We start from the raw sequence: 139,784 nt of genomic DNA on the forward strand, positions 1-139,784 counted from the left end.
TCCCATCACTACAAGCCCTTGTCAAAAGTCCCTTCCCTGCTTTCTTGTAGCCCCCTTCCTTCAGGTACTGGAAGGCTGCTCTAAGGTCTTCCTGGAGCCTTCTCTTCTCCAGGCTGAACAGCCCCAACTCTTTCAGCCTGCCCCCATAGGGGATGTTCTCCAGCCTCTGATCATCTTAGTAGCCTCCTTGGGACCCTCTCTAGCAGCTCCATGTCACTGTTTGAGGCAGTGCTGCAGGTGGGGTCTCAGCAGAGCAGAGCAGAAGGGCAGAATCCCCTCCCTCTGCTGCTGCTCTACTTGCTTTGTCTGCAGCTCCGCACACAGCTGCCTGCTGGGCTGTCAGGGACCATTGCTGGCTCACATTGAGTTTTTCATCAACTGACACCCCAAGTCCTTCTCCTCCAGACTGCTCTTAAGTCACTCCTCATCCATCCTGTACTTGTGCTTGAGACTGCCCCAACCCAGGTGTAGGACCTTGCACTTGGCCTTGTTGAACTCCTGGGGCCACCTCAGAAGCCTGTGCAAGTCCCTCTGGATGCAATCCCTTCCCTCCAGCCTGTCAACCACACCACACAGCCTGGTGTCATCCATTGGGTGCCTCAATCCCACTGCCCATGTCGCTGACAAAGATGTTCAACAGCACAGTGCTGACCCCTGAGGGACACCACTGCTTTCTTCTTCATTTCAGCTATCTTATTCCTTCATTCCTTGTCAAATCCTGGAAACCGTGGGCTTGCTTATTTTATCCCCCAAGTCATGTCACTGCTGGTAGGAGAGGGGCAGATGTGACAGGTACCTCTCTTCTCAGCCTGGCAACCAGCATGCTTTTGTTCCAGACCTGACTTGGGCATATGAATGGTTTCAAATGAAATAAATCATGTGTGGATTTCAGTGTCTGCTCACCACAAACCCAGGTATTTCATCCTGCACTCACTGAGGTCAACAGCACATTTTCTGGTGGTTGCAGTGGTGCAGGCTGTGGCCTTGGATGCTTTATCCAAAGTTTTCCAAATCAGTTATCCTTTCAGTTGATTCCAATGGTTAGCTCAAGCCTTTGAGCCAGGGAAATACTGTCACTTTGATCTGAGTCTTGCTGGACACAACAGCTGAGTCAGGATCACAGAATGTTAGGGGTAGAAAGGGACCTTGGAAGATCACCCAGTCCAACCCCCCTGCCAGAGCAGGATCACCTGCACACAGGAATGCATCCAGGTGGGTTTGGAATGTCTCCAGAGAAAGAGACTCCACAACCTCTCTGGGCAGCCTGCTCCAGGGCTCTGCCACCCTCACAGTGACAAAGTTTTCCCTTCTGTTCCTGTGGCACCTCCTCTGCTCCAGCTTGCCCCCAGTGACCTTTGTCCTGTTCTTGGACATCCCTGAGCAGAGCCTAGCTCTGTCCTCCCCAAATTGCCCTGCACATCTTTATCAAAAATGAGGTCACCCCCCAGGCTCCTCTGCTCCAAGCTCCAAGCCCCAGCTCCCTCAGCCTGTCCTCACAGGAAGATGTTCCACTGCCTTCAGCAGCTTTGTGGCTCTGTGCTGGACTCTCTCAAGCAGTTCCCTGAGGTCCTTCCTGAACTGAGGGGCCCAGAACTGGACACAATGTTCCAGATGTGGCCTCACCAGGGCAGAGTAGAGGGGGAGGAGAACCACCAGGAATTTGACTTTTGTATGGGTAAACACTTCTGAGGAGATCTCTGGAGCAGAAGAACCATTTGTGTTCCCAACCAGGTGCCCTTGCACAGATCAGAGTTACTGGTAGGAGCTAGCAGAGAGTGTCTTGTACTTCTTGTGTGCCTAGTGACAGCTTAATGGCACAGCCAATGCCGTGCCTGCAGAGACTGCCCTGTGTGTCCAGAGTGCTCTGTCTGACATAGGAGCACAGGGACAGCTGTCCTCTCTTGTTTGACCTGTATTGATTTGTCAAGATCCTACGCACTGATGCAGGACATGACCTATTGTCTGGGTTCCCACTGCCACCAGAGACTGCAGCAGCCTTTAGCAGGCACAATGGAGTAGAGAGACACTGACCCTGCTAGCACAAGACCTGACACTTACAATGAGCACATGGAGCTTACAACAAAGAACCTGCCACGTGCTGTGCCTCTTGGAGGGGCCCTGCTTTGCAGATGTGCCTGTTTAAACGGCAGGTGAGAATGCAGCTCCACCTCTGCCTCAGAAATGTTGAGTAACACCACAGAGAGCTTGCACAGAGTGAGAAATGAACTCAGCACAGAATGGTAGGGGTTGGAAGTGACCTCCGGAGATCATCCAGTCCAGCCCTCCTGTCAGAGCAGCATCACCTAGGGCAGATTGCTCAGGAACACATCCACAGAATCACAGAATGTTAGGGGTTTGAATGGACCTCCAGAGATCATGCAGTCCAACCTCCCTGCCAGAGCAGCATCACCCAGGGCAGGCCACACAGGAACACATCCAGGTGGGTTTTGAATGTCTCCAGAGAAGGAGACTCCACAACCTCTCTGGACAGCCTGCTCCAGGGCTCTGCCACCCTCACTGTAAAGAAGTTTATCCTCATGTTGAGATGGAACCTCCTGTGTTCCAGCTTGTACCCATCGTTCCTTGTCTTATTACTGAGCACCACCTAAAAGAGACTTGGACAGACTGAGAGCTGGGCAGAGAAGAACCTACTGAGGTTCAACAAGGTTAAGTGCAGAGTCCTGCACCTGGGGAGGAAGAATAAACTGCAGCAGCACAGGTTAGGAGGTGTTCTCCTGAAGAGCAAACCTGTGGAGAAGGAGCTGGGAGTGCTGGTGGACAAGTTCTGCATGGGACAGCAAAGTGCCCTGGGGGCCAAGAAGGCCAAGGGGATCCTGGGCTGCATTCAGAGGAGTGTGTCCAGCAGAGCCAGGGAGGTTCTCCTCCCCCTCTACTCTGCCCTGCTGAGACCTCACCTGGAATATTGCTTCCAGTTCTGGGCTCCCCAGGTCAAGAGGGACAGGGATCTGCTGGAGAGAGTCCAAGGGAGGGCTACAAGGATGCTGAAGGGCCTGCAGCACTGCCTGGTGAGGAGAGGCTGAGAGCCCTGGGGCTGTTTAGTCTGGAGAGGAGAAGACTGAGAGGGGATCTGATCAATGTCTATCAATATCTGAGGGATGGGGGTCAAGAGGGAGGGGATAGCTTCTGCTCAGTTGTGCCCTGGTGATAGGACAAGGAGCAATGGATGTAAACTCCAGCACAGGAGGTTCCACCTCAACATGAGGAAGAACTTCTTCATTGTGAGGGTGACAGAGCCCTGGAGCAGGCTGCCCAGAGAGGCTGTGGAGTCTCCTTCTCTGGAGACTTTCCAGCCCTGTTTGGATGCATTCCCATGTGACCTGAGCTGGATTCTCTGGTTCTGCTCTGACAGGGGGGTTGGAATTGATGAACTTTGAAGGTCCCTTCCAACCCCTAACATCCTGTGATCCTGTGATCCTATGATGACCACTGCCTCCATCCTGACACCCACCCCTCAGATGTTGATAGACATTGATAGGATCCCCTCTCAACCTTCTCCTTGCAAGACCAAACAGCCCTCTGACTAAAATCCCTCTGAGCTTTGGAGAAGATACATGCAGCACACAAAGAGAAATAATACTTCTTTCCAAATGGTGTCTTCCAAGCCTCCTTATAGCACTCTGAGTGATTTGCATGAACAAATCCATCCTTCCCATGCAGCATGGACCTGGTATATCAGTACAGGAACCTCCACACCACCCCCCTCAGCTGATATGTGTGTCCTTGGCTTAAGGTCACTATAGCACAGCTACCAAACCCAAGGTTTCAGTTTAATGCTCAGTTACAAACAGATGAAGCTAATTGTGGTTAACACTAAGTCTGGTGTTTTCTGCTCTGCTGAGTCCAAACCCCCTGCCAAGGTAGGTTCAGTTAAAGAAGGTAACACACACCCTCCATAAAGGTTCCCCAAATCCAGCCAGAAAGGGACAGCATGTCTTTTGGATTCACACAGATGTTGAGTAGGGCTTGCAAACCCCTGCCTGCCTTCAAAAAGCTGCTGCCTCCCACCCAGCACTGGAGGTGACCCAGATGTCCCTGCTCACTGCAGAGGGGAGGTTGGACCAGATGGCCTTTAAAGGTCCCTCCCAACCTAAAGCATTTTTTGATTCTGTGGAAGGGAGGAGAGGAGAGGTTCGGAGAGGAGAGGAGAGGTTCGGAGAGGAGAGGAGAGGTTCGGAGAGGAGAGGTTCGGAGGGGAGGGGAGGGGAGGGAAGGGAAGGGGAGGGAAGGGGAGGGGAGGGAAGGGGAGGGAAGGGGAGGGGAGGGAAGGGAAGGGAAGGGAAGGGAAGGGAAGGGAAGGGAAGGGAAGGGAAGGGAAGGGAAGGGAAGGGAAGGGAAGGGAAGGGAAGGGAAGGGAAGGGAAGGGAAGGGAAGGGAAGGGAAGGGAAGGGAAGGGAAGGGAAGAGATTAACCAGGTTGGAAAAGACCTTTGAGATCAAGCCCAACCTATCACCCAACACCATCTAATCAACTAAACCATGGCACCAAGTGCCTCATCCAGGCTCTTCCTAAACACCTCCAGTGATGGTGACTCCACCACCTCCCTGGGCAGCACATTCCAATGGCCAATCTCTCTTTCTGGGAAGAACTTCTTCCTAACATCCAGCCTGAACCTCCCCTGGCACAGCTCAAGACTGTGTCCTCTTGAGAGTCCTGTGTTGTATAGCAAGGGGTTCTGTGTACCCCCGCAGGGTGACTGCTGTCAGATAGCTCTTGGTCTGTCCTGCTGAGTGCAATATTCAGAAAGAGTGGGGCTTCACCATTTAAAAAATGCCTCAAGCTTATGTTTTAACCATAATGAAATACTTCTTCTTTTTGTGGCTGCTGTCCCAAAGCCCAAGCTTTTCTGGCCAAATTTAGATACAAACACTTCAAACCTCTTGTTTAGACCATGAGCAGTCTGAACAGATCTGAGCTTAAAAGAAAAGCACAGCCTGACATTTGTGTCCTCAGACAAATGCCCATCTCTTTTTTTTGGCTGTGAACTTCCAGGTTTAAACACCAGTTTCAGTGCAAGTGGGCCCTTCCTTTCCTGCTTTTCTCCCTCTGACTGTAGTTAGTGCAAAGCTTTCTGCAGCCTTGGCTTGAAGACGCCAGATGGATTGCTCCTGCTGTAAATCACAAGTTTCTGATGCTATTTTCCCCAACAGCTAGTTCAAGTTTTGACTCAGAGCAGGCCTCCCCAGACTTTCATGCAAACCAGGTGTTAGAGCCTTGGTTCTGTATTTCTAGAGCATGAGCTCAGCAAATTGAAGAATCCAATTTTGACATGACTAGGAGCCTCATGATTTGTCTGAGCGAGATCCAAGCAAGCAGAAATCACTGGATATGATCCTCCAGACCAGCCTGAAAGAGCTGGAGGGGAGTGGGGATTCAATTTTCTGTGGAACAGCTATTGTCTTCAAAAGTTAAAGCTGCTGTCCTCTTCAGAAAAGAGTCCTTGGTTAGAAAAAAACACCCACCTCTTTCCCCCCCTTTGTTTCCCTTAGGAACTGTCAAAATGCAATTCCTGTTTTTCATATTGTTCAGGAGCAAACCCAGGTATAATTCTTTCTTCAGATTGCCCCTGGCAGGAAGCCACTGTAAATCATAGCCAGATTAAAAAAAAATAATGGCAAGCCACACATTGAGCTCTTTTCCTCCCTTCCATCTAAATAACACTCCTCTCAGAAGTCACTGCAGCTTTCCCTGCCCTGACTAACTCTGGTTTTTCTCTAGAACACCTCCAGTGACAGCCCTTGAATCGTTAGCTTGGGCTGGAGTGTGCTGGGTGCCTCAGCAGGTAGGGCCACACTGCAGTGACAGTATCACAGTATCACAGTATCGCTTAGGTTGGAAAGGACCTCGAGGATCATCGAGTCCAACCTATTAATACAGACCCCATGACTAGACCATGGCACCAAGTGCCACGTCCAATCTCCCCTTGAACGCCTCCTGGGTTGATGACTCAACCACCTCCCTGGGCAGCACATTCCAATGACAAATGACTCGCTCGGTGAAGAACTTCCTCCTCACCTCGAGTCTAAACCTCCCCTGGCGCAGTCTGAGACTGTGTCCTCTTGTTCTGGTGCTGGCTGCCTGGGAGAAGAGACCAACCCCTTCCTGGCTACAACCACCTTTCAGGTAGTTGTAGAGGGCAATCAGGTCACCCCTGAGCCTCCTCCTCTCCAGGCTAAACAATCCCAGCTCCCTCAGCCTCTCCTCACAGGGCTGTGCTCAAGGCCTCTCCCCAGCTTTGTTGCCCTTCTCTGGACACGCTCAAGTGTCTCAATGTCCTTCTTAAACTGAGGAGCCCAGAACTGGACACAGGACTCAAGGTGTGGCCTAACCAATGCAGAGTACAGGCACACAATGACTTCCCTGCTCCTGCTGGCCACACTATTCCTAATGCAGGCCAGGATGCTATTGGCCCTCTTGGCCACCTGGGCACACTGCTGGCTCATATTCAGGTGGCTGTCGATCAGCACACCCAGGTCCCTCTCTGTTTGGGAGCTCTCCAGCCACTCCGACAGGCAGCAGAGAGCCAAAGGCAGATGCCCCTTCTTGTGTCACTCTGGGAGTGATTTTTCTCCTGAGCCCAGAGGGCTGCACCAGACATTTTCCATAGGGATTATCTGTCCTCCTTCACAGTTCACAGAATCAAAGAATTGTCAGGGTTGGAAGGGACCTCAAAGAGCATCCAATTCTAACACCCTGCCATGGGCAGGACACTTCACACTAGATCAGGTTGTCTCTTGTACCAGGAAAAGTCCAGCACATTTTCCCTGCTCTTGCCTGAACCTGTCCTCTCCTTCAGCACTCAGCACTAAAATCCCCTGCTGCAGCTGTGGGTACAACCAGGAATTGTGCTCTTCCTTGGTTTCCTTCTTTGCCCTGTGATTAGAGAGGCTTTCCAGGAGCACACCTCCCACCTAGGATGTTCCAGTGAAGTCTTCTGATCATCCAAAGGAGAGATGAGCTGTGAATTTTGGACCATGGCACTGAACCTGCATTTGTCACATTGATGACTTCCCTACACCCTTCAGATGCTTGATGGTTATTAACCCTTCTCAGGATTTGTTATTTCAGTGGTAATGGCAGGATGATGGGCATCCTCTAGTCAACACACAGGCAAGTCTGCCTGAGCAGCTGTTACAGGTCACCTTGAGGAGGAACTGCTCTTGGTGCCACGACTTATTTTCCTATGGTGGCTTTTTCCCTGTCAGTTAATGCCGAGTGAGATGCTAAGTAGGCTTCTGTCTGTTGCATATCTGTGTTCATCATGCAGGAACTACAGACAGCGTGCAAGAGAGCTTCCTCCTGAAGTTGTCAGCCCAAAGTGTGTCTTGGTGTGTGGCTAGCCATACTTAAACCCCTTCCTTGAATCTTTCTGCCCAACTGCAGAGTCAGCAGACACACTGCTCGTATCTCTGAGGCTGTTCTAGTCTCAGCCTTTGCTTCCTTTGGTCCCTCCCACTGACTCACATGCTTCCTAAAATAGTGAGCACTATCTTTGCTCTGGTGTGATGAGTTAGGAAAGAATTAGCACCATCAGGTTAGCACCAAGGAATATGAATCACATCATATGTTTGGACCTCAACTGTAAGACTCCATCCAACCACAAATTCCTGTTGTTTTGGAAAGCTCTCTCAGGCTTTGCAGGGCACAAACCCACACACCACGATTCTGCGCTGGTGTTCCTTTCAGCCAGGGATGTTCCCTGCAAACACTGAGACTGACATTTCTTGGCATGGATCAGATCAGCCCAACAGCCTTTTTTTGTTTGTTTTTAATACTTCTGAGAGAAGATCCAATAATGGCTGCTGCAGTGAGGGCTGAGGTGATCCCAGTGGATTAAAGTGAAATGATCTCTCCTGCTCCCAGGTCTCAGGCCCTGCATCAGTTACCAGGGCAATCAATACTTCACAAGGTCCTTGGGCTGCAGGTTCAAACCTCATTTCAGCAGGGTGTATATCTAGCATTGTGTGTGTGTGTGTGTTTCCTCATTGATGTATACAGTGTGTTGCAGTATGTATGTATGCCCAGGTAGTTTACAGATGGAGAAATGGACTTGGGATCTTAAGGGCTTATAGACAGGATTCCTCTTGTGCTCTGGCCAGACATGATGACTGCCAGCACTCTGCCAGCTGAGCTCTGCTGCATGAATCAATAGCATGGGGGGGCTTGTCTGTTGGGCTCAGCAGGTCATAGAAGCCAGGTGCAAGCCTCATCACTGCCTATGGAATGGCTGCAGCTCAGGATCTGGCATTGCAGTCACCTGAAGAGCTCTTTTCAGACAGCACTTTAAAACCGGCTCTGCGCAGTGACAATTTCATGAGGTCTCGGTCTCTGCAAGGCCTGTGCTAATGAAACCTGCAGGCAAGAGACTGATCCTGCCACATGCACTTCCACTCTGGAAAACTCTAGAGTTCACAGCAAGGTATGGCTTCCCTGAAGAACAATACAAGTCCCCAGCTGACAGCAAAGATTCGAGTGGAACTTGCCAGCAAGGCTGTCTTGTCCAGCCATCAGAGCTTCAATCTGAGTGACTTGGGGCACACTACCTAACTCTGCCCCAGTTCCTCATATGTAGGATGTGGTCAGGGGGTCAAGCACTCAACAGGCAAGAGAGTTGTTTGCACTTAACCCTTTTGACTCTGGGCTGTCTAAGCACTTTTTAAATAGCCGTAAGGTGCTGGAAAGGTTCTTGGATTAGGAGAAGTAGAAGTGCTCCTGGGGTGTGAAGGGAAGAATTAGGTGTGGAAAGAATTGGCATGAAGGAACTTCCCAAACCCAGTTGGTGTGAAGGAACTTCCCAAACCCAGTTGGTGTGAAGGAACTTCCCAAACCAAGAACTTCCCAGACCTACAGAAAGTAAGAATGGAATGGAATGGAATGGAATGGAATGGAATGGAATGGAATAGAATAGAATAGAATAGAATAGAATAGAATAGAATAGAATAGACCAGGTTGGAAGAGACCTTTGAGATCATCAAGTCCAACCTATCACCTAACACCATCTAATCAACTAAACCATGGCACCAAGTGCCTCATCCAAGCTCCTTTTAAACACCTCCAGTGATGGTGACTCCACCACCTCCCTGGGCAGCACACTCCAATGGCCAATCTCTCTTTGTGGGGAGAACTTCTTCCTCACCTCCAGCCTAAACCTCCCCTGGCACAGCTTGAGACTGTGTCCTCTTGCTCTGGTGCTGATTGCCTGGGAGAAAAGACCAACCCCCACCTGGCTACAACCTCCTTTCAGGTAGTTGTAGACAGCAATAAGGTCTCCCCTGAGCCTCCTCTTTGCCAGGCTAAGCAACCCAGTGAAAAGGAGGCTCAGGGGAGACCTAATTGCTGTCTACAACTACCTGCAGGGAGGTTGTAGCCAGGTGGGGGTTGGTTCTCTCTATGCTTCAGTTCCTAAATACACACACTACCACCACCACCACAGTTTCTTGGCTATGAGTGACAGTGTGACAGAATGTGACAACTCAACAGCCTCCCAGCACCTGGTATCCCCCAGCTCCACCAGCTGCTGTGCTAAAAGCCATTTGCCTACCTACCTGTGCCAGTGCTTCACACCATGGTACCTGCTCCACTTTAAAAGAGAAACCTTTCATCCTGCTGTGGGGAAAGTGCTCACGTATTAGAAATGTTCTCCATTAAAAAATTCCTGGCAGAAGCAGGGCCTTAGAGTGTCTTCCAGGGCTTTTGGAAAAAGATCATGACTGGTGGTGACAGAGTGAGGAATGTGTTGTGAGAAACCAGGCAGTTCAAGGAGAGCTGAACAGGAGACGCCCCAGTTGAAAGAACCCTTTTTCTCTCTCTGCCTGAGTTGAAGACAGATTATCACTCAAAAGTCAGTGCTTGAATAATTAAGGTGGTGTAATGAGATGTAATTGCCAGAGCTGCAAGGACAGTAAACATAGCTGAACTATTATCAGGACGAGCTGAGCTCCCAATGGTGCAACAGGTCAAACAGCTACAATCATGCCACCATAACTGCAACAGGCTAAGAGAAGGGGCCACGTGCAGGCTGCACATGAACCTGAGCTCTGGAGCTATCCTCAAAGCAAAGTTGAAGGTTTATAGGTCATGAGACCCCATCTGCAGCACTGCCTCCAGTCCTGGGGCCTCCAGCATAAGAGGGACGTGGAGCTGCTGGAGCAAGTCCAGAGGAGGCCACCAAAATGATCAGAGGGCTGAGGAACCTCCCCTATGGGGACAGACTGGGGGAATTGGGGCTGTTCAGCCTAGAGAAGAGAAAAGGCTCCAGGGAGACCTTAGAGCAGCCTTCCAGTACCTGAAGAGGACTATAAGAAAGCAGGGAAGGGATATTTAATAAGGGCTTGTAGTGATAGGATGAAAGGGAATGGATTGAAGCTTGAGGAGGGCAGATTCAGACTGGAGATTAGGAAGAAATTATTGGTAGTGAGGCACAAGTTGCCCAGGGAGGCTGTGGATGTCCCCTCCCTGAGGGTGTTGAAGGCTAGGTTGGATGAGGCCTTGAGCAACCTGTCCTAGGGGGTGGTGTCCTTGCCCATGGCAGGGGGTTGGAACTGGATGAGCTTTAAGGTGCCTTCCACCCCAAACCATTCCATGAATCTGTGAATCCCAGGCACAAACCAGCATGGCAGAGCTTCCAAAAATTAGAAAGAAAGTTGGCAGTGATGGGAGCTCGCTATCCAAGTGAGCAATGTCACATTACTTAACTACATAGCTGAGATTACAAGTGAAGAAAAAGAAAATGCTGTTTGAGAATAGGAAATCCAAGATTTTCAGTCTGGTCAAGACAGATTGAGGAGCAAGCGAGGAGGGATCAGCCCTGCAGAAGTATTCTGGAAGCTGCATGCACTTTCCAAGAAGACAAACTACACACTGGGAGTACAAATATAAATAGAGGCTGTAAAATGTGTGAAGTAATTCTTCCACTTTTCTCAGTATTGGCACAGGACAGCTGGAGCTCAGTGAGCCTGGCTTGGGGCGTGATCCTTGGGAGAGATAAAGCATTCATCAGGCTGCAGAAGAGAGCAGTGTGTGTGATCAGAGGTCTAGAAAAACACAACTTAGATGGGAAGATTGGAGAAATAGGGGCTGCTGGCTGTAGTGAAGCACAACCTGAGAGTTATTGCAGATTAAGAAGACATTCCATTGCAGCAGGAGCAGCCTTTGGGCAGGCATTAGGAAAAACCTTCTCAAAACAAGGCTGCTAATGCATGGAGCTAGATTGCCTGGGGATTGTAAAGCTGTTGTTAAAAGAGATCAGATAAAACTGGGGAATGACAGAGGTAAAACTCACCCATCTGAAGGGAGTGGGATGGTAGAGATGACTTCTTGAGATCTCTTTTGATCCCTCTTTTCCCTGATCCTCCAAAAGATGAGTGTTTGGGTGTCTTGGTTTTTTTTTCAGGCTTGCTTGTTTATTCATGCTATTCACTGGCTTCTTCATCTTGGAAATGGAAATCCCATTATTCAGCCCCAGTCAGCACTGACTTCAGGTTTTTCTTGTACTCTGTGGCAACACAATGTGACTGTTCAAGCTGCAAAGACATCAAGACACAGTTTAAAATGTTGTCAGTTAAAATAATAACTTTGAAGCGACAAACAGAGCAGGCAAAATATTTATCACTGGCTTCAAATCAAAAGGCCTCCTGAAAACAAGTCCTAAGTTGTGAGTCTCAGCTCATTCCCCTTGTCCTTTTGACACTTCAAAGAGACTATGCTGCTTGGATGAAATGTGCAGGTTTACTGGGCCAGGCAAGACAGAGTCAGGAGAAAACCCATTTGGACCCACTCTGCAAAGCAGCTGTCCCTGCTGCAGTGAGCTCCAAGGGAAGCAGGAGACAGAGCAGCTCCATTTACAGACACCTTGGAGTCCTGGAGGACAGCAAGTTCTCCATGGGACAGCAAAGTGTCCTTGTGGCCAAGAAGAAGAGTGTGACCAGCAGGGCTAGGGAGGTTCTCCTCCCCCTCTGCTCTGTCCTGCTGAGACCACAGCTGCAATCCTGTGTCCAGTTCTGGGCTCCCTGGTTCAAGAGAGACAGAGACCTGCTGGAGAGAGTCCAAGGGAGAGCCAGGAGGATGCTTAGGGGACTTGAGCATCTCCCCTATGAAGAGAGACTGAGAGCCCTGGGGCTGTTGAGTCTGGAGAAGAGAAGGCTGAGAGGGGATCTGATCAATGTCTATCAATATGTGAGGAGTGGGTGTCAAGTGGAGGGGGCCAAGCTCTTTTGGGTGGTGCACAGCAATAAGCCAAGGAACAGTGGAGACAAACTTGAACAGAGAAGAACATGAGGAGAAACTTCTTTGGTGTGAGGGTGGCAGAGCCCTGGAGCAGGCTGCCCAGAGAGGTTGTGGAGTCTCCTTTTCTGGAGACTTTCCAACCCCACCTGGATGCATTGCTGTGCAGACTACCCTGGGTGATGCTGCTCTGGCAGGGGGCTTGGACAGAATGATCCCTGGATATCCCTTCCAACCTCTAACACTGTGATTCTGTGAGCATTCCAGCACACTGCAGCTGCCCATCCCCACTTGCATCCATACACACAGTGCCACTTGGGAGTCTCTCTAACACAAAGGAGGTGGCAGGTGGATTTAAGGGGTGCCTATGCTGTTCTCACTGGATGACTGGGACCTTTGGCAGGATAAACCTGAGACAAGTGCAGAGATTTAGGCCTCCTCCTTCTTCCACAGATATCTTTGGTGGTTTTCTTCCAGCAGCAGAATCCTAGCCTTGAATCCTCCTTCCTGTATCTGGGGGGATTTGGGCACCATTTGCCTATGTTTCTGTCTCCATGTAATTTTGGTTATTACTGAGAGAATTTCAGCTTGCTCTCAAATGATTTCAGCTCCCCATTACAGGGATCCTTGTTGTAACAAGCTAAGGCACTTGGCTCCTCAGCAAGTGCCTCATAAAAAGGATAAAGTGCTTCTACCTATTGTGATTAATATTATTTTGCTAAACAGGGAGGGCACTTAGGCTGCCCTCCTCACAGGTTGCTACAGCAACACACATCTATAAGGAGTCATTCTTGTAATGGTGTCAATTAGGCTTAGATAAGAGCAGCTCAGTGATCCAAGTGCTGTGGAAAGCACAGTCTGAGTCTAGCTGAAGATGAACCTCATGCTCCAAACAATGATGACATGATTCTAAACTGCCTTCTGGTGCCATTGTGTTGGCTATGGCCAGCAAAGAGCAATGCAGTGCCTTGCTGGGCCAGGCAGGTTTGCTTGCTTCTCAGTGGAAAGCAGCAGAAGAGGCAGCTTCTGAAATGCATCTCTGGACCAGGGGGAACAAAAAGTGAGCTTGCATTTTGCTTGCAAGTCAAGGCAAAGGAACTGAGAATACAGACCCAGTGTGTAACCAGACTATTGATCAAGAGTTTGCAGCGAAACACTGCCAGGTGAATGACCACTGCTTTACAGAGAAAGCCAATCTATGGCATACATGGAGATGCACATCTAGAGAAGACTCTGGGGGGACCTTAGAGCTGCCTTCCAAGACCTCAAGGCAGCCTGTAGGAAGGCTGCAGTGGGACTTCTCATAAGGGTGTCTAGCAACAGGACAAGGCAGAATGGTTTGAAGCTGAGGGAGAGCAGGGTTAGACTGGAGCTGAGGAAGAAGTTCTTCAGGATGAGGGTGGTGAGACTCTGGAATAGGCTGCCCCAGGGAGGCAGGGGATGCCTTATCCCTGGGGGTGTTCCAGGCCAGGTTGGATGAGGCCTTGGGCAACCAAGTGTAGTTGAGAGGTGTCCCTGACCATGGCAAGGGGGTTGGAGCTGATATCTGTGAAGTTCTTTCCAACCTGAGCCACTCTATGATTCTGTGATTCCACGTACAACTCAACAACAGTGAAAGTGCAGCCAGTGGCTGACTGACTTCTTTGACTGGAGCAATCTGAAAGCTGCAGGGCTACATGGAAACTTTCCAGACAACAGCAGTGCCTTTCTCATGCAAGAGAAGTATGCTTCTTTCCACACACTACAATTAAATTAAAGAGTCTGTGCTTAATAGCTGCTTATTTTATTAGCTCTATCCTCCAAGAGTGTTTTGCAGCCCAGATCACTAGGGCTGGAGGGCCAAGCCCAGAGAGTGGTGGTGAATGGTGCCACAGCCAGCTGGTGGCCAGTCACCAGTGACATCCCCCAGGGATCAGTGCTGGGCCCCATCCTCTTTAACATCTTCATTGATGATCTGGATGAGGGGATTGAGTCAGTCATCAGCAAATTTGCAGATGACACCAAGTTAGGAGCAGATGTTGATCTGTTAGAGGGTAGAAGGGCTCTGCAGAGGGACCTTGACCAGCTGGATAGATGGGCAGAGTCCAACAGGATGGCATTCAACAAGTCCAAGTGCCAGGGGCTGCACTTTGGCCACAACAACCCCATGCAGAGCTACAGGCTGGGGTCAGAGTGGCTGGAGAGCAGCCAAACAGAGAGGGACCTGGGGGTGCTGATTGACAGCTGACTAAACATGAGCCAGCAGTGTGCCCAGGTGGCCAAGAAGGCCAATGGCATCCTGGCCTGCATCAGGAACAGTGTGGCCAGCAGGAGCAGGGAAGTCATTGTGCCCTGTGCTCAGCACTGGTTAGGCCACACCTTGAGTCCTGTGTCCAGTTCTGGGCTCCTCAGTTTAAGAAGGACATTGAGACACTTGAATGTGTCCAGGGAAGGGCAACAAAGCTGGGGAGGGGTCTGGAGCACAGCCCTGTGAGGAGAGGCTGAGGGAGCTGGGGTTGCTTAGCCTGGAGAAGAGGAGGCTCAGGGGAGACCTTCTTGCTCTCTCCAACTCCCTGAAGGGAGGTTGTAGCCGGGTGGGGGTTGGTCTCTTCTCCTAGGCAACCAGCACCAGAACAAGAGGACACAGTCTCAAGCTGCAGCAGGGGAAGTTTAGGCTGGAGGTGAGGAGAAAGTTCTTCCCAGAGAGAGTTGTTAGCCATGGGAATGTGCTGCCCAGGGAGGTGGTGGAGTCCCCATCCCTGGAGGTGTTCAAGAGGGGATTGGATGTGGCACTTGGTGCCATGGTCTAGTCATGAGGTCTGTGGTGCCAGGTTGGACTTGATGATCTTTGAGGTCTCTCCCAACCTTGGTGATTCTGTGATACTGTATGGATAACAAATACTCTCTGCAAACTCCATCTGCATGAGAGGGTTGGCATTAAAAGACCAGCAGCAGACACTGACTTGCTGTCACATAACATGACACTACCACACTTGCCATGTTTTGCTGATGCTGTGACTCACCATAAGGCTTTGCTAGACACTGGATTGGCTCTTGCCATGCCATGGGGTTGCAGTAACAGCTGGCTGAAACCTCCTGACACAAAGAAATCAATTCTCTTTAAAGTGAGACAGCTCTAATGACAGCCCTGTGATGGTCACAGAACAATACAGGTCTCCAAACATAACAGTGTGAGTGTTCAAATACATTACTCCATTAGTCCAAAAGACATGTAAAAGTTTCAAAGCCCAACATGTTCATGCTTCCCAGAGCCTCCTCCTGTGCTGCAGTGGAATGAGAGGGTGGAATATTACCTGTTGTGGAGAATATGCAGTGACAGGCTTTTCACACAAGGGATTCAGATTACAGCAAAGGGTCAAAATGGAGCTCTGAATAAAAGCTTTTCCTTGCATTGTTTTTAATGAAGCTGCTGGGGGGAGTGGGGGCACAAAGTAACTCACAGAATGGCTTGGGTTGGAAGGGACTTCACGGATCATCTGCTCCAATCCCCTGCCATGGACAGGGACACCCCCCAAGTAGAATTGGTTGCCCAAGGCCTCATCCAATCTGGCCTTCAACACCCTCAGGGAAGAGGCATCCACAACCTCCCTGGGCAGCCTGTTTCAGTCTCACCACCCTCATCCTGAAGAACTTCTTCCTCAGCTCCAGTCTCACCCTGCTCTCCCTCAGCTTCAAACCATTCCCCCTTGTCCTGTTGCTAGACACCCTCATGAAAAGTCCCTCTGTAGCCTTCCTGCAGGCTGCCTGCAGGTCTTGGAAGATCCCCTTGGAGTCTTATAGAATCCTAGAATTGTCAGGGTGCTCTGGAGATGGGTGCAGTTGTAACTTACTGCTGGGAAGGGTGCCAGAGGTACAGAACTGCACACACCATCACCCTCTGTGCTTTGCAAGGTGGTGTAGCAAGTGGCTTGTGCCACTTGTGCCTTGGGAACCCCTTCACAGGGTGTGTTGGGGTATCTCCAGTGCCAGCCACATGTTCTGGTGACATCTTGGTCACTTCAGCCTTCCTCCAGGCATTGTCTCGTTCAGCAGGAAGCAGCTGTGTGGCTTGCAGACTGCATTTAAGCAGGGCAGAGGAAGGAGCTGTCTGGACCAGGGAAGGGGGAGGGTATTTACCTGCCCTGTCCAGCTGCTGCTCCTTCCACATCCCTGTCCACATGGCAGGGAAGGGCTTCAGGCACTCCCTGGGGTCCTGACTGTTCACAGCTGAGCTGAAGCTGTGCCTTGGGCCAGTGCTGCCTGTGCCTGCCAGGCTGCCCAGCTCCTGTCTGCCTGGCTGGGAGAGCTGCTGGCTGGAGCCCAGGGGCTGTGCTGCTGCCCTCCCTGCCCAGCCTTTTCTGTGGGTGGTAGGAATCACAGGATTGTCAGGGCTGGAAGGGACCTCAAGGCTCAGCCAGTCCCAACCCCCCTGCCATGCCCAGGGACACCTCACACTACAGCAGCTTGCTCACAGCCACAGCCAGCCTGGCTGCAAACACCTCCAGGCATGAGGCTTCAACCATCTCCCTGGGCAGCCTGCGCCAGGCTCTCACCACCCTCATGGGGAACAACTTCTTACTCACATCCAATCTCAATCTCCCCATTTCTAGTTGTGCTCCATTCCCCCCAATCCTATCACTCCCTGACACCCTCAAAAGTCCCTCCCCAGCTTTCTTGGAGCCCCCTTCAGATACTGGAAGATCACAATGAGGCCTTCTCTTCTCCAGACCGAACAGCCCCAACTCCCTCAGTCTGTCTCCATAGAAGAGGTGCTCCAGCCCTCTGCTCATCCTTGTGGCCTCTCCTCAAGATTTTTAGTCACCTAACTCCATGGTTTATGTCTTTCCAGAAGACAGTTTTGCTAGGAAAACCCACAGCTTGTGTCATGATGCCCTGCAGAAGGCAGGCAGAAGGTGCCCAGGCTCTTGCCCTAACCCTACTCCCAGTCCGAAGCCCCAGTGGTGACTTTCTTTTCACACAATGGTTTCAGGTTATAACCTGAGTGTAAAAAGGGCCCTCTGGATAAAAGCTTTTCCTTGCTTTCTTTATAATGAAGCTACTTGGGGGGAGGGAGGTGTCCCAAAGCAACCCAGTTGTGTGTGAGCAGCTCACAGCTGTGTGTGAGATTGAACTGGTTTTATCTTAAAAGATGAGAAAGATGAGGAAAGGCCACTCCCCCACCCCCCTTACACTCACAGATGCCAAATCCCAATGCCAGACACAGTTAATAACTTGCCAGCTCCAGGCTAAAATTAGAATCCCCAGGATTGGAGTATCTTATTTTATCTTTGCATCAGGCTGCCTAGCACTGAAGCCTTTGGTTAGGGTAGGAGCTGGAGCTGAGTGCTCTGCATGTGGAATGCCCCCCCTGAAACGCACTGGCTTGCCTTTGTCAAAGAGGGGGTGGGGGCAGGCAGTGTGGGGGAAGGAGGTGACCAGAGAAGCCCCTCAGCTTAGCATTTGCAGGGCAAGTGCTGACCTACATTGACCTGCCTCCCAGAACTGAAGCTTTGCCACGCTGGTGCAGAAAGGATTACTTCCCCATGGTTTTTAGTCGTCAATCTTCCACCCTAAAGCTCCTTTCTCCTTAAGGTTCTCAATGATTCTTCTGTTCCAGCAACCAGAGAATCACCATAAATCACCTTTCTGCTGCAGCACTTTATCCCTGCCTGTGCTCTCTGAGGGTGTTTTGTCATTGCTCTCATCTGCCCTGCAAGCCCTTTCACTATTTTAGCTGCATTTAATTAGCACAACCATTCATATTGCTCAGAACTGAACTCTGAACTCTTTGTGGATTTGAAAGGAGTTGGGGTTTAAAAGCTGGTTGAGAAATGCTTTGAGATCCCACATCACCAGGAAAAAGTGGGGAAAGTGAAAAGCAGGGCAGTGGCTGAGCATCTCACTTTTCCAGCCACTGCTGGACTTACCTAGTTCTTATGGCTGGCTGCTGAGGGGCACCTCTGGGGGAGCATACTTCCACCTACTGCTGCAGAGTTCAGTATTAAAACTCCTCTGTATGCCTCTGCCCTGAAGTCCTCTACAGAGAAATCCTCCCAGCTCCTGCCCAAGTGTGTCCCCTCTCCTAGGCCCCCTGAATCTGACAAATCACTTTGGCCAAAGAGAGCTGGGAGGGATTCTCTCGGAGGAGTAGTTAAGGCATCTGTCAAACAAGAAGGATCCTAACTGATGGATGATGTGAAGCTTCCCTACCTATGGTGGCTCTGCTTTGCATTCTCCTCACGTGCTCAGGGTCAAAACCCCCCTTGAAAGTAAATTCAGCATTGCTCCCTGGCTGCATGGATATTTTACTATCTGTTTCTCTGAAGCGCTTCATGGGCTGCTTCAGTTTGGTGTTTACAACCACAGTGTCAGTTTCCTTGTTTCCTCCACTGGTTTCCTCAGTACTTCTCATTTCTACTCCAGTGTTTGTACTCTGCCCAGGATATTCAAGTCCTTTCTGTCAACCCATCGAGGACTGCTACTATCATTTGCATTTTTCACAGTCACAGAGGGACAGAATCGGTGGATTCTGTTCAGAGACTGGAAGGTGCCTCTGGAGATCACAGAATCACCAAGGTTGGAAGAGACCTCAAAGATCATCGAGTCCAACCTGGCACCACAGACCTCATGACTAAGCCATGGCACCAAGTGCCACATCCAATCCCCTCTTGAACACCTCCAGGGATGGTGACTCCTATCCAGTTCCCCATCCCTGCTCAAAGCAGAGCCAGCTCGAGCTACTCTCTACCTCATGCTTGGGCTTCCCTTTGTCAAGTGAGGGGAAAACATGCCAGCATGAATGCTCACATGGATGCTTGCAACAGCAGGACCCTGATGTGCCATGGAGCAGAGCAGTGGGACAGGCTCAAAGCACTCTGTGTGACCTCTGAGGAACCAGCAGGTCACATGGCTGCCTAAAGACCAGGCAGAGGGCAGTTTGACAGGATGTTGAGTCTCTGCTTGCTGACCTGAGGAGCTGTAAGTGCCCAAGACTTTGTCAGGAAAAATACTGAGGCAGCCAAGATCCTATTTCTGTGCATGGCTGCATGTGCTGCTGTCTTGGTAGAACCAGCTGTCATAGCATCCCTCACACATCAGCACCCCTGTTCCCTCAGGGACCAACTCCTGGAGACCTTGTATCCTCTCACAAGATCATCTAAACATGAGTATAAACACAAGTAGTGCTGCAGTGGCTCAAGAGCCTGGGTGTGTGTCTCCACGCTGCACTCCACAGCCCTGTCCCTACAGTTCTTCCCTGTGAGCTGCACTGTGGAAAACTCAGACCATTTCAGGGTGTTTCAGCTGGTTGGCTGCTTGGCACCCTTGCATGATGGCTTTCACAAAGAAACTTTTTTTTCACCAAGAAGCTTGCAGGGTTTGGGGAACTCTCCTGCTAAGCAGCTGACTGCACAGCCTGCGCTCACTGGGACTGCCTGGCACCTGCTGGGAGGGGCTGGGAGGGATGAAGGGAGGAGAGAAGAGTTTTGTATCATGAGCAGGGAAGGAGGCTGCCACTGGGAGGCAAGAGAGCAAAAGTCAGGGTGGAATGAGTCCATCTCTATGATAGCCTTGCAGCTCTGTAACTTTTGGACATGTTGCTGCCAGCCATTGGTTACAGGTGAGCCTCCCAAAGCATTGTCTCCTCCCCAGCAACTGGCACACTGCCTGGCCTGCAACACCCCACAAGTGCCTGTTCTGCACAGGAGGATTTCCTGAGCCCTGTTACAAGCTGTTACAAGGGCCTTGGAGGCAGTGAGGGTGCCTGGGGTGCTGCAGTGCTGCCAACAAAGCTGTAATGTTTTGCTCAGCTGCCTGGCACCACACTCAACCCTGCAAGGGTTTGGAGCCTGGTTGAAGTTCCTGGACAGGTCAGGGGTCAGGTTGAATTGACCAGACTGAAGAGGGATCCCCTCAGGCCAGCAGAAGACAGCAGAAGTTCTTGGCCTGTGGAATGCATCCAAGCGCCAAAAGACTCCGTCACCTTGGACTCTAGCAGGGGAACCAGTTTGTGCATTATCCTCACTGAGTGGCAAGGCTCAGGCAGATCAGGGCACAGTGCCTTTCCAAGTCCTTGCTGATACAGGCCCCACATGGCAAGCAGCAAAATGAGCATGGGTCTTACCTCTGTCTCTTGTTTTGGTGAAATAGCCTTGGGCAAACTCCCTCACAGCTCGAGGCTCAGGACAGGGCACTCATGATGGCAAGTGCTACCCTCTCCCTTGCTCTAACAAAAGCAGCAAGCACCAGCATGCCTGCACAGGGAGCACAAGGTGGAGGATGGATGGCAGAACAGGGAGTGGTCCATACCCAGCTACAGTGCTGCTGGTCTCATGCCCTCCATCTCAGGTGGTAAAGCTGGCAACAGGCTTGGGGATGTTTCCACGTGGGACAGGTCTCATACCAGCCTGTGTCCTCACTAATGCAGTAGTGATGTGCACCTGAAAGGTCTTGGGATGTGAACACTAACAATGCAGGTCAGCAAAAATAAGTTGCCCCAGGGACCACAAAGTGTCAGCCCCTCTCAGATGTGACCATTGCAGACAGTACTGCCACAGGAACTCAGCAACAGAACTTGAGAAGCCAAGCTGCCAGCCTTGTGCTTTAGTCACTCAACAGTGCTCCCTCCTGCAAGCTCTTCTAAAAAGACAGCACAGGAAGGTGTAGAGATCCCAGGAGAACATGGTCAGGTTCTGGAACAAGTTCTTCCCCTGCTGTTGCCTCTTTGCTGAAATGCCTGAGGGCTCTCTCACCTCACTGTGTCTCCTGTCACTTCTTTTCAGACTTGTCAGGCACAAACCCTGGTGATGAGGTCTCCCATTAGTTACCTTCCCTCTTCCTGAGTGCTGGTCTTGTTTGCAAGGATCCAAGCAAAAAGATATAGGCAAGAGCAGGATTCACAACCAAACCACTTGCCTCCAACACAGCAGACACAACATTTGCTCTCTTTTTGCTCTGGTGAAAACAAAACAAGACAAAACAAAACAAAACAAAGCAAAGCAAAGCAAAGCAAAGCAAAACACTTGGTGGATTCCATTGACAGCCTTGTTAAACTTGCAGCTGACTTCACCTGCATGCTGAAAATGAGTTTACACCCCACCCCCACCTCTCTCTCTCATCTCCCTCCCAACAACTTCACATGCATTTCACACAAGGAAAGGCTGGCAACTTGTTGAAAGAACACAAAAACCTTGTCCCTGCCTGCCAGAGAAACAGGGCTGATACCTGTCTGTCAAGAACTTGTGGCTTTGCAGTTTGCATGTTTCTTGCTAGCACTGTTTATCCAGGTAGCACAGATGGGGGGTATTGTTTGGCAACCTTACCCCTAAGCTTTATACAAGAAAGATGATGACAGGTGCAAGATAAGGGCTACATACAAACCCAAGAGTTCATTACAAACACATTTGCATCCAAAGCAGCAGCAGCAGCAGGAGGAGGAGGAGGACTTGGCTCTACTTTATCTTAAAAGCATACACTTGGTGGATTCCATTCAGATCCTCCTTGCATTTGCATCTGCTATTGCATGCGTGTCACCCCGGGCAACACCGGGGAGCCAAGCAGTGTTTGTGTGGGCCTGTGCTTCTGTGCAAGGACAGCCAGGGAAGTGCACCCCCTTCTCACCACAGGATGGAGAGGTCCTAGCATAGCTCTTGAGAAACTGGAAATCCAAATCTGAAGAGAGTGTGTTGTCATAGAATCACAGAATCAACCAGGTTGGAAAAGACCTCAGAGATCATCAAGTCCAACCTAGTACCTAATACCCAACGCCTCCTGACAACTAACCCATGGCTCCAAGTGCCACATGCAAGCCTTTTATGAACACCTCCACCACCTCCCTGGGCAGCACATCCCAATGGCAAATTACTCATTCTGGAAAGAACTTTCTCCTCACCTCCAGCCTAAACTTCCCCTGCTGCAGCTTGAGACTGTGTCCTCTTGTTCTGCTGCTGGTTGCCTGGGGGAAGAGACCAACCCCCACCTGCCTACAACCACCTTTCAGGGAGTTGAAGAGAGCAAGAAGGCCTCCCCTGAGCCTCCTCTTCTCCAGGCTAAGCAACCCCAGCTCCCTCAGCCTCTCCTCACAGGGCTGTGCTCCAGACCCCTCCCCAGCTTTGTTGCCCTTCTCTGGACACGTTCAAGTGTCTCAATGTCCTTCTTAAACTGAGGGCCCCAGAATTGGACACAGGACTCAAGGTGTGGCCTAACCAGTGCTGAGCACAGGGCACAATGACTTCCCTGCTCCTGCTGGCCACACTGTTCCTGATGCAGACCAGGATGCCATTGACCTTCTTGGCCCCCTGGGCATACTGCTGGCTCATGTTCAGCTGCTGTCAACCAGGTCCCTTTCTGCCTGGCTGCTCTCCTGCCACTCCAACCCCAACCTGTAGTGCAGCTGTCCCTGCAGAGAGCAGGTTTTCTCAAAGGAATTTGCTGTTGGATTAATAATGAAAGCTTCTTAATTCTGAAGGTCTTCTTTGGATGTCCAAGTGGAAGCAGGGCAGATAGGATGCACCAAGCCCTTAAAAACTTGGCCCCACGTTCTGCTTCTGCCTGTTTGTGTGTTCAAAGAATGCAACACAGCTGTGGAGATGTTTGTGGTCAGAGATGGTCAGTGACCTACAACCAGTAGAGAGGCTGAGGTTAATGAGCATGATCTGGGAGCAGAACCTATGTCCTTTTACTGAAGTACTCTCTGTAGAATCATAGAACCATAGAATGGCTCAGGTTAGAAGGGATCTTAGAGATCATCGACTCCAACCTCCCTGCCATGGGAAGGGACACCTCTCAACTAGACTCAGCTGCTCAAGGCCTCATCCAGCTTGGCTTTGAACACCTCCAGGGAGGAGGCAGCCACAACCTCCCTGGGCAGTCTGTTCCAGAGGCTCACCAGACTCATGCTGAAGAACTTCTTCTTAATATTCAGTCCTGTTTTAATCAACTGACTAAAAAGATGTAAGAGACTATCTTAAGAAAAGATAGGGATGAAAAGGTACCATGGGGCAAAAGGTGCACAAACCAAATGCTCATTTTTTCCCTCTGAAGTCTTCCATTTGAATCAGGAGACTTTGAAAATTGGCTATTACCTGATGATGTATGATAGATCCACCTGTTTCATGGGAGTAAGGTAAAACCACAGGAGGCTTAAGACTATGCAGATGAGCAGCAAATTCTGTTGAGTGCAGTGGAGTATGCCCATGGCTGGCAAAGATGCCAGTGGATAAAGACAACTTGCTGTTTCACTCTGATGGACAGTCACTCCAGCTCAGCCCTGCAGCACACAGCCAAGGAAGCAGGCAGTAGTCCTCATCCTTCATAAATCACAGTCATAGATTCCAGTCATAGAATGGTAGGGGTTGCAAGGGTCCTTGAAAGAGCAGCCAGAGCAACCTCCCTGCCAGAGCAGGGTCACCCAGGACAGGTCACAGGAACACATCCAGGTGGGTTTTGAATGCCTCCAGAGAAGGAGACTCCACAACCTCTCTGGGCAGCCTGCTCCAGAAGTTTTTCCACAGATGCCATCTCTTTATTTGAAGCAGCACACCAGAAGTAACTTCTCACAGCGACCTTTGTTTCCCACTGCTGCTAGCACAGCACCTTTTCCAGCTTTTATTTGTGCTTGAAACTGGGGAGTGTGAAAAAGCACAACGGGAACAAGGAACAGAAGAAACTTTACCAGCAGTTTATCTACAGAAGAACCTACAGAAAAACCAAACAAATGGAGAGCAGCCACAAAGATGAAACCCCTTCACTGCAAAATCCAGCTGGAGCTTTTAATCTACTTTGTAATTAAAGACTTGGAGGTTTAACCCACGAGAAAGCTACATCTGAAAGCGGCCCAGCGCTTGTTACCGCACGCATGGGTGGATTATCCTGTGGCCAGGACTGAGGTGGCTGCAGCTAGCCAAGTTTTCTTGGTGTGCTCCTTTAAACAAAGGGGGTTGGTGGAATATTTGTAGTAGGCCAGGTCAAAATAACTGCACAGGCCTGTTTGCTGTGGCATGGAACTGGGAAGGAAGCACTGTTACTGCACATGGGTATTCCTTCACTCTGATACTGGAATGAAGCCAGGATTATTCAGAAGAGGGAAAGGAGGGAGAGGGAGGATATATCTTTGCCCACGTGAGCATAGGGAACAGACCTGTCAGATCACTAAACATCTCTCTGCTCCTGCTGCAGGCCTCATCCAGCCTGGCCTTGAACACCCCCAGGGAGGAGGCAGCCACAAACTCCCTAGGCAGCCTACTCCAGAGTCAAACCATCCTCTTCCTAAGATCCAGTCTAATCCTCCCTCAGCTTCAAACCATTTCTCCTTATCCTATTGCTGCACACCCTTAGGAAAAGTCCCTCTGCAGCCTTCCTGTAGGATTCCTTCAGGTGTTGGAAGGCAGCTCTAAAGATTGTCCTCACACCCAGAGTCTTCTCCAGGCTCAACACCCCTAGCTCCCTCAGCCTGTCCTCACAGCAGAGCTGCTCCAGCCCTTGGATCAGCTTTGTGGCCTCCTCTGGACTCACTCCAACAGCTCTGTGTCCTTCTTCTGCTGGGGACACCGGAACTGGAGGCAGGGTTGGAGGTGATGTATGCTGACAAATAAAATGTGGCTGTTCTTTTAAGAAGGGTTGGCTATAACTGATTGGTATTTCTTGACAAAAAAAACTTCTTTGTTTTTTTTCCCTCCAGAAATTCCAGGTTAGAGCAGCAACTGAATTCACAGAATCACAGTGTCACCAAGGTTGGAAGAGACCTCAAGGATCACAGTATCACCAAGGTTGGAAGAGACCTCAAAGATCAAGTCCAACCTGTCACCACAGACCTCATGACTAGACCATGGCACCAAGTGCCACATCCAATCCCCTCTTGAACACCTCCAGGGATGGGCACTCCACCACCTCCCTGGGCAGCACATTCCAATGGTCAACGACTCTCTCTGTGAAGAACTTCCTCCTCACCTCCAGCCTAAACCTCCCCTGGTGCAGCTTGAGACTGTGTCCCCTTGTTCTGGTGCTGGTTGCCTGAGAGAAGAGACCAACTCCTAAACCATTGCTACCCAAAGGTTTCAGAGTTTCATCTGAGAAGTCAGCAGGACAAAATACTTCAGTGAGAATCAAAGAGACAAGCAATCATCTTTCATACTGCAAAAGGTGATGAAATGTGCCTCTTGCTAAGCTTAAATTGTCACAGTCACTGTTAAATACTCACCAAATACTCACCAAAACACCACTAGTCCAACTGTGCTGGCAGCACAAAGGCTGACTTACTAGAATCTGTACAGACCTGAGGAAGTTCTTCAGTAACTCTCCATGACATGTGAAATGTTTGTCTAAAGCAAACCCCAAGTCTAAATCTAGGTTTAATGAGAACAGCAAAGGTACAGAACAATAAGCAACAAATGTCAGCACACCAATAAAGAGGTCAGGAGTATTGGGTTTTTTTTTTGTACAACACTTGGTTTATTCTTTTCTTACCAAGGGTTTAAATCAGTTTAGCACCATTTTGGTTCATTCAGAGATTAACAAAAGTTAATATTTTATAAGATTTATTTATAATACCCTTGAGGTTTAGAGTATGTTTATGTAACCCTTCTGCCAGGAACTGGCAGCAGCTGAAAGAGCTGGATTCATTTATCTAGGGGTTCTCTCTGAAAACTTAAACAACAGCAGTTCCAGCCTCCACCCAAAGCTAAATGACCTCCTTTGGGTGCCCTGACAAACAATAAATCCTGCTCAAGGCATAGCAAGGGTTTAAAACAAGGTCTGGCTTTTCAAGACAAAGAGAACTTTAAGAGAGCAGGGAAAGGGAAGGGCAAAGCCACAAGAGCCACTAATCAATAAAATAAATAATGCTTAAGTGTGATCCCTAACCCTCCCTCTCCTCATCTCTGTGACAGAAAGTAAAGGCTTGCTCTCATCTCCAAACTGATGCCTTCTCACTTACACATCGCTGCCCTCTCACAGCGATCCCCATATTTACTGGGTGGCTTCACTTTACAGCTAAGCTACTGATCGTGTGCAGCAGTGGCCACAGCCAGGGAGATTTGTAGATTCATAGAATGGTTTGGGGTAGAAAGGACCTCCAAGACTATCTAGTTCCAGCCCCCCTGCCATGGGCAGGGACACCTCCCACCAGCCCAGGTTGCTCAAGGCCTCATCCAACCTGGCCTTGAATACCTCCAGGGAAGGGGCATCCACAACCTCCCTGGGCAACCTGTTCCCACCACCCTCACCACCAAGAATTCCTTCCTAATCTCCAGTCTCAATCTGCCCTCCTCAAGCTTCAATCCATTCCCTCTCATCCTATCACTACAGCCCTTGTCAAAAGTCCCTTCCCTGCTTTCTTGTAGCCCCCTTCAGGTACTGAAAGACTGCTCTAAGGTCTCCCTGGAGCCTTCTCCTCTCCAGGCTGAACAGCCCAAACTCTCTCAGCCTGTCCCCATAGGGAAGGTTCTCCAGCCCTCTGATCATCTTCAGGGCCTCCTCTGTAACTGCTCCAGCAGCTCCAGGTCCCTCTTCTGCTGGAGACACCAGAGCTGGAGGTAGTGCTGCAGGTGGGGTCTCAGCAGAGCAGAGGGGCAGAATCCCCTCCCTGTGCTGCTGCTCTCCCTGCTCTGGCTGCAGCTCAGCACACAGCTGCCTGCTGGGCTGCCAGGGACCAGTGCTGGCTCCTGGAGAGAGGTTTTCATCAACTGACACCCACATGTCCTTCCCCATGCAAGTCCAAGGCTCAGGTGAGCCTTTCAAGCTGAGCAGAGGTATTACCTTTAACATGATGAGCTCCATCCTCACAATGTCTTCTTCACTGATTTTCTCCAGCCCCCCTGCTCATGTTTGTGGCCTCTTCTGAGCACACTCCAGCAGATCCTGCCCTCTCTCCTGCAGTCTGCAGCCTCTTGCTTGTGCTAACATCTTGTGCTGGCGCTGATGCTCAGCTGACCAGGCAGTGACCTGATTCAAAGCACCAAAGTGGCCGAAAACCAGCTCAGGAATAGCAAAAGCAAGCAGTGGATAGGTTTCTGCTGTTTAAACTCCCTGTACCACAAAACGAAGGTCAAAGCTGGCACCAGGGCAGAGGTGGTGAGGCTGGGCTAGGTAACAAGGCAGGCCTGCTGTTCTAGTAGTAAGCACGTTGGGCTAGCGGAGGTTTAAGCTAACACTGCTCTCATGCATGCTGGTGCTTTTGTATGAATTTCTGCCTTACCCCCACGCAGGCCTAACTCGGAAGGAGCACTTGGTGACTACAGGACTAACAGGGGCGTTCTGTCCCCAAACTCCAGCCAGCCTGGATTGAATGGAGTCCCCCTCCCAGAGCCCAGAGGAGGACACGGTGCCTCTGTCGCAAAACTAACACATTTACAGAGAACTGAGCCCTGGGCTGAGCTTTGCCGCCCAGGCAGGGCTGCCCTGCTCCGCTCCACACAGCAGACCGCCCCTGCGGCTCTGGCCAGTCCCGTCGCCACTCCTGCACATCTCCAGTGCCACAACAGTTACGGTTCCGCTCCCCCAGCTGTTCTGGGCACCCAGTTCAACACAGGCACACAGAGGTGCCTGGTTTGCCAAGGAGCAGCGATATTCACCAGGAGCGTCCACCTCGGGGAAACTGAGGCAAGCGAGGCGGGCCGGACGCCATTTGCCGGACAATAGAAGGCCGTGCGGCTCCCACAGCCCCGGGAGGGAACCGCGCGTCCTCGGGCGCCACCTACCGGCGCCGTTGTGCCGCCGCCGCCGCGCCGCGGGGTGACTGACGGGAGAGGCGGAGCGGCGGGCAGCATGGCAGCCGCCGCCATGGCGCGGGGAGGGCTGCGGCGCCGGCCCTGCCGCTGCCTGCTGGGGGCGGCGGGCGCCCGCGCCGGCCTCCCGCGGACGGGGCTCGGCGGCGGCAGGGCGGCGGCGGGCTGGGGCCGGCCGACGCCCGGAGGAGAGGTGCAGTACTGCGCCGAGCTGGTGCGGTGAGTGCCCGGGGGGAGGCCTGCGGACGCCTGGGTTTCCCCTGGCCGCGGGGCGGGACTGTCCGAGCGAGGCTGGCGAGCGCTGCCCGCCGGGCGAGGAGGCTGCGCGGTGCCCCGGCAGAGGTGGCGGAGGTTGTGTCCGGCTGCCCTGCCCAGCCCGGCCCCGGCCTCGCCTGGCTGCGACAGCAGCCGCAGCGGGCCTGCGGTGACCCTGCCGCTGGATGGGGCTGCGGCAGCACCTCGCCTTCTCTGGGAGGAGCAGCAGCAGCGGAAACCAGGCAAATCTTTGAGCTACATGGATGAGCTAACCTGCGCACGGCAGTGTCCCTCGCCAGCTGCTCGCCCAGTCACGTTTCTTCTGAAATACTGAACGTGTCCGTCTCGTTGTCCATGTCGGCTTCTGGAAGGGAGAGATCATCGGAGTGGACGTTTAATGAATGGGTTTGGATCTCGGCTACTGCTAAATGGCCAAACTTCCCAAGTGCTCCTTGGAAAATGAACAAAAGCAGAGGAAATCCAGCAGCTAGGCAGACAGCTCAAGTAGCATCTGACCTGAATGCAGGGGAGGAGGGTTCATGTTTTCAAAAGCATCCGTTCTTGGTCAAAACCAAACTGCTCCCAGAGGGGCAGGAGCGCAGCTCAGACACTTCCAGGCCAGGCAGCATTTCCTGCTTGGCTTTTGGGCTGTAAAGATCTAGCAGCTTTCTAGGCCACAAGAGTTGAGAGCTATGAGGTGTATAATGAAAAGAGCCCTTTTGTAAAGGCTTAAGTAGTTTCACTTTGGATACAGTTGCCCTAGATGGTTGCCTAAAGCAGGGAGAAGGCTTCTGAGCCTGTGTAGAAAGAGTGGAATCATCTCAGGATCATCTCCTGACTGATGCCTGTAAAAGACACAAAGGTGTGGTCAGTGATGATGTTTGAAGTGGGGGAAAAAATGGAAAGAAATGTGACCATCCTAAGTTTTCTGTGCAGCACCAAGCAGCAGACCTTTACAGGTGCATCAGAACTCAGAGCCAGGTTGCATATTCCTTGATAAAACTTAATAGAATAGAATAGAATAGACCAGGTTGGAAGAGACCTTCAAGATCATCGCATCCAAAGTTCTGGGCCCCTCAGTTTAGGAAGGACGTTGACTTGCTGGAAGGTGTCCAGAGAAGGGCAACAACACTGGGGATGGGTTTGGAACACAGCCCTATGAGGAGAGGCTGAGGGAGCTGGGGTTGCTTAGCCTGGAGAGGAGGAGGCTCAGGGGAGACCTCATTGCTCTCTACAACTACCTGAAGGGAGGTTGTAGACAGGCAGAGTTTGGTCTCTTCTCCCAGGCAGCCAGTACCAGAATGAGAGGACACAGTCTCATGCTGTGCCAGGGGAGGTTTAGGCTGGAGGTTAGGAAGAAGTTCTATACAGAGAGAGTGATTGCCCATTGGAATGGGCTGCCCAGGGAGGTGGTGGAGTCACCATCACTGGAGGTGTTCAGGAGGAGACTTGACAGGGTGCTTGGTGCCATGGGTTAGTTGATTAGGTGGGTTGGATTGGTTGATAGGTTGGATGATAATGCCTTTGTTCCCCTACCTACTCTAACTCAGGAGATCAGAGGCTACATGTACAATTAGTACGCAGGTAGGGTTAACATGTAGGTAAACTGTTTTCAATAACAAACAACTTGGTTACAATCCAAAAGACAGAAGGTGAGATGGTTGCCTTGAAATTTTTTGGGGGGGTTGTTTTAGTTAAACCATACAAAGGATTACTCCTCCTCTGGAGGCTTTCAAAAGCCACCTGGATGCCTTACTGTGACCTGCCCTAGGTGATCCTGCTCTGGCAGGGGGCTTGGACTTGATCTCTGCCTTCTAACCCCTAGCATTCTGGGATTCATGAGTAAATGTGTTCTCTTAGACACCTGCTTCTGCACTCTGGGGGTGAAGCTCAGAGCTGCTGGTCTTGCTCTGATGAAGAATCAGCTTACAGGCTTATGGAAAAGTACACAAAGGTGCTGCTGGAAACAAGCAGTTTAGCTTTTCAGAGGTGACCAAGTGTTTTTGTTAGCTACAGGGCTGTTTGATTTTGAACTTTGTGATTCCCTGTTGATTGTTTCTGATTTAATGGCACTCCCAAGTGGCCAAACAAAGGCAGATCACTGGAGACCAGCAACGAGGTACCTGCAGGGAAGCTGCCAAGACACAGAGGTTTTGTGCTTTGAATATTGTTGCCAGTAAACAAAACCATACTGGTTAAGCAACTGCCAAGCTCTAAAGCACAATCTTTGAAAGCAGTGTGGTTTCATGCATCTGGGTCAGGCCAGTCCCAGGCGCAGATCCAGGCTGGCTGCAGAGTGGGTTGAGAGCAGCCCTGAAGAAAGAGTCTTGGTGGTGTTGATTGATGAGAAGCTCCCCAGGAGCCAGCAGTGCCCTCATGCAGCCCAGCAGGCAGCTGTGTGCAATGATGAGATCTCTCTGAACTTAGCCAGAATCACTTCTGACTATGCAGCACAGAAGGTAAATAGAGCCCTGTGCTGCAGCAAGAGGAGTGTGGGCAGCAGGACAAGAGAGGGGATCCTGCCCCTTGACTCTGCTCTGCTGAGATCTCACCTCCAATCCTGCCTTCAGTTCTGGTGTCCCCAGCAGAAGAAGGACACAGAGCTGCTGGAGTGAGTCCAGAGGAGGCCACAAAGCTGATCCAAGGGCTGGAGCAGCTCTGCTGTGAGGACAGGCTGAGGGAGCTAGGGGTGTTGAGCCTGGAGAAGACTCTGGGGTGAGGTTACACCTTAGAGCCTTCCAGTACTTGAAGGAATCCTCCAGGAAGGCTGCAGAGGGACTTTTCCTAAGGGTGTGCAGCAATAGAATAAGGAGAAATGGTTTGAAGCTGAGGGAGGTTTAGACTGGATCTTAGGAAGAGGGTGGTTTGACTCTGGAGTAGGCTGCCTAGGGAGTTTGTGGCTGCCTCCTCCCTGGGGGTGTTCAAGGCCAGGCTGGATGAGGCCTTGAGCAGTTGAGTCTAGTTGAGAGGTGCCCATGGTGGGAAAGTTGGAGTAGATGATCTCTGAGGTCTCTTCCAACTTTGAGCCATGCTGGGATTCTGTGCTTGGAACAGCAGTCTGGAAGTTGAACAATCTGGATTCTGTTTACAGTTCTGCCACAACTTTGGTCGCTGCCTTTTGCCAAATAAATCACTTGAGGGCTGACTTTGAGAGGTGCATGGAGAGTTCAAACACCCTCCCCTCGTGTGGAGTTTGTCTTAGTTTAAAATAGGCATAAAGGCTGCTACTTCTGCAAAATCAGAGTTTTGAACCCTAGCTTCCTGCTACTGCTTTAGGAGTTCAATGCTAAGCAGTAGAACTCTAAGTAATAGCTGTGGTTTTCTCCCTCCCTTTCTAGGAAGCGAGACTATGAAGGGTTTCTGTGCTCTCTGCTGTTGCCTTCTGAATGTCGAACCTCTGCTTTTGCCTTGAGAGCCTTCAACGTGGAACTGGCTCAGGCAGGTATTAAGATGTATTGGTGAGCTCTGGAAATGTCCAATGACAGTTTCAGTACTCTAAATTACACTGCTTGGTGGTGGTTTGCCAAGATTAACTTCTTGCGCTGTAAGGGGCGATGATTAAATGCAGTACAAACCTCTGGCTTTGAATGGCCCTTGGAGAGAGGCCAGCCTCCCCTGGTTTAGTTTATGTATCTAGTTTTTCTGACTTCCCTCTGTGTTTTTGCATGTTATATTAAATAATAACAAACAGGCTGTGGTCCTTGATGCTGTTAGATGATTGCATCTGTCTTCTGGCTTCAAATGCAGCAACTGAGTTGGTACAGCGCAGCTCCCTGTAGAAGGTCTGTCAAAAACTTGGATGTTCTAATCAGCCCCAGGTCTTTGTTGGCAGAAGCCAAGGGGATGGAAAGGCTGCCAGGAGGGAAGTTTGTAATTGGAGTTGTAGTAGGGGAGTGGCTGTAATCTCTCCCCTTGGCTAGGTAGCCAGAAGCTGCCACTGCAACTAGGAAAGTTGGTAACGCTTGCCAGAAAGGAGTGACCCAGGAAATGTGCTGACCAAGCAGAATTTCTCTGAGAGTTGTGCTTCTGGCAACCTTGGCACTGCCCTCCCTCACTGCTGGTGCCACTGTTTGTTTTCCTTCTGGGAAGAAAGCCAAGGTGGGGGTCAGCAAGAACTGAAATCTCTGTGGGTTTCAGAGTCAGGTTGTGGTGAAGGTTTACTTTTTCTTTGACTCTCTGCAGTGTTCATGTGCTGGGTGAGGAATAAGCACTCCTTCAGAGGGTGTCCTGTGCCTGTCTTTTCAGTGCAGATAGGCCTTAAAGACACTGTGAATTTCACTCCAGGTGTATCCTTCCCAGGTTAAAGACTCCATAACTCAGAAGACCACAGGTCTGATGCGAATGCAGTTCTGGAGGGAGGCTGTGGAAGATATTTACTCTGATAAGCCACCACATCAGCCGGTGGCTGCAGAACTGTGGAAGGTAAAATAAACCTTTGTTGCCCTAGAATTCACTTCACAGAGAGCAGAAAAAGGTACTGTTTCACAATACTGTGGGCCAGTACAGGGTGTACTGTCTTTCATTCTCTATATAAGCCAGATAATGTAAATCGTGGTTGTGTGATAATGTAAGTTGCATGTAACCAAAAGCAAAGCTGGAGGAGGAGGATAGTTACGTAGAGCCTACTGGCAGGGTCAGGCTTCTGTCAACCATCTGCTTTTTCCTCTTCTGTTTAGGTGAAGGACAGAATAAATTGTGATAAGGCATAAGGTGGTAGCAAGTGAAGTGCCTAAGAATGAGGCAGTATTATTCCTGCCTGAAGAGTTTAAGCTGGACAAAAAGACAGGAGGCTAAGCACAGAGGTTGAAGTAACAAACTGCCCTGGTGAGACCACACCTGGAATACTGTGTCCAGTTTTGGGCTCTCCAGTTCAAGTGAGACAGAGACCTGATGGAGAGAGTCCAAGGGAGAGCTACAAGGATGGTGAAGGGACTTGAGCCTCTCTGCTATGAAGAAAGACTGAGAGCCCTGGGGCTGTTTAGTGTGGAGAAGAGAAGGCTGAGAGAGGATCTGATCAATGTCTATCAATAGCTGAGGGGTGGGTGTCAGGATGAAGATGATGGTCTCTTTTTGGTGGTACCCAGTATTGGAAGGCAGCTCTAAGGTCCCTCCAGAGTCTTCTCCAGGCTGAACAAGCCCAGCTCCTTCAGTTGTGGTCAAGTGTTCCAGCTATGTCCCCTCCAAAAGTCTTGTGCACCCCAAGCCTAGTTGCTGGTGGGCCAGTGTGGGGAGGAGAACAGGAGAGGCCTTGACTCTGTGTAAGCGCTGCTCAGCAATGACTAAAACATCCCTGTGTAATCAACACTGATTTCAGCTCAGATCCAAAACATAGCCCCTTAATAGCTACTGTGAAGGAAATGAATTCTCTCCCAGCCCAAACCAGTACAGCATTCAAATACAAATCATTCAGCTGCTGAGATACCAGTTGCAACCCTTTGCATTGGCTAAGGCTGCCAGTCAGACTCCTTTCTTACTGGAGAGCTGGGGAGGGACCTTACACAAAGGCTGGAGTGATAGGATGAGGGGCAGGGCAAATCTGTGAGCAGAGTAGATTTAGGTTGGACACCAGGAGGAAGTTCTGAGCAGTGAGAGTGGTGAAATACTGGAACAGGCTGCCCAGGGATGTGGTTGAGGCCCTGTCCCTGGAGACATTCAACATCAGAGTCGATATGGCCCTGGGCAGCCTGCTGTAGCTGGAGGTGTCCGGGCTGACTGCAGGGCCCTCTGAGGGTCCCTCCCATCCTGATGCAATTTGTACTTCTGTGGAAGATAGAATTGTTCTATCCCTGTGGTAGATTTTTCTCCTTATTTGGTTTCTTTAAAGGAGGACCAACCCAAGACAATCCAAACAGAACTGGCTGTGAAACAATATGTTGAGAAATAATTCAGAAGGTATTTGTGGGAACTCTGCTAACACTCCCTGTTGCTTGACTCTGGAGGAAACTCTGCTCTGCTTGGAAAGTGAACATAGCTATCTGCAAAGAGTTTGTGGGAACATGTGACTCCCATGAAAAAATAAATCACTTTCCAAAAGATTTTTGTTTACAAGAAAGACTTCTAGTTAGTTGGCTTGGTAGCCAGGATTTCATTCTCTGTGTGTGTGTGTGCACACAGATGGCAGCTGAAAATCTCTGTGGTCTCCTTTTTCACTGACATGCCACTTGGATTTAAGCCAGTGAGCACAGGCTTTTGTAAGAAAAGGGTTACCTAAAATACAGGTCAGCCTTCAGAGTGCAGCACTGCCATCACTCTCTGTGCACTAACAAGGGTGTTTTATTGGGTAACTTGCAGGCTGTCAAGAGGCATAGGCTGACTAAAATGTGGTTCATGAAGATCATTGATGAAAGAGTAAGTATTCACCATCCAAAGTCTTAATTCTGGTTTTAATCACATTTGTTTTTTAATCCTTATTTTTATGTGTGTGTCCAAGAAAAGCTTCAGTAATTAATTATATTAATTAACTACATGAAGGTCAACAAGTCGAAGTGCATCTGGGTCAGGCCAGTCGCAGGCACAAATCCAGGCTGGGTGCAGAGTGGGTTGAGAGCAGCCCTGAAGAAGGAGACCTGGGGGTGCTGGTTGAGGAGAAGCTCCCCAGGAGCCAGCAGTGCCCTCATGCAGCCCAGAAGGCAGCTGTGCGCTGCAGCCAGAGGAGTGTGGGCAGCAGGGCAAGAGAGGGGATTCTGCCCCTTGACTCTGCTCTGCTGAGACCTCACCTCCAATCCTGCCTCCAGTTCTGCTGTCCCCAGCAGAAGAAGGGCACAGAGCTGCTGGAGTGAGGCCAGAGGAGGCCAAAAAGATGGTGCAAGGGCTGGAGCAGCTCTGCTCTGAGGATAGGCTGAGGCAGCTGGGGGTGTTCAGCCTGGAGAAGACTCAGGGGGTGGGGACACACCTTAGAGCTGCCTTCCAGTACCTGAAGGGAACGAACAGGAAGGCTGCAGAGAGACTTTTCCTGAGGGTGTCTAGAGACAGGACAAGGGGGAATGGTTTGAAGCTGAGGGAGAGTAGGGTGAGACTGGATCTTAGGAAGAAGTTCTTCAGTACAAGTGGGGGTGAGTCTCTGGAACAGGTTGCCCAGGGAGGTTGTAGCTGCCTCCTCCCTGGGTGTCTTCAAGTTCAGGTTGGATGGGGCCTTGAGCAACCTGTGCTAGTGGAATGTGTCCCTGCCTATGGCAGGGGATTGGAACTAGATGATCTTTAAGGTCCTTTCTAACCCAGACCATTCTATGAATCCCACTCCTGCATTTAATCAAACCTTGCTGTAAAAAAGAGTGTGTTAAGAACTCAAACTGTTTGATTCTTACTGAAGATGAGAGCATAACACTTGATACTGGAAAGTAGAAAACCTGCCCTGAAACAATCACAGGCTGTCACTGAAAGTATGGTGAGAAGCACAAGCTGAACCTGAAGCTGGGAATCCCTGTTTATCTAATTTCCTCTGGGCCTCAGGTGCAAATTAAGTATTTAAATTGGCAACCCTGTAGTTGCCAATGATGTTTTGCTTTGGCTGAATCTTTTGTGTGAAGAAATCTGAGTTCTTATGACTGCACCAAGTTACATTTGCTCCAGTAACCAGGCTTGGCTGCAGCTGCATGAATAGAATAGAGTAGAATAGAATAGAGTAGAATAGAATAGAGTAGAATAGACCAGACCAGGTTGGAAGAGACCTTCAAGATCATCGTGTCCAACCTATCATCCAGCACCACCTAATCAACTAAACCATGGCACCAAGCACCCTGTCAAGTCTCCTCCTGAACACCTCCAGTGATGGTGACTCCTCCACCTCCCCAGACAGCCCATTCCAATGGGCAATCACTCTCTCTGTGTAGAACTTCCTCCTAACCTCCAGCCTAAACCTCCCTTGGCACAGCTTGAGACTGTGTCCTCTTGTTCTGGTACTGGCTGCCTGGGAGAAGAGACCAACCTCTGCCTGGCTACAACCTCCCTTCAGGTAGTTGTAGAGAGCAAGAAGGTCTCCCCTGAGTCTCCTCTTCTCCAGGCTAAGCAACCCCAGCTCCCTCAGCCTCTCCTCACAGGGCTGTGTTCCAAACCCCTCACCAACTTCGTTGCCCTTCTCTGGACACCTTCCAGCAAGTCAACCTCCTTCCTAAACTGAGGGGCCCAGAACTGGACACAGGACTCAAGGTGTGGCCTAACAAGTGCTGAGTACAGGACACAATGACTTCCCTGCTCCTGCTGGCCGCACTGTTGCAGGCCAGGATGTCATTGGCCTTCTTGGCTGCCTGGGCACACTGCAGGCTCATATTCAGCCTACCATCGACCAGTACCCCCAGGTCATTTCTGCCTGGCTGCTCTCAGCCACTCTGACCCCAGCCTGTAGCTCTGCATGGGGTTGCTGTGGCCAATGTGCAGAACCTGGCACTTGGATGTGTTCAATCTCCTGCCCTTGGACTCTGCCCATCTGTCCAGCCTGTTGAGGTCCCTCTGCAGAGCCTCTCTACCCTCCAGCAGATCAACTCCTGCCCCCAGCTTGGTGTTGTCAGCAAATTTCCTGATGATGGACTCAATGCCCTCATCCAGATCATCAATAAAGATGTTAAAGAGCACAGGGCCCAGCACTGATCCTTGGGGCACACCACTAGTTCCTGGCCCCCAGCTGGCTGTGGCACCATTCACCACCACTCTCTGGGCTCGGCATGCAGCTATTTGGTTATGTTAGACTTGGTGTGAGCTTTACTGACCACTTCCATCTGAGTTTAAACTCTCTTCATTTTGTCCTTTAAAAAAACCAAATGTTATTTTTCCTACTAGTGAATTGGGCAGACATGGCTGTGGTGATCTAGCTGTGCAAACAGCAGCTGTGCTTGCATTTTACTGATGCTCTGTGTTGATATTCCAGGAGAAGAATTTGGATGATAGAGCCTACCGGAACATCCAGGAGCTTGAGGCCTATGCCGAGAACACTCAGAGCGCTCTCTTGTACCTCACCTTGGAAATGCTGGGTAGGCATTGTCCCCTTTTGAGACTTTGGTTACTCAACTGTGCAGGTGCAATGTTTGCAGGATTTCTAAAAGCTCACTCTTTTGCCACTGGAGTTCAGTAGAAGATGGCTTAGCTAATCACAGAATCACAGAGTGCCAGGGCTTGGAAGGGACCTCCAGAGATCATTAAGTCCAACCCCTTGCAAAGGAGGACCACTTGGGGCAGGTCACACAGGAACATGTCTAGGTGGATTTTGAAGATCTCTAGAGAAGGAGACTCCACAGCCTGCTGGGCAGCCTGCTCCAGGGCTCAAGCAGCCTCACACCAGAGAAGTTTTTCCTCATGTTGAAATGGAATTTCCCATGGGTGAGTTTACATCCATTGTCCCTCATCCTCTCCCTGGGTATCACTGAAAAGAGCCTTGCTGCATCCTCCTGACAGTCACCCTTCAGGTATTTGCAGACATTCATAAGGTCCCCCCTCAGCCATCCCTTCTCCAGACTAAACAGCCACAGGGCTCTCAGTCTTTCCCTGTAAGAGAGATGCTCCAGTCCCTGCCTCATTGCCCATGACAGCACAAAGGAGTTGGCTGAAATGGGGGTTTGGGAGGGAAGCATAGGGCCAATCTCTGTGGCTTCAGCACACTGCTGAATCAGCTGCAGCTAATCATGGAACTGTGCTGTAAGAGTAATGCTTGTCAGAAACCTCTCACAGTTTTTCTGGCAGGAAAACCAGTTCCTAGAATCCTGCTGTCCTGGGAGAGGACATGCCAGTGACAAAGAGTTTGTGTACAGCATCTGCACAGGTGCTGCTCCTCTGAGCACAACCTTTGCAGAAACTGCAGCAAGCTAAGAGGTGGCATGCTCCTGAGTGTGGGCATCAAGGAATGTGCCTGCTGAGAGGAGATCTCTTTGCAGCTTATGAACATAGACAGTTCTATCATGGACTGACACACTCAGCTTTCCTTAAATATGAGGGCACCCTCAGCAAGTCTGCCAGTGACACCAAACTGTGTGGTGTGGCTGACAGGCTGGAGGGAAGGGATCCATCCAGAGGGACCTGGACAGGCTGGAGAGGTGAGCCCATGCCAACCTCATGAGGTTCAACAGGACCAGCAAGGGTCCTGCAGCTGGGTTGGGGCAATGCCAAGCACCAGTATAGACTGGGCAGGGACTGGCTTGAGAGCAGCCCTGAAGAAAAGGCCTTGGGGTTCTGGTGGATGAGAAGCTGTACAGGAGCCAGCAGTGAGCATTTGCAGCCCAGAAAGCCAAGCAGAGCCTGGGCTGCAGCAAGAGAAGTGTGGCCAGCAGGGCCAGGGAGGGGATTCTCCCCCTCTATACCACTCTGGTGAGACCACACCTGGAGTGTCCAGTTAGAATAGAATAGAATAGAATAAACCAGGTTGGAAGAGACCTTGAAGATCATTGCGTCCAACCTATCACCCAACACCACCTAATCAACTAACCCATGTAACCAAGCACCCTGTCAAGTCTCCTCCTGAACACCTGAACACAGTTCTGGAGCCCCTAGAACAGGAAGGATCTGGAGGTGCTGGACCATGCCCAGAGAAGGGCCATGAGGATGAGCAGAGGGCTGGAGCTGCTCTGCAATGAGGAAAGACTGAGAGAGTTGGGGCTGTGCAGTCTGGAGAAGAGAAGGCTTCCAGGAGACCTAATTGTGGTCTTCCAGTATCTGAAAGGGGCTACAAGAAAGCTGGGGAGGGACTTTTGAGGGTATCAGGGGATGATAGGACCAGGATCTATGCTAGAGGAGCAGAGATTTAGGTTGGATGTTAAGAAGTTGTTCCCCATGTGGGTGGTGAGAGACTGGCACAGGTTGCCCAGGGAGGTGGTGAAAGCCTCATGCCTGGAGACTTTTAAGTCCAGGCTGGATGTGGCTGTGAGCAACCTGCTGTAGTGTGAGGTCTCCCTGGCCATGGCAGGGGGGTTGGGACTGGCTGAGCCTTGAGGTCCCTTCCATCCCTGACAGCTCTGTGATACACATCATCATAGAATGTCTTGGGTTGGAAAGGACCTCAGAAATCATCTGCTCCAACCTCCCCACTGTGGGCAGGGACTCCTCACAACTAGACCTGGCTGCTCAGACCCTCAAGGATTACCACTCAGTGATCAGGGAGGACTGTACCCCTCAAAAGGCCTGACATCATGTTTCTAAACATACTATTCCTACAATTCCAGGTGTGAGGGATGTCCATGCTGACCATGCAGCCAGCCACATTGGGAAAGCTCAAGGCATAGTTACCTGTTTAAGAGCAACTCCATATCACAGCACAAGACAAAAGGTCTTTCTTCCCGTGGACATTTGCATGTTGGTAAGAGAAACAAGTTGTCAACAGTCTGCTGTTTCTAACTGGCTCTTTCAATGCTACTTGAGATGGGAATTTTTTAGGCCACAAACAGAACATCTTCTTGCTTTATTTTAACTCCTACAATGGCCTAGTAATATGCCATTGTCATTGCTTTGTGTGTGTTGGGAGGGAAGAGTGTCCTTCAGGAAACTTCTGAGGGCTTATTTGTTACTATGAAATGTAGTAGGAAGTTAGCTTCCAGGAAGTTTTCAATTAATGTGTAGATTGCAGAATTCAACACATGGAATGAGGCATGGGTGGGTTTTGTTGGTTGGTTGGTTTGGTTTATTTCATCATTCTGCCCTGTGCTCAGCACTGGTTAGGCCACACCTTGAGTCCTGTGTCCAGTTCTGGGCCCTTCAATTTAAGAACGACATTGAGACACTTGAATGTGTCCAGAGAAGGGCAACAAAGCTGGGGAGGGGTCTGGAGCACAGCCCTGTGAGGAGAGGCTGAGGGAGCTGGGGTTGCTTAGCCTGGAGAAGAGGAGGCTCAGGGGAGACCTTCTTGCTCCCTCCAACTCCCTGAAGGGAGGTTGTAGCCAGGTGGGGGTTGGTCTCTTCTCCCAGGCAACCAGCACCAGAACAAGAGGACACAGTCTCAAGCTGTGCCAGGGGAGGTTTAGGCTGGATGTTAGGAGGAGTTCTTCCCAGCAAGAGAGATTGGCCATTGGAATGTGCTGCCCAGGGAGGTGGTGGAGTCACCATCCCTGGAGGTGTTTAGGAAGAGCCTGGATGAGGCACTTGGTGCCGTGGGTTAGTTGATTAGATGGTGCTGGGTGATAGCTTGGACTTGATGATCTCGAAGGTCTTTTCCAACCTGGTCTATTCTATTCTGTTTTTTATTATTTCCCTGTTCTCATAAAGGTTGCACTGTGAGGAATTTTTCCTCCTGAACAACCTTCTTGGGTTTGTCTGTACTGCTTTTTAATAAACAGGCTGCTGGGTTTGTTTTGTTTGGAGGGGTTTTTTTTGGTGCAGTGCTTAGTGAGTTTTGCTTTGTGTTGTTCTGTTTGTTGAATGTTTAATAGCTGTGAGCACACACTCCATACACTGATGTAGGAGATGTGTAGCCCTCCAATTTAAACTGTACACCTAATGTGCATTTAAATGGAGCAGATCACAGAATATACCTGGTTGGAGGAGACCTTCAAGATCATCCAGTCCAAGCTTTGAGCCAGCACTGAAGGGTCAAACCATATTCCTAAGCACCAGGCCCACAGGCTGCTTGAACATCCCCAGGGATGGTGACTGCAGCACTGCCCTGGGCAGAGCATGCCAATGGTTGAGAATCCTTCCAGTGAAGAAATATTTCCTAACATCCAGCCTGAACCTCCCTCTGGTACAGCTTGGAACCATTTCCTATGGTCCTGTCTCTTGCCACCAAGGAGAAGAGGCTGCCCCTTCGTTCTTCCAACCTCCCTTCGGGGAGCTGTAGATTGATGAGGTCTCCCTTCCTCCTCCTCTTCTCTAGATCTTGCAGTTTGAGATTAAAATGAGATGAAAGCTCATTTTTTCCCCTTAATGTTCTCTGGCTAGATCTGTAAGCATCTCAGCTGCTATTCCTTCATCTCCAGTCTGCAGTTTTAAATGTTAAATGCTGTTCTTAACCCAAATTTATGTCACGATGGTGCTGCTTAAGGTAGCTGAGTTAGTATTAGCTGACTGTTACTTTAATATGATTGGAAGTTTAGTAATTTAGGTAGTTGCAAAAAAAATGTACTCCATAGGCCAGGGTTCTAAGACTGCCAAAAGGAGCTGCACCCTGCTTTCATCCCTTTGGGGCCTGGAAGGTGTGAGAGGCCTCCTCAGTTTTTAGCTTTTCAAACATAGCCTGAAAATTCACAGTCATCCCTTGCCATGGAAGGTGTTTGACAGTGAAACCAGAAGCAGCTTGCAGCCCTTCTGTGCAGACTGAGCATCCTGTCAGCATTTCAGCTGCTGGCAGCAAGTGCAGAGCTCTGCTGGAGTCTTGCATCTCCTGGGAAGCCTGCCTGCCTGCCCTCAGCCAGCTTCCATAGGGCTGAGTGGTGCTGAGGAGCCCAGGCAGCTGGTGCAGTGCTGGCTGTACCCTGTTGTGTCTTACAGGGGGCACTGGAGCCACAGAATGAGTTTGGGGGTGCTGGGGGTGGTGGTGATGGTTTGGGAGTCTTTGAATTGCTTTCTGGAGGTGGGTTAGTTTGGGGGTTGAATTTGGTTGGGGGGGGTTGGTTTGGATTTTTTTTGTTTCATTTTGATATATTTTTTGATAGATTTTTTTTGTCCTTTTAGTATTTTTTCCCCTCCTTTTAGTATTTATTTCCCCCCCTCTTTTCAATGTTTTTTCCCCTCCTTTTAGTGTTTTTTCCCCTCCTTTTAGTGTTTTTTCCCCTCCTTTTAGTGTTTTTCCCCCCTCCTTTTAGTGTTTTTCCCCCCTCCTTTTAGTGTTTTTCCCCCCTCCTTTTAGTGTTTTTCCCCCCTCCTTTTAGTGTTTTTCCCCCCTCCTTTTAGTGTTTTTCCCCCCTCCTTTTAGTGTTTTTCCCCCCTCCTTTTAGTGTTTTTCCCCCCTCCTTTTAGTGTTATCTTGAAGGTCTCTTCCAACCTGATCTGGTCTATTCTATTCTATTCATGGAATCATAGAATGGTTTGGGTTGGAAGGGACCTCCAAAATTCATCCAGTCCAACCTCCTCTGCAGTCAGCAGGGGCATCCCCAACTAGATCAGGTTGCCCAGAGCCCTGTCAAGCCTCACCTTGAATATCTCAAGGGATGGGGCCTCAGCTACCTCCCTGGGCAACCTGTTGCAGTGTTCCAGCACCCTCATGGTGCAGAGCCTGTTCCTACTATCCAGTCTAAATCTGCTCTTCTGTGGTTTGAAGCCATTGCCCCTCATCCTATCACTGCTGACCTTTGGAAGCAGTCTCTCTCCATGTTGTTGGGTTGGTTGCTGGGACAGGTGTTTGAGAAGCTAAAATGGAAGCTTGGTTATTTATTGATGTATTTTTTTTTCCCCTCTGTTTGATTTTTCCTCCTATGTCTAGCATGGAGTTTCACAAGAGGATTTCATAAGAGGCAAGCAAGAGCAAAATGTGAGAGATGTAATTTATGACATTGCCAGCCAGGCCCATATTCATCTAGAACATGTGAGATTCCTTCCCTTTTTGTCCTTTTGTGGTTGTGGTTGGTTGGTTGGGGGTTTTGTGTTATATATATATATATAAATGAACAGAATTGATGTTCACCTTCACAGAGCATTGTGCTTATATGCCATTGGAAGCCTTACAGCTGCATACTTCATTCCAAATATCACCCTTAATCACTTTGACTTTAAACACACAAACCCTTTAAATATTTCAGCTGCTTCTGTACAAATATTATACTTGTCTGCAAGTACAGGAGGCAGTTTACTCACAGGCATAAATATAAATAGTGCCTAAAAGCCTTAGTAGTGGGAGAGGAACTGCAAGCAGGCTTGTTACAAATGCAGCTATGTGCCAGCGAGGGCTTGGCACCGTGGAGAGGATTTCTGCATGTGGTGTTTCACAGCAGAGCGGAGTGGCTGCCAGGAAATCAGAGCATGTTGCCTTTAACTGATGGGTAGTGTGTGTGGGAGGGGGGGATTCATTCCCTAACATGGCCAACCATCCTCCAAGCCATGCTGTGAAAGGTGCACTCTGTTTATTTCTTTTTCTGGCTCACAGCCAGGTGAATTAGGAAAGATACTGTTTGCATGGAGCTGTGGATGATGAGCCCTGAAGAACTGCAGAGTGCTGCTCTATTGTGCCTTCATGCTCTTATTTTAGCTATATTCTGCATTGCCTGTTACTCCATAATGTAAAAGCCAAATAGTGTTTCCTCACCAGTGCTGTGTCTGCCTTTATCTGAAAAAAAACAGCTTGCAAGAAGCTCTGTCAGGAGTTGCATATAGCCACAAGGACATCTGTGCATGCATATACTTTGAGTATGGCATCCAGTGCTTCCAGTCAAGGTAGTCTGAAAAGACAGAAGTTCACAGGGTCACACAGGATCCCAGGATGTTAGGGGTTGGAAGGGACCTCCAAAGATCATTGAGTCCACCCCTCCTTCCAGAGCAAGACCACAGAATCTAGCACAGGTCACACAACACATCCAGATGGGTCTTGAAAGTCTCCAGAGAAGGAGACTCCCCAGCCTCTCTGGGCAGCCTGTTCCAGTGTTCTGTGACCCTCACAGTAAGAAGTTCTTCCTCATGTTGAGGTGGAACCTCCTGTGCTGGAGTTTGCATCCATTGCTCCTTGTCCTATCACAGGGCACAAGTGAGCAGAAGCTGTCCCCTCCCTCTTGACCCCCAGCCCTCAGCTATTGATAGACACTGATCAGATCCCCTCTCAGTCTTCCCCTCTCCAGACTAAACACCCTCAGGGGTCTCAGCCTCTCCTCACCAGGCAGTGCTGCAGTCCCTTCAGCATCCTTGTAGCCCTCCCTTGGACTCTCTCCAGCAGATCCCTGTCCCTCTTGAACTGGGGAGCCCAGAACTGGATGCAGTATTCAAGATGAGGTCTCACTGGGGCAGAGTAGAGGGGGAGGAGAACCTCCCTGGCTCTGCTGGACACACTCCTAAAGCTCAGAGTGAAAAATGCCACACTTGTCTCTGCATCTACACCATTAATCTAAGCCTCTGTTACAGCATTACCTGTGAGCACAGTATTTGATGCAGTGGAGATAAAAGAGCCCTTCTTCATTTTTCTGAAGTTAAAATGAGGTGAGAGGCTTGTTCAGCCAGTGACTAATTAATGGGTTTCATTTTTGTTAATAATATGTGGCCTTGGGCTTTATTTTTCATACAGACTATTTACAGTTTGCATTTCATGCATTCCTGCTGCTGTTTCAGCTGCTATCTCAGGTTTTGTGCTCACATGCCCAAGGAAACTGTTCATTGCATGTGGAAGCAGGGAATAGAGACAAAGAAAATGAAGCTTCACAACCTGTCTTTTCACTCTCTTTTCTCAGGCTGAGATACTTTGGGGTTTTTCCTTATTCCTCTCCCCTCAAGCTATTATGCACAGTGTCTAAATCCCCCTGACTTCTGTTGTGGCTTACAAAAATGCCAAGTGCCTGACCTAAAATGCCTCCTGGCATGCAAAATAGTAGTATTTATTTATTATCACAGAGTGCTAGGGGTTGGAAGATCACCCAGTCCAACCCCCCCTGCCAGAGCAGGATCACCCAGGGCAGGTCACACAGGAATGTTTCCAGGTGGGTTTGGGATGTCTCCAGAGGAGGACACTCCACAACCTCTCTGGGCAGCCTACTTCAAGGCTCTGCCACGTTCACATCCAGTTCTGGAGCCCCTATTACAAGAGGGATCTGGAGGTGCTGGAAGGTGTCCAGAGAAGGGCCAGGAGGATGATCAGAGGGCTGGAGCACCTCTCCTGCGAGGACAGACTGAAGGAGTTGGGGCTGTTCAGTCTGGAGAAGAGAAGGCTCCCAGGTGACCTCATTGTGGCCTTCCAGTATCTGAAGGGGGCTCCAAGAAGGCTGGGGAGGGACTGCTCAGGATCTCAGGGAGTGATAGGACTAGGGGGAATGGAATGAAGCTGGAGGTGGGGAGATTGAGGCTGGAAGTGAGGAGGAAGTTCTTCCCCATGAGAGTGGTGAAGCCCTGGAATGGGTTGTCCAGGGAGGTGGTTGAGGCCCTGTCCCTGGAGGTGTTTAAGGCCAGGCTGGCTGAGGCTCTGGCCAGGCTGATCTAGTGTGGGGTGTCCCTGCCCATAGCAAGGGGGGTGGAACTCGATGATCCTTGTGGTCCCTTCCAACCCTGAGTGATACTATAATACTATGATACAAGGAAGAAGCTTTCCCTTCTGTTCCTGTGGCAACTCCTCTGTTCCAGCTTGCCCCCAGTGCCCCTTGTCCTGTCCTTGGACATCCCTGAGCAGAGCCTGGCTCTATCCTCCTGACACTGCCCTGCACATCTTTATCACCAGCAATGAGGGTACCTCTCAGGCTCCTCTGCTCCAAGCCCCAGCTGCCTCAGCCTGTCCTCAGTGGGGAGATGTTCCACTGCTTTCAGCATCTTTGTGGCTCTGTGCTGGACTCTTTGAAGCAGCTCCTGAGTTCCTTCTTGAGCTGAGGGGCCCAGAACTGGACACAATATTCCAGATGTGGCTTCACCAGGGCAGAGTAGAAGGGGTTTATTATCCAGATGTTTAAAATGTGGTTGCTGGTATTGCATAGAAACTTAGGGACAAAGCAGGGTGAGAATTCAGAGCCTTCCAGATACTTTGATACTTCTTTTTGTGTTGGTCCACTGATTCCCAACATGCCAACCAGCTTCTGAATAGAACAGGCAGAACCTTACTCCCTTTTTCTTCCCACTCTGTTCCTAGAGCCCTACTCATGCTCTGCATTGGAAGGGTCCTACAGAAAATACTTGTCATAGTATCAGTCAGGGTTGGAAGGGACCACAAGGATCAGCCAGTTCCAACCCCCCTGCCATGGGCAGGGACACCCCACACTAGATCAGGCTGGCCAGACCCTCTTCCAGCCTGGGCTTAAACACCTCCAGGGACAGGGCCTCAACCACCTCCCTGGACAACCCATTCCAGGGCTTCACCACTCTCATGGTGAACAACTTCCTCCTCACATCCAGCCTTGGTGTGATCATGCAATTGGAGACTACACAGGAAAGCATAAACACAGGGAGAGCAGAGTAGGGCAAGGCTAGCACTGTATTCAAGTGAATGTTGATCTTGGCACACTCCCCTCCCCTTCCCTCCCCTCCTTTTGTTTGTTTTCTAATGGAAGGCCTATATCATCTTAATTAAAATGAGCCCCCAGTCCTCTCTGAATACTTGCTTCCAGCCTCCATCAGCAGCAGTGAAGAATAATTGACAGTGCAAGATCTCTGGAGTGTTCAAACCACTTGAACTGGCAATAACTGGCAGTAATAACAGGGTATTAGCCTCCTTGATAATGAGATGGGCTTTGTTAATGGAGGAATAAGGATACTTTCTCCCCTAATGGATGGGACAGGCTTTTGCTGGCTGCATTTGCTGGGTGTTTCAAGTCTTTAGGTGAATGTAATGGGCTAGTGCCTTTAAATGCATCTGTTCTCCTGGATAACATCATCATCTTCTCTTGCCTGAGGGGGCTCTTCAGCCACTTACCCTCTGTCTTCACTGGAGTTACAGGGTAGGGTGCATTTTAAACCTGCAGAGAGGTTTCAACAACCTCAGCATTTGTTCCACAAACCACCTGTTTTGGAGGATGTGGGCAGCAGTTGCCAGCCCTGTTCCACAGTGAGAAGAAACACAATCCTCCAGTGCTAACTGAAGCCTGAGTTCTGTTGTTTGAAGCATGCTGGAGTAATGCAGCAGGGAATCTGGGGAGGAGAGTCTGCCTGAAGCACGGGCAGCTTTTCCTGAGGCTGTGGCTGATGACCAGCAGAGGGCAAAGTAAGAGAACCAAGAATTTCCTTTAGGAAAAAAGCACCTACTGAAAGTGCTCCATCAGTCCTGCCGGCCATTGATCAGTCCTGCCGGCCATTGATCAGTCCTGCTGGACATTTCTATGTTCCCATAGTGCTCTTTCAAGCACTTTTTCCCCCATTGCTTTTTTTTTAAGAGCATCTCTCTTTGGCTTTCTGCATTTATCTCAATTGTGCTGGATCATCACAGACTCAGTTTGCCAAGGAAGATAAAAGATGCTCTCTGAATGACATGCAACCCCCTCTGGCTTAAGAAGGTCCAGCAAGGTTACTTTCTTTCTGGTTTGTTTTCTTCTTTCTGAGCTTACAATTAATACTAGGAAGGCAGAGCATTAGTTCAGGGAAGAGTATTTTCTGGCTTGAGAGAGAAACACCCACCACACTTTTGATTCCATCTCTACACTTATTAGTCCATCTCAGAGTTTTAAGACAACTTGCCTTGTGAAAAGGGGCAGTAGTTTTCCTGCCTGAAGTTTCAGCCTGGAACAGTCCATGAACATCTAACACATGCTCATGCTTTCTCATCAGCATGCACAGAGGCTTGGATTGATTGATTGATTGGTAGGTTGAACCTGCAAGAAAAGGCAAAATGAGAAGGGATTCTGTGTTGATTAAGAAGCACTGCAGGAAGGTTGGCTTCAGTTCTATAAAATGTACCTGAGCTGGACATGGGTTTACATTGTGGATTTGAGCCAGGCATGCTTTAGACTTTGTTTATATGTAGATACTGAGCTATTGAGATCCTTTTGCCAGGCACCAGTGGTGTTCCCCAGGGATCAGTGCTGGGCCCCATCCTGTTCAATATCTTTATTGATGATATGGATGAGGGCATTGAGGGCATTGAGTCCATCAGCAGTAAATTTGCAGACAACACCAAGCTGGGGGCAGGAGTTGATCTGTTAGAGGGTAGAAGAGCTCTGCAGAGGGACCTCGACAGGCTGGACAGATGGGCAGAGTCCAAGGGCAGGAGATTGAACACATCCGAGTGCCAGGTTCTGCACATTGGCCACAGCAACCCCATGCAGTGCTACAGGCTGGGGTCAGGGTGGCTGGAGAGCAGCCAGGCAGAAAGGGACCTGGGGGTACTGGTCAATAGTAGGCTGAACAGGAGCCTGCAGTGTGCCCAGACAGCCAAGAGGGCCAATGGCATCCTGGCCTGCATCAGGAACAGTGTAGCCAGCAGGAGCAGGGAAGTCATTGTGCCCTGTACTCAGCACTGGTTAGGCCACACCTTGAGTCCTGTGTCCAGTTCTGGGCCCCTCAGTTTAAGAAGGATGTTGAGATGCTGGAAGGTGTCCAGAGAAGGGCAACAAAGCTGGGGAGGGGTCTGGAGCACAGCCCTGTGAGGAGAGGCTGAGGGAGCTGGGGTTGCTTAGCTTGGAGAAGAGGAGGCTCAGGGGAGATCTTCTTGCTCTCTACAACTACCTGAAGGATGGTTGTAGCCAGGAAGGGGTTGGTCTCCTCTCTCAGGCAACTAGCACCAGAACAAGAGGACACAGTCTCAAGCTGCACCAAGGGAGGTTTAGGCTTGAGGTGAGGGGAAAGTTCTTCACTGAGAGTGTCATTTGCCATTGGGATGTGCTGCCCAGGGAGGTGGTGGAGTCACCATCACTGGAGGTGTTTAGGAAGAGCCTGGATGAAGCACTTGGTGCCCATGGTTTAGTTGATTAGATGGTGTTGGGTGATAGGTTGGACTCAATGATCTCGAAGGACTTTTCCAGTCCGGTTAATTCTATTGCATTCCACTCCACTCCAACTTTTTGAAGTCCCATAAATGCCAATGGAGCATAACCAGACCCAAAAGATGCACACAGAGAAATTAATTTCTGTCTCAAGGGGTGCAAAGAGTCATTTGGGGGGCAAGGGGGAGGTTAAACCACATTTATCAACTCAGATGCAACTGGGAACTTTGTTGGAACGGGGGATGCTGATTTCCATTGGTTTGTTCTATGTAAGGTTGTCAAATCAAGTAAGGATTTTAGGAGGCCTCTCCCAGTGTGCCATAGTTCTGTGCAGTTCCTTTGGGATACAGTGGGGGTTGCACAGTGTGGACCAGTTGCAGTTTCAGTGTATTAAGACCAAAAGGGGTGGGGTTTGTTAGATTGTCTGTTGCCTTTAACCATGTTATACAGCATTTGCTGTTGAATCTGAAGTGTTGAATTCTCCTGACATGTGCATTTGGTGTTTGTTTGTTTTCCCTCCCACCTCCCCCCCTGTATTTTCAGGCTAGATCTTTCAGTAGGAACGTTCCTGTGAAGGCATACCCTGCTTTTCTCTGTACGGTGGGTGTGATATCCTGCACTCTTTCAGTGGTGGACTCAACTCTGTGCTGATATGGTTGTGAAGAGCAGAGTAGTAAATGAAGCATGGAGAGCGAACTCTTCATATGTCTGTCTTGCAGTATTCCTAAATGTCTAAACCCTGTGAAACTCTTACTGCATACCTGGCTCTGGAACCCCATAGTTTTAATCAACACTTTTAATCCTTCTTCTTTAACTACATAGAATGGTAGAATGGCTCAGGTTGGAAGGGACCTCAGAGATCATCTACTCCAACCTCCTTGCCATGGGCAGGGACACCTCTCAACAAGACTCAGCTGCTCAAGGCCTTATCCAACCTATTCCAGAGTCTCACCACACTTGTACTGAAGAACTTCTTCCTAAGATCCAGTCTAACCCTGATCTCCCTCGGCTTAGAACCATTTCCCCTTGTCCTGCCTGTAGACACCCTTATGAGAACTCCCTCTGCAGCCTTCATGTAGGATCCCTTCAAGTACTGGAAGGCAGCTCTAAGGTGTGTCCCCACAGAGTCTTCTCCAGGCTGAACACCCCCAGCTCCCTCAGCCTATCCTCACAGCAGAGCTGCTCCAGCCCTTGGATCATCTTTGTGGCCTCCTCTGGACTCACTCCAGCAGCTCTGTGTCCTTCTTCTGCTGAGGACACTAGAACTGGAGACAGGATTGGAGGTGGGGTCTCAGCAGAGCAGAGTCAAGGGGCAGAATCCCCTCTCTTGCCCTGCTGGCCACACTCCTCTGGCTGCAGCCCAGCACACAGCTGCCTGCTGGGACGTATGATGGCACTGCTGACTCATGGGGAGCTTCTCATCAACAACCACCCCCAAGTTTTCCCCAGGGCTGTCTCAACCCACTGTGTGCCCATTCTGGAGTTGGCCCTGACCCACATGCAGGACCTTGCACTTTGACTTGTTGAACCTCATGCTATTGACCTTATTGTGGCCTTACAGTATCTGAAGGGGGCTACAAGAAAGCTGGGGAGGGACTTCTGAGGGTGTCAGGGAGTGATAGGACTGGGGGGAATGGAGTGAAACTAGAAATGGGGAGATTCAGCTTCTTGGATGTTAGGAAGAAGTTGTTCCCCATGAGGGTGGTGAGAGACTGGCACAGGTTGCCCAGGGAGGTGGTGGAAGCCTCCTGCCTGGAGGTGTTTGCAGCCAGGCTGGATGTGGCTGTGAGCAAGCTGCTGTAGTGTGAGGTGTCCCTGGCCATGGCAGGGGGGTTGGAACTGGCTGAGCCTTGAGGTCCCTTCCAACCCTGACAGTTCTGTGATTCTGTGTGACTTCATACATCACTTTGTCCAAGATGTCTTTACATTCAGAGACCACTGTTCTGATGCAAGGACTCAAAACTGTATATATTTTCACAATTTGCTGTCTGGTCTAGCAAAAAAAGAATGCTTGTCATCACCAAATGTGCCTTTTCTATATGCTTTGGGTGTACACAACTACTTAAACAAGAGAGGCAAACTGTGAAGTCTCTTTGCAGTTCCTCATTCAGTTTCATGTCTTGCTTTTTAAACTGAATGCCTAATTATTTGTGTGCACCATATGGATTAAGCTTTTTTTCCCCCCCCTTTTCTTATTCCCTAGGTTGCTTTAGATGATTATTTATCTAATATAAGAAAAGTGGACTTCAATGTATTTCATCCAAGCTTACAGAAGAAGAATACTTTATTACCATTGCATTTGTATATTAGATCTTGGAAAAAAAGGTATTAAAGTTTGGGGGGTTTTTAATATGGGTTGAGAGTGCTGAGTGTTTTGTTTGCTTTTTTCATGTCTTGGTTGAATTGTTCAGTCTCTACATTCATCCCTGTGCAAGGTGTTGTTCAGGGAAGACAGCAGATGCACATGAACTGTAGCTGTCAATAGTTTATCCTTGGAGTATTAGGCTGATACCTCTGCTTCACGTTTGCCAAGCCATGTGCCCCTGGCTGAGAGTCTTGTCTTTCCTGTGAGAACAGCAATATGATATAGTGCTTCTTGATGATCTGGATGAGGGCACTGAGTCCATCATCAGGAAATTTGCTGATGACACCAAGCTGGGGCAGGAGTTGATCTGCTGGAGGGTTGGAGAGGCTCTGCAGAGAGACCTCGACAGGCTGGACAGATGGGCAGAGTCCAAGGGCAGGAGACTGAACACATCCAAGTGCCAGGTTCTGCACATTGGCCACAGCAACCCCAGGCAGTGCTACAAGCTGGGGTCAGAGTGGCTGGAGAGCAGCCAGGCAGAGAGGGACCTGGGGGTACTGGTTGATGGTAGGCTGAACATGAGCCTGCAGTGTGCCCAGCTGGCCAAGAGGGCCAATGGCATTCTGGCCTGCATCAGGAACAGTGTGGCCAGCAGGAGCAAGGAAGGCATTGTGCCCCTGTACTCAGCACTGGTTAGGCCACACCTTGAGTCCTGTGTCTGGTTCTGGGCCCCTCAGTTTAGGAAGGAGCTTGACTTGCTGGAAGGTGTCCAGAGAAGGGCAATGAAGTTGGTGAGGGGTTTGGAACACAGCCCTGTGAGGAGAGGCTGAGGGAGCTGGGGCTGCTTAGCCTGGAGAGGAGGAGACTCAGGGGAGACCTTCTTGCTCTCTGTAACTACCTTAAGGGAGGTTGTAGCCAGGCAGAGGTTGGTCTCTTCTCCCAGGCAGCCAGTACCAGAACAAGAGGACACAGTCTCAGGCTGCACCACAGGAGGTTTAGGCTGGAGGTTAGGAAGAATTTCTATACAGAGAGAGTGATTGCCCATTGGAATGGGCTTCCTGGGGAGGTGGTGGAGTCACCATCATTGGAGGTGTTCAGGAGGAGACTTGATGGGGTACTTGGTGCCATGGGTTAGTTGTTTAGGTGGTGTTGGATTAGTTGATAGGTTGGACTCAATGATCTTGAAGGTCTCTTCCAACCTGGTCTGGTCTATTCTATTGTATTGGTCAGATTGTGTGCTAATGCATACTTCTGACAGTTCTGACACTTTACTGGGAAAAAGAAAAAACAAAGAAAAAAAACCCCAAACCCAAACAGCCAAAACCCCATCGATAAAACCCTGCTTGCTTTGTGCCCAAGAGCAGTTACAGTAAATGCCTTATAAATACCAGCTAAGCAATTCTGTTTAGGACTGCAAGTACTAATGATGCTTCATAGATGGAAGAATGAGCACTTGCAGCTGAACGCAAGAAAAGTGGCAAGAAAGGCTTTAGCAGTTTTAATGATGTAGCATTTGTGTGGGGTTTCAGAATGGGGAGAGAGCTGGAGTGCAGGAATTATTTCAGTGCTTGTTGAGATTGAGCATTGAAGTGGCTGTAGGCAGTGGCAGGGGAGCTTTGCAGCATATGAAGAGAATCATAGAATGGCTCAGGTTGGAAGGGACCTCAGAGATCATCTACTGCAGCCTCCCTGCCACCGGCAGGGACAGCTCTCAGACAGACTCAGCTGCTCAAGGCTTTGTCCTGCCCGGCTTTAAACACCCTCAGGGAGAAGGCATCCACAACCACTCTGGGCAGCCTATTGCAGAGTCTCACCACCCTCATACTGCAGAACTTTTTCTCAGCTCCAATCTAACCCTACTCTCCCTTGGCTTAAAACCATTTCCCTATGTCCTGTTTCTAGATACCCTTAGGGAAAGTCCCTCTGCAGCCTTCCTGGAGGATCCTCAGGTATTGGAAGGCTGCTCTAAGATTACTGCCTGAAGTCTGCTCCTGGCTGAACAAACCCAGCTCCCTCAGCCTATCCTCATAGGAGAGGTGCTTTGTGCCCCTCCTCCAGACTCTCCAGCTGCTCTGTGTCCTTCTGCTGGGGACACCAGAGCTGGAGGCAGTATTGGAGGTGGGGTCTCAGCAGAGCAGAGAAAAGGAGCAGAATCCCTTCTCTTGCCCTGCTGCCCACACTCCTCTTGATGCAGCCCATGATACAATTTGCCTTCTGGTCTGCATGAGGGCACTGCTGGCTCATGTTGAGAGCCCTTAGAGTTTTCTATCTCCCGCTCAGCTAAAAGCTTTTTTCACTGTGCTGTAAGCTTGGCTGTGTCTTCCTCCTGGCCTCTTGTCTCTGTTGTTGCCCACAGCTGACACTTTGTTCATATTCACCCTGCTGCTCAGGACACTCTCCTAGGTGGTTTTCCTGAATTCCTGTTCTAAGTTACAGTGAACAAACATACTCCTGAACATTCCAGGTCATTTTAGTCTTCCCTTTCTGTAAATATATTGCTGGGTTGGTTGGTTTTTGGGCTTGTTTTGGTGAGAGATTACCAGGAACTTTATAGTTAGTATCTGTTAGGATCAAGGTAAATACTAGTGTTTGATTTGTTGTTTGGTAAAACAATTGCCCAGGCAGCCAGGAGGGCCAATGGCATCCTGGCCTGCATCAGGAACAGTGTGGCCAGCAGGAGCAGGGAAGTCATTCTGCCCCTGTATGCTGCACTGGTTAGGCCACACCTTGAGTCCTGTGTCTAGTTCTGGGCCCATCAGTTTAGAAAGGATGTTGAGATGCTGGAAGGTGTCCAGAGAAGGGCAACAAAGCTGGGGAGGGGTCTGGAGCACAGCCCTGTGAGGAGAGGCTGAGGGAGCTGGGGTTGCTTAGCCTGGAGAAGAGGAGGCTCAGGGGAGACCTTCTTGCTCCCTCCAACTCCCTGAAGGGAGGTTGTAGCCAGGTGGGGGTTGGTCTCTTCTCCCAGGCACCCAGCACCAGAACAAGAGGACACAGTCTCAAGCTGCACCAGGGGAGGTTTAGGCTGGATGTTAGGAGGAAGTTCTACAGAGAGAGAGTGATTGCCCATTGCAATGGGCTTCCTAGGGAGGTGGTGGAGTCACCATCATTGGAGGTGTTCAAGAGGAGACTTGATGGGGTGCTTGGTTGTGTGGTTTAGCTGGTTAGGTGGTGTTGGATGATAGGTTGGACTTGATGATCTTGAAGGTCTCTTCCAACCTGGTCCATTCCATTCCATTCCATTCCATTCCATTCCATTCCATTCCACTCCCTCCCCTCCTAACATCCAGCTTCATTCAGCTGCACAAATCCAGTGGTTTATTCTGTCGTCATCCTTGCTCTGTTAAGTAGCTGCTTTCCCCTGAGAATAATTGTTTTTTTTAATCAGGGTTAATCTCCCCAGATGCTTGGTTGTGTAAGAGCATCTTGTGTTTTAGTGTGCAGCACTACATAATGAATTTCTGGGAGCGGGGTTTATGGCCTTTTTTAATCACAGCAACTGTCAGCATGGTGGAAGCCTCAGGACCCTGATGGCTTTCATTTGATGGTTTTGTTTAACGTGTCTGCAGCCACTTTCTGATAGTAGATGTTGGAAGTTGGAGTAGATGATCTCTAAGGTCCCTTCCAACCTAAGCCATTCTCTGCTGGTCAGTTCTGCAAATTCTCTGAGTGGGAGATTCCTCTTTGAATTTGCTCAGCACAGGGTCTTGGTTTCTAGAGGTATTACTGGAGGTGTAATATGGTGGTTGACATGCACCTAGAGAAATGATGTATCCTGGATCAGGAGGATATTGCTTATTTCAAACTGTAGAATCTTAACAGCTCTGTCCCCTTCTCAAGTCAGTTGCTGTGTTATACCATTGGTGTTCCTGAGTGTGGAAAGAGGTCTGGTGAAAAGGAAGCATTTCCTTCCTATGCGGGCACTGCAGCTCTGCCTGCCAAAAAAGGGAGCAAAGGCTTAGGCTCTGTGGCTGCTCCCAGGCCAGCTGCACATTTGCTCTGTTTATTTTCTGTCCTGGAGAAAGCCTCACAAATGTCTCTTTCTGCAATTGGTCCTCGTTTTGTTCCCAGCATGCTGAGTCAGGACAATAGAGGCAACTCTGCCTGTCCTCCCCAAAGGAATCACTCTCCTGTAAAGGGAACTTTTGGCAGGAGTGCAGGGCAGTAAGGATGGAGAGAAGGGAAGCCCTGCAGTATCACCAGGACAGTGAGTTGCTACAGTGATATCTTACTTCCAGGCCACAAGGCCAGTACTTTCCTTCAGTGCTGAAGTGGAACAAATCTTGACAATGTGCTTACAAAGAGATCAGTGGAAGCATAGAAAAGAAGCTGTGTGATGCAGTGAGTGGTTAGCATGGTGAGAGGAACTTATCAGTGGATTAATAAACAGTGGATGGGAAAAAAGAAACTGAAGTTATGTCTTCAAGTCACAAGGTAGTTTTCAATGACCTCAGAAAGTAAAGCAACACTTTGAATTGCAAATGACAGGAGGCTGCCTGAATAAGCAGTCTGTGCCTCTTTTGTATCCTTCAGGGAACAGCTCTGTGGGATGGTGATGCCCTTGGGGATGGTGTTGTCAATGGTGGCATTAAAAACCTGTCAAATAAGGTAGTCTTAATTTGTGTGCCTTCACTAGCATCATCTCCTTTTATTTCTTGACAGCAGTTGGTGCCATGTAAGAAATTCCATTCATCAGTTCTAATGATTTATAATTCACAGAATCATAGAATGGCCTAGGCTGGAAGAGACCTCAGAGATCACCTACTCCAACCTCCCTGCCATGGGCAGGGATGCCTCTTAACTAAACCAGGTTACTCTAGGCCCCATCCAACCTGGCCTTGAACATCTCCAGGGAAGGGGAATCCACAACCACTCTGGACAATCCATTCTAGAATCTTGCCACTCTCATAGTGAAGAATTTCTTCCTAAGATCCAAAATAATTCCACATCTCACAAGCATTTGCCCTCTTTATTGTTGGGTTTTGTTTGGTTGAGTTGGGTGTGGGGTTTTTTGTGGGTAGATTGTTGGGTTTGTCGATTGCTGGATCTGAGAAGACATTTTCTCACATTGATGCTAACCTCCTGGTCATTCCTATCAGAAAAAGCAACTGCCAACTCTGTTGCTAGCTGCTAATTATGTGTTTGAAAAGAATTCTCACATCTAGTTAGCCTGGCCCACGTAAAGCAGCAGCCAAGCAGTATCCTGCTCAGTGACCTTATGTTTTGTGTAGCTTTCCTCTTTATGGCCTTGCTTTTGGTCAAGCACAGAGTTGTAGCTCGATCTTTCTCTATGGAGCAGTTCACTGGAGTCTGTTCCAGAATCTCCACTTAGACTTGCATGTTTAAGGCAGCAAAAGCTAAGAATTCTACTAGTCCTAGAGAAGAGCAGATTTAGATTGGATGTTAGGAACAGGCTCTTTGCTGCGAGGGTGGTGGAACACTGCAAGAGGTTGCCCAGGGAGGTGGCTGAGGCCCCATCCCTGGAGCTAGTCAAAGTGGGGCTCAACAGGCCTCTGGGCAGCCTGAGCTAGTTGAGGATGCCCCTGCTGACTGCAGGGGGTTTGGACTAGATGACCTTTGGAGGTCCCTTCCAACCCAAACCATTCTATGATTTCCCACACAGCTTAGCAGCTGAGTATCTGCATCTTACTTTGGTCCTTGCTAGTGTTGAAACATTCAGCAGTAGCAGGAAATGCTTTCCAGCCATAAGCACAGGAACTGCTCTACTGCAGAAGAGGAGGGCCATGCACTTTTGTCACTGTGTTTTTCAAAACCACATCTGGTGGTGTGTTTTAAAAGGAAGGTGCAAGAGGAGCCATTCAGATCTAGCAGTCTGCCAAAATAGTGTTCTTGTTGCCAGGTTAAGAACTGCAAAGGTTTAGTTACCAAAGGGTTTTTGAAGGAGCTACAACCTTTTGCTGGATGCTCTCTGAATGTGCTTTGCACTGTTTGATAGCAGTTGTGCATTCTCAGCACCACATTTGTCTCAATACAGCTCCATCATATTTTTTTCCAGCCTCTAGGACTTGCTTGCAGTCTACATATTTTTTTTTCTCTCTTTTTTTAATGTGGCTGACCCTCAACTGCTTTGAATCCATTTCATAGCTTCATACAATGTTTAGGTTGGAAGGGACCTTAGAGATCATCTATTTCCAACTGCCATGAAGGTGTCCCTACACCTTCCACTAGACCAGGTTGCTCAAGGGCTCATCCAACCTGGCCTTGAACAGCTGCAGGGAGGGGTCTCAAGTAGAATTAACATAAACCAGGGATTTGCTCAGCTCATTTTGGCAGTTCTTCCCCAGCCTGTTCTCAATGTGGACGGTTTGAACTCTCTAGAAGAAAATGAAACCTCCCTTTTGCCCAGCCAAGCTGATGTGGTGGGTTTTCTGAATCAGAAGCACAGTGCTCTGGGGGTTCAAACTGAAAATGCTGGCTAGGATGGAGTCCAGACTTCTGTCACTCTGTAGATGAAAAAAAAGAAACAGCCCCCCAAACACTTAAAAACTCAGAGCATGCCTAGTTTTGCCAGAGTGTTTCTGGATGCTGTTCAGTGACTTATTACTGCTGATAATCAGTCAAGGCTGAAGCGTGAAAGCTTAGATTCTGTAATTTCACACCTTCTTTAGTTGCTACAGGCAGAGCAAAACATTGTGGTCTGGGACATTCATGCCTGTTGAGATTGTCTAGCTCAAATTAGCATCAAATTAAATGAAGGGGAAAGACACATAGTTAAGGTACAACTGTTGGACTTCTTTAGTGTCAGGAAGATCACATTCCTTCAACAAAGTCTTTGCTTACGGCATTCTGATCTAGAAGTCTGGACTCTTTGCTAACCAAAAAAACCCCAAGCAAAGGCTGGTTGCTGGCTCACTCTGTACAAATCTAGAGATTCCCAAAATCAGACTCCCCCAGATACTTTCACTGAAAAAAACCCAAAACAACAATCCAAACCAAACAAGACCATCTCCACTCCAATTGCCAACTCCTTAGGAGGGCTGGGCCAACACTGGACATGTGCAAGGAGCTTTGTAACAGATACAGTGTTTGGAAATGAGAGGTCTGAACCTCTAATTTCATGCACCTCATGAACTGCATGACATCTGCCTGCCTGCAAATACTGCTTTTTGCATAGTGTAAGTGCAGGATGTGAGCAACTAATGGAAGGCAGAGAAGAAATTTCACTCCATAAATCTAAAATCACAGTGCAAGTAACTCTGATGTGCAACAGCTGCTACTAATCTTTGAAGACCCTTTTACCTTTCATGTTCTTGAGGTGCCTGCAGGTGTGTTTCAGGGCAACCTCAGAGCCATCTCAGTATGAGTGGTGTGGTGTTTCTCTCACCACCAGGTCATACATGCTCTGGATACACAGTGTCCTTCTCCCAAGCCCCCCTGAGCCCTTTAGCAAGCCAAGGATGTAACAGCAGGGCTGGGCTATCACAGAATGGAGTTGTGGCTGTGGTCCCTTGTGGGCATCTGAGGAACAGAGGTGCCAACCCAGCTTGCACAAGCCAGCTTTCAAGGCCTCATCACGCAGAAGGGTATCTGATATTCAGGCTAGCTATGTCCTGCTGGATATTGGAGTAGTAAGTAGGGTGCACTGTGTGACTGCCTTTCCCACAGGAGTTATTCCATGATGCATCACAGGATTCACGATGCTTTTGGCGAGAGAGGTGAGGGAGACCATGACCTTGCAGTAAAATTCTAATGCCATGTTGCCCCAGCTCGAGGTAAAACACTCATTGCTCTGAGCTCTGACAGAGAACCAAAGTGTTGAGGACGCAATTAACAGCAAATTCCTGCAGTTCATCTTTGACTCTAGTCACCTGCTCTGTTGGCTGTGGTGGGTTTGCCAAGAACTAACTGCTCCAAGGGTAGCAAGCAGGTGTCATGATTTTCTGAATACAAACTATACTCATAGGTGTGCTAGGGCCTACAGAATGACTGGAGATTCATTGTGAATTAATCAATTGAATCATTCACACACTGAAAAATGAATTCTCAAAGAATAAATAAATGGGCACATGATGCCATGAGGGTGAAAAAAGGAACTGGGTAAGTTTAGGGATTCTTTATCAGCAAGTGTCTACTCAGGAACATATTAATTGCAAACTCTAGCACTTGAATCCCACATTCCCTCCTCTCCCCCTCAAAAAAAAAGCCTTATTAGAAGCTCACTTAATAGGGAATTGATTTTTCTTAGGCCTCCACTAGTGGTAATTTTTTGGGACAGGGCACAAAGGATGTCAAACACCACTTCCAATGGCTGCTGTTGAGTTTAAAACCCAAACCAGTCTCTTTTAAGCATTATGGAGCTTTTATGTGTGGGGAGTTTTTTTTCCTTGTCTTTTTGTTCACAACAAAATGAACAGATCCTCAAAAGCAGTGAGGAAGTGGTAAGAGTAATAAAGAAAACACACCTGTTTTTTCAGGAATGCTCAAAAAATTTGTTTCTGATCTGTTTCTGGTTTGGGTTGGAAGGGACCTCCAAAGGTCATCTAGTTCAACCTCCCCTGCAGTGAGCAGGGACATCCTCCATGTGGGTGTGCATCAGGGCTTAAAAGGCTACCACGATATTACGTAGAGAAAGAAAAAGCAGTAAACAAAAGAGTTTTTCATGCAGGGTTGGTTTTTCAGCTAGTGCTTGCTCTCTGCATGGAATCCAAGCAGCTTGCCACGGGTTTTACGGCTTGGTGGGAGACTGGCTCTCCTTCACCAAATGCCTTCTCCCTTGGCACCAATTTTTTGCTTTTTCATCAGCCTCCACTGGAAGGGGGCAGATCTGTTCCTTGCAGAAGGGATGTGGGTTCAGCAGCCCTGCTTGCTTTGACTCTGTAGGAAATCCACTCCTGGAGCTGGGAGCACATCTGAACATATGTTACTGGTCTTTTACAGCTGTCCCTGTCACTTGTAACACCCCCACATGGAAGCTTTTGAATGGCCCCCATGTCCAGAAGCTAAACCTTGTCACAACAGTGAGAAAGGGTTGTTGGTTCAATTCCGTCCTTCAATAAGCCCTTAGGGCAGCCTCTGGCTGGAGCTGAACGCTGGGTGGATTTGGGAGCAGCAGATGGCCTGGCTGCTGTGCTGTAAGACGGCAGGGTGTGCGCTCAGCACTCCGTGCCCTGCTCCCTTCCCCGTGTCCCTCTCCAACGGCAGCAGAGACCCGACTCGGTGAGGCAGCTCTTGCCTGATGAAATTCAGTGCATTCACTATGACCACTGGAAAGCCCCCATTCACCTCCAGGGACTTGCTCTGCTACCATTGCCTAACTGTTTTGGTTCCCCAGGAACCCCAGCTGCATCATTGCCCAATGATAGGAAATTTGGAAAGTGAAACCCTGGTCAGTTGCATGTGAGTGACCTTCTTTACACCAGTGCTGGTTTTGCAGAGCAAAGACCTTGGCCCTGGAGTGGCACCGTAGCAGTGCATGGCACTACCACTGCAGCGGGAGAGCTGTGCCCGCTCGCTTCCCACCCCACAGCTCCCCAAACCACCACAGCCGCGCTCCCACTCTTGTAGCTACCCCTCAACGTCTGGAAAGCTAGGAAAGGAGCAGGCTTGCTGCAGAGCAGCCGGCTAGATTTGAAAAGTACTGCTCTGAGTGACTTGATGTGTGGGCACCAGAGGATGCAGAGCAGTGAAGGGGCTCCTAGCAGACCTGCCATAGCTTCTCGGCGCTGAGCGGCAGCTCCTCAAACTGAAACACGCTGATAACCCTGTGGGCTAGGAGAGGTTCATCCAGAGAGGCAAGGAAAAACGCGGCCATCCTTACTTATTTCTGGGAGACTGCGCCTGGAGCGATGGACACACAGCGCGGTCCCGGGACGGTGCACAACGGGAGCGTGCTGGTGTGGTTTGGGCTTAAGAAGGGCGACGCTCTCCCGTCCCGACAGTCCCTCTTCCGCGAGGTGCCACTCGTGCGCTGGGGAGCGCCGGGCCGCTCCGATGCTCTCAGCGCAGGGCGGCTGCCCGAAGCCCGGCGGGCCGCCGAGGAGCCGCCAGGGCCGCCTCAGTCCTGCTCGCCTCAGCGCTTCCCGCCTCCCGGCTCCTCCCAAGATGGCGGCGGCCCCGCCCCGCGCGGGCGGTGTCCCGGAGCCCGTCCCCCGGCGGCGGGGTGTATGATCCGCGGCCGTGCGGGGACGGGGCGGTGGGGCTGGCTGCGGGGCTGGCCTCGGCCGGGCGCTCGGGCGGCAGGCGGACCGGGACGCGCCGGGTGAGCAGTGCGGGTCCGGCCGCGTCCCAGGTGGCGGAGCTTCGGCCGCCGGGGCCGGCCGGCTGGTCGGTCGGGGGAGGAAGAGGGAAACTTTCCTTGTGGAGCCGTTCGCCGCCGGAGCTTCGGCCGTTTTTCCGCGGCCATGTTGGGATCCGGGGGCTGCCTGGCGGGGAAGGAGCTCCCCCGGTGGGAGGCGGCGACGGGCTCTGCCGGCGGACGCCGTGCGGCTTGTCCCGCCGCGGGGCTGGGGCGCTCCCGGCCCCGTGCGCGTCGCTGCCGCTTCCTGCCGGGAGGGAGGCAGCGGAGCGGGAAGGACCTAGGCAGGAAAAGGGCGGCGGGCGCTGGCTTATCCCAGCGCGCTGAGGGGAGTTGCGGGGCCTCGGCAACGAGTTCGCCTTTAGAAGGCGGGAGGGAAACGGCGACATCGGCCCCGCGGTGTTACATAAGTGCCTGAAACTCTCCGACTCGTGACTGGCGCCGAGGCCCGGGCGGCGGCCGCTCGTCGAGGGACGGCGAGACGGGACGGGAGCGAGCGGGGGGCGCTTCCTCCTTGCCTGGCGGGCCCCGCGGTGCGCCCGCCGCCACAGCCTTCGCCCGGCCCGGGCGAGCGCCGTGCGTGTTGACTGAAACAACAACTCGTCCTCGGGGCGAGTCGCCGGAAAAGTCTTGGTGCTGTGGTAAATAAAAACCCAAAACCCAGCCACAAACCGAGAAGGCAGCGGAACGGCGAGAGCTGCTGTCGCAGGCATGAGCCGCGCTTTCCCCTGTGAGATGGGCGTATTTTTGGAGAGGAAAACGCGATTGATCCGCTTAAGATAAGATATATGCGGCGCATAAGCTGTTGTCTGAAAGCGGTTCAGCACGGCAGCCACATGTTTTCTCCTCTCGCCTCCTTCGCAACCCGATGTGCGTGGCCAGAGGTGTCTCTGAAAGGCAGAGCTGCTCCTCACGCCGGGCAGCGAGGAGTGAGGCTGCGGAGAGCAGCGCGGCTCGGCACCCTCTTTGTCCCCGCTCGGAGGAGCGGCTGCGGCTCAAGTTTTGGCATGAACCGTCAGTGCAAGAGTTGTTGGTAACCAAACGGACCTGTTCTGTCCATAACCGGAGATGAAGGGCTCCTTTGCCTGTCTTTCGGTTGAATTGCTGCGAGTGGTTCCAGCAGCAGCACCACCGAGTCCCAGCTCAGCTGTCCTGTGTGTTGAGCAGCGACTCTAGGGCTCGGTGGTGTATCCGAGGCTGCGGTGTGCCTGACAGCTTCAGGTCAGATGAGGTTAATACGGCAGGCAAAAGGAGTGTAAAATCAAACACACAACACTAAAATCAGTTTCAGAGCTGAGGTAACTGATTTCTCTTTCTTTGCCGAAATAAAGATAAATACTCAGCTGTCAAGTTCTAAGACTTGTACAACGAATTGTTTTGGGGATGGCTGTATGAAAGAAGGGAAATGTTGGAAGATGGCAAGGTAGTCAGTGCTGAGATCCTACAGATGATTTGCTTTGTGTGCAGTCATCAGCATGCAGAAAGGAATTGGATCTTTAGCTCAAAAGGCAACTTTCTTGTTTTTAACCTATGTAATTTGCATATTGTTGACTAACCAAGTGAGAAATAAGACTCCTGTGTAGATAGAGGTCATGTATATCAGCTTAGTAAGTTTAATAGCATTTTCTGAGGTGTTTTAGTGCTGTGCTGCTCATGGTGGTAACAGCAGAAAAAGTGAGGTGGTGTGAGCCCGAGTCCCAGATCCTTGCTTCTGAATGCAAATTGGCCTTTTGGAGTGTCCGTGGGTTTTGCTCTGCATAGAAACCCACACAGAGGAAGTCCTTCACATGCTAAATGAAACTGGTGAGTAGAAATTTGGCACTGGAGAACTTGGATCAGATTCTTCCATCGTACCCTCTAGAAAAAGAGGAGTGTCTTTTCACCTAGAAGCAACTTTTCATTAAACACAGTGATGAAATCCTTCAGCAAGAACTCTGTTCTCTTTCCCTTAAATTATGGGCTTAGACTTAATACCAGAGTTACAGATGTCCTTGGACTAATAGAAGATCTACCTGTAGCATCCTGCAGCCCTTTTAATGCACAAAAATTATCATTACTAAGATGGTTGTTACGTGCAAACAACTTAGTGACTTTCAGACTTCGCTGTTGGGGCTTGTGGATGTGAGATTTCAGAATGGTGGAACTATTGTTGGGGTTGTTCAGTTTGGACAAGAGAAGGCTCTGAGGAGACCTAATTGTGACCTTCCAGTATCTGAAGGGGGCTCCAAGAAAGCTGGGGAGGGACTTTTGAGGGTGTCAGGGAGTGATAGGACTGGGGGGAATGGAGCAAAACTAGAAATGGGGAGATTCAGCTTCTTGGATGTTAGGAAGAAGTTCTTCACCATTAGGGTGGTGAGGCAGTGTTGGAACAGGTTGCCCAGGGAGGTGGTGGAAGCCTCATCCCTGGAGGTTTCTAAGGCCAGGCTGCATGTGGCTGTGAACAACCTGATGTACTGTGAGGTGTCTTTGCCCATGGCAGGGGGTTGGAACTAGATAATCCTTGAGGTCCCTTCCAACCCTAACAATTCTGTGATTCTAGGTGAGGCATCATCCAGGGGAGCTTGGCAGATCTCGTTTGCCTTGCCAAGAGCCAAGGAGGGCAGAAAAGGCAGGGTCCAAGTGCTGGTTTGGCTACACTTGCAACGTTTGTGGTGACTTGCCTTTTCCAGAGAGCGCTAGAGGTGCTAAAAGGGAAAGCTTAAGGTCAAAGCATGGCAGGCAGATGGGGAAGAGCTGAAGTTTTAATACTTTTCTGAAAACATGTGTCAGCTAAGAAGGTGGAAGTGGTGGTTGAGCAATCAAATGGCATGCAAGGCTTTGTTCTTTTTAGTGGGTGATGTCAAATAGGGAAGCTGTAGTGTTAACAACGGATACGTTTCTTAGCTGCAGGTAAGAAAGTAGGTAAGAAAGTTAGCTTCAAGTTAACTTCTTGGGTTTTGTGTTAAGGACTTAAAGCTTATTCTGCACTGCTTCAAATTCTAAAGGTACATTTGTGACAAATTTCAGGCTTGGTTAATCTGTTAATCAAATGGTCTGGGTTGGAAGGGACCTCCAAAGGTCATCTAGTCCAACCCCCCTCTGCAGTCAGCAGGGACATCCTCAACTAGATCAGGTTGCCCAGAGCCCTGTTGAGCCTCTTCACCATTTAATGTATGTAATTTTATGTAATGATGTTTGTATATGTAAAGTGACTACTTTCAAGGGTTCATCCAGTAGTTTGCTGTAAGTGTGATAATCTGGGGATCCTTCTCTGGAGGAGACTAAATAAGGTGCAAAAGCACTCATTTGAGTCAGAGTGGCCTATTTAATACTTTCTTCCCATACAGCAAATACAGGGTTTGCTGTTGTAAAATACAAAGTTGGTGAGGGGTTTGGAACACAGCCCTGTGAGGAGAGGCTGAGGGAGCTAGGGTTGCTTAGCCTGGAGAGGAGGAGACTCAGGGGAGACCTTCTTGCTCTCTACAACTACCTGAAGGGAGGTTGTAGACAGGCAGATGTTGGTCTCTTCTCCCAGGCAGCCAGTACCAGAACAAGAGGACACAGTCTCAGGCTGCACCAGGGGAGGTTTAGGCTGGAGGTTAGGAAGAAGTTCTCTACAGAGTGAGTGATTGCCCATTGGAATGGGCTGCCCAGGGAGGTGGTGGAGTCACAATCATTGGAGGTGTTCAGGAGGAGACTTGATGGGGTGCCATGGGTTAGTTGTTTAGGTGGTGTTGGGTTGGTTGATAGGTTGGACATAATGATCTTGAAGGTCTCTTCCAACCTGTTCTCTTCTGTTCTCTTCTGTTCTCTTCTGTTCTCTTCTGTTCTCTTCTGTTCTCTTCTGTTCTCTTCTGTTCTCTTCTGTTCTCTTCTGTTCTCTTCTGTTCTCTTCTGTTCTCTTCTGTTCTCTTCTGTTCTCTTCTGTTCTCTTCTGTTCTCTTCTGTTCTCTTCTGTTCTCTTCTGTTCTCTTCTGTTCTCTTCTGTTCTCTTCTGTTCTCTTCTGTTCTCTTCTGTTCTCTTCTGTTCTCTTCTGTTCTCTTCTGTTCTCTTCTGTTCTCTTCTGTTCTCTTCTGTTCTCTTCTGTTCTCTTCTGTTCTCTTCTGTTCTCTTCTGTTCTCTTCTGTTCTCTTCTGTTCAACTTTCGCCTTGATGATTTAGGAGGGGACTTGTTGTTACAGTTGAGGGAGGGTGAGAAGCAGCTCTGCAGTTAGGTGTGGTAGAACATGTTTATGGTATTAAAGGCGCTTCAGTACTGCCGTGCACCGCACGATGCGATGACGGCCGGGTGAGCAAGTAGAGTCCTGCAGATTTCTCAGCCACGTGAGTTAGTCCTGTTGAAATAAAGGCGTTTACTCGCAGGAGAAGTGGTTTGCTTTGAGAGTTGTAGGGCAGTGAGAGTAAATACTGTTGTGCAGAAGTGTTATTGAACAGAAGAGCTGTACTGCGTGTTGTGCAGCCTGCCACTTTGATACCACCTAGTCACAAATGCACTCCTGTTTACTCCAGGGGTTTTTGAGTAGCATGAGTAGGTAATGCTGCTGGAGTGTAATGAGACTTTTGTTTTTTAGCCTACTAGTGATTTGTAAATGCTGTAGGGATTAAAAAGATTATTTGGAACAGAGTGGCTTGCCTCTTTTTTTTTTTCCTTCTTTGCATTGTGATGTTTAATATTGTTAATAGTAATTAATACTGTTCTATTGTGTGTGATACAGCAGGGTTTTGGATGTTGCTTTTTATGTGTAAAAGAAGAAAGCACAGCTGAAACTTTAAACTCACAAGGACAGGGAGGTTCCTCCTTCATTTCTAGCCCTCACCCCACCTCTGAATGCAAGAAGATGACAAGCAAGCAATTAATGACTGCGTTCAGATGCAATCTCTTGGGAAGTTGTACTCATTCAAAGAGATCCAGGGAGGCTGTTAGATAGTGATGTATCTCTTTCTGTCAGCAGCTTTAGCTTTCACTACATAACCTCTTGTACCTCAGACATGAGCTAGAGGTGACCGTTTTACTTTGAAGTGCTTGGTTCACACTGCTCCGCTGAGACCCCACCTCCAATACTGTGTCCAGTTCTGCTGTCCCCAGTGTAAGAAGGACACAGAACTCCTGGAGTGAGTCCAGAGCAGGACCACAAAGAGGATGGAAGGGCTGGAGCACCTCTGCTATGAGGATAGGTTGAGGGAGCTGGGGGTGTTCATTCTCCAGAAGAGAAGATTCTGGTGTGGAGACCACCTTAGAGCTGCCTTCCAGTACCTGCAGGGATCCTACAGGAAAGCTAAAGAGGGACTTTTCCTGAGGGTGTCTAGAAACAGGACAAGGGGGAATGGTTTGAAGCTGAGGGAGAGTAGGTTTAGACTGGCTCTTAGGAAGAATTTCTTCAGTGTGAGGGTGGTGAGACTCTGGAATAGTCTGCCCAGGGAGGTTGTGGCTGCCTTATCCTGGGGGTGTTCAAGGCCAGGTCGGATGAGGCCTTGAGCAGCTGAGTTTCCTGCTGTCCCTGCCTGCAGTGGGAAGGTTGGAGCAGATTATCTCTGAGGTCTTTTCCAACCTGAGTCATTCTATGATTCCGCTTACCATGCCTTCTGCAGAAGGAAGAGTTGCAGCATGTTCTTAAACACTTCCATTCCTGAAGCATAAGCAGCATTTGTTACAGCAAATCAACATGAAAGAGGTTGCTGCACATGCTGCTCTTGAGGCTGTCAGCATCTTCCTCAGGAGAGTAGCTGTGCAGGTTCAGTCCAGTGCAAACCTTGCTGCAGTTTCCGAAGTTTCCTTCAGCTTGAGTCATCCTTGCTGCAGCAGTACTAAGAGCAAAAGCAAGCAGTCTGTTGGGTGAGAATCCTGTGGACCTCGAGCCCCTGAGGTATCCTGGATGTTGTTTATTGCACTCAGAGGACTGGGTTGTGCTGAGTGTTTCAATGTCCTTGCCATATAACTTTAAAATGCAGCAAACTCACTCAAGGAGCAGTGGAGGGGCAGAGGGCCAGGGAGTGCATTTCCCAGGAAGGCCACCTAGGGTAAGCTGCTCTGCTTATGGAGTTCTTTCAGGAAATGACTCCTTTAACCCTTCTGCTTTGAATTTCTCCTCACTTTAGCTGTCAATACCTGGTAATGTAAAACGGCTGAGAATGCTTTTCAGTGGACTTGTGCCCTGGAAACTGCGTGTGACAATGCTTTCCCCCTTCCCCCCCACTTCTGGTGCATGTTAGCAGCATGGAGGCAAGCAGACTGCCCTTTCAACACCCAGGCTGTGACTGAAAAGCTGATTATGTAGGGGATTGACAAGTTCTATTTACTGTATCATTGTTAAACCTTTCCTTTGGGAAGTGTTGATATTTCTAGACCTTCACCCTCCACTCATCTGTCACCAGGCAGCAGCTTTCAGTCTAAAACCAGGCTTGTGTCCCTTTACTTAAGAGCAATTCAGTGCTTGGATACATACATTTTAAACGTTGCTGGGGCTGACAGTGACAGGTCCACAACTGTAGTGCTTCACTGTTGTCAGGCTTCTGAAAATTGCACCATGTGGTTTGGTTCCAAGCCCCAAGCTGTGTTTCAGCTGCCTGTGAGCCCCTGTCTTCTGCTGGGCTGGTGGTTTGCAGCCTGCTGACAGCCCTGCTGTGTGCAGGGCTGCTGGGGCTGGAGACCATTTTTTGCTACCAGTTTGAGCAGCTTCTTTCAGGAGGTTTAAACGGTAGGGAAAAGACTTCCTGCAGCCAGCCATGCTTAGCATGCCTGTAATCTGTTCTTGCCGGTGAAGTGGTGGTAGAAACTTGGTGCCAGGGCCTAGTCATGAGGTCTGTGGTGACAGGTTGGACTTGATGATCCTCGAGGTCTCTTCCAACCTTGGTGAGACTGTGAAACCAGGACAAGGATTGAAGAATTTTAAGGAACTGAGGGTGGCTGAATATTCTGGTTTTCCTGATAGGATACTAAAAATGGGCTGCAGCAGTGCTTTGTCTGACCCTGTTAGATAGTGGCCAGCTCCCTGGCCTCCTGTTAGTATTTCTGCAGTTAGGGTTGCCCCTGAAGTGGAGACTTCTTAACCTACTTAAGTCAAAAGCAGCAGAAAGTGGAGGTGGTTGCACATGGTGTCAGAGGAGGAGTTTGTGTGTTGTCACTTGGCTTGTGTCTGGTCTAGTTATGTGGAAATGCTTGGAATGACTGAGCTGGTGAAAAAACAAACCCTAACTCCTCTTCATCATGCAGCTCCTTTAGCCTGTAAGAGGATGTAAAGGACATCTATGTGACAATAATGTTGATACAATAACAATTAAATCACGATCTGGTGGTTGTGTTGCTGTGCTTGTAAATTGTGAGCCTGCAGAGGGAGGCTTTGCTCTGTTTTAAAGCACAACTAGTTAAAAGCAGCAGTCCTTTTGGGTTGCAGTTACTTGTAGGAACTTAATGACTCCTGCCTGGCTATGAGTGCTTGCTAACTCTCCCTCTAGCTTGGTCATTCTGTAAGCAGTTATATCTGGTCTAGTCCTTCTTTAGCTCTTGGTAAAAATCAAGGACTCTCCCTCCAATGGTAGTAAAAGTTAACTAAAGGAAACTATTTAAACACTCAGTTTTATGGGTGGAGGCAATCCCAGGCACAAATCCAGGCTGAGCAGGGACTGGCTGGAAAGCAGCCCTGAGGAGAGAGACTTGGGGGGGCTGGGGGAGGAGAAGCTCACCAGGAGCTCTCAGTGTGCACTTGCAGCCCACAAAGCCAATCAGATCCTGGGCTGCATCAGGAGAAGTGTGGCCAGCAGGGCAAGGGAGGTGATTCTCCCCCTCTGCTCAGCTCTGGGGAGACCCCACCTGGAGTACTGCCTCCAGTTCTGGAGCCTCTATTGCAAGAGGGATCTGGAGGTGCTGGAAGGTGTCCAGAGAAGGGCCAGGAGGATGAGCAGAGGGCTGGAGCTGCTCTGCTATGGAGACAGACTGAGGGAGTTGGGGCTGTTCAGTCTGGAGAAGAGAAGGCTCCCAGGTGACCTCATTGTGGCCTTCCAGTATCTGAAGGGGGCTACAGGAAGGCTGGGGAGGGACTGCTCAGGATCTCAGGGAGTGCTAGGACTAGGGGGAATGGAATGAAGCTGGAGGTGGGGATATTGAGGCTGGAGGTGAGGAGGAAGTTCTTCCCCATGAGAGTGGTGAAGCCCTGGAATGGGTTGTCCAGGGAGGTGGTTGGGACCCTGTCCCTGGGGGTGTTTAAGGCCAGGCTGGATGAGGCTCTGGCCAGCCTGATCTAGTGTGGGGTGTCCCTGGCCATGGCAGGGGGGTTGGAACTAGATGATCCTTGTGGTCCCTTCCAACCCTGACTGATTCTGTGATACTATGTACCTGTGCATAAAAAAAAGAGATAAGCCAATGAACGAAGTCAGCATGAAGAAAGGGTAAACACAATTTTGTCAACTTGAAGAGGCTCATTTGGAGCTTCTCCAAATGAGGTGTTCTGGTAGCTCTGAAGTGCTGAAATTTGCAGGTACTCTGAAATCTAGGAGGTGCTATTTTTAGTGTAAGAGAGAGACAGCAGAAACCCATCTGTAAACACTCTCTACTTGTATGTTAAAGATGCTACAAGAAGCATCCTGCCAGATACTGTTTTATTTCAGTCCCTGAGGACCAGATCCTCTTTTTCACACTGACTGAGAGCTGGTCTAGCTAGCCTTTAGCAAGCTGGCCTGCATGTGTGCTCTAAATACAGTAATCCATAGCAAAACCAAACCACACAACCCATCTGTTTTGGGACAATTGCTTGGAAGATGGCTTTGGCAGCACTTCTGTAGGGCAGCTGTAGGTGGATCTGTTTTATTTTCTATCCTAGTGGTGCCACATCCCCTCCCTGAAAGAATTCAACTAATCCATTTCAAGGTAGAATCAATAAGGTTGGAAAAGACCTCAGAGATCATCAAGTCCAACCTGTCACCCAACACCTCCTGACTACTAAACCATGGCTCCAAGTGCCACATCCAGTCCCCTCTTGAACACCTCCAGGGATGGTGACTCCACCACCTCCCTGGGCAGCACATCCCAATGGCTAACAACTCTCTTTCTGAAGAACTTTCTCCTCACCTCAAGCTTAAACCTCCCCTGGCACAGCTTGAGACTGTGTCCTCTTGTTCTAGTGCTGGTTGCCTGGGTGAAGAGACCAGCCCCAATCTGGCCACAGCCTCCCTTCATGTAGTTGTAGACAGCAAGAAGGTCTCCCCTGAGCCTCCTCTTCTCCAGGCTGAGCAACCCCAGAAGGTATGTTGATGCTGTGGATTCTCTAAGTGGTGCAGAGCTGGAAAAACTCAAGGCAGGATCTGGCTTGCTCTGAAATTGGTCAGATCCTTTTGATGATTTTATTGTCTGGTTGTTTTTTCTCATGTCCCTCACGCTCTGTGCACTGAGTGTGAAGCATGGCAGCAGTTGTATACCTCGGGCAGATGCCCAGGTGGGTGCCCTGGTGCTGCTGAAGTGGACTGTCATCAGTTCAGCTGTTCCTTTGCAGGCAGCATCTCAGATGGAAAGGGCACACCCAGCCCTTGTCCAGGCAGTCTGCAAGGGAGCAGTAAGTGACTGCTGCCAGACTGGGAAATAACACTGACTGGGAGAGACTCTCCAAACAGCTGAACAACTGGGAGTAGGGAAACATTAAATTGTAAGCAGAAAAATGTGTCCCAGGGTTTGGTGCTGCAGCCTGGTCGATCCGCTAGCAGCAGGTGAGGGTTGTGTCACCACGTGGACCTGTGTGCAGGCTTTGTGTCTGTTGGAGCTTCCTGAGCCAGAGCAGGGTCCCAGGTTCCTTTCCTCTGCCCTTGACTCTTCTGCCATATTTCTAATGTTTTGGCCTGTTGCTGCTGTCCTTCTGATGGCTTTCAGCTACTTAGAGCTGCAGAAAACTTTAGAGGGAACTGATGTTTCTTTGGGATCAAAATCCATGGAAGCTGGTTTTGAAGCCATGTTCTGGGGTGCATTCCCAGTGCCTTGGTTTTAAGATGAAAGGTTGCAGTTTGCTAGTGCCAGAGGCTAAACTAACCACTGGTGGTGCTCCTAAATATGTGCAAGTGGAAAGCTGAAACACTGGGTTGTTTTCCTGTGACAGCACAGATTTGATCTGAATATTGGCTGTTGTTTCAGGGGATTGTTGGTTAATTGAAAAGGGCACATAGGTTTTACACAGTTTATAAAGATACAGAATCACAGGGGTTAGAAGGGCCCTCCAGAGATTGAGTGCAACCCCCTGCAAAGCAGGCCCACTTTGGGCAGGTCACACAGGAACAAGTCCAGACAGGTTTTGAACGTCTCTAGAGGAGGAGACTCCACAGCCTCTCTGGGCAGCCTGCTCCAGGAGCCTCAGAGTAAAGAAGTTTTTCCTTGTGTTGAGATGGAATTTATTGTGGTTGAGTTTATGTCCATTGCCCTTCATCCTGTCTGTGGGTACCACTGAGAAGAGCCTGGCTCCATCCTCCTGACAGCCACCCTTCAGGTATTACAGACATTGACGAGGTCCCCTCTCAGCCTTCTCTTCTCCAGACTGAGCAGCCCCAGGGCTCTCAGCCTTTCCTTGTAAGACAGACACTGCATCCCCTTACCCATCCTCGTAGTTCCCCATGGAACCCTCTCCAGTATTTCCCTGTCCCTTTTATATGTATAAAATCTGTGTATAAACCCAAACTAAACCTCAGCCTGTTCCATTACACCCATTTTAGTGTGCTGACAGCTGCAAGTGTTTGCTGTCCATAGCTGCTTGGGTCTTGCTTTCTCTGCTTTGAGTTTGATGTCTGATGGGAAGCAGCATTCAAGATAGGCCAGGACTGCCTCTTGACCTCTGCATATGAAGCTTTCAGGGTGGTGTGGCTGTGCTGTGAGGTTTTTTTAACTTTAGCCATACCTGCTTTCCACATACAAGTGCTGGCTGCCTCCCCTTTGGAATAGAATAGAATTAACCAGGTTGGAAAAGACCTTCGAGATCATTGAGTCCAACCTATCACCCATCACCATCTGATCAACTAAACCATGGCACCAAGGGCCTCATCCAGGCTCTTCCTAAACACCTCCAGGGATGGTGACTCCACCACCTCCCTGGGCAGCACATCCCAATGGCCAATCTCTCTTTTTGGAAAGAATTTCTTCCTAATATCCAGCCTAAACCTCCCCTGGCACAGCTTGAGACTGTGTCCTCTTGTTCTGTTGGGGGATGCCTGGGAGAAGAGACCAACCCCCACCTGGCTACAACCTCCCTTCAGGGAGTTGTAGAGAGCAAGAAGGTCTCCCCTGAGCCTCCTCTTCTCCAGGCTAAGCAACCCCAGCTCCCTCAGCCTCTCCTCACAGGGCTGTGCTCCAGACCCCTCCCCAGCTTTGTTGCCCTTCTCTGGACACCTTCCAGCATCTCAACATCTTTCCTAAACTGAGGGGCCCAGAACTGGACACAGGACTCAAGGTGTACTTTCAGACCCTGAAAGGCATTAAGAGTTTCCTCAGCTGGATGGTTCAGCTGGCAGTGCTGTGTGTCACAGGTGCTGTTCAGGGTTCCTGTCAGTGCCTGGGGAGGGCTCAGCCACTTGGCAGACAGGTAACCACATGACAATGAGTTGAGAGCATTGCTCCCTTTGCTCCAACCAGGTGGTGGTTGTGGAACTGCCTGTTGGTTTCCAGCAGCATCTCTCTCTGTATGATGCCAGGAGACAAAAGCAGTGTCTGCTACCATGGTTTATGATGAATAGCAGCCTGACTAACAGGCAGCTGATTTTATTGAAGAGCTGTACAGCTTACAAGTGTCTTGCTCCTGGGCTTGTGCAGTACAGCCTCTTCTCCCCTAAGAGGCATTCAGGGACTTTGTTTCCAGTGAAGTTTGTCACAGAATGGAAATGCAGCCACTTCCAGTTGGTCTAGAGTGGATTGAGGCTCTCCTGATTCAGAGAATGATTTAGGTTGGAAGGCACCTTCAGGATCACCCAGCTCCAACCCCCCTGCCGTGGGCAGGGACACCTCCCACCAGCCCAGGTTGCTCAAGGCCTCATCCAGCCTGGCTTTGAATACCTCCAGGGAGGAGGCAGCCACAGCCTCCCTGGGCAACCTGTGCCAGTGTCTCACCACCCTCACTGCAAAGAATTTCTTCCTGATCTCCAGTCTCAATCTGCCCTCCTCAAGCTTCAATCCATTCCCTCTCATCCTTTCACTACAAGCCCATGTCAAAAGTCCCTTCCTGACTTTCCTGTAGCCCCCTAAAGATACTGGAAGGCTGCTCTAAGGTCTCCCTGGAGCCTTCTCCTCTCCAGGCTGAACAACCCCAACTCTCCCAGCCTGTCCCCACAGGGGAGGTGCTGCTGCACTTCCCTGTTGTATGGACCCTTTGTGAGAGATGGAAACCCAGGCCAAACTATGTTCTGTCACTGCAAAGTGGAAGAAAGTAGTGGGCACAGCTTTGGGAAGCAGCAGCCCTGGATTTCTGTCTCTTTAATGGGTGCCACGTGTTTCTTGCTGGCGTTACGGCATGTGGCATTCCAGCCAAGGTGGTGCCTCTCACCCTCTGTGCAGGGCAGACTGCAAACTGGCCAAACCTGTCCAGGGGCACAGCCCACTTCCACCTGCCTTTATTTTCTTCAGGTCTCCCCTATGATTATTTAGCATTACAATTCATCTGGAATCTGTTTACAAACAGGTTGAAGTGATGTTCTCTTTCCAGCTGTGGTTTACTCTGCTCAGCAACAAGCCTTGTGAGGAGCTGATGTGGAGGATTTGGATGGTTTTGCCTGCCTAGATGGGCTCAGGCAGTCTGCTGACTCTTCAGCAGAGTAGCCTGGATAGTGGGACAGCATTGCTGTGCTCTTGCTGTGCTGACACATATGCTGCTTGGCTAAAAATAACTTTCTGTACCCAAACCAGCTTCAGAGTGAGTTGGGCAATACAAGGTCAGGTGCCTTGAAAAATCTACCTAGAAAGGCTCTCCATCCCCCAAATGGAAGTGGCCTTTCCCAGCTGAGTTGGATAATGGCTGTTGCCATTGCAGGGTAAGGCTCTTGCCATTCTGGTTTGATGATAAAGTTTCTGTTGTTCCTTTAGAATCATTTAAATTCTGTGAGCAATCCTTACACAGGGTTCACCTAGAGAGGGCTCTGGGGGAGATCTTAAAGCAGCCTTCCAGTACCTGAAAGGGGGCCTACAGGAAAGATGAGGAGGAACTTGTCATGGAGTGTAGTGATAGGACAAGAGGTAATGCTTTTAAGCTGGAAGAGGGTGGATTTAGATTAGAAAGAAGGAGGAAATTCTTCACTATGAGGGTGGTGAGACACTGGGACAGGTTGTCTAGAAAAGTTGTGGATGTCCTCTCCCTGGAAGTGTTCCAGGCCAGGTTGTTTGGGGCTTTGAGCAATGTGATCTATCACAGAATTGTCAGGGCTGGAAGGGACCCCAAGGATCATCCAGTTCCACACACACACACCCTGCCATGGGCAGGGACACCTCACACTACAGCAGCTTGCTCACAGCCACAGCCAGCCTGGCTGCAAACACCTCCAGGCAGGAGGCTTCCACCACCTCCCTGGGCAACCTGTGCCAGTCTCTCACCACCCTCATGGGGAACAACTTCTTCCTAACATCCAATCTAAATCTCCCCTCCTCTAGCTTGGATCCATCCCCCCCAGTCCTATCACTCCCTGACACCCTCAGAAGTCCCTCCCCAGCTTTCTTGTAGCCCCCTTCAGATATTGGAAGGCCACAGGTCTAGTAGGTGATGTCCCTAGAACTAGATGATCTTTTAAGGTCCCTTGCAACCTGCCCCACTGTGTGATTCTGAAGTGAAATGGCAATCCTTCCTTCTAAGCTGGAAATGAGAGTGCACTAAAATGTACTGGAATGCACTGAAAGCATTACTAGACTGTAAGATGTTAGGCAGTTGAAAAAGGGGGTTCTACATTGTACCTTCTGGAAGGTTTTTAGTGATATGAGGACCAGGCTTAAGACAGTCCTTGGCAGCAGTTTAAAACCAAAATCTCATCAGATCTGTCAGGGTGATTATGGTCATTGCACTGGTTAGGCCACACCTCGAGTCCTGTGTCCAGTTCTGGGCCCCTCAGTTTAGGAAGGAGGTTGACTTGCTGGAACAAGTCCAGCAAGGGAGGGGGAGGGGTCTGGAGCACAGCCCTGTGAGGAGAGGCTGAGGGAGCTGGGGTTGCTTAGCCTGGAGAAGAGGAGGCTCAGGGGAGACCTTCTTGCTCTCTACAACTACCTGAAGGGAGGTTGTAGACAGCAGAGGTTGGTCTCTTCTCCCAGGCAGCCAGCACCAGAACAAGAGGACACAGTCTCAGGCTGCACCAGGGGAGGTTTAGGCTGGAGGTTAGGAGGAAGTTCTATACAGAGAGAGTGATTGGCCATTGGAATGGGCTGCCCAGGGAGGTGGTGGAGTCGCTATTACTGGAGGTGTTCAGGAGGAGACTTGATAGGGTGCTTGGTGCCATGGGTTAGTTGATTAGGTGGTGTTGGCTGATCGGTTGGACACGATGATCTTGAAGGTCTCTTCCAACCTGGTCTGGTCTATTCTATGTTTATGAATGCTTCTGACCAGCCAAATGCATGGATTTGCATTCCCACTGTATTTGGGCATGGTGTTGGGTTGATGGTTGGACTTGATCTTAGAGGTCTTTTCCAACCTGAGCAATTCTGTGATCTGTGACTGAATGCTGGGTTTGGAAATAATCTAAAACTTTCTGAAGTAGTGGCAAGGCCCAGGGTATTGACAGGCTGCAGATGATGAGGTAATAGGGCTGCTGCTAACATATTTCTGCCAGCCCTGAGGCTGATGCCAGAGCATTAACCAACAGGTTGAGACAAATGAAAGGTTAAGACTACTGGTTTGTACTGGATAGACCAGTAAGGGAGTGAGTGAGCTCATCTGTGTTTCCCCATGGGTGCAGCCCCACAGGCTGTGCAATGCAGGGAGCCAGGACTTGACAGCAGGGAAGGGAAAACAAGAAGCATCCCAGGAACACAGAAAACATTAGGCTGGGAATCACAGGATTGAGACCTGGGAGATGTCCACAGTATCATCTGCCCTGCTTGCCTGCCAGGCTGGTGTTGATTCATACTTGCACTGGGTTTGCTCTGTAGTGTTCAGATGAAAATGTCACAACCATCTTTGCTTCCTCAGTGTAATTCAAAGCAGCCTTTGTATTGCTACCACCCTGTTCTGGAGTTCTATCTTGCTGCCTCGGTGGTGTGTGTGTGTTTGTTTTTTGCTTCATTAAATACCAGTAATATAGAAAGGTGTGAGGGAAAGGTGCAAAGATGCATCACCTGTGCTGCCTTAAGCAAAAGGTAATTCTTTCTTTTCCTTAATGTGTGTCTGTAAAGTCAGCTAAAGGTCCACTCCCACTACTGGTACCCTTCTGAAAGCTACAGCTGTTAAATAGAACCATAGAATGCTTTAGGTTAGAAGGGACCTCAGAGATCATCTGTTCTAACCTCCCCACCATGGGCAGGGATAAGGATAAGGCAGCCACAGTCTCCCTGGGAAGCCTATTCCAGAGTCTCACCACCCTCGGACTGAAGAAATTCTTCCTTAGAGCCAGTCTAAACCTACCCTCCCTCTTCAAACCATTTCCCCTTGTCCTGTTGCTAGACACCCTTATGAGAAGTCCCTCTGCAGCCTTCCTGCGGGCTGCCTTGAGGTCTTGGAAGGCAGCTCTAAGGTCCCCTTGGAGTCCTATAGAATCTTAGAATTGTCAGGGTTGGAAGGGACCTCAAGGATCAGCCAGTTCCAACCCCCCTGCCATGGGCAGGAACACCTCACACTACAGCAGGCTGCTCCCAGCATGGAAGGCAGCTTTAAGAACCCCCAGAGTCTTCCCCAGGCTGAACACCCCCAGCTCCTTCAGCCTATCTTCACAGCAGAGCTGCTCCAGCCCTTGGATCAGCTTTTGGCCTCTGGACTCACTCCAGCAGCTCTGTGTCCTCCTCCTGCTGGGGACACCAGAACTGGAGGCAGGATTGGAGGTGAGGACTCAGCAGAGGAGAGTCAAGGGGCAGGATCCCCTCTCTTGCCCTGCTGCCCACACTCCTCTGGCTGCAGCCCAGGGCTCTGTTTACCTTCTGGGCTGCGTAGTGAAAGCGATTCTGGCAAAGTTCAAAGGGATCCCCTTGCCTTCTTTCCTGCTGTCATCTCTGCACTGATAAAAATCTCTTTGATCTCTTGGCCCTTCTTACTTTGCAGAATCATGCTGTAGCTTTTTGTCACTCTTGACACATCTCTCTCAGGAATCATCTGGAGAGGTGGGCACAAGCCAACCTCAGGAGGTTCAACAAGACCAAGGGCAGGGTCCTGCAGCTGGGTGGAGGCAATCCCAGGCACAAATCCAGGCTGGGCAGGGACTGGCTGGAAAGCAGCCCTGGGGAGAGAGACTTGGGGGTGCTGGGGGAGGAGAAGCTCACCAGGAGCTCTCAGTGTGCACTTGCAGCCCAGAAAGCCAATCAGATCCTGGGCTGCATCAGGAGAAGTGTGGCCAGCAGGGCAAGGGAGGTGATTCTCCCCCTCTGCTCAGCTCTGGGGAGACCCCACCTGGAGTACTGCCTCCAGCTCTGGAGCCCCTATTGCAAGAGGGATCTGGAGGTGCTGAAAGGTGTCCAGAGAAGGGCCAGGAGGATGAGCAGAGGGCTGGAGCACCTCTGCTGTGAGGACAGACTGAAGGAGTTGGGGCTGTTCAGTCTGCAGAAGAGAAGGCTCTGAGGTGACCTCATTGTGGCCTTCCAGTATCTGAAGGGGGCTCCAAGAAGGCTGGGGAGGGACTGCTCAGGATCTCAGGGAGTGCTAGGACTAGGGGGAATGGAATGAAGCTGGAGGTGGGGAGATTCAGGCTGGAGGTGAGGAGGAAGTTCTTCCCCATGAGAGTGGTGAAGCCCTGGAATGGGTTGTCCAGGGAGGTGGTTGAGGCCCTGTCCCTGGAGGTGTTTAAGGCCAGGCTGGCTGAGGCTGTGGCCAGGCTGATCTAGTGTGGGGTGTCCCTGCCCATGGCAGGGGGGTTGGAACTAGATGATCCCTTTGGTCCCTTCCAACCCTGACTGATACTATGATACTGTGATCTGGGTTGCCCTCTGCATCCTTACCAGCTGGTTGCAGTAGTGACACCAAGACAGCTTGTGGAATACAGCAGTTGAGGGAATGCTTTTGTGCAGAGAATTATGTGAGAACTGCTTGTGAGGAGGCTGATGTTTCTCTTCTCAGTGACAGCTGGGATGTTTGCAATAGCAGCCAGGACAGCTAACTCCAGCACAGTACAGGGCTTTAGTTTAGTTGTCCCTGTCAGGTCAGCATCCAGCAGTGAGAAAGACCTTTACAAAGCATTTGTCTTAACCTCCTCTCAACATAATATTTTGGCGGGGGAGGGGGAGAGTGAAATCTCTTCTCATTTCCTTTAATTTTATGGTCAAACTGACTTTTCAGTGTTGGCTGAAAAGGCACTGGTAAAGAATGGACAGTCTAATGACTGTGAAAACACCCCTGCAGTTGTTAAGCAACTGTAAAATACAGAAGGAAGTATCAGTGAATTCCTAAGTGCCTTAGTGGGTAATGAGCACTTCATTTTCCTCAACATTTTATTCCATGTTCTTGGATGATGGAAATAAAGGTTTGATGGAATACCTCTCACTGCATGTCTTGATCATCTCTATGGCCCTTGACCAGTAGTGCTGACTTGGTCTTGAACTTGTTCTTGGCTTCTGCTTGCAGCTCATCAGATCTAAGTGCATGGAAAGCTTAGTTTAGCCAGCAAAGATGACACAGTGAAGCCTTCAGGACAAGCAGTGGAGTCACCCTGCTCTGTGTGGGAGGTGGAATTAGGGAGACCAAAGCAAGGTTTCAGCTTGATGCTGAGTTCCCTTACACAAAGTGCTGTGCATGTGTTTCAGTCCAGCAATTTTCCACACTGTTTGGGATATTTTTTTGTGTTGGGTGGTGGTGGGGTGAGTTTCCTTAAGCAGGTTGCAGTAAAATTTAGGCTTGGCAGTGCTGCAGAAAGTGAAGTGTTGCTCTTAAGAGCAGTACATCTGGCATTAGCAGAGGTCAGAGCCCTGCGGTGCTGCCGTGCCTCCACGGCCGAAAGCTTGCCCACAAGAAGCAGTGCTAGCAGTGCTGGTGGCATTTCAGGGACACCTTTAAATCAGAGACATGCAGGAAGGGTCTGGCTGACTTCATTGGTTGTGTTTATTGAAGTTCACAGAACCACAGAATTGTTTTGGTTGGGAGAGGCCTCTAAGGCCATCGAGTCTGGCTGTCAACCTCCAGCCACCACAGCCATTACGCCACGTCCCCAAGTGCCATGTCCGCACACTTTCTTGAGCACCTCCAGGGATGGTGACTCCACCACCTCCCTGGGCAGCCTGTTCCAGTGCCTGACCACACTGCAGCGAAGAAATTTTTCCCAATCTCCAACCTAAACCTCCCCCAGCACAATTTCAGGCCATTTGCTCTCATTCTGTCACCTCATACTAGGGAGAAGAGAACAAATCCATCCTCCTTTCAGGTAGTTGTAGAGAGCAGGGAGGTCTCCCCTCGGCTTCCCCTTTTCCAAGCTAAACAATCTCAGTTCCCTCAGCCACTCCTCACAAGGTTTGTTCTGTAGGACCCCTTACACCAGCTTTGTTGCCCCTCTCTGGCCATGCTCCAGCCCCTCAAGGTTTCCTATAGTGAGGGGCCCAAAACCTGAGCCCAGTGTTTGAGGTGCAGGCTCATCAGTGCTGAGTACAGGGTGTCTTCCCTGCACAGGCAAAGTGCAAGAGGAAAGCTGAATGAGTCTGAAGTGATGATGGAAGCTCTTAATAATGATTTGAAACCTGTCACTGATAGAACTACTTAAGTGTGTGCTACATGGCTGTGTTTTCACCTGGAGGTAGATCCAAAAGCTGAGTTGTCTTAACTCACTCCCTGCCCATGGCAGGGGGGTTGGAACTGGATGATCCTTGTGGTCCCTTCCAACCCTGACTGATACTATGATACTCATTTAATGCACCTTAGATGCCTGGTCTGCAGACAGCCCTTGTCTCTCTGAAGTTGGCAGTTTAGCTCTTTCTGTCTTGTAGAGGTTTTACTGATCTTCTGTACCTTTGCTCTGTTTGAACTGTGTCATTAAGCACAATAAACCAATATTCAGCCCTCTTTGAAATCCCTGTCTTACTCAGAGCCTTTGAGGTCTGGAGTGGGACATGATAAAAGCTTAAACTTGGGGTTTAGTGACATTAAGTCTCTCCAAAGTTCAAGTGCCGTTGAAGCTGAAGTCACGCCGACTCTAACCAGAACCTTTTATTATGCAATGTATCAGTCACCCTTAGGCAAGAAGGGAAGGGAGTGAGTTTGCATGTGCTTGCTGGTGGTGTCTGTATGTGCAGATGTGAGAACAGGGGCTCTGTGTGCCACTGGGTGACTGTTTAAAAGCTCCTAGGGTGGCAAGCTTTCAGATCTACTATTTCTGCCTCTCAATTCTATTCCTTTAGTGCTCCTCTGTTTCTGAGCCTTCTCCTGGCTGTTCTGCATGTTTGCTCCACTGCCAGAGTCTCCAGCTCGTGTTTCATCCTTTGAATGCTGGGAGCAGATGTGGTCAGGGACATTTTTTGGATTCTAGTGGATCTGTGCTGCTGAATTTGAACCTGGAAAATTCAGGAGCTGCTGCTGCTTCAGGACTGAATGGGCCTCTGTATGGTTAGTTTTGAGCTTTGATCCTTTTTCCAGCAGTTTAAATATACTTCCCCGCCCTCCCCCAGCTCCCCCTTTCCTCTGTAAAGCTGTCACCTTGGCTGTGAGTGTACACAGGAATGGATGGGATGCATGCATCCTGAGAGCACGGCTGTGAGACACCTGGAGTGCCTGAACTATGGAAATGCAGTGTGTTAAGTATCATCATAGAAGGGCTTGGGTTGGAAAGGACCTCAGAGATCACCTACCCCAACCTCCCCACCACAGGCAGGGTCACCTCTCAACTAGACTTGGCTGCTCAGGGCCTCATCCAAGCTGGCCTTGAGCACCCCCCCAGGGAGGAGGCATCCACAATCTCCCTGGGCAGCCTATTCCAGAGTCTCGCCACTCTCCTGCTGAAGAACTTCTTCCTAAGCTCCAGTCTCACCCTGCTCTCCCTCAGCCTTAAACCATTCCCCCTTGTCCTGTCTCTGGACACCCTAATGGAAAGTCCCTTTGTAGCCTTCCTCTAGGATCCCTTCAGGTATTATAAGGCAGCTCAAAGGACCCCCAAAGTTTTCCTTTCTCTAGGCTGAACTTCCCCAGCTCCCTTAGCCTATCCTTACAGTAGAGGTGTTCCAGTCCTTGGATCAACTTTGTGGCCTCCAAGGACCAAGTTTGTGGCCTCCTCTGGATTCACTCCAACAGCAGCTCTGTGTTCTCCTTCTGCTGGGGACACCAGAACTGGACGCAGGATTGGAGGTAGGGTCTCAGCAGAGCAGAGTCAAGGGGCAGAATCCCCTCTCTTGCCCTGCTGGCCTGCTTCCATGCCCAGGTGACTGCCTGGTGGATGTGGGGCAGGCTGTGGATGTAGTCTGCCTGGACTTCAGCAAGGCCTTTGACACCGTCCCCCACACCAAACTCCTGGCCAAGCTGTCAGCCCCTGGCTTGGACAGCAGCACTCTGAGCTGGGTTAGGAACTGGCTGGAGGCTGAGCCCAGAGAATGGTGGTGAATGGTGCCACAGCCAGCTGGCAGCCAGGCACCAGTGGTGTGCCCCAGGGATCAGTGCTGGGCCCCAGCCTGTTCAATATCTTTATTGATCATCTGGATGAGGGCATTGAGTCCATCATCAGTAAATTTGCAGGTGACACCAAGCTGGGGGCAAGAGTTGATCTGCTGGAGGGTAGAGAGGCTCTGCAGAGGGACCTTGACAGGCTGGACAGATGGGCAGAGTCCAAGGGCAGGAGATTGAACACATCCAAGTGCCAGGTTCTGCACATTGGCCACAGCAACCCCATGCAGTGCTACAGGCTGGGGTCAGAGTGGCTGAGAGCAGCCAGGCAGAGAGGGACCTGGGGGTGCTGGTTGCTGGTGTGGCCAGCAGGAGCAGGGAAGTCATTGTGCCCTGTGCTCAGCACTGGTTAGGCCTCACCTTGAGTCCTGTGTCCAGTTCTGGGCTCCTCAGTTTAAGAAGGACATTGAGACAGTTGAAGGTGTCCAGAGAAGGGCAATGAGGCTGGGGAGGGGTCTGGAGCACAGCCCTGTGAGGAGAGACTGAGGGAGCTGGGGTTGCTTAGCCTGGAGGAGAGGAGGCTCAGGGGAGACCTCCTCACTTTGAATATTGCATCCAGCTCTGGGCTCCCCAGTTCAGGAGGAACAGGGATCTGCTGGAGAGAGTCCAAGGGAGGGCTGAAAGGATGCTGAAGGGACTGCAGCACTGCCTTATGAGAAGAGGCTGAGAGCCCTGGGGCTGTTTAGTCTGGAGAGGAGAAGGCTGAGAGGGATCTGATCAATGTCTGTCAATATCTGAGGGCTGGGGGTCAGGAGGGAGGGGACAGGCTCTGCTCAGTTGCTCCCTGGGATAGGACAAGAGGCAATGGATAGAAACTCCAGCACAGCAGGTTCCACCTCAACATAAGGAAGAACTTCTTACTGTGAGGGTCACAGAGCCCTGGAACAGGCTGCCCAGAGAGGTTGTGGAGTTTCATTCCCTGGAGACTTTCAAGCCCCATCTGGATGCATTCCTGTGTGACCTGTGCTGGATTCTGTGCTCCTGCTCTGGCAGTGGCGGTGGACTCGAAAATCTCCATGGGTCCCTTCCAACCCCTACCCTCCTCTGCTCCTGTTAATCATCCTTTACTGTGTGTATTCACAGCTCAGGTGGCAGCTTTAAAGAGAGAAAAAGCCAGCTTAGCTGTGTTAGGGCTGCTGACACCTTCTGTCTTACAGCTGGTTTGTGCAGTTCAGTCCTGCCTCTCTCAAGAGCAGAGCTGGCACGTAAACTAAACATTCTCCTCCTGAAGACCAGTGGGAGATTGCTGGTTTGGTCCCCAGGATACAGTGGCAGAATGAGACAATGCTGTGGGTAGTGACTTGTCATTGCACAGCAACCCCAGCAGAACTGTTTTGCTGCTGTGGTAGCCTGGAATGTTAAGAGGTGCAGTAAGGATGTGACCTCAGCTTGGCTTCTGCTTCCTCACAGCCTGGTTGGGCAGCCTCTGTGTTCGAGCACTTTGGAGGTGGCTGCTCTGACCCAAGAGGGGATCGATGCAACACTGCAGGGAGCTAGGGGAGTGAGAAGAACTTCTTGGCTTGCTAACAGAATTGTTAGTTCTGGAGAAGCTTCTCCTGAATAGAATTAGAAATTACTTTGTGTTGAAGACTTGCTGGAGGAGCAGTTGGGGCTGCCTGTGCCATGACATAGTTTGTCACCTCTGAATAGCTTATTGTGCCCTGCAGATCAAAGCCTTGCCCCAGCAGCTTCTTACTGAAGTGGATGTTAGGCTGGGGAGGGACTGCTCAGGATCTCAGGGAGTGATAGGACTAGGGGGAATGGAATGAAGGTGGAGGTGGGGAGATTGAGGCTGGAGGTGAGGAGGAAGTTCTTCCCCATGAGAGTGGTGAAGCCCTGGAATGGGTTGTCCAGGGAGGTGGTTGGGGCTCTGTCCCTGGAGGTGTTTAAGGCCAGGCTGGCTGAGGCTCTGGCCAGGCTGATCTAGTGTGGGGTGTCCCTGCCCATGGCAGGGGGGTTGGAACTAGATGATCCCTTTGGTCCCTTCCCACCCTGACTGATACTATGAAATTCCTCCCAGAAAGATTTGCCATGGGAATGGGCAGCCCAGGGAGGTGGTGGAGTCCCTGGAAGTGTTTAAGAAGAGCCTGGATGAGGCACTGGGTGCCCTGGTTTAGTTGGTTAGATGGTGTTGGGTGGTAGGTTGGATTTGATGATCTCAGAGGCCTTTTTTGGTGAATTCTGTGATTCTGGGAGCATGTGTATGAGAAGGAGGACAAACAGAAGGCAGTGCAGCATTTTGAGAGCTGAGGTCTGTTTGGAAAGGCTGCTGCTGAACTCTGCTGCTGGGGCAGCTCTGGGTAGGCAGTTTTTCTCCTAATGTGATGTGTGTGATGCTTTGGCTGGCAGGTGGTACTGTTGCACTGCAGTCTGGAGATGGAGGGGGGCTCTGATGGTCCTCAGACACAGGCAGAGTCATTTGAAAGCCTGGGCATGGATAACCTTGCATAGGTTTAGGCCTGGACATCTTGGGGTTAAAAGTTGCTTTCTGTTTCCAGACAGTTAATGTAACATAGAATGGTCCAGGCCAGAAGAGACCTCCAAAGCTCATCCAGTCCAACCTCCCCACACTCAGCAGGGACATCCCCAACTAGATCAGGCTGCCCAGGGCCTTGTGGAGCCTCACCTGGAACACCTCCAGGGATGGAGCCTCAACCACCTCCCTGGGCAACCTGTTCCAGTGTTCCAGCACCCTCATGGTGAGGAACTTGCTTCTGATATCCTATCTAAATGTGCTCTTCCCTAGTTTGAAGCCATTGTCCCTGGTCCTGTCCCTGCAGGCCTTTGCAAACAGTCTCTCTGCAGCCTTCTTGTAGCCTCCTTCAGGTACTGGCAGGGCTGCTATTAGGTCTCCCCAGAGCCTTCTCTTCTCCAGGCTGAACACCCCCAGCTCCCTCAGCCTGTCCTCATAGCAGAAATGCTCCAACCCCCTGATCATTTCCATGGCCCTCCTCTGGACCCTCTCCATCAGCTCCATGTCCTTCCTATACTGAGGGCTCCAGACCTGTACACAGCACTGCAGGTGAGGTCTCAGCAGAGCAAAGTGGCAGAAATGTCTCCTTGGTCTGTGTGTCCATGAGAAGAAGTGAACCTCTTGTCTTTACCTCTTGTGACTTAGGGATGGCTTCTATTTTTTGTCTCTCTGCTCTCTTTTTCCCCACATTCCATTAGTATTTCTCATCCTGATACCCCCCAGGTAGTTCCTCAGTAGCCATTTCTGAGCTCTTGCTCCTTTCTCAGCAAAGGTTGGTGAAGGTGACTGAACCTTGGCATGCTTAGGATTACAGGTGGAGCTTTTAGTTCTTTAAAAGCTTAGGAGGAAACCACCTGAGGGCTTATTTGAAAAACTTTCATCTGTTAGTGTGGGGGAAAAATGCAGTTCATGCCCTGGAAAGGTGGAACAATTCCTCAGCAGTTAGTGGCTTTTAGTGCCTCAATCATAGAATCCTTTGGGTTGGAAAAAGAGCTGCAAAATCAGCAACCATTCTCTGACTCTGCCAAGGCTGGTGCTAAACCCTGGCCCTCAGCACCACATCTCTGCCTCTTACCCATCTCCAGGGATGAGGATTCCACCACCTTCCTGGGCAGCCTCTTCCAGTCTTTGAGAGTCTTTGCAGTGAAGAAGTTTCTTCTCCTGTCCAACCTAAACATCCCCTGGCACAATTCCAGGCCACTTCCTCTTGTCTTGTCACCTGTCACCAGGGAGAAGAGACCAACCTGAGTTCAAGCCTGCAGTGGGCAGTAGTGTCCTCCCTACTCTAGTCATGAGGTCTGTGGTGACAGGTTGGACTCCATGATCTTTGAGGTCTCTTCCAACCTTGGTGATACTGAATATACTGAACCCCCACCTGGCTCCAGCCTCCTGTCAGGGAGTTGTGGAGACCAATGAGGTCTCCATTCAGCCTCCTTTTCTCCAAGCTGAACAACCCCAGTTCCCTGAGCTGCTCCTCTCCAGACCTTTCCCCAGATTCCTCACCCCTCTCTGGACCCACTCCAGCCCTTCTATGTCTGTCTTGGAGTGAGGGACCCAAAACTGAACCCAAGACTCAAGGTGTGGCCTCACCAGTGCCCAGTACAGGGGGGCAGCCCCTGCCCTGCTCCTGCTGGCCATAGTATTGCTAATCCAGGCCAGGGTGCTGGTGGCCTTCTTGGCCACCTGGCCCATGTTCAGCTGCTGTCAACCAACCCCTCCAGGTCCTTTTCTGCTGGGCAGTTTCCAGCCAGTCTGTTTGTAGCCTGGAGTGTTCGTGGGGCTGGTGGGTGAGAATTTGTGAGCATCATGGCTGAGAGTTTCAGTCCAGAGGAGCTGTGATTATCTTCTCTTACCTAGTCCTTCTTAACTCGCCCTGCATTCTTGCATTAAGTCCACTGAGTGATTATTTTCCCAGCAGCAGAGTCTCCAGCACCAGTTCTGCAGTCATTGCCTGGGTTCCAAGCCATGGTTATGATTGAACAGCCCTGGTTACAGCGCTTTTCTCCTAGGTCATCCCAGAGAACAGCTAATTAAACCCGTGTCTTTTCCTCCCTGTTCTCCCCTCCTCCCAGGGCCTTGTATTTTGAAAGCTTCCATGGTGACCTTGAGCTGGGCTTGTCTGTTTGTTGGCAGGGAGTGCAGGAAGCAGAGCTGGAGCTGTGGAGCCTGGGAGTGCTTCCTACAGGTCGCTGTAACTTCACACCAAAAGCTTCGTTTACTGAGACTCATCAGCCTGACTGGGGGAGGGGCAGAGTTTGGGGGATTCCCCCTTGTGGGCTAGCAAAAGCATTTCACTTCCTGTAGTTTGCAGGTACTTGGTAGCAAAGTGTAAGTGTAGAAGTGGTCCTTACTGATTTGTACCTGGAGGAAAGTCTCTGTTCCCACTCTGGTCCCTTTGGACTCTGCTGACTGATTTCCTTCCCCACTTCCTAGGGAGCATGGGGTTGCTAAACAGCTTCAGACTGACCCAGTGGTTGACTCCTTGTTTTACAAGTCTGTAGTGGCTGTTGGTTCAGCTTTGAGACTTACAAAGACTGCTTGGTGCTAGCATGTTAGATGGGAATGGTTCTTTGACAAGTTAATGCCAATTAATCCTTGATCCAGATCCTGACCTTTGCTGGTCAGGCACTTGAATTTGATTTTTTGAGGCCATGGCTGCAGCAGACACGCATCCCAAAGTCTGGAGTTTATCCCTTGCATTCCCTTGTTAATAATTTCTCCTTGGTCAGCAGCATTTCTGCAGCATGGCACCTCTGTTAGATGAGGCTACAGCAGAAGTGAAGCCAATCCCTTACCTGAGGAACCCTCTCCCAAGTGCCAGTGTTGTGCCTCTCTGCCACACGGTAATAGGGAGTTCACAGTGCATGTTGACCCAAAAAGGGGCTGCATCACAGAATGTTAGGGGTTGGAAGAGATCTCTAAAGATCATGCAGTCCAACCCCCCTGCTATCACCCAGGCTCACCCAGGGCAGGTCACACAGGAACACATCCAGATGGGTTTGGAATGTCTCCAGAGCAGGAGACTCCACAGCCTCTCTGGGCAACCTGCTCCAAGGCTCTGTCACCTTCACAGGGAAAAAGTTTTCCCTTCTGTTCCCATGGCACCTCCTCTGCTCCAGCTTGCCCCCAGTGCCCCTTGTCCTGTCCTTGGACATCCCTGAGCAGAGCCTGGCTCCATCCCCCCCTACTGCCCTGCACATCTTTATCCCCAGCCATGAGGTCACCCTCAGGCTCCTCTGCTCCAAGCCCCAGCTCCCTCAGCCTGTCCTCACAGGGAGACGTTCCACTGCCTGCAGCAGCTTTGTGGCTCTGTGCTGGAATGTTTGAAGCAGCTCCTGAGTTCCTTCTTGTACTGAGGGGCCCAGAACTGGACACAATGTTCCAGATGTGGCCACACCAGGGCAGAGTAGAAGGGGAGGAAAGCCTCTCTGGACCTACTCACCACAGCCCTTCTAATGCAGCCCAGGATGCCATTGGCCACCTTGGCCACAGGGGCTCATTGCTTAGACCTTAATGCTGGGTGGAACACGCAGAGGGTGGGTACTGGTGTCTCCATGAATATGTGGTAGTGTTGGTGCTTGGAATGCTTGAAGGAGATAAGGTGTCTCTTGCAAGGTGTATTTTGGATGTGCCTGTAGAGTTACAGTGTTAAAAAACTTCCTCTTACTGATTAATGCTCTGCTGTTTCCTGACAGGAAAAACCACAACTGTGATACTTTTATTTACTGCTCAGGTTAAGCCAAGCACTTTCTGTGCAGAGCACCTCCCTTCACCTTCCCTTTCCTCCACTGTCTCCCTGCCCTGGGACTATCCTGCCAACCTCAGCTCTGGTTCTCAGCTCGATCTGCCCTGCTCTGACTCACTGAGTGTTTCCATAATGGCACAGGGGGGCAGGGAGGGGAAGGATGACAGGAGTTGGTACTGCCACAGAAGGAAACAAACCAGAACCATGTCAACTAAATGTGATGTTGCAGAAGGATGGAGGGATTTAGTAGCGTGGGCATCTTCAAGGGAGTGAGAGACAAAGCTCTGAGGACCTTGTCAAAGGTTAGTGGTTCAGAAAAGCAGGGCTGGTGAGGGAGGTGGACACTGCAGGAGGGTTTTTGTTGGGGGTTTGCTTCCCTTCCTCTCAGACTGGCAGTCTTCTCTCTGGAGATATGTGCTGAGCATTTCAGTCCTCAGAAAGCTTAATAAAGAAGCTAGTGCTGCTTGTTCTGACTGAAGAACAGAAAGTGTGTGTTTGGCAGCAAATAAAGCTTACTATGCAGAAAATCCTGACTCAGCAAATGGGGGTCCACTGAGCAGGGCAATGAAGGAGGGCAGCTGTTTTGCTGGGGCACCTGGTGGAAATAGCATAGGTGGATTGCTTGTGCAATTACATCTCTTGTCATGTCTTGTTATGGAAGTCAAAGCCAGGGACAGGGAGGAAGAACTGCCCATTGTAAGTGCAGATCAGGTTCGTGATCATCTGAAGAACCTGAAAGTGTTCAAGTCCATGGGACCCGACGGGTTACACCCACGGGTGCTGAGAGAACTGGCAGAGGAGGTTGCTAAACCCCTCTCTATTATATTTCAAAAGTCCTGGCAGTCTGGTGAAGTCCCCACAGACTGGAAAAGGGGAAACATTGCCCCCATCTTCAAAAAGGGCAAGAAGGAGGAACCAGGGAACTACAGGCCAGTCAGTCTCACCTCTGTGCCTGGAAAGATCATGGAACAGATCCTCCTGGAGTCACTACTCGCTCAAAAGAATAGTGAAGAGGTGATTGGGAACAGTCAGCATGGCTTTGCCAAGGGCAAATCCTGCCTGACCAACCTGGTGGCCTTCTATGAGCAGGTGACAAAATTAATAGATGAGGGGCGAGCAACTGATGTCGTTTACCTGGGCCTGAGCAAAGCCTTCGACACTGTCCCGCACCACATCCTGGTCTCCAAACTGGTGACACATGGGTGTGATGGGTGACCACTAGATGGATAAGGAACTGGCTTGATGGCCGCACCCAAAGAGTGGCTGTCAATGGCTCCATGTCCCAGTGGAGGCCAGTGACAAGTGGAGTCCCTCAGGGATCAGTCCTGGGACCTATCTTATTCAACATCTTTGTGGGGGACATGGACAGTGGCATTGAGTGCACCCTCAGCAAGTTTGCTGATGACACCAAGCTGTGTGGTGCAGCAGACACGCTGGAGGGAAGGGAGGCCATCCAGAGGGACCTGGACAGGCTGGAGAGGTGGGCACAGGCCAACCTCATGAAGTTCAGTAAGAGCAAGTGCAGGGTCCTGCATCTGGGTCGAGGCAATCCCAGGCACAAATACAGGCTGGGCAGTGACTGGCTGGAGGATAGCCCTGAGGAGAGAGACTTGGGGGTGCTGGTGGACAAAAAGCTCAACATGAGCTCTCAGTGTGCACTTGCAGCCCGCAAAGCCAATCAGATCCTGGGCTGCATCAGGAGAAGTGTGGCTAGCAGGTCGAGGGAGGTGATCCTCCCCCTCTACTCAGCCCTGGTGAGACCCCACCTGGAGTACTGTGTCCAGTTCTGGAGCCCCTATTACAAGAGGGATGTGGAGGTGCTGGAACGTGTCCAGAGAAGGGCCACGAGGATGATCAGAGGGCTGGAGCACCTCTCCTGTGAGGACAGACTGAAGGAGTTGGGGCTGTTCAGTCTGCAGAAGAGAAGGCTCCGAGGTGACCTAATTGTCGCCTTCCAGTATCTGAAGGGGGCCTACAGGAAGGCAGGGGAAGGACTTCTCAGGATATCAGGTAGTGATAGGACTAGGGGGAATGGAGTGAAGCTGGAGGTGGGGAGATTCAGGCTGGATGTGAGGAGGAGGTTCTTCACCATGAGAGTGGTGAAACCCTGGAATGGGTTGTCCAGGGAGGTGGTCGAGGCCCCGTCCCTGGGGGTGTTTAAGAGCAGGCTGGATGAGGCTCTGTCCAGCCTGATATAGTGTGGGGTGTCCCTGCCCATGGCAGGGGGGTTGGAACTAGATGATCCTTGTGGTCCCTTCCAACCCTGAATGAAACTATGAAACTATGTCATGAAGCAGTTGGTGTTTTGTCTGACCTTCTGTAGGCCAAAATAATTTCAGATCTGATGGCTAAGCATGACTCTGGTTAATACCAGAGATAGAGCTGCTTTCTCTTAGGTTGTTCTAGAGAACAGGAAATTAGAACCTGTGAGGCACATAAAGAAAATACCAAAGTAATGCTGAGTAATGCCTTTAATAGATTCTGCTGGGCAGAGCTAGGGAGGTTCTGCTCCCCCTCTACTCTGCCCCTGCTGAGACCACAGCTGCAATCCTGTGTCCAGTTCTGGGCCCCCCAGTTCAGGAGAGACAGAGACCTGCTGGAGAGAGTCCAAGGGAGAGCCATGAGGATCAGTAGGGGGACTTGAGCATCTCCCCTGTGAAGAGAGACTGAGAGCCCTGGGGCTGTTTAGTCTGGAGAAGAGAAGGCTGAGAGGGATCTGATCAATGTCTATCAATATGTGAGGGGTGGGTGTCAAGTGGAGGGGGCCAAGCTCTTTAGGATGGTGCACAGGAATAAGCCAAGGACCAATGGATACAAACTTGAACAGAGAAGGTTTCAGCTCAACATGAGGAGAAACTTCTTTGCAGTAAGGGTGGCAGAGCCCTGGAGCAGGCTGCCCAGAGAGGTTGTGGAGTCTCCTTCTCTGGAGCCTTTCCAACCCCACCTGGATGCATTGCTGTGCAGATTGCCCTGGGTGATGCTGCTCTGGCGGGGGGTTTGGCCTGGATGATCTCTAGAGATCCCTTCCAACCTCTCATGTTCTGTGATTGTGTCTTCACAGTGTGAGACATGGATATAAGATGATGTTGTGTGCAGAGCTTAAAGAAAAAAGGTCACTTTAGGTATATCTTTCAAACTATTGTAGTGGGGAACTCATTAAATAAATACCATGCTGCTGCTTCAGGAGTTTAATCACCCTTAACACTGGGCATGTGGATTGATGTAATCACAGGGAACATACTTATGTAGAGGAGGCCCTAATGAGAGGTTTCTCTGGCACTAAGTTTGTGTCAAGTAGTTTCATCTCGTAAGGGTTTATCTGAGCTGTTGGTTGACTGGATCCAGGTTATGCCAGAGTGAGAGAATCTGAGGAGCACCAAGCCTGAGCCCTGTTTCAACCCAGTTTCATCTCTGTTATGGGTTGATGCTGCATTGATGGCAGGTGGTATAGATCGAGAAGAAGAGAGAGGTTAACAGAGAGGACTTCTCAAACTGGGATGGTGTTGGGAAGTACAGGTAGTAAGCACTGGAGTATTTGCTACTCTGCTGGCCTTTGGGCCTGTTCAGAGCAGTAGTTGTACTGCAGTGTGTGAGCATCAGCTGGAAAGGAAGGCAGAGGAGAGCTGTCTTCTTGCTGAGAGACAAGCCTGTCCTTAGTCCTTGCCTCTGTCAGCGCTGTCCCTTCAATTCGTGGCTGTACATGGGAGAAGCTTGAGGGGAGCAGATCTGGGTCAGACTGGTCTGACTTCTGCCCAGGCACAGAATCAGAATCACAGAATCACCAAGGTTGGAAGAGACCTCAAAGATCATCAAGTCCAACCTGTCACCACAGACCTCATGACTAAACCACGGCACCAAGTGCCACATCCAATCCCCTCTTGAACACCTCCAGGGACAGTGACTCCACTTCTAGGGTAAAAGGTTAAAGAGTGGTTTGCTGAGAATGAATCACTGTAGTGACAACTCCTTATTTTCAGCTCCCTGCTGGGTACCTTAGGAATCTTACCTGTGCCAGGGGAAGGGTGAGGAGTGGTTTCAATCTGTAACTGGAACACATCTATTCTTCAGTCCCTCAGCACTTCCTGAAACACCAAGCCTTCCTGCCTTAACTTGCCCAAAGTCAGCAGTGCAAAGCACTTGGCCTTTCTCGGTTGCAGGCTGTGTAGCTCCTCCTCTGAGCTGAGCCTGCAGCCCTCTGATCACATCACCTGCGCAGATGTAGTTCCAGTAGGTGAGGAGGGAGGGACTGTGGGGCCGCTGCAGAAAAAAGGCATCGGTGAGCAGACCCCTGGCTGCCTGGCCCTGGCTCAGGAGTCTGCCATGAAAGCAGGTGACAAGGGATGCCAGCAGTGGCCTGTACACAATGCTTTGAGTAGGTAGACTCCTGGGTTTGGCCCCTGACTGAAGGTCTGTGTAGTGGGAAAAGAACAATGCTAAGCTTGGGTATGGTGGTGGCTTCCTACGTGAAGAGCGACTCTCTCGTTTCTGTTTGCTGTGCTAACACTGCCGTGGCTCTGCAGGCTGCTCAGATAAGTCACTGTTTCTGTCAGTACCAGAATTTGGCATGCTGGGTGGTGCTTTCCTTTGCCATCCAGAGTGCAGGTGGAGGAGGATGTAGGGAGAAATCTGGGCTCTGAGGATGCCGTCACCTTGCTGGGGAGGAAGCTGGCCGGCCCGTTGCCAGCGGCTCTGAGGAGCGGTGCTGTAGGTGCTGTCTGTGTGACCAAGATAGCTGTCAGCTGGCTGGAACAGTTCTGCCTTTGGAACAAAAAGCCTAATCTGTTGCTAAAAATTCCTGGCTGTTAATACTGAGTTAAATCTAGCCCCAGTCGGTGCCTCCGAGCCGGTGTGGTAGTTTCAGGCTGTGCCTAGAAAATTCTCCACAGATCTTGAGCAGAAAGGAGTAGAATAATATCATATTCCAAAATCACCATATATCACCAAATCATCATCATAAAATCACCACTGGGTGTCAAAAGGCAGAGAATGATAAGCTCTAAACAATCCCATTGAACAAACTGCTCTGAACCTCTCCTCTCTGAACCTCTCCTCTCTGAACCTCTCCTCTCTGAACCTCTCCTCTCTGAACCTCTCCTCTCTGAACCTCTCCTCTCTGAACCTCTCCTCTCTGAACCTCTCCTCTCTGAACCTCTCCTCTCTGAACCTCTCCTCTCTGAACCTCTCCTCTCCGAACCTCTCCTCTCCGAACCTCTCCTCTCCTCTCTGAACCTCTCCTCTCCCCTCCTCACTTCGTCGCTCTGGGGAGATGCTAACTTGCTTCTGCTTGACCTCGGCTGCATTGTTTTGGTTAAGTCTAACAGCAGCTTTCTCTGCTCCTTTCTCTTCTCCCTTTTGACCAGGGGGGTGGGGGCAGAAAAAGGAGAAGCTAGTAGCTTCCCCTGGTACTTTGTCCAGGGGAGTCCTTGTGCTGTTTGTTGATTGTAAATGTCTGTAGATACTGTGGATTCTGTACATATTCCTTGCATTCCATTGCAGAGTGTAGTTTTGCCTGTAAATACAGCTTCCATTTGCTTCCAGCTGGGCTGGGCTGGCAAAGTTAATGTTGGGGTGGAAATTTCAACCAACTACGCTAACAAAACAACTCTGTGCTCTTTCTCTCCTCTATGGTGTACAAGAGGATAGGGAGCAGGGAGGGGGGAAGCTGCTGCTAGATCCCCTGGCTTGTCCAGGGGGGTTCTTGTGTTGTTTGTCAATTGTAAATACCTGTAAGTAGTGTACATTTTGTACATATTCATCACATTTTGTTGCAGATTGTAGTGTTGCTTGTAAATACAACTTCACTTGCTTCCAACTGAGCTGGGCTGGCAATTTAATGTTGGGGGGGAAGGAGATTTTCAACCCACCAGAGGCAGCAGGTTCTGTTGGGTATTTAAAGAGCCATGGGGTCGCCGCCTTCCTCAGGGGAAGGCTGCTGCTGAATCAGCCTCGTTCTGACAACAAACTCTCTGCTGTGCTTTCAGGACCCTTGTGAAAGATGGTGGATCGCCTGGCGAACAGCGAGGCAAACACCAGAAGGATCAGCATCGTGGAGAACTGCTTCGGCGCCGCCGGCCAGCCCCTGACCATTCCCGGGCGCGTCCTGATCGGGGAGGGAGTGCTGACAAAGCTGTGCAGGAAAAAGCCCAAAGCCAGGCAGTTCTTCCTCTTCAACGACATCCTCGTCTACGGTAACATCGTCATCCAGAAGAAGAAGTACAACAAGCAGCACATCATCCCCCTGGAAAACGTCACCATCGACTCCATCCAGGATGAGGGGGACTTGCGGAACGGCTGGCTCATCAAGACGCCCACCAAGTCCTTCGCCGTTTACGCCGCCACCGCCACCGAGAAGTCGGAGTGGATGAACCACATCAACAAGTGCGTCTCCGACCTGCTCTCCAAGAGCGGGAAGAGCCCCAGCAGCGAGCACGCCGCCGTCTGGGTGCCGGACTCGGAGGCCGCCGTCTGCATGCGCTGCCAGAAGGCGAAGTTCACGCCGGTGAACCGCCGGCACCACTGCCGCAAGTGCGGCTTCGTGGTCTGCGGGCCCTGCTCCGAGAAGAGGTTCCTGCTGCCCAGCCAGTCCTCCAAGCCCGTGCGCATCTGCGACTTCTGCTACCAGCTGCTGGCCGCCGGGGAGGTGGCTGCTTGCCAGGCCTCCAGGGCAGACTCCTACAGCCACTCGCCTAAGTCCTCTCTGAACGATGTATCCGATGAGGACGACGATGAAGACAGCAGCGATTGAGGACCAAAGCTTTGGGGTTGGTTTGGGTTTTTTCCCAACGCAGGGCAGTTTGCATTTTGAACCATGTGGAGCTGCTTTTGGGGAGGTCTGTAGCGAGGATCCTCAGAAAAATCCTGTTCCTAGCCATAAAAATCTGCCTGAATACCTTTGGCTGCCATGTGCCTCAAGCTCTCAGTGCTCTAGACAATAGCTGGTCGGGTTTGTTTCCCCCCTGCTAGTCTATCGCTCTGCAGGGATAGGCTGTTGCAGATGCTACCAGAATGTTTTCCAACCTCTTGTACTTGAGTTGTGTCTAGGTTAGACTGTTGTGGAAGACTGGAGAACTCAGCTGTACCTTTGTTAACTTAACAACCCCTACTTCCGAACGCTTCACCTCGGGATGCTGTTACGCGGGGTTCGCAGATGTGGGGAGGAAGGCTGCGAGAAGGGCTGTTGGTTACAATCCTTTAGACCATCTTGTTTCATCCCTTACTGTGGTGTGTAAGGAGTTGGAATGTGACAGAAGCTGCAAACTCCAACGTCACCAAAAGCTGGAAGTTGTCTGGGTTTGCTCTTACTTATGACTTCCTACGCCAAGCAGTGCCTTGTACCAATTGTGCTGATCCGGGAAGAAACCAACCTGTTTACAGCGTCCGGCCTCGCCTGATGCTGCTGTCTGAGGGCTTGTTGGTGCTATTGCAAATAACTGCTGTGTTCAAAGTGGAGCTTTGACAAGGTCAGAACTGTACCTCCTTGCTGGAGACCTCAGACCACACGTCCTCACCTGTGCAGGCAGCGCCGAAGCCTGGGCGGATGCAGTGGAGTTCTCCTCGCGGGAGCTGCGTTACGGGTCGGGATCTTGAGATGAGAAGCTCGGGGCGGGGGGAGGGGAGGGGTGGGGACTCTCCACAGGGATGGCTAAGTTTGCTTTTCCAGTTTCCAAGTTGGCAGGTGCACTCTGAAACTTGAATTGGGTGATACCAGCATTTGGATGCCTTTGTGTATTTGGAAGGAAATTGCCCCCCCAGATGACACTGAATTACTTCTCAAAACATTGGTGAGGGGATTGTTTCTATCTTGCTTTCTTGTTTCCCTCTTTCCCCCCCCTCCCCAAGGAGTTTTATTGGCTTGTTTAAAAATAACCTCACACTTCCAACAACAACAACAAGAAGAGAGAAGCCTGCAAGTATCCTTCTCAGATTGGCTTTGCTTTTTTACACAGCTGACCTCAGGATAAACGTGAGATGCAAGTTGTTTCCTTCTAAATGTCTCTACCCAGGACCAAGAAAGATGTATTTAAAGAGCTATGATGAAATCCTCAGTGCAAAAAAAAAAACAACCACCCCACAAATGTCTCTCCCCTAGTGTTAATGTCTTTATTTTTAATAAGTCCTTGAAGACAGATGTGGCATCTCCCCATTTGCATTTTAAAGTTAGACCTGTTGAACCCCCAAATATTTCTATATTTCCCTCTATTTTTTATAAGGGTAGCAGCGATTTTTGAAGCAGCAAAACCTCTTAGAAATAGTTGTGGCAATATTAGTAGCAACTGACTTTACATGGGGGAGGGGGCAGGGGGAAGGATAAAGTTTTTGTATCTCTCAAGTGACAATTTCTGCACTGTTTGCCTTGCTGGGCAACAATTGAGGTAAATATTTATTGAATAAACAATGAATGCTGCACATTGCACAGGCCTCCTATTTTGTGTGCTGGAAATGACAGTCATTTAACATACAAAACCCCCCAAACCATCAGCAAAGCACTTCAGAGCTAGAGTAGAGTAGAATAGAGTAGAGTAGAGTAGAATAGACCTTTGAGATCATCAAGTCCAACCTATCATCCAACACCACCTAATCAACTAAACCATGGCACCAAGCACCCTATCAAGTCTCCTTCTTAAACACCTCAAATGATGGTGACTTCACCACCTCCCTGGGCAGCACATTCCAATGGGCAATCACTCTCTCTGTGTAGAACTTCTTCTTAACATGCAGCCTAAACCTCCCCTGGTGCAGCTTGAGACTGTGTCCTCTTGTTCTGGTGCTGCTTGCCTGGGAGAAGAGACCAACCTCTGCCTGGCTCCCTTCAGGTAGTTGTAGAGAGCAATGAGGTCACCCCTGAGTCTCCTCTTCTCCAGGCTAAGCAACCCCAGCTCCCTCAGCCTCTCCTCATAGGGCTTGTGTTCCAAACTCCTCCCCAGCCTTGTCCTTCTCTGGACTTGTTCCAGCAAGTCAACCTCCTTCCTAAACTGAGGGGCCCAGAACTGGACACAGGACTCAAGGTGTGGCCTAACCAGTGCAGTGTACAGGGGCAGAATGACCTCCCTGCTCCTGCTGGCCACACTCTTCCTGATGCAGGCCAGGATGCCATTGGCCCTCTTGGCTGCCTGGGCACACTGCAGGCTCATGTTCAGCCTACCATCGACCAGTATACCCAGGTCCCTCTCTGCCTGGCTACTCTCAGCCACTCTGACCCCAGCCTGTAGCACTGCATGGGGTTGTTGTGGCCAGTGTGCAGAACCTGGCACTTGGATGTGTTCAATCTCCTGCCCTTGGACTCTGCCCATCTGTCCAGCCTGTCCAGGTCCCTCTGCAGAGCCTCTCTACCCTCCAGCAGATCAACTCCTGCTCCAGCTTGCTGTCATCTGCAAATTTCCTGATGATGGACTCAATCTCCTCATCCAGATCATCAATAAAGATATTGAACAGGATGGGGCCCAGCCCTGCTCCCTGGGGCACACCACTGGTGCCTGGCTGCCAGCTGGCTGTGGCACCATTCACCACCACTCTCTGGGCTCAGCCTACAGCCAGTTCCTCACCCAGCTCAGAGTGCTGCTGTCCAAGCCATGGGCTGACAGTTTGGCCAGGAGCTTGCTGTGCCCTTCTGTGAGGTTTCTGGTAGCTGAGGATGCACTTAGCCTTGGTTGTGTTTTTTTGGAGGCCCTCTGCACGAGCAGCCTGCATTAGAGTGCTTTGGGTGAAAAGGGCACTAAACTTTGGAGCTTTGGGGCAATTTCTGACAAGAAGGGTTTGGGTTTGGTTCGTGAAGAGTATTTGACCCACTTTGAAACAACCATTAAAGGGGGGTGTGGAGAAAAGAGCTTTCTGATGGAGACTGAAGGAGCAGGAAGACTCTGGAGAGCTGCCAGATGAGCAATAAAGAATTGTATGTCCTGCAAAGTAGCTGAAAGGAAGGAGTAGCTCCATCCCCTTCAGCCCTTGAGAGATGAGGGTGAGCTGCAGCAGAGGAAAATGGACTCAGTTCTGAGAAGGCACTTTAGTAGTGCTTGCCTTTTGTACCTCTCCTCTTCAATATTTATACTTCAGGCATCTCCACTCCTGATTTTCTCCAGCTTCAGATCTCCCCCTTAGAATCAAAGTCCAAGCCTCCCTTACACACTCCCCCTAACAATTTCTTTTATGCTGCAGTTATTTCCTCTTCCTTCAGCTGTCAGCACTTCACTTTGCCTCTTAGCCTCCAGCTCGACCTTCCCTGCATCACCAATGTCTCTGCTTGCTTTTCAGCTCTTATTTTTCCCAGGGAATGGGGAAGAGGCTTGACAAGAGTTAGGTCACATCCTGGGGTTCACAGAACAGAATAGACCAGGTTGTAAGAGACCTTCGAGATCATCGTGTCCAACCTATCATCCACCACCACCTAATCACCCATGCAACCAAGCACCCTATCAAGTCTCCTCCTGAACACCTCCAGGGATGGTGACTCCACCACCTCCCTGGGCAGCACATGCCAATGGGCAATCACTCTGTGTAGAACTTCCTCCTAAGCTCCAGCCTAAACCTCCCCTGGCACAGCTTGAGACCTGATGAACAGGGAGAATACAGAATTAACCAGGTTGGAAAAGACCTTTGAGATCATCAAGCCCAACCTATCACCCAACACCATCTAATCAACTCAACCATGGCACCAAGTGCCTCATCCAGGCTCCTCTTAAACACCTCCAGTGATGGTTACTCCACCACCTCCCTGGGCAGCACATTCCAGTGGCCAATCTGAAGGGGGCTACAAGAAAGCTGGGGAGGGACTTTTGAGGGTGTCAGGGAGTGATAGGACTGGGGGGAATGGAGCAAAACTAGAAATGGGTAGGTTGAGATTGGATGTTAGGAAGAAGTTGTTCCCCATGAGGGTGGTGAGAGCCTGGCACAGGCTGCCCAGGGAGGTGGTGGAAGCCTCCTGCCTGGAGGTGTTTGCAGCCAGGCTGGCTGTGGCTGTGAGCAAGCTGCTGTAGTGTGAGGTGTCCCTGGGCATGGCAGGGGGGTTGGAACTGGCTGATCCTTGAGGTCCCTTCCAACCCTGACAATTCTATGGTATTAAACTGGAGAGTAACTTAATACTTTTCCCAGGCATTCTACACTTGAAACAGTGATTAAGTGTGGGCTTAACCTGCTCCTTTGTGAGGAGCTTTCCAAATCCAGTGGAGCGAGAGCAGCAGCAGTGCCTGCAGTCTCTTGCAAGGCTCTGCAGTCAGCTTCTGCTGTGTTGGAGGAAGAAGTCCTTGCTTCAGCTGAGCTCAGGTTTGGCACACACTTTACTGCTGCTTCATAACTTATTTGCAGGAAATACCTGAGGAAGGGAAAAAGGCAGAAGTCTCTTCTGAAGATTTTAATTGAAGCCTACTAGTTTTAGCCTCTGCACCTAGGCTGCTGCTGCTACCTGAAGATAAATTAGGCTGTTTTCCTTTCAGGTTTGATGCAGCTCAGCTTCCTGTAGCTAATGAGTAATCCGTGAGGGTCAAGCACTGTTACTCAGTTCAAACTAAAGTTTAACAGAGCTGGGAGAGTGCATTAAGGAGTGCGGGATTTGCAGCAGGGCTCCTGAGGTCTCCTCTCTAGCAAGCAAATGGTGAATGTGGCATGCAGAAACCTTGTACTGGTGTGGGGCTTTCCCCCCCCAGGGCATGCTCTTTAGCTAATCTCTTCATGCAGATTGAAGGGGGTGACCACAGCCGCGGGTTACTGTTTAAGTGGGGGCAGGTTGTGGATGGCATTGCTGTGAGGTTGGCGTTTCCCTGCAGTTTCCATGAGCTCCTAGAAGAATGCCTGCTTCTGTTGGCAGATACAGCTGAAAAGGAGCCCTGATTTCTCACCCCCTCGGTAGCAAATTATTGTAGTAAATATTAGAAAGTCTGTTGGCTGTTCACTGCCTTTCACTTGATGAAATCTGAGCTACTTGTTTGTGCCTGCAGCCAGCCTCTTGCCAGCACTGGCTCCTGTGACTCATTGGGTAGCTGGAGCTCTCACCAGGAAGAATCTCTGCTCTGTTCCCTTGCTCTGACGGAGCTGGGAGCTGCTGGGGAGCGCAGCACAGCCACTGTGGCTCTGCTGTGCAGCGACAGACAGCTCTGCTGTGCAGCATGGGGCTGAAAATAACCAGGCTGGTGCAGGAATCACAGCCCTGATCCACAGTCTTCAGAGCAGAGATTTGTTGCTTTCTAAATGACTTTCTAATTGTCTCTGCAATACTCCGTGCCCAGGAGAAACACCAAAATGCTTCAGCTGCACTTGGACACTTCCAGGGTAAAAAACTAACAACATAAATGGATTGATAATTCCCCTGTCCAATCTGCTAAGGGGCAGGAGGCATTTTGCACCTGGCCTAGAACAATCCTCGCTATCAATACAGACTGGAGGATGAGGAGATAGAAAGCAGCCCTGTGGAAAAGGACTTGGAGGTGCAGATGGATGAGAAGCTGGACAGGAGCAGGCAGTGTGAGCTTGCAGCACAGAAGGCAAATCACAGCCTGGGCTGCATCCAAAGCAGCACTGCCAGCAGAGCCAGAGAGGTGATTCTGACACTTGGCTCTGCTCTGCTGAGACCTCACCTGGAATTCTGTGTACAGGTCTGGAGCCCTCAACACAGGAAGGAGAGGGACCTGATGGAGCAGGTGCAAAAGAGGGCCATGAAAATGATCAGGGGGTTGGAGCACCTCTGCTACAAGGACAGGCTGAGCGAGCTAGGGATGTTCAGTCTGGAAAAGAGGGGGCTCCAGGGAGACCTAATAGCAGCCTGCCAGGACCTGAAGGGGTCTACAGGAAGGATGGAGAGAGACTGCTTGCAAAGGCCTGCAGGGACAGGATGAGGGACAATGGCTTCAAACTAGAGAAGAGCAGATTGAGATTGGATGTTAGGAACAAGTTATTTACTGTGAAAGTGGTGGACCACTGGAACAGGTTGCCCAGGCAGGTGGTTGAGGCCCTTCCCTGGAGATATTCAAGGTGAGGCTCAACAGGGCTCTGGGCAACCTGATCTAGTTGGAGATGTCCCTGCTGACTGCAGGGGGTTGGACTGGATGAGCTGTGGAGCTCCCTTCCAGCCTTTATGCAAATTGAATCATGGTCTGCATGGCATCCTGACCTCTATCAGGAACAGTGTGGCCAGCAGGAGCAGGGAAGTCATTGTGCCCCTGTACTCAGCACTGGTTAGGCCACACCTTGAGTCCTGTGTCCAGTTCTGGGCTCCTCAGTTTAGGAAGGATGTTGAGATGCTGGAAGGTGTCCAGAGAAGGGCAACAAAGCTGGGGAGGGGTCTGGAGCACAGCCCTGTGAGGAGAGGCTGAGGGAGCTGGGGTTGCTTAGCCTGGAGAAGAGGAGGCTCAGGGGAGACCTCATTGCTCTCTCCAACTCCCTGAAGGGAGGTTGTAGCCAGGTGGGGATTGGTCTCTTCTGCCAGGCACCCAGCAGCAGAACAAGAGGACACAGTCTCAAGCTGTGCCAGGAGAAGTTTAGACTTGATCTTAGAAAGTTCTTCCCAAAAAGAGAGATTGGCCATTGGGATGTGCTGCCTGGGGAGGTGGTGTAGTCACTGTCCCTGGAGGTGTTTAAAAAGAGAGCCTGGGTGAGGCACTTAGTGCCATGGTTCAGTTGATTAGTTGGGGTTGGGTGATCAGTTGGACTTGATGGTCTTGGAGGTCTCTTCCAACCTGGCTGATTCTGTGATGTTCTGTCCTAGTAAGAATTAGGGCTCTGCTGGAGCACTCCTCACCTGTGACTTGTAAAGGGTGTGCTGAGCATCAGCAAAGCTCTCTAGCCACAAAAGAAGGGGACCTGCTTGGTCTGCTTTACACAGCAATCAGCTCTTCTGTTTGCCTCAGTCCAGCTCTGTGCTGTCTCTCCAGAATGACAGCCCCCAAAGGAGCTGGGACACCTGCCTCTGTGTATATAAATATCTATAGGGAGTAATTTCCTTCCTTCCCCAGCTGGCATGCTTCATACTTGCCTCATCAGAGTATTACCCTGGAAGATAAGATGAATAACCAAGAGCTGAGCCTGCCTGTCCTGCCTGACAGGGGTGACGTGAGGGGGTGTGTGTGCCAGGACTAAGGAAGACAACAGAGCTAATTGCTGTACTGGGAAACCAAGCAGGCTTGTAAATAAACATTATCTGGAAGGAAGAACTGGGCCTCTCAGGCTGCTGTGAGGAGCTTAGTGCAGAGACAGGAAGAAAGGCAACCAGCTGCAGTGGGAACAGGCTCCAGAGGGCCCTCTGGTCTGCTCTGAGGGTTTTCTTTTGCAACTATTAACTTCTAAACAACTAAAGAAAAGGTCTGCAGTAGGTCAGTGATAATATAACTCATTGTGTGCATCTGACCTGATCTTTGTTGTATGTAAGTTGGCATTTGGAGTGGAGCAGTATGAAAGGTCAGAAGGAGCAGCCCTGCTTTGAAACAAGAGAGTTGTGTGATGTTGTTAGCAGCTGTGGAACAGTAGCACACAAGAGGAGGGATGCATGAAAAAGCCTTTTGGGACTGCAGATCTCTTCTGGCTCTCAGAAATGGATATTCACAGATTCATAGAATGGGTTGGGTTGGAAGGGACCTTGGAAGATCATCCAGTTCCAACCCCCCTACCATGGGCAGGGACACCTCCCACCAGCCCAGGCTGCTCAAGGCTTCATTCAGCCTGGCCTTGAACAGCTCCAGGGAGGGGACATCCACAACCTCCCTGGGCAGCCTGTGCCAGTGTCTCACCACCCTCATTGGGAAGAAGGAACCATGTCTTGTCTGAAATGCCCTGTGCCTGTCTGCCCTACAATTGGGTGCCCAGCACCCTACAATGGGGCGCCCAGCACCCTACAATGGGGTACCCTGCACCCTACAATGGGGCGCCCAGCACCCTACAATGGGGCGCCCACCACCCTGCAATGGGGCACCCTGCACCCTAAAATGGGGCGCCCTGCACCCTACAATGGGGCGCACACCACCCTGCAATGGAGCACCCTGCACCCTGCAATGGGGCGCCCTGCACCCTGCAATGGAGCACCCTGCACCCTACAATGGGGCGCCCTGCACCCTGCAATGGGGTGCCCAGTACCCTGCAATGGGGAGCCCTGCACCCTGCAATGGGGTGCTCTGCACCCTGCAATGGAGCACCCTGCACCCTGCAATGGGGCGCCCACCACCCTGCAAAGGGGCGCCCACCACCCTGCAATGGGGCGCCCTGCACCCTGCAATGGGGCGCCCTGCACCCTACAATGGGGCGCCCTGCACCCTGCAATGGAGCACCCTGCACCCTACAATGGGGCACCCACCACCCTACAATGGGGTGCTCTGCACCCTGCAATGGGGCGCCCACCACCCTGCAATGGGGCGCCCTGCACCCTACAATGGGGCACCCACCACCCTACAATGGGGCGCCCTGCACCCTACAATGGGGCGCCCTGCACCCTGCAATGGGGCACCCACCACCCTGCAATGGGGTACCCTGCACCCTACAATGGGGTGCCCACCACCCTGCAATGGAGCACCCTGCACCCTGCAATGGGGCGCCCTGCACCCTACAATGGGGCGCCCACCACCCTACAATGGGGTGCTCTGCACCCTGCAATGGAGCACCCTGCACCCTGCAATGGAGCACCCTGCACCCTACAATGGGGCGCCCACCACCCTACAATGGGGCGCCCTGCACCCTGCAATGGGGCGCCCTGCACCCTACAATGGGGCGCCCACCACCCTGCCATGGGGTGCCCAGCACCCTGCAGCGGCTCTTGCAAAATGGTGGGAGCTCTTTTGCTTCCTCTTTGTGCCCCTGCAAAGGCCACCTGAGCAGGCTGGGTGGCTCAGAGCTGGTGAGAGAGCTGGGGGAGGTTCCCTCGAGGGCGAAGCTTTGCGGCTGGTGAGGAGGAGGGCGAGGCCGAAGGCTGGAAGCGGCTGGGAGCAGCGAGCATCTGCTGGCCTCCTGCCTGTCGCCTGCCTCTGGGTGGGGCCCAGCAGCAAGCACCTGGAATGAAGCTGCTGCCTGAGAAGCTTTATCTGCAGTGTCTGTCTTCAGCCCAGCACTCCTCGGCGGGAGCTGTGTGAAGAGGCCGTTTCTGTTGCCTCAGAAGAGCACTGGGGGTGCAGTAGTTCACAGGACGTTAGGGGTTGGAAGGCGCCCCAGGAGGTCATCCAGTCCACCTCCACTGCCAGAGCAGGAGCATAGAATCCAGCACAGGTCACACAGGATCACATCCAGACAGGGCTGGAAAGTCTCCAGAGAAGGAGACTCCACAACCTCTCTGGGCAGCCTGTTCCAGGGCTCTGTCACCCTCACAATGAAGAAGTTCCTCCTCATGTTGAGGGGGAACCTCCTGTGCTGGAGTTTCCATCTATTGTCCCTTGGCCTTGCTGGCAGGGTCTGATGATTTGGTTTGCTGCAGCCTGGAGCTCATGTACCAAGCATCTTGGTGTAGCCTGCTGCATTTGGGATGGCTGTGTCCCATGTGACATATGGCCCTGGCACATCATGCTTCACCTGTGGGTCTGCACTAGCTCATTTGTGGGTATTGGTGTCATGACAGTTTGTGGCAGTGAGATTTTCCTCACCTGAGTGTGTTTGTCCTTACTGCCCTAAGCAGAGGAATATCTTCTGCCTGTGGAGGTAAGCCTAACCCTCCTGGCATGGCTTTCAGTGCTGCTCTGCTTCTGACCATCCAGAAAGTGAAGGGAAGATGTGGCGCTTGGAGCAAGGAACCAAAGTGAGGTGGGCATTTGCCTTGGCACTGGGCACTCTGTGTGTGTCAAGGAGGAGAAGGGTGTCCAGGTGCAGGCATGGCCCTGCTGGCAGGCAGGGAGGCTGAGGCGCAGCCATGGGAGCAGGGAGCAGGCTGTAACCCTTCTGCCAGCCAAGCCCCTGCCTGCTTATGGCTCTGCATCACCACGCAGGCAGGAGCTCCTTTGTGCCCTGGCTTCCTAGAAATGCCTGGGCCTGCCTTCTCTACCAGTTTTGGAAGAGCAAAGGGCAGATAAAGGAGAGGGGACATGAGTCACAAAGAAATAACTGGCTCAGGGCAGCCTGAAGGGAGCTCAGGGCAGCCTGAAGGGAGCACAGGGCAGGATTTGGAGCTCTCAGTGTGCTGCTTTGCTCCTGGCTCTGCTTCTCTGCCATGTGCAGTTTCCTCCTCTGGTCAGTCAGAGGGATGGTGAGCAGGCCTGTGAACTAACTTTCCAGAAGTCCCAAAGCACTTTGCAGAATGTTTTGGGTATCATTTTGCTTGGGATGGGGGCACTGGTGAAGTTGTGACTTGTTGAGTGTCATGCTGAGGCTGGACACAAACCCCTTCTGCTGTTGCCATGCAGACAGTTCACACAAGGGACTGTGCCCCTCCTCAGGAGCAATGACCCTGGTGATGGGAGAAGGATACTTTCCCCCCCTGACCAAGAGCCACTGCCTTGCCCTACAGGAGGTGCTCCCAGTGAGTTTGCAGAGATGGGTGTGCACTGGCTTCTGGCTGGGACTTCTGGGGAGACCTTGCACTGGGGCTGCCACCTGCTTTTGCAGGGTCTACAACCACAAAGGAAGATCTTTCTCCTGTCCTCTTTTTCCTCCCTCTGTTTTGAGCCTGGGCTTTGTAGCCATCATCTTTGTGTGAATGCAGCCCTACCACCTTCTGGGGAAGAACACAAGAGAAGGCACTCACCTCCTCTCGTGGCTACAAACAGTTTGGGCAGCCTGGTGCTGGCACAGCAGTGCTCCAGATTGGAGGATGGAGCTAAGGAGCAAGCACCAGACTCTATCAGGCATCCTGCTCTTCACCATCACACTACCATGGTATGCTGCAGAGCAGCTGCCTCACCTACTTTTTGTAAAGTACAGAGCTGGTAGTTTATCTGATGAGCTGAGGGAAGTGCTAAGTGAGCAGTCTTGCCCCCCTGCAGGCTGCATGTGTGGGTTTATGGCCTTTAGAAGGGAAAGACAAAAAGATTAGAGGAGATTTGATCTGCAGTATGGCTCTGAGCTGGTTGAATATTTACTTTGTTGTACAGGCAGTTAGTTATTAAAAGCCTTATCACAGAAGGCAATCAGACAGGAGGCTCCTGATTGAAACCAAGTGCATGCTTAGATGTGGAGAACATCACACAGCGATGGTGCTGCACGCAGAGAAACCTGCTCCTTGCAGAGCCTTGCTTGTGCCATGCACAAAGGGCACCTGCTGATCGTCCTGCAGAGCCACCCTAGCCTCTGGCCCCTTCTCCATTAGACCTTTCAGCCCTGCCAGTACCTGTGTAGCTGTGCCAGAGCTGCTAGGACGAGAGAGATGCTGCGTTTCTGCAGTGCTGCAGCTGTCTGCAGCAAGAGTTTTCCAGCAGTGCTGTAAGCAGGCAGCTGCATGAGCCAGGAGAGATGGGATTCTGGGAGCATGATCTGCCACAGGATCTTAGATTCATAGAATGGGCTGGGTTGGAAGGGACCTTAAAGATCATCTGGTTCCAACCCCCCTGCCATGGGCAGGGACACCTCCCACCAGCCCAGGTTGCTCAAGGCCTCATCCAGCCTGGCCTTGAGCACCTCCAGGCAGGGGACATCCACAGCCTCCCTGAGCAACCTGTGCCAGTGTCTCACCACCCTCACTGTGAAGGATTTCTTCCTGATACCTCATCCTCAATGCCTGCTGCAAGCTGGCTTCATGGTCTCTCCTGCCAGGAGGGTGATGGCAAGATCTTTATTTGCCATCTCTGCCTTCACAAGACCTCCACAAGCTTCAAGGCTTCTGTAAAGCCACATCAACACTTTATAGCCACAAAGTGGTTGGAAATGGGGAGCCCCCCTCGATGTTACAGCCTCAAAATGGTTGGAAATGGGGAGGCCCCCTCACTTTATAGCCTCAAAGTGGTTGGAAATAGGGAGCCCCTCTCAATGTTATAGCCACAAAATGGTTGGAAATGGGGAGCCCCTCTCACTTTATAGCCTCAAAATGGTTGGAAATGGGGAGCCCCTCTCACTTTATAGCACAAAATGGTTGGAAATGGGGAGCCCCTCTCAATGTTATAGCCACAAAATGGTTGGAAATGGGGAGTCCCCCTCACTTTATAGCCTCAAAGTGGTTGGAAATGGGGAGCCCCCCTCAATGTTATAGCCTCAAAATGGTTGGAAATGGGGAGCCCCCCTCACTTTATAGCCACAAAATGGTTGGAAATGGGGAGCCCCTCTCACTTTATAGCAGAAAATGGTTGGAAATGGGGAGCCCCCCTCACTTTATAGCCACAAAATGGTTGGAAATGGGGACCCCCCCTCACTTTATAGCAGAAAATGGTTGGAAATGGGGACCCCCCCCTCACTTTATAGCAGAAAATGGTTGGAAATGGGGACCCCCCCTCACTTTATAGCCACAAAATGGTTGGAAATGGGGACCCCCCCTCACTTTATAGCCACAAAATGGTTGGAAATGGGGAGCCCCTCTCAATGTTATAGCCACAAAATGGTTGGAAATGGGGAGTCCCCCTCACTTTATAGCCACAAAATGGTTGGAAATGGGGAGTCCCTCTCACTTTATAGCCACAAAATGGTTGGAAATGGGGACCCCCCCTCACTTTATAGCCTCAAAATGGTTGGAAATGGGGAGCCCCCCTCACTTTATAGCCTCAAAATGGTTGGAAATGGGGAGCCCCCCTCACTTTATAGCCTCAAAATGGTTGGAAATGGGGAGCCCCTCTCAATGTTATAGCCTCAAAATGGTTGGAAATGGGGAGCCCCTCTCACTTTATAGCCTCAAAATGGTTGGAAATGGGGAGCCCCCCTCACTTTATAGCCTCAAAATGGTTGGAAATGGGGAGCCCCCCTCACTTTATAGCCTCAAAGTGGTTGGAAATGGGGAGCCCCTCTCACTTTATAGCCACAAAATGGTTGGAAATGGGGAGTCCCTCTCTCTTTATAGCCTCAAAATGGTTGGAAATGGGGAGCCCTCCTCACTTTATAGCAGAAAATGGTTGGAAATGGGGAGCCCCCCTCACTTTATAGCAGAAAATGGTTGGAAATGGGGAGCCCCCCTCACTTTATAGCCACAAAATGGTTGGAAATGGGGAGTCCCTCTCACTTTATAGCCTCAAAATGGTTGGAAATGGGGACCCCCCCTCACTTTATAGCCTCAAAATGGTTGGAAATGGGGGGCCCCTCTCAATGTTATAGCCTCAAAATGGTTGGAAATGGGGAGCCCCTCTCACTTTATAGCCTCAAAATGGTTGGAAATGGGGAGCCCCCCTCACTTTATAGCCTCAAAATGGTTGGAAATGGGGAGCCCCTCTCACTTTATAGCCACAAAATGGTTGGAAATGGGGAGCCCCTCTCACTTTATAGCACAAAATGGTTGGAAATGGGGAGCCCCCCTCACTTTATAGCCTCAAAGTGGTTGGAAATGGGGAGCCCCCCTCACTTTATAGCAGAAAATGGTTGGAAATGGGGAGCCCCCCTCACTTTATAGCAGAAAATGGTTGGAAATGGGGAGCCCCCCTCACTTTATAGCCACAAAATGGTTGGAAATGGGGAGTCCCTCTCACTTTATAGCCTCAAAATGGTTGGAAATGGGGACCCTCCCTCACTTTATAGCCTCAAAATGGTTGGAAATGGGGAGCCCCCCTCACTTTATAGCCTCAAAATGGTTGGAAATGGGGAGCCCCCCTCACTTTATAGCCTCAAAATGGTTGGAAATGGGGGGCCCCTCTCAATGTTATAGCCTCAAAATGGTTTGAAATGGGGAGCCCCTTCACTTTATAGCCTCAAAATGGTTGGAAATGGGGAGCCCCTCTCACTTTATAGCACAAAATGGTTGGAAATGGGGAGCCCCCCTCACTTTATAGCCACAAAATGGTTGGAAATGGGGAGCCCCTCTCACTTTATAGCCTCAAAATGGTTGGAAATGGGGAGCCCCCCTCACTTTATAGCCACAAAATGGTTGGAAATGGGGAGCCCCTCTCACTTTATAGCCACAAAATGGTTGGAAATGGGGAGCCCCCCTCACTTTATAGCACAAAATGGTTGGAAATGGGGAGCCCCCCTCACTTTATAGCACAAAATGGTTGGAAATGGGGAGCTGCCTTCAACATTATAGCCACAAAATGGCAGCCGTGTCTCTCTTTTCCCTAATGAGCACCATGTTGAGGCCTTGTCCCCCCTCATTAGCATCATTTTCACCCTTGTTTTCCCTCCTAAACACAATGCTGATACTTTTTCCCCCTCATGAATGCCATTTTAATGCCTTTGCCACCTCAGCCCCCTGATTTTCCCAGCACAAAAGGCATTTTGACACCCTTTTCCCCTTCTAATCCCTATTTTCATGACCTCCCCACTAATCACCACTTTGACCTTTTTTTTCCCCTCACTCTGACATATTTTTTCCCTCCTAAACCTCATTTTAGTGTCTTTTTTTCTCCCTCCTAAACACTGTTTCAGACCTTTTCCCCTCATAAATGACACTTCAACACCCCTTCCCCCTCAATCCCACATTTTAATACTTCCTTTCCCTCAGAAATTCCATTTTGATGTGGTTTTGGTTTGGTTTGGGTTTTTTTTGTCACTCACAACCCCTGTTTTAACACTTTTTTCCCCCCTCACATATCCCATTTTTGACAGTTTTTTTTTCACTCAGAGATGATGATAAAGTATGATGAGAGAGTCATGGGTGGTCATTACTTCCCAACCACATTCTGACCCTCTTATGAATAAGGGAGGGGATTCTGTCCCTCTGCTCTGCTTGGACCCCACCAGCAGCACTGCCTCCAGTTCTGGTGCCCCCAGCACAAGAGGGACATGGAACTGATGGAGCAGGTCCAGAGGAGGCCATGAAGATGATCAGAGGGTTGCAGAACCTCCCCTATGGGGACAGGCTGAGAGAGTTGGGGTTGTTCAGCCTGGAGAGGAGAAGGTTCCAGGGAGACCTTAAAGCAGCCTTTCAGTACCTGAAGGGGGCTACAAGAAAGCCAGGAAGGGACTTCTGACAAAGTGAAAGGATGAGAGGGAATGGGTTGCTGCTTGAGAAGGGCAGATTGAGACTGGAGATTAGGAAGAAATTCTTTTCAGTGAGGCTGGTGAGACACTGGAACAGGTTGCCCAGGGAGGTCATGGATGCTGCCTCCCTGGAGGTGTTCAAGGCCAGGTTGGATGAGGCCTTGAGCAGCCTGGGCTGGTGGGAGGTGTCCCTGCCCATGGCAGGGGGTTGGAACTAGATGATCTTTATCATCCCTTCCAACCCAAAGCAATCTATGAATCTCTGTTTTTCTGCAATTTCCTTTGGGTTGGTAACCCTGCAGAGCTTTTGCCTTCAGCAGAGAAGTCAGGAAGGTTAATTTGCTCCACCAGCCTGCAGAGGAGCAGCCCTTTAGCTGGCTGTTGGCATCACAGCTGGCTGCAGAGGGCCATGGACGCAGCACTGCTGGCTGCTGGTATATTTTGTGCTTTTCTGAAGCTTCACCTCCCTGGAGTAATGTAAAGTGCATCAAAATGCCAGGTTTCATTATGCAGGAAGTGGTTTGGAAGGACAACTGAAACAGAAGCCTAAAGGCTGCCAGTCTGAAAGAGAAATAAAGAACCCAAGCATATTCTATGCAGATTCTTGCTCTTTAAGGGTTGAGTTGTGATCTTTGCATTCTTCAGAGATGGCACCTCCATGCAAGGTGCTACCACTCTCTTGTTTTTTATCTCTCTTATTTGGCAGGTTTGCTATCTTTCCTGGCTGAATCACAGAAGCATTCAGGTTGGAAAAGACCCTCAGGGTCACCAAGTCCAACCATTAACCCTGCGCTACCAGGGTCACCCCTAAACCGTGTCCCCAAGCACCACATCCAAACCACCTTCAAACACATCCAGGCCTGGGGACTCCACCACCTCCCTGGGCAGCTCATTCCAGTGCCTGACCACTCTTGATGGGAAAAAGGTTTTCCTACTGTCCAGTCTAAACCTACCCAGTCACAGCTTGAGGCCATTCCCTCTTGTTCTATCACTAATTACCTGTGAGAAGAGACCAGCAGCAACCTTTCCTTAGCCACAGCGTAGCTACTGGCTTTGAAGCCCTTTCCCAAGCCTCATCCTGCTGCCTTGGGGGTATCTCTGCTCTCCTTGTCTTTGGTTCTCCTCCCTGGGTTAATCCCTTGCCCTTGGCCTCTGTGGCAAATGGCATAATGCCCTGAAAGTGCAAACCTTTTAAGCAAGGCAGGTCCCTCTTCTTGCTTAATAATTTAGGAGCATCTTTCATTGCTGAAGCTCTGGGCAACAGAGGGGTGAATCTGGCCTGCATACACCCAGCCCCTCAGCCACTGGTGGATGATAGCTTCTGGAGGCACCACATGGCCAACAGTACAGAGCATGCAGGGTTAGAGTTACAGGGCAGGGGCTCATGAGGCCATCCCTGCACTGCTGACTGCCAGCCACTGCATTGAGGGGTGGTGGGTTTTCCCTGCAGTGCTGCACAAAACAAAGAGGGAGTGAGGACAGACAGGGAAGGAGCTGCAAAGAAAAAGAAGGGAGAGAAAGTCCTGGAAGTGAGATATAAAAGAGGAAGGGAAGACTGATTAGAGAACAAGATGTGACATGGGTGAAGACAAGACAAAACAGAAAGAAAGCAAGAAGAGCCAGGGTTTGACACGTGGTCAGGCTGGCCTGGGATGATTCTTGTCCTGCCAGACACTTGTGGTGTTTGGGTAGTGTCCCCTCTGGTAAGAGGAAACAAAGCCAGAGTTTGGTAGAAATTTGCCCATGAAAAGCCCTGTCTGAGATAAAGTGCCAGATGGTCATTTGGCCAAGTGTGATACCTGCTGCAGAAGAGGTTGCCACTGTGAGCTCTCTCCAGAGTTTACAGCAGAAAGTCAGGGTAGTGTGGTAGAAAATGCACAAAGCTTTTGGCTTCTGTAGCTTTCACACTATAAAAGGCCCCTCCACACCCCTCGGTGTAGGGCTGGCCCCAGCCTTGCTGCTAACACAGAAAATGGGACTTTACATGAGGCCTGTGCCTGGGAAAGGGGGGAGAGGCCCAAGTATAATTAGGGCGAAAATAGCTGCACCTTGGAGAAAGAACCTGAGCCTGCATTAGTGTGGGACCAAGCACCCCCACCACTTTCAAACATGCCAGGCCTGGCTGTGGTTTGCTTTTGGGTTATTTTCTAGAAGATAAAGGCATGGTTTCTGATGGTGTGGCAAAGCAAGCAGGCGATCCAAGGGCAGTTTCTGACACGCAGGTTGGACTTGATGATCTTTGAGGTCTCTTCCAACCCCGGTGATACTGTGATACTGTGACCCAGACCTAAGTCAGCCTGATTGCTAGGTGGTTGAGCACTGACCAAGAGCAAGCTGGTGTCTGGATAAATACCACATAAAATTACAGCACCCCTCTGAGTGCCCCCAGCCTGTGTTGCTCAGCTGCTTGCCCAGGGGTGAGTAGGGATATATACAGAACGCAGAATAAACCAGGTTGGAAAAGACCTTTGAGATCAGTCCAACCTATCACCCAGCACCATCTCATCAACTAAACCATGGCACCAAGTGCCTCATCCAACAAAAGAACTGCTTGAGGCCATGGAGCAACTGTCCAAAGCTGCAAGGGTGTAATGCCCCAACCATTCTCTGCCTGATTGCAGCCTTCCTGAAGTTGCAAGGAGTAAGGAGTGAGTAAAAGCAGCCTGGGTCCAACAAGCAACACCTTTTGTAGCACATCTGCAAGCACTGCTGGAGAGCAAGGGACCAGCACTGCTTGCAAAGAGCAGCTCCTCTGGGACAGTCCCCATGTATCACAGTATCACAGTGCTACCAAGGTTGGAAAAGACCTCAAAGATCATCAAGTCCAACCTGTCACCACAGACCTCATGACTAGACCATGGCACCAAGTGCCACATCCAATCCCCTCTTGAACACCTCCAGGGATGGGGACTCCACCACCTCCCTGGGCAGCACATTCCAATGGCTAACAACTCTCTCTGGGAAGAACTTTCTCCTCACCTCCAGCCTAAACTTCCCCTGGTGCAGCTTGAGACTGTGTCCTCTTGTTCTGGTGCTGGGTGCCTGGCAGAAGAGACCAACTCCCTCCTGGCTGCAGCCTCCCTTCAGAGAGTTGGAGAGAGCAATGAGGTCTCCCCTGAGCCTTCTCCCCTCCAGGCTAAGCAACCCCAGCTCCCTCAGCCTCTCCTCACAGGGCTGTGCTCAAGGCCTCTCCCCAGCCTTGTTGCCCTTCTCTGGACATCTTCAAGTGTCTCAATGTCCTTCTTAAACTGAGGGGCCCAGAACTGGACACAGGACTCAAGGTGTGGCTTAACCAGTGCTGAGCACAGGGCACAATGACTTCCCTGCTCCTGCTGGCCACACTCTTCCTGATGCAGGCCAGGATGCCATTGGCCTTCTTGGCCACCTGGGCACACTGCTGGCTCATGTTCAGCTGCTGTCAATCAGCACCCCCAGGTCCCTCTCTGTTTGGCAGCTGCCTGCTGGCTGTGGCTCCTCATCCACCTGCACATGGGCAGGGGTTGGGCTCAGTGCTGTGACCATGCAGCCCTGAGGCTTTTTTCATGTCGAGCCCATGGCTGGACACCCACCAGATTTGCCATCCCTGTGCAGGTGCAGCAGCATCAGTGAGCAAACGTGGGAGGACCAGGTCTTGCTTTGCCCTTGCAGCAGCCAGAAGCACTTGACATCCATGACAACGTTCCTGGGCAGAAGGAGAAGCAGACCTAGCCTAAAGACTTTGTGATGCCTCCTGCTACAGGCTGAGCTGCTTCTTCCCCAGCCTGGCAGCCTGGTATCAAGGCATGAGATGCAGTTGGCTGCTGTGAATGGAGAGGTAAGGTAGGAATGCTCCAGCACCTTGCTGGGCAGAGGTGGTGCTGCTGCTTTCCATACTGCCAGCAGCCCCATGAGCACCATGGGCTTGGGGGGGCATCACTGCTCAGGTCTTGATATGGCCTCAGCTGGGACCACCAAGCCCAATTGTCTTTCTATTCCTATTAGGTATTATTAACTGATGGGTTTAGCAAAAGCTTAGCATCTTTAGCCACAAGGAGGGACTTGGCAAGTTGTTCTGCAGCCTCTGGTGCTAAGTGCCCCCTGTCCTTACCTGTGCCAGCACAAACTCCCCCTCCTGGAAGTGTTCAAGATCAGGGTGGATGAAGCTTTGAGCAACCTGGTCTAGTGGAAGCTGTCCCTGCCCATGGTAGTGGGGCTGGAACTAGATGAACTTTAAGACCCCTTCCAACTCAAACCAGTCTGTAGTTGTATGAAACTCTTTCCAACTACAGGGCCCCACTGAGGAGCAAATCCCTCTGCCATTTGTGCAATTGGTTCCTGCAAGGACATTCCCTTCTGACACCTGGGTGTGCTGGCAAGAACAGGGATGAAATCCCAGTCTCATCTCCCAGCCTTGCTGTTTCTCTGGTTAGTGAGGCAAGCCCCCTCATCTGACACCCTGGCAGGAGCCAGCAGAGCCCACACAGCCTTCCTAGGCCAGGTTTGAACTTCATTCCTGCTTTACTGGTGTGGGGTAAGCACAGAGCCTGCCTGCCTCTCTGTGGGGATCTGGGGATCCTGCCTGCCTCTCTGTGGGGATCTGGGGATCCTGCCTGCCTCTTAGAGCCCTTTTCCCTCAGCTCCAGTGACTCCAGGGGCTGGGTTGGAGCCCTCAGTGCTGCTGGGCCAGTCCCCACTGCGGCTGTGGTGTCAGTGGGAAGCTCAGGAGCATGGGGTGCCCAGGTAGCCTGGCAGGGCTGTAGGCATGATGCACAAGCAAGGCCACAGTATGATTTGTTTTCCTAAGCCTGTGCTGAGTTTAGGCCAAAGCCTCTGAAGACATCCCCGGGCTCCAGGTGCTATTTTATGCACCCGAGCTGCACAGCATTAGGTGGAACTGCTGGGTTGGTGTTTGCTCCACCCAGTTTCCCCTGATGAAAGAGAAAGACTGCTTGTGGTGGTTAGGGCTCAGTCACAAACAGGCTGCCCTGTTTGCCTGTTTGCCTGTCTAACCAGGAGCACGTGCCAGGAGAAGCAGGCAGCCATGGCTTCTGTGCTGGGGAGGAGGCTGCAGCCAAGCACTATTTACTGGCTGCTCTGCAAACAGGTTCCCCCAGCTGCATCCTGGCCAGATGACAGGCACCAGCTAATGCACTCCTCAGAACCACCTCAAGGAAAACAGCCAGGAGTCACAAATGCACTCTTCACTCAAAGAGTGTGGATTCATTTGAACTTGCTGCAGGCTGGCAGAGGGGAAGGGGAAGGGATGCAGAGGGAAAACAGTGCTTAGCACTGAAGGGCATGGCCTGTGCTCACCTTCAGCCAGACCTACAAGGGTGGGAGATGCTGCTGGATGCCAGAGAAGAGCCCACAGTCTCAGGATGAAGGCATTTTAAATCATGCAGCTGTTGAGCTGGGCACATGCAGCATGGGCTGGCTGAGAGACAGAGCTGCCCAGGATGTGCCTTGGGGCCAGCCCATGCTACATCTCTCTTGGGGATCAGGAGCTGTGTGGTACCAGTGCCAGCTCCTGGTCCCTGTCCCATCTCCATGGGGCACAGGGACAGTGCTGAGCCCCAGGTGGACACTGGCTGGTGACACTGCTGTGAGCCATGGCCATGAGAGCCAGGCTATGGTGCAGTTTGGCCTTGCTGAGCTTGCACTCCCTGTGTGCCAAGCATGTACCTTCAGTCCTTGGTCTTTCACAGTGTTTACAGAACACTGTGTTACTAAACTCATGGGGTGGGGAGCAGCAGCTGGCTGCAGCCCCCCACCCCTCACTGGCATCTCCTGTTCCCTCCCAGAATAATTCCTCCAGTAGGGAAAATAAAGTTCCCCATCTTGGCCTATATGGGTGGGATGCCTCTCAACTAGACTCAGCTGCTCAAGGCCTCATCCAGCCTGGCCTTCAACACCCCCAGGGTGCAGACATCCACAACCTCCCTGGACAACCTAGTCCAGAGTCTCACCACCTTTGTACTGAAGAACTTTTTCCTCAGCTCCAGCCTAGCTCTGCTCTCCCTCAGCTTCAAACCATTCCCCTTGTCCTGTCTCTAGACACCCTCAGGAAAAGTCCCTCTGCAGCCTTCCTGGAGGATCCCTTCAGGTACTGGAAGGCAGCTCTAAGGTTCACCCAGAGTCTTCTCTTCTCCATGCTGAACACCCCCAGCTCCCTCAGCCTGTCCTCATAGCAGAGGTGCTCTGCCCTTGGATCATCCTTGTCGCCCTCCTCCTGTCCTCCTTCTGCTGGGGACACCAGAAGAGGATGCAATATCCAAGGGATTCCACTTTGCAGCTCTTCAGATTTCACGGAGTGTCCTGCTGCAGCACCTGGGAGCTCCCCAGCCCTCTCTCTCGGGGGAATCAGTGGGTTTTATCCCCAGGCTTCAGCTCCACATGCATTTAACTAATGAAAGAAGCTGCTGGGGTTTTGATCTTTCAAAAGACATCCTTCACACAGATACTTTTCAGCACTTATCCCAAAGGAATTCAAACCTGCTGCCAAACTGCTTTTCTCAGTTCTGTGACCTGACTGAAGGTGGAGGAACCACAGGCTGGAAAACCACTGGAGCAAGCAGTGGTGGAGGCAGGTATGAAAGGCATCCTGTTGAAATGCAAACTGGGAGGAGGTGCAGAGCCTTCTGCCAAAGCTCCAATTAGGGAATTGTTTCCTCTGAATTAATGCAGTTCTGCATTTAGATAAGCTCCTGAGTTATGACTCTTTGACTGGTATCAAAGTGTCCAAGTCTGGATGACTGTTCTTATTTCTGGCTTCCTAACTCCAGGCAGAGCTGAAAGGGCTGATGCATAAACCCCATCCCAGCTGGTCTGATGTAACTGCCACGCTCCAAACCAAGCGAAGGCTGCGTCATTTTTCCCTTGGCACACGTTGAACCAGTCCTGGTGGGAAGCTGTCCCTCAGCCAGCTTGCCTTGCCTAGTTACAGGATGCTTTCCTGCTCAGACACATGCTCACTTCAGGGGAACACAGCAGCCAAATGTCTTATTCTTGCCTCTAGGCAGTGCAGAAGGAATATTGTGTGTGTGTGCAGTTACACGTTCATAGAATCACAGAGTGGCTCAGCTTGCAAGGGACCTCAGAGATCACCTACTCTAACCTCCCACCATGGGCAGGGACACCTCTCAGCTGGACCTGGCTGCTCAATGGCCTCCTCCAACCTGTCCCTGAGCACCTCCAAGGAGGGGGCAGCCACAACCAATCTCAGCAACCTGTTCCAGAGTCTCATCATCCTTGTACTGAAGAACTTCTTCCTCAGCTCCAGTCTCACCCTGCTCTCCCTCAGCTTCAAACCATTCCCCCTTGTCCTGTCTCTAGACACTCTCAGGAGAAGTCCCTCTGCAGCCTTCCTCGAGGATCCCTTCAGCTACTGGAAGGCAGCTAGTTTTGACAGCAGAGGCTTCCAGGGCTAGCAGTGGTGATGGCTGAGGGGACATGTGTGTGTGTATGTGTGTGTGTGTGTGCCAGTCCTCTTCATCCCATCCAGAAGTCGTAAGTATGAAAGTCCCTGCAACAAACCCATGGGGACCTGCATTCCCCCCAGCAGCAGAGGAAAGCTGACAGGCCAGGGGCTGCTACTGCAGTAAGGAGAACAAAGTGAGTCAACACCTGGGAGCCCCCAAATCCTCACTGAGGGGGCAAGCCCTTAACTGTAGAATATAATACACAGAGACCACTTTTCCCTTCACTGAAGGCTGATACTACCCCAGCGAGCAGCCCTTGAAGCAAGCCTACCCAGTGTGCTATGAGTGATTAGAGGGGCAAGTTTGTGCTGTTTGCCAGATACAAGGCAAGGGCACAGCTTGCTGCAGGCCCTGTGCAGGCAGGGACATCTTCAAACCCATTTTCAACTCGCAAAGCAGCTGGGGAGGTTTGCTCCTCGGAGGCGTCCCACACTGAAGAGAAGCCGGTGGATTTAACCTCAGACAAATGGTGTTTGTGTAGCTGCTGCTGGCTGCATTCAGATTTTTGGCTCCCCAGGGGAAATCTGGAATAATCCTGTTGAAGGGTTTGGGATTTACCGCGGTGGGTCCTGTCGGCACACAGCCTCTGCTCTCCCGGGACAGAGAAACCTGCAGCGGGGCGCAGCGGCTGCGGCTGGCACCACCCTGGCACTCACGGCCTGGCCCCAGAGGAGGAGCAGGCTCTCCCTGACTTTGGGGGCCACCACGTTTTTGCCATGGGGCAGCAGCCGCCAGATGCTGTGCTGTGAGCAGCGAGCTGAGAGGATTAGGCAGCGGCAGCAGCGCTGCGCGGGGAGCCTTCCCCCGCCGTGCTCGCAGGGATTTAGGGATGGAACCCCTGACGCAGCACCAGCCACGGCGCTTGCATCACTCCCTAATACTTCGTCCAACTGCTACCCCTGCACAGCAGGGCCACGCTGCAGCTGTGCCCTCCAAGCGCTGCGTGCGGATGGGCCAGGATGTTGTACCCCTCCTTGGACCCCCCGCTCCCCGGCTCTGGCTGCCCTGGGAGCTGGTCTGGTCCCGCAGGGAGCAGAGAGCCCCTGCAAGAAAACGGCGGTGGTGGTGCTCCTCGGTGAGAGTTTCCGTATTTAAGTGACGGCCCTGCAATTCACTAATACTTATCAAGGCCTTATCAAGTGACCGGGGCTGTCACTTGACCCCTTCCCAGCCATTTCATCCTTTAATTCAGGTTAATGCCCGAAGCAGCCCTGTGCTTATCCCCATTACGCAACCACGCGTCAGCCCTCCCGGGCCCCCTATTAGAGAGCATCAGCTCTCTCAGCTCTGCACTTCCTGACGCTGTTTGCATCATCTTGGTTTGTTTTATGACTCAAACGAAGATGATTTCTCAAGGCTCAAAGGTGTAGAGATCTCTGGGCCAGGGCCACAGTTTCGTTTGGGCTGATGTAAGGCTCTGGCTGTAGTTTATGCTACTTCTGGTCTATGTTTTGCTTTGTTTGTCTTTTCTCAGCTGTGATCTTTAGTCAGTTTGGGGTTTTTTAATGCCTAGCATGTTATGAAGGGATGTGAAGAGGTAAGCAATACATGTGACTGCTCACTGTCTGAACTCCCCAGACTTTTAAACTTGCAGCCTGCTTCCTCCCTCTCCTCTCCCCCCACCCTCCAGCTGCTGGCATGCACTTATGGCTTGGCAGACTCCTCCTTCTCACAAGGTAATGCCCCAAATCCATGCTACCTGTGTGGGATTTAAGGGAGGAGGAGGAGGTGTGGAAGGGATTACATCCTTGGGGCCTATAAGAAGGCTGGGGAGGGACTTCTCAGGCTCTCAGGGAGTAATAGGACTAGGGGGAATGGAATGAAGCTGGAGGTGGGGAGATTCAGGCTGGAGGTGAGGAGGAAGTTCTTCCCCATGAGAGTGGTGAAGCCCTGGAATGGGTTGTCCAGGGAGGTGGTTGAGGCCCTGTCCCTGGAGGTGTTTAAGCCCAGGCTGGATGAGGCTGTGGCCAGGCTGATCTAGTGTGGGGTGTCCCTGCCCATGGCAGGGGGGTTGGAACTGGATGATCCTTGTGGTCCCTTCCAACCCCGACTGATACTATGATACTGTGATCTCCCAGACAGCATCCTCCATCTCTTTCCCCTCTCAAACTCATTGCTACCCTTCTGGCAGCAAGCAGCAAGGACCTTATGCTGGGAGACCCTTTCTTTGCATTAAAGGTGCATGGAAGGAAAAATGAAGCCCAGTAGCTGTCAGGATGGGTTGGTGCCATATGTGAAAACTTCCTAGGGTGTAATTAGCAGAGCAAGGGAGCTTCACAGCTGTGCTCTTCCAGTGTGCAGGCTCCTCAGTGCTCACTCACACCCTCCTGGATGGCAGCAGCTCAGGTGAGGATGTTTGTCCACAAGCATGTTCATGGTCTACAGTTCACATACTGGTGCTGAGTCACAATACAGGAGAGTCAAAACATTTTCTTTCAAGCATCTTTGCACTTCAGGAAGACTTTGCACAACAGCTGCTCTCTCCAGCTTGTGTCCTTGCTCCCAGGCCTCTCTTTCAATCTTCTTTTTCTTTTGTCACCTCCCCCCAGCAGTGCAGAACCCAGCACAGCAAAATCAAGGCTGCTGACAACAGACTTGCTTTTCCTAGTTACCCTTCTTGGGCCTCTCAGATGCGGCCTGTGACCTCCTGGGTGCAACCAGCTACGTGAGGGCCCCCAGGACTAGACTGTACATCCCAGAGCAGCAAGCTCCTTCTGCACCAGGAGTGTAAAAGGATGATGGTTCCACGTGGCAGCTGAATTGGTTAAGCTCATGGAGAAAGTCAGTCTACTTCCTTGAAGTTTGCATTGCAAGCATGCCCGGAGCTTTTCCCAGGCTGTCCTGACAGAGAGAAGATTTCTTCTGCAAGATGAGTTAGCACAGCTTCAAGTCTGTAAAGAAAACAACAGCCAACAGGGAAGAAACAAAACAACGCCGTGTGGGAAGCCATGGTTTAGTTTTACATGGCTGAAGTGTCAATGTGCTCAGTGGAGAGGAGACTGGCAAAAACAGAGTGGGATTTGGTGCCTAAAGAGCTCTGGTGTCAGCTTATTGACATCCTTCTGTGTACTTCCACAGGCGTCTGGTCTTGGCTGAAAAGGCCTTGGGGGTGCTGGGGGAGGAGAAGCTCAACAGGAGCCAGCAGTGAGCACTTGCAGCCCAGAGAGCCAAGCTGAGCCTGGGCTGCAGCAAGAGAAGTGTGGCCAGCAGGGCCAGGGAGGGGATTCTGCCCCTCTGCTCCACTCTGCTGAGACCTCACCTGGAGCACTGTGTCCAGGTCTGGAGCTCCTAGTACAGGAAGGATCTGGAGGTGCTGGAAGGTGTCCAGAGAAGGGCCATGAGGATGAGCAGAGGGCTGGAGCTGCTCTGCTATGAGGACAGACTGAGAGAGTTGGGGCTGCTCAGTCTGGAGAAGAGAAGGCTCTGAGGAGACCTTCTTGTAGCCTTGCAGTATCTGAAGGGGGCTCCAAGAAAGCTGGGGAGGGACTTTTGAGGGTGTCAGGGAGTGATAGGACTGGGGGGAATGGAACAAAACTAGAAATGGGTAGATTGAGATTGGATGTGAGGAAGAAGTTGTTCCCCATGAGGGTGGTGAGAGACTGGCACAGGTTGCCCAGGGAGGTGGTGGAAGCCTCCTGCCTGGAGGTGTTTGCAGCCAGGCTGGATGTGGCTGTGAGCAACCTGCTGTAGTGTGAGGTGTCCCTGGGCATGGCAGGGGGTTGGAAGTGGCTGATCCTTGAGGTCCCTTCCAACCCTGACAATGCTGTGATTCTGTGAAATACAGGCTGGCCTAGAAGGCAGCAGGCAGAGAGAGGTGGTCCTGTTCATAGAATCATAGAATAAATAAGGTTGGAAATAGACCTCAAAGATCATCAAGTCCAATCTGTCACCCAAGACCTCCTGACAACTAAACCATGGCTCCAAGTGCCACATCCAATCCCCTCTTGAACACCTCCAGGGATGGTGACTCCACCACCTCCCTGGGCAGCACATCCCAATGGCCAGTCTCTCTTTCTGGGAAGAACTTTCTCCTCACCTCCAGCCTAAACTTCCCCTGGCACAGCTTGAGACTGTGTCCTCTTGTTCTGGTGCTGGGTGCCTGGGAGAAGAGAGTAGTGGGAGAGAGAGAAGTGGTAGTTGTAGAGATCAAGAAGGTCTCCCCTGAGCCTCCTCTTCTCCAGGCTAAGCAACCCCAGCTCCCTCAGCCTCTCCTCACAGGGCTGTGCTCCAGACCCCTCCCCAGCTTTGTTGCCCTTCTCTGGACACCTTCAAGTGTCTCAATGTCCTTCCTAAACTGAGGAGCTCAGAACTGGACACAGGACTCAAGGTGTGGCCTAAGCAGTGCAGAGTACAGGGTATAGAATACAGTCCAAGGTGAGGGCTCTGTTGGTGCTCCTCCCTATCTCCCTGCATATAGAAAACTCCACTAGCTCATAGTTGCTGAACCCTAGACAGGCTCCCAGCATCACATCTCTCACCTACCCTTCCCTATTGGAGAACAGCAGGTCAAGCAGAGCCTGACCCCTGGTAGGCTCACTTAGCAGCTGCACCAGGAAGCTGTCCTCCTGGGACCTGCTAGATGGATGTCCTGGAAACTCGTGTTCTCTCTTTCTTGGATGTATCCTACATCCAGCTCCTCTCCAGACTGGAAGGAGATTCCTGGTGGTGACCTGCATGGGGGTTCAGCCTTAGCTTCCAACAAAGGCAGGAGGCACTACCTGCTCCTCAGAGATGCCTTCTAGGCCTGCTCTTATGTCATTCACTCAAGCGTGGCTGCAGAGAGCCAGGCAAAGATTTCATTTCAGACAAGGTAATGAACTCCCATTTTCAGCCCTTTGTCCTTTAAATAGCAGAACAGGAAATCTGAGTAACTTGCAAACATCTGACAGAAAAGGCTGAGAGCTGCTTGGCTGTTTTCTGGCCTGAGCAATGACAGGGGAACGTGCTGGGGCAAACGTGCTGAGCTGCTCTCTGCTGGGAGCTGCCCACTGGGTTGGTTGTTTTCCCCCTCTCTGATGGTGTCATTTGCCTTGTGGTGGATCCTGAAAGCACCCCAAGTCACCACGTGGCCAGCACTGGCTGAGAACCCTGAGCAGCAAATTGTTATGGCAAGGGCTGACAAACGACATCTGGAAATGATCCTCTCTACAAACATGTTCCTTAGGAAGCAGTGATGCCCTCCAGGGTTTAGGAGAGACTTCCCATATACCATGGGGAGAAAAAATATCAGCTTACACTGGCAAGCCTGGCTCTGGGTGCTAAGACTGCTGATGGCACTACAGCAGGCTGCTCACAGCCACAGCCAGCCTGGCTGCAAAAACCTCCAGGCAGGAGGCTTCCACCACCTCCCTGGGCAACCTGTGCCAGGCTCTCACCACCCTCATGGGGAACAACTTCTTCCTGACATCCAAGCTGAATCTACCCAGATACATTTAAGGATGTTGTTAGGTCATATAGGAGAAAAATTAGAGAGGCAAAAGCCCAGTTAGAACTTAAGGTGAACACTTCTGTGCCCAGGAGGCTGGTGATGTGTGGTACCCACATTCAGCTAGCAGAACAGATGGACCCAAATACCTTCTTTGCTTGAATTCTCCCCTCTACTCTGCTATGGTGAGACCCCACCTGCGGTACTGCGTCCAGTTCTGGAGCCTCTATTACAAGAAGGATCTGGAGGTGCTGGAAGGTGTCCAGAGAAGGGCCATGAGGATGAGCAGAGGGCTGGAGCTGCTCTGCTATGGGGACAGACTGAGGGAGTTGGGGTTGTTCAGTCTGGAGAAGAGAAGGCTCTGAGGAGACCTTCTTGTGGCCTTCCAGTATCTGCAGGGGGCTCCAAGAAAGCTGGGTAGGGATTTTTGAGGGTGTCAGGGAGTGATAGGACTGGGGGGAATGGAACAAAACTAGAAACGGGGAGATTGAGATTGGATGTTAGGAAGAAGTTGTTCCCCATGAGGGTGGTGAGAGCCTGGCACAGGTTGCCCAGGGAGGTGGTGGAAGCCTCCTGCCTGGAGGTGTTTGCAGCCAGGCTGGATGTGGCTGTGAGCAGCCTGCTGTAATGTGAGGTGTCCCTGCCCATGGCAGGGGGGTTGGAACTGGCTGATCCTTGAGGTCCCTTCCAAGCCTGACAGTTCTGTGATTCTGTCAGGTGCCTGACTGATTTGAAGCATGTCAAACAATGCTGCAAGATCTTCAATCTCTGAAATGCTGGAACCAGAGCTGTGCCACCTCTGATAGAAACCCTCAAATCTGCAAATTAAAGCAGGTATTGCACTGTGCATTAGGATTGGGAAAGGCTTCTATTTCTTTAGGGCTAATAAAACTATTAATAACTCTTACTGTAATGAACTTTTTTCCTTTCAAAAGACACACAGCCTCCTACTTCAGGTGGCAGATCAATCTCTTCCTGCAAGTGACTGTCTAAGACCATAACACCCTGTGGTAAGCATGGTTTTGGTGAGACTGAGACAGGCTGAGAGTTGGGCAGGGAGAAATGGAATGAAATTCACCAATGGCAAGGGGAGAGTCTGGCACCTGGGAAAGAACAACCCCATGGAGCATCATAGGTTGGGGACTGAGCTGCTGGAGAGCAGTGAAGGGGAAAAGGACCTGGGGGTCCTGGTGGGTGGGAGGTTGACTATGAGCCAGCAATGTGCTCTGGTGGCCAAGAAGGCCAAGGGCATCCTGGGGTGGATTAGAAGGGCTGTGGTTAGGAGGTCCAGAGAGGTTCTCCTCCCCCTCTGCTCTGCTCTGCTGAGGCCACATCTGGAAGATTGTGTCCAGTTCTGGGCTCCTCAGTTCAGGAAGGACCTCAGGGAACTGCTTGAGAGAGTTCAGCACAGAGTCACAAAAATGATGAAGGCAGTGGAACATCTGCCTTAGGAGGAGAGCCTGAGGGAGCTGAGGGCTCTGTAGCTTGGAGAGGAGGAGCCTGAGGGTGACCTCATTCATATTGATAAAGATGTGCAGGGTGAGTGCCCAGAGGCTGGAGCCAGGCTCTGCTGGGTGGTGCCCAAGGACAGCACAAGGGGCACTGGGTGAAAATTGAGGCAGAGGAAATTCTATGGAAACATGAGATTATTTTTCCCTGTGAGGGTGACAGAGCCCTGGAACAACCTACCCAGGGGGTTGTGGAATCTCCCTCTCTGGAGATATTCCAAACCCACCTGGATGTGTTCCTGTGTGATCTGCTCTAGGTGACCCTGCTCTGGCAGGGGGGTTGGACTGGAAGAGTTTTGGAGGTCCCTTTCAGACCCTACCATTCTGTGATCCTGGGGAGCCAACTCCAGTCAATGCTCTTCCCAGGCAGGGCCAGCAGCTGTCCCCATCTGCTGCAGCCATTCACAGCCTTTCTCTGAGCAGCATCCTGAGCAGCTTGCTCTGCCCAGAGAAGGAGTTGGATGCTAAATTCAACCTTCCTGTCTCAATAGCTGCTTCCCCCTTCCTGTGAGTGCTGTTTACAAGGGGGGTGTCAGGACATGCCCTGCTCAGCACACTCACTTTGCTGACTGTCCCACAGCTTCTCTGCATTAGCTGAGAGATGTGTGTTCCAATTATATCACACAGGTTGCATTGCCTTAGAGTGAAGCCAGTGCTGCTTGCCTTTAACTAGAGATTGGGAATACACATGGAAGATGTATGAACAACCTCACCACCATCCCAGAGCTGGCTAACATTTTTATTTCCCCTCCTCAGCAGACAACCAAATTTCTAACTAGATGGATTTAAGGTACTGTGCACTTGTTTAACCAGTATGAAAAGGTCTTCCTTCTCTTTGCCTCCCAGTCTAAGCTCTGAGGCTGTAAGGCTTTCAGTTTCACTATACTCTTAGGAAAAGTTTCACCTTCATTTGCTTCTATTTGAGCAACTGTTGTAAGCCACTGGCTCTGTGGATTTCAGCAGCTCTGAAAGCCCCTTCTAGCTAAGGATAATATCTAACTGGAATATCTAAATGTAACATCTGACTGTCTTAGCTCTTGTACTTCATAGAAGCACAAAAAAGGCTCAGATTGGAAAGGACCTCAGAGATCATCTACTGCAACCTCCCTGACATGGGCAGGGACACCTCCCAACTAGACTCAGCTGCTCAAGGCCTCATCCAGCCTGGCCTTGAACACCCCCAGGGTGCAGGCATCCACAGCCTCCCTGGGCAGCCAACCCAGAGCCTCACCACCCTCACACTGAAGAACTTTTCTCTCAGATCCAGTTAAACCAACTCTCCCTCAGCTTCAAACCATTCCCCCTTGTTCTGTCTCTAAACACCCTCAGGAAAAGTCCCTCTGCAGCCTTCCTCTAGGATGCCTTCAGGTATTGGAAAGCAGCTCTAAGGTCACTCTGGAGTCTTCTCCAGGCTGAACACCCCCAGCTCCCTCAGCCTATCCCCATAGCAGAGGTGGTCCAGCCCTTGGGTCACCCTTGTAGCCTTCCTCTGGACCTGCTCCAACAGCTTAAAACCTATAATCAGGAAACAGGTTTCAGAACACTGTGGGATTTCCCTTCTCACAGATTTGAGAGGAAAAGCACCCTGTCAAGTCTCCTGAACACCTCCAGGGATGGTGACTCCACCACCTCCCTGGGCAGCACATTCCAGTGGCCAATCTCTCTTTCTTGGAAGAACTTCCTAACATCCAGTGTGAACCTCTCCTGGCACAGCTTGAGACTGTGTCCTCTTGTTCTGTTGGGGGATGCCTGGGAAGAGACTAACCCCCACCTGTGGTGTAACTTGGCCACATTTAGATGATACTCCTTATCTGCCCAGTCAGATGAGCAAAGTGTGATGGTTTAGAGATCTTTGTGCTTCTAGTTGCAAGCACCTCATTGCTGCTGCAGAAACAGACACTGCTTCCCTGGCTGTCAGAGCGCCCACACTGCTTCTGATGCAGCCCAAGACTACCCTGCTTCAGTTTCAAACCACTGCCCCTCATCTTATCCCCACAGGCCCTTCTAAACAGTCCCTCCCTCCATCTCTGGCCACTCTGCTTTTAATTCAGTCCAGGCTGCCATTGGCCCTCTGGGCTGCAAGTGCTCATTGCTGGCTCCTGTTCAGCTTCTCACCCACCAGCACCCCCAAGTCCTTTTCTGCAGGGCTGCTCTCAGTCTCCTCAACCCCCAGCCTGGATGGATACCAAGGGCTGCCCCGACCTAGGCGTGAGCTGTTAGCTGAACAGAAGCCTGGCCTGCAGCACTCGGCGGTGCTGCTCTGCCCTCTGCAGACTCTGTCGCATCATCACAGCTCTGCCCCAAAGACAACCTGTAAGAGAACCCAAGTGCCAGTGAGAACGAACCACACGCGGGCACTGCCTTCTGACCGTGCCCTGCGGCACTGCCGGTCCTAAAGGTGAGTCAGGAGTGCTCCTGGGTGGATTCTGTGTGTCCTCTCCGGGCCCACACTGCCCACGAAGTCTGGGAAAGCACATTCTGGTCCTACCTAATTTCTGTGAGGCTTCCCTCGCATAGCGACGGCACAATGAAGTTTCCACAACACCCCACTGAGATTTGTTGCAGCTTTTCCCTTTATTGAAGAGCCAGCACGTGAAAAGCACTGCCCTGGAAGCACACCTGCTGAGTCCCAGCCATTGCATGTGGCCCTCACAAATGAGCAGCACCTTTGACCCCCCCCAAGATTGGCCTGCCTGCTGCTCTTGGGTGTCACACATCCCACAAAGCTGCTCAGGTCTGGTGTGAAAAGAGCCTGGCAGGAAGGAAAAAATCTGCCTGTGCAGCTCCCAGCACAGACCCTCTGCTACTGCCTGTCTACCACATGTGCTGGTTACATGAGCCAAAGACTCAGGTATCAGGAAAGAAGAGAAGGGAGCAGCCTTCCAGCAAGTGGCAGCTTTCAGTGCCTGGCATCTGCACCCCACCTGCAGTACAAAAGTGAAAGGGGTGCTCAAAAAAACCCCACCCCAACCCTCATTCAATTTTATACAGTGCAGAGGCTGTAAGATGTAATCCTCCTGTGCTGCTGCACGGTCAGTTTTATGGCAGGGCAAGGTCCTCAGTTCCTCTCCAAGTGAAACCAGTGAGATGTGGTCAGCACAGCACATTAAAATTGGATACAGAAAAGCTGATCAAATGTCCTATGCAGATCTGCCTTGGGTTTCTCTCTGCAGCACTGCAGGAGCACAGGGGCAGGAAAGCTGGCATGACCTTGGAACAGTGGCTGGACTTCCAGGTGAGTGCTTTGCCTTGGCTTCACGTTTGTGCTCATCCTTCATCACTGTTGGCTTGCTGAGGGATCTGCTGCAGACCAATGCTGCTGGCCAGGACATTTCCAGGCTTATCCCCAAAGCAAAATCGAAGTCTCAGCTTTCCCCCTCGCCCATTTCACAAACAGCAAAGGTGTTACTGCTTCCAAAGCAACACATACAGAAATACATAAACAGAGGAGACAATGGTCCCATTTCTGCACAGCAGAACTGTTCTCCAGCACTGCTGTTTGACACCAGCTGAAGGGCATTCCTCAACAAAACTCTGTACATGACCCCTGCTATCACTGAGAGCTGACAGAGAACTCAGTGGATGGCTGTCCAGTGGACAAGGAATTGGTTGGATGGTTGCATCCAAAGGGTAGTGGCCAATTGCTCAATGTCCAGGGGGTGATGGGTGACAAGTGGTGTCCCTCAAGGGTCTGTGTTGGGACCAGAGGTGTTCACTATCTTCACAACTGATAGACAGCGAGGCTGAGGCACCCTCAGCAAGTGTGCAGCTGCTAACAAGCTGAGTGGTGCAGTTGGTCAGTCTGAAGGATGGGATGGGTGCCATCCAGAGGGACCTGGACAGGCTGGAGAGGTGGGCATAGGAGACTCTCATGAAGTTCAATAAGGCAAAGTGCAAGGTCCTGCACCTAGGTTGGGACAACCCTCGATATCAATCCAGGCTGGGGGTTGATGAGACTGAGAGCAGCCCTGCAGAAAAGGACTTGGGGGTGCTGGTGGATGAGAAGCTGGATGGGAGCCAGCAATGTGCACTGGCAGCCCAGAAGGCCAATGGCAGCCTGGGCTGCATCAGAAGCAGCATGGCCAGAGATGGAGAGAGGGGATTCTGCCACTCTGCTCTGCTGAGGCCTCACCTACTGTGTCCAGCTCTGGATCCCCAACAGAAGAGAGACATGGACCTGATGGAGCAGATCCAGAGGAAGTCACCAAGATACCCAGAGGGCTGGAGCACCTCTGCTGTGAAGACAGGCTGAGAGAATTGGGGCTGTTCAGCCTGGAGAAGAGAAGGTTCCAGGGAGACCTTAGAGCTGCATTTCAATATCTGAAGGGGACCTACAGGAGGGCTGGGAGGGACTGTTCAGAAGGGCCTGTGGGGATAGGATGAGAGGCAATGGTTTGAAACTGGAGCAGGGCAGATTCAGGTTGGACACCAGGAGAAGGTTCTGCACAGTGAGAGTGGTGAAATACTGGAACAGGCTGCCCAGGGATGTGGTTGAGGCCTTGTCCCTGCAGACATTCAAACTCAGACTGGATGTGGCCCTGTGCAGCCTGCTGTAGCTGGAGGTGTCCCTGCTGAGTGCAGGGGGGTGGCCAGGATGCCCTTTGAGGCTCCCTTCCAACCCAGTGCAATCTGTGAATGTATGAACTTAGGGTCTGGGTTACCTCTTGAAAACTTAGTGCAAACCAGCAGTAGTTTCATCAAATGAAGATTAATTCAAGCTCCTTGCTTTACTTTCTTTTCATTTGAGGACTTTGGAGTGGTCTGTAACAACTGAAGAAAGGAGAGGGAGGGAAATACTTAATATCAGGCCTCTTCCCAACAAAATAATTTGGTCACATTGTAACTATTCTCACCTCTAGAACTACGCTGATTTCCACCATGAAAACCAATACCAGCAGCACTATTTCTGCACCTGTTTAAACCCCCCCTCTGTCACAGAGCTGTGCCACCCCAGCAGACTGAGCAAGGCCAGAAAGGAGTCTTACCTAGACTTGCAGAACCATGGTGGTTCCAGGGGAACACTCAGGTTTCCACACCCATTTACCAACAAAGATTCTCTTCTGCCACTGCCAGTGCTCAGAGCAGAGTCTTAACAGTGTTGGTGACACGATCACCCGGCAGTGACCTTCACCCAGACAGAAAGCTCTCTTTCTGCAGCTCTCCAGGCTGACAGAAGGCTGAGGGATGAGGTGAGCTAGGAGAAATGCTGACTGGTGTTGTCAGCAGATCCTGGTGTTAATCCTTTTTCCTTCTCCCACACTCTGAGTGCTTTTGTCTCAGTTGCTTCCTCGCCCCCCCTTTCCCAGCGCTGCAGCCTGCCTCCTTGCCATGAGAGTCGCCGTGCCGGATGTCCTGGGCTCTGCTTTCTGCACGGATTGCTGCGCTGCAAACTGTGCCAGAGGAGGTGACTCTTTCTGGGGGTTTAAAGCAGGTTTCAGGAGACATGCTCCCTTTCCAAGTGACAGAAGTCTCATGAACTGAGGAAGGTGTTAGGCTTTCCCCCCCTTTCCTGCTCAGGAGGTGCAAGCCCAGCCTGTTCCCTACAGCGCGGCACAAACTCGGGCGCAAACCCAGGCCAGAAGAGCATCCTGTGGAGCTACTTGGTCATCACTTCCATGTGGCCTTGGAACAGGCAAGCCAAGGCAACTCAGCACTTCTGAAAAGCCATTCTTCAAGAAGACTGAAGACTAGGTTTCTTCTTCTTCAGAGCATGCAGTAGCATGGCATTTATGTCCAGCTCTGGGATTTCCAACACAGGAGAGACATGGAGCTGTCTGAGCAGGGCCACAAGGATGATCCAGGGGCTGGAGCACCTCTGCTATGGAGATAGGCTGAGGGAGCTGGGGCTGTTCAGCCTGGAGAAGACTCTGGGGGCCCTTAGAGATGCCTTCCAATAGCTGAAGGGAGCCTCCAGGAAGGCTGCAGAGGGACTTTTCATAAGGGTGTCCAGAGATAGGACAAGGGGGAATGGTTTGAAGCTGGGTTCCTCTCTCACCGTTAGCACTGGAAGCTCTCACTGAAGAGAACACAGCAACACTTGGTGCTTACTGTCCACACAGGGGCTGTCTCTTCATGAGGACAGAAAGGCAAGCACACCCCTTCCAGCAGCTGATGGAGCAGTCATCAACTGGTCTCTGGGTCCCTCTGCCTCTTGAACCTGCAGTCTTACACTCTAGCAATAGAAACTTCAGCCTGAAAGACTGAGTGCATTGACAACAATCCATGACCCTAGCTATGGCTATGCCATCATGCCAAGCAGTGCCTCTCCAAACCCACCTCACCTCTGAATGGGCACTTGCAGCCCAGAAGGACAATGGCAACCTGAGCTACATCAAAAGAAGTGTGGCCAGCAGGTCAGGAGAGGTGCTTCTGCCACTCTGCTCTGCAGTACTGTGTCCAGCTCTGGGACTTCCAACACGAGAGACATGGAGCTGTCTGAGCAGGTCCAGAGCAGGGCCACAAGGATGATCCAAGGGCTGGAGCACCTCTGCTATGGAGATAGGCTGAGGGAGCTGGGGGTGTTCAACCTGGAGAAGACTCTGGGGGCCCTTAGAGCTGCCTTCCAGTAGCTGAAGGGAGCCTCCAGGAAGGCTGCAGAGGGGCTTTTCATAGGGGTGTGTAGAGACAGGACAAGGGGGAATGGTTTGAAGCTGAGGGAGAGCAGGGTGAGACTGGAGCTTAGGAAGAACTTAGGAGCTTCAGTACAAGGGTGGTGAGACCCTAGAGTAGGCTGCCCAGGGAGGTACCTGCACCCTGGGCCCAGTCTAGATGAGGCTTTGAGCAGCTGAGTCTAGTTGGGAGGTGTCCCTGCCCACAGCAGGGAGGTTGGAGGAGATGATCTCTGAAGTCCTTTCCAACCTGAGCCATTCTATGAGCCTATGAATTTATCTGTGCAGTACCAGATAACAAAAATACTGACCACAGCCTGGTCTCCAAGCTGGTGACACGTGGACCACCAGATGGATACAGAACTGGCTTGATGGCTGCACCCAAAGAGTGGCTGTCCATGGCTCCATGTCCCAGTGGAGGCCAGGGACAAGCGGAGTCCCTCAGGGATCAGTCCTGGGACCAGGCTTGTTCAACATCTTTGTGGGTGCCATGGACAGTGGCATTGAGTGCACCCTCAGCAAGTTTGCTGATGACACCAAGCTGTGTGGTGCAGCAGACAGGCTGGAGGGAAGGGAGGCCATCCAGAGGGACCTGGACAGGCTGGAGAGGTGGGCACAAGCCAACCTCAGCAGGTTCAACAAGACCAAGGGCAGGGTCCTGCAGCTGGGTGGAGGCAATCCCAGGCACAAATCCAGGCTGGGCAGGGACTGGCTGGAAAGCAGCCCTGAGGAGAGAGACTTGGGGGTGCTGGGGGAGGAGAAGCTCACCAGGAGCTCTCTGTGCACTTGCAGCCCAGAAAGCCAATCAGATCCTGGGCTGCATCAGGAGAAGTGTGGCCAGCAGGGCAAGGGAGGTGATTCTCCCCCTCTGCTCAGCTCTGGGGAGACCCCACCTGGAGTACTGCCTCCAGTTCTGGAGCCCCTATGACAAGAGGGATCTGGAGGTGCTGGAAGGTGTCCAGAGAAGAAGCACCTCTCCTATGAGGACAGACTGAAGGAGTTGGGGCTGTTCAGTCTGGAGAAGAGAAGGCTCCCAGGTGACCTCATTGTGGCCTTCCAGTATCTGGAGGGGGCTACAGGAAGGCTGGGGAGGGACTGCTCAGGATCTCAGGTAGGGATAGGACTAGGGGGAATGGAATGAAGCTGGAGGTGGGGAGATTCAGGCTGGAGGTGAGGAGGAAGTTCTTGCCCATGAGAGTGGTGAAGCCCTGGAATGGGTTGTCCAGGGAGGTGGTCGAGGCCCTGTCCCTGGAGGTGTTTAAGGCCAGGCTGGCTGAGGCTGTGGCCAGGCTGATCTAGTGTGGGGTGGTCCCTTCCAACCCTGACTGATGCTATGATACTATGAATTCCCATTCTGAGACACTTTCCAATGTAGTAATTACCAGGTAATCCTTTCCTTCCTCTCTGCCTGCCCAAAGCCATCTCCTGTGTTCTTTATACACGAGAAGAAAGAGCTCAGGAACTGCAGTGACACTTTAAGAGTGATCAAGACAATTCACCAAGTAACAGGATACTGGAAGGAGTTTTACAATGTGACTGGGGGAAGGGAGTGTGTTGAAACAGGACAGTTGCACTTTCTGAATATGTAGTGTTTTGAAGTGAAGATGAAGTGAAAGCTTAGTGAAACAGAAAAGCCTCCAAGTCTGAATGCCAGTGGGGATATTTATTTCCCCACTCTTCAAATCTGGAGCCTTTGTGCCCTTCAAAAGCTTGCTAGTCATCACATACCCTTCAGAATCTCTTTACAATTGTGTAGTGTTTCATGACTGCACCATAACTTGTGCACCTCTTGCAGTGAAGGCTGAAGGGAAGTCCAAAAAATTAGCTGTGCTGAAAGTCTTTAGTCAGCAGAAAGTGCTCTGAAGAAAGCAGTAGGAACTGGAAAGACATTTCCAGCACCTGCAGTTAGTGGCTGCTGGTGGGCAAAAGAAAGTAAAGGTTTGGGGTGTGCTCAAGCCTTTGAGGAGATTTTAAGAGATCTATAACCACTTGCTCTTGAATAGCTATGAGCAAAGCAGATCAGCAGTGTTAATTTCCATGCCTACGAGCCAGGTCATGAGCCAGGTCCCGTGCCAGAGTCCCAGATTCTGTTGACACAGGAAATGAGGCTCCACTAGCTGTAAGGAAGTGTCTCAGGGTGCTTTACCCCATGCCTGTATCTGTTGATCTCCTCATCTTCTCTTTAACACTATTGAATGTCAGCTTTAACTTCATTTAGCTTCCAGAAAGCCTCCAAATTCATTGCTGCTTCTGAGAACTCAACTCCCCACATTGCTTGCAAGGCAGTTAGATGGTATGAAAAGCCTTCAGGTTGAGGCTTGGGTGTTAGAATCTATTTCTAGATCTAAGCATTCAGGTTCCCATCTGTTCCCAGGGGGCAGATGGAGTTTATGACCTGTTTTCCACACAAGCAGGTAGGACAGAGAAGAGGACTTCACTCTGCATGTTTGCCACACACCCACCGCAGCTGCTGCTCTGTTTGGAGGTCAGTCAGTTCATCAATGGATCTCCAGCTGCACTGACAAGCATAAGCTCTTGCTCCTTTCTTCTTTATCATCTTGGCTCTGAGTTTACTGAGCTCAGGCATGTTGTTCCTGTCAATCAAATGAATTCAGTTTAGGATCATGCTTTTTCTTGTAAACAGAAAAGGATTTGCAAGGCCATTTCGATTCAGGAAAGCTCTCAAGAACATTGCTGACTACCAGAGCACTGCTGGCTGTGATGAATGCCTTTAGGGATGTGGTTGAATTTCTGCTTTGAACCCAATCCTTCCCTGAGAGCAGCCTCAGTGTGTTGCTGCTGTATTCTCAGCTCAGCTGGAGATGATGCTTTTGTAAGCAATGTCCTGTCTCATTTAGACACTCTGTGTCAGCCTCCAGAGAGGGAGCTGGGGAGGAAGCCAGGCAGAGTCAATTCTTGTGTTAAGAAGTTATCCAAAAGTGTAATGAAGTTCTCAAACTTACTGTAAAAGTCCCTGTGCAGAATGAGTACAACAGAGTTAAACCTTTCATCAGGAACTCAGGATGGTTACTCACAGATTCATAGCATGGTTTGGGTTGGAAGGGACTTTGGAGCATCCACAAACTCCCTGGGCAACCTGTGCCAGTGTCTCACCACCCTCACTGGAAAAACAGATTGATAAAGACTGTAAGGGTGGTTGTTAAAGCGACTGAAATGAAATGGCCCTGAGAGGGGGCAATGTCCAGCACACCACAAACAGCTCCTGTGCAAGCATCATCAACCACACCAAATGAAAGCTCAGCATGGCTATTCCAAACCCACACTGCTTCCAAGAAAGTGGAAAGGTAGCATTTTAACTCTCCCTGCTCTCATGACCTCCTCCTGCCAATCGATTACTGGCCACTGAGTTGCTCAAACACAACATTTCCAGCCCAGCTAAATAAAGAAACCCCAAAACAAACAGCAAGGGGAAGAACTTTTGCAAAGGAGGTCAGGAGGCACCTAGTTGTGGAAAACAAATGTTTACTCTTCAGGATTGGGCCTTAAAATTCAGGTTAGCCAAACTAAATAGCTAAGTATCTTGCTCAACATTGCAGATTTTGATCACTAAGGATCTGAAAAGAGAAAAGGAATGACTGACTTCAAGATCTCAGAAGCAGAATAATTGAGAGTAGATAAAAGAATCAGGTTTTTCTTTAACCTTTCCAGCTACCAAACTCATCTCAGGAGCCTTAGTGAAACACTCTGGGTTTAATCATGCTTAAAAATGATGGAAAATATATAAGATTTGCATTCAAAAAGAAATACCAAGTTTCAAACTGCAAGGTAAAGACAGGAAAATCCTCACCAGTAGAAAAACAGTGGTGAAGGAAATGATCTGTGACTGCTCTGCCCTTGGTGTCACACCTCCTGGTGGCCAAACAGTCCCTCTGAACACCCCCCCCCCCACACTCCATCCACACCCCACCCCCCCCCCCCCCAGTGCCTCCATCACCTATCAGGCACATACAGAGACTTTGGTTAAAGAAGAGCCATTGACTAGGCCTTGGCATTAGACACAGCTTGAGGGAAACTAGAAATAAGAACTCCTCATTTCTTAAAGAAAGAAATTCATTAAAGAGGGCAGATTTGGCCTGGAGATCAGGAAGAAATTCTTTCCAGTGAGGGTGGTAGGACACTGGCACAGGTTGCCCAGGGAGGTTGTGGATGTCCCCTCCCTGGAAGCGTTCAAGGCCAGGCTGGATGAGGCCTTGAGCAGCCTGGGCTGGTGGGAGGTGTCCCTGCCCATGGCAGGGGGGTTGGAACTGGATGTACTGCATCTAGCTCTGAAGGCCTCAACACAGGAGTGACATGGAGCTGCTAGAGCAGGTCCACAGGAGAGCCACAAATATGATCAGGGGCTTGGAGCACTTCTGCTACAAGGACAGGCTGAGGGAGCTGGGAGTGTTCAGCCTGGAGAAGACTCCAGGGAGACCTAACAGAAGCCTTCCAGTACCTGAAGGGGGCTACAAAAAGGCTGCAGAGGGACTGTTTGCAAAGGCCTGCAGGGATAGGACAAGGGGCAATGGTTTGAAACGAGAGAAGAGCAGATTTAGATTGGATGTTAGGAACAGGTTCTGCACCATGAGGGTGGTAGAACACTGCAACAGGTTGCCCAGGGAGGTGGTTGAGGCCCTTCCCTGGAGATATTCAAGGTCAGGCTTGACAAGGCTCTGAGAAACCTGATTTGGTTGTGGCTGTCCCTGCTGACTGCAGGGGGGTTGGACTGGACAATCTGTGGCACTCCCTTCCAACCCAAACCATTCTATGAATCTATGAATCCCACTCCTCCATCTAATCAAACCTTGCTGTAAAAAGGAGTCTGTTAAGAACTCAAACTGTTTGATTCTCACTGAAGATGAGAGCATAACACTTGATACTGAAGCATAACACTTGTGACTGAAGGTATGGTGAGAAGCACAGGCACAAACCAACACATTCATTTTGTAGGCATCCTGCAATGGAACACCAGAGGCCAACCCCTCACACAGATTGTCTGCCTTTTTCAGCAGTAAATTTACCTTGGAATCCATGAAGTTTGTTAAAAGCAGAGAAGGAGAGTGATGAGGGAGGAAATGGAAAAGCATGAAAACAAGATTATGGGTGATGCTGCACCCCTCTCCCTGGAGACTGTGTCACCTGCTCACTGAACAGGCTGCATGAGATAACATGGGAGGAGTGCTCAGGACTTTGCATCTTTCCTGGTGCTATCAAGCCCCAAAGCACAGCAACACAGCAGTGATACTAGACCCAGCTCAGACATACCTGAAGAAAAGATAATCACAGGACTGATCCCAGATGTAGTCATCGAAGAGCGACACTCGGAAGTCGCAAGCAGTGCAACGTAGCTGGTCACAAGCTCTGGGCAAAAAAGGAACAAAAAGCTCCAAAAGCTTATTGCAGTCTGAGAAGCAGAGGAGCTCCACAGGATGGTAAGTCTCCTCAAGTCCACTGCTCACTCAGAAATACTAGAAGCAAGGTTAAAATCTTACTTTCTTCACACCTCTGGCACAGCCATACTGGTTTGTGTCTTAGCTACAGGCCCATGGGTTATTTTTGCAGGTTCTTAACCTCACTGAACTCACAAAAGAAACTGAGACTCTCTTGATAGATTCTCTTTGGGCCTCCTCACTGGGCTGTGGTTAGTAGGTTGAGAGAGGTTCTCCTCCCCATCTACTACACCCTGGTGAGGCCACATCTGGAATATTGTGTCCAGTTCTGGCCCCCTCAGGTCAAGAGGACCCTCAGGGAACTGCTTTAAAGAGTCCAGCACAAAGCCACAAAGCTGCTACAGGCAGTGGAACATCTCCCTGTGAGGACAGGCTGAGGGGGCTGGGGCTTGGAGCAGGGGAGCCTGAGGGGTGCCCTCATTGCTGGTGATAAAGATGTGCAGGGCAGTGTCAGGAGGACAGAGCCAGGCTCTGCTTAGGGATGTCCAAGGACAGCACAAGGGGCACTGGGGGCAAGCTGGAGCAGAGGAGGTGCCATGAGAAGAGAAGGGAAAACTTTCCCTGTGAGCTCACATGAGTTGAGTGTTGAAACCATGTATCTTGAAGGTCCCCTCCAACCCAACCTATACTGTGAATCTTTGATACACCAACTCCTCAAACAAACAAAAGACCTAGTGGTCAACACCAGAGGACTGGAAGGGACCAACTGTCTTCCACTGCAGTTACAGGCAGCCACATGGTTAGATTAAAACAAGGCTGTTGTGTCCTCCTGTCCCCGTTGGGGCAGCAACACAGCTGTGAATAAAGTATCACAGTATCACAGTATCACTAAGGTTGGAAGAGACCTCGAGGATCATCGAGTCCAACCTATCAACACAGACCTCATGACTAGACCATGGCACCAAGTGCCACATCCAGTCCCCTTTTGAACACCTCCAGGGATGGGGACTCCACCACCTCCCTGGGCAGCACATTCCAATGGCGAACAACTCTCTCCATGAACTTTCTCCTCCCCTCCAGCCTAAACCTCCCCTGGCACAGCTTGAGACTGTGTCCTCTTGTTCTGGTGCTGGTTGCCTGGGAATGCTAGTAATGCTAGAGCAAAGCACAACAACTTTTGGCCACACTTCTTACCTTCTGGAAATGTTTGTTCCTATGCCAGATGGTGAAGCACTTCCACCCAGGTACACTGGACAGCATCTGTATGGATTGCATGCAAAAACGTTAAGACCACAGCCAGCTGTGTAGTGCTCCTCCCAGGTTAACAGCATGGAGCTTCTGACATGGTGGTGGTTAAACAAAGGCACAGCATAGTATCATAGTATCAGTCAGGGTTGGAAGGGACCACAAGGATCATCTAGTTCCAACCCCCCTGCCATGGGCAGGGACACCCCACACTAGATCAGCCTGGCCAGAGCCTCATCCAGCCTGGCCTTAAACACCTCCAGGGACAGGGCCTCAACCACCTCCCTGGACAACCCATTCCAGGGCTTCACCACTCTCATGGGCAAGAACTTCCTCCTCACATCTAGTCTGAATCTCCCCACCTCCATCCAGATGCTTACAAACTAAGTTTATAATTTCATTACCAAGCTGCTAAAAGCAAAACTCTATGATGACAACCCTCTATACCAAATATACCTGGGACCACATAGGGCAGCAGTTGATAAAGGTCCTTAAGTCAAAGGAAGCTGTTGTTTAATAACTTGATGATTAGTTTGATAACAAATCATTTTGAGCACACAAAATCACATCACAGTCCTTCAAAATTATCTGGTTATCTTTTATTTCCTTTATATGGATTCACAGATTGCACTGGGTTGGAAGGGAGCCTCAAAGGACATCTTGTCCAACCCCCCTGCACTCAGCAGGGACACCTCCAACTACAGCAGGCTGCACAGGGCCACATCCAGTCTGAGCTGGAAAGTCTCCAGGGTCAGGGCCTCAACCACATCCCTGGGCAGCCTGTTCCAGTGTCTCACCACTCTCACTGTGCAGAACTTCCTCCTGATGGCCAACCTAAATCAGTTCTGCTCCAGTTTCAAACCATTGCCTCTCATCCTATCACTCCAAGCTCTTCTGAACAGTCCCTCCCCAGCCTGCCTGTAGGTCCCCTTCAGATATTGAAATGCAGCTCTAAGGTCTCCCTGGAGCTTTCTCTTCTCCAGGCTGAACAGCCCCAATTCTCTCAGCCTGTCTTCACAGCAGAGGTGCTCCAGCCCTCTGAGCATCTTGGTGGCTCTCCTCAGTACCTGCTCCATCAGGTCCATTTTGGGGGCCCTGGAACTGGACACAGCACTCCACAGCCTTCCAGTATCTGAAGGGGCCTACAGGAAGGCTGGGGAACGACTGCTCAGGATCTCAGGGAGTGATAGGACTAGGGGGAATGGAATGAAGCTGGAGGTGAGGAGGAAGTTCTTCCCCATGAGAGTGCTGAAGCCCTGGAATGGGTTGTCCAGGGAGGTGGCTGGGGCCCTGTCCCTGGAGGTGTTTAAGGCCAGGCTGGCTGAGGCTGTGGCCAGGCTGATCTAGTGTGGGGTGTCCCTGCCCATGGCAGGGGGGTTGGAACTAGATGATCCTTGTGGTCCCTTCCCACCCTGAATGATACTGTGATAAAACCCAAACAGAAGCCCATTTAAAAAGAATGCTTCTCTAAATACTCAGTTTCTTGGTGTCAACAGATTAAACAGCAGCAATATTAGCAGCCTGACAACAAGCTGTAATCACACCAGATTCAACCAGCACAAACATTCTTCATTTACCTTTTCCTGGGAGCCTGTACAACAGCACCAGAGCCTTCAGCTGTGAGACTTGCAGAGTTAGACTTCAATTTCTATTTTAAAAGCAATCAGAGAGGGAAAAAATAGCAGCATTAGAGCAAGGTAACAACATTGTGGTTTACTTAACAAGCAGGAGGCAGAAAATCTGAGTCACAGAGAAAAGGGATGAAGAGTTTGGGCATTTTCTTACTCAGGTGTTTGTGAGGTTCTTTGAGCTGCTGCAGTAAAAGTTAAAATGAAGAGCAAGGCTTCTTCACTCCCAGCTCTGCCTGGAGGAATTCAACACCACATGATCACTGGGACTTTACACTCAGGACTTTGTATTTCATGCCTTCTTCTTAATAATGTCACTGTTAAACCCAGATCCAATGTAGGAAGCTTCTCCCTCCATGCCTGGGAGCTTTTCTTTTACTGAAAACACACCAAGGCCTCACATTAGCCAAAAAGAGAAAATGCCTTTGCAAAGTTCCTTATTTGCTGCACATGAAACAGTTTATTTGAATCCTAGGCTTCCAGATCCCAAGTGGAA

At 50.8% G+C, this 139,784-nt stretch overlaps 3 protein-coding genes across 9 annotated transcripts in view; 2 read left to right on the forward strand and 1 right to left on the reverse strand.

Annotated features, from left to right (window-relative positions):
* The first annotated feature begins 27,962 nt into the window (after positions 1 to 27,962).
* NDUFAF6 (NADH:ubiquinone oxidoreductase complex assembly factor 6) lies at positions 27,963 to 51,102 on the forward strand. Of its 3 annotated transcripts, XM_068164320.1 has the most exons (9): positions 27,963 to 28,157; positions 31,532 to 31,631; positions 32,493 to 32,615; positions 34,485 to 34,541; positions 37,054 to 37,156; positions 39,335 to 39,468; positions 42,523 to 42,624; positions 49,175 to 49,231; positions 50,835 to 51,102. In XM_068164320.1, exons 1-9 carry the CDS (start codon positions 27,979 to 27,981, stop codon positions 50,961 to 50,963), a joined length of 984 nt encoding a protein of 327 aa, XP_068020421.1. In that variant the 5' UTR covers positions 27,963 to 27,978; the 3' UTR covers positions 50,964 to 51,102. The 3 variants fall into 3 exon arrangements, with proteins under 3 accessions (XP_068020421.1, XP_068020422.1, XP_068020423.1); XM_068164321.1 differs by lacking the exon at positions 49,175 to 49,231 and having other exon boundaries at positions 27,965 to 28,157; positions 50,835 to 51,085; XM_068164322.1 differs by lacking the exon at positions 27,963 to 28,157 and having other exon boundaries at positions 31,547 to 31,635; positions 50,835 to 51,082.
* Positions 42,540 to 96,502, forward strand: PLEKHF2 (pleckstrin homology and FYVE domain containing 2). Of its 4 annotated transcripts, none has more exons than XM_068164324.1 (2): positions 42,540 to 42,624; positions 94,073 to 96,502. In XM_068164324.1, the coding sequence occupies exon 2, from the start codon at positions 94,087 to 94,089 to the stop codon at positions 94,834 to 94,836; it is 750 nt and encodes a 249-aa protein (XP_068020425.1). In that variant the 5' UTR covers positions 42,540 to 42,624; positions 94,073 to 94,086; the 3' UTR covers positions 94,837 to 96,502. The 4 variants fall into 4 exon arrangements, with proteins under 4 accessions (XP_068020425.1, XP_068020424.1, XP_068020427.1 ...); XM_068164323.1 differs by lacking the exon at positions 42,540 to 42,624 and adding an exon at positions 61,032 to 61,152; XM_068164326.1 differs by lacking the exon at positions 42,540 to 42,624 and adding an exon at positions 64,063 to 64,077.
* A 35,269-nt stretch (positions 96,503 to 131,771) lies between these two features.
* CFAP418 (cilia and flagella associated protein 418) overlaps positions 131,772 to 139,784 on the reverse strand; it is an 11,230-nt gene continuing 3,217 nt past the window's right edge. The window contains exons 3-7 of one of the 2 annotated variants that reach the window (XM_068164294.1): positions 139,238 to 139,308; positions 137,610 to 137,675; positions 136,291 to 136,386; positions 134,061 to 134,147; positions 131,772 to 133,619 (exon numbers count right to left, since the gene is read on the reverse strand). In XM_068164294.1, coding sequence (XP_068020395.1) covers positions 133,460 to 133,619; positions 134,061 to 134,147; positions 136,291 to 136,386; positions 137,610 to 137,675; positions 139,238 to 139,308 — 480 coding nt within the window. In that variant the 3' untranslated portion in view covers positions 131,772 to 133,459. The remainder of the gene's footprint in view (positions 133,620 to 134,060; positions 134,148 to 136,290; positions 136,387 to 137,609; positions 137,676 to 139,237; positions 139,309 to 139,784) is intronic. The other variant, XM_068164295.1, reaches the window with a different exon arrangement.

Source organism: Melanerpes formicivorus, unplaced genomic scaffold, assembly GCF_026170545.1.
Source record: "Melanerpes formicivorus ecotype bairdi unplaced genomic scaffold, bMelFor1.0.p_v2 SCAF_79, whole genome shotgun sequence".
NCBI classification, from domain to species: Eukaryota; Metazoa; Chordata; class Aves; order Piciformes; family Picidae; genus Melanerpes; species Melanerpes formicivorus.

Bases quoted from the DNA above. Each gene is read 5' to 3' on its own strand.
- NDUFAF6 (XM_068164320.1), top strand. From the start codon at position 27,979: ATGGCAGCCGCCGCCATGGCGCGGGGAGGGCTGCGGCGCCGGCCCTGC. The intron at 34,542-37,053 runs GTAAGTATTCAC...TTGATATTCCAG, and splicing joins TGAAGATCATTGATGAAAGA to GAGAAGAATTTGGATGATAG. The intron at 49,232-50,834 runs GTGGGTGTGATA...CTTATTCCCTAG, and splicing joins ACCCTGCTTTTCTCTGTACG to GTTGCTTTAGATGATTATTT.
- PLEKHF2 (XM_068164324.1), top strand. From the start codon at position 94,087: ATGGTGGATCGCCTGGCGAACAGCGAGGCAAACACCAGAAGGATCAGC.